The 127,311-nt window shown below is 37.7% G+C and overlaps 1 protein-coding gene across 1 annotated transcript; it reads right to left on the bottom strand.

The window, feature by feature from the left end:
* Window positions 1-34,209: 34,209 nt before the first annotated feature.
* SIM1 (SIM bHLH transcription factor 1) lies at window positions 34,210-121,492 on the bottom strand. The gene is made up of 12 exons (XM_075864205.1): window positions 121,328-121,492; window positions 119,375-119,887; window positions 84,636-84,718; window positions 83,783-83,872; window positions 81,839-81,947; window positions 81,648-81,733; window positions 81,149-81,348; window positions 80,795-80,901; window positions 75,858-76,005; window positions 52,121-52,283; window positions 37,293-37,698; window positions 34,210-36,415 (listed from the first exon to the last, which is right to left on the bottom strand). Exons 2-12 carry the CDS (start codon window positions 119,547-119,549, stop codon window positions 35,685-35,687), a joined length of 2,298 nt encoding a protein of 765 aa, XP_075720320.1. The 5' UTR covers window positions 119,550-119,887; window positions 121,328-121,492; the 3' UTR covers window positions 34,210-35,684.
* Window positions 121,493-127,311: the final 5,819 nt, after the last annotated feature.

Below are 127,311 nucleotides of genomic sequence, written 5' to 3' on the forward strand. Positions count from 1 at the left end.
CACGGATCCATGGCTGCGGGCGTCGGGAGGTGAGTAAACCTGACGGCCCGTGGCCATGGACGCTACACTTTGTGTGCCCTCTTTCTCCTCCCCAAAGAGCCTTTGCCACATTCTGTTCTTCTGCCCCACTGCCTTCACAGAGCCATAGGTACTTTGTGTTCTCCTGTTCTCTCTTATCCCCATGGAGCCTCCGCCATGTTGTGTCCCCTGTCCCTTCTAATTCTCACACAGCTCCTGCCACATTTTGTCTGTCTGACCCTCCCCCTACAGAGTCCATGTTACTTTGAGTCTCCTCTGCCCCCACATATCCCCACAAAGCCCCTGCCACATTCTGTCTCCCTCCCCCTTCTCCCCACAGTGTCATTACCATAGTTCCCCCCTTTTCCCCTCTTGTCCACACATAGCCCTTGCCATTTTCTGTTCTTCTGCCTTCTCCTCCCACAGAGTCACTGCTACTTTGTGTTCTCTCTTATCCCCATACAGCCCCTGCCCCTTTCTGTTCTCCAACCCCATCCCTCCACAGATCCCCCCACCCGATGAGTGTACAGGGCCCCAGACTCTAGCAGTATGGGGCCCATAAATTCCAGTTGGCGACCCTGGGAAGTGCAAAGTATTGCTGAACTCTGAGACTGAGAAGCAGATGAAGCTTGTCAAGGAGAAATGCCTTGGAAGCACTGCATGAGCTGCTCCTGATTGGCTTCCTTTTTTATGCATTATATCATGTGCTAAAGCAGACAGGAAGGAGGAGAAAGTGTGTTAAAGAGGACTGGTCACCCCTCTTATCATGTCTGTTTTACTAAATGATTGTGTTTTCCATGAAACAACAATTCTGGAGCATCTTTTCTTTGAACTCTACATTGTGCCGTTCCTGTTATTCCTCCTAGAAATATATGAATAAATTCACAACTGGGTGTTACCAGTTGGGGGTGTGTCCCTACACAGACTGCTAATGTCCAATCATTACTGACAGAGTTAGACTGTGTAGGGACCGACCCCTTTGACAATTCAAATGGTAACACTCAGTTGTCCATTTATTCACAAATTTCTAGAAGGCATAACAGGGAAGTAGGCCAACGCAGAGATCGAAGAAAGTATGATCCCGAATTGTTATTTAATAGGGAACACAAGTATTTACTAAAATAGACATGTCAGGAGAGGTGACAGGTCCTCTTTAACGATGGAGAATCCGGCAACAATTACTTTTAAGACAGCAAAGGACAGATCACAGGAGAAGTAATCAAATTAGTGCAGGAATGCTGGAGATAGATGAGCCTATATTCTGATAATTATCAGATAAAATATCTGTTTCAAATAGGGACCATCTCACTACATCATTGCAGAATATTATAAAAGTTTGACAACTATGTCGGCTCTCAAATGACACGAGTAACCAGGGAGTGAAGGGGAGCCTAATGGTATAGATGTAAATTAAGTTGCAGGAGTGTTAACAGCTCGCATTACCATAAAAATAAAGCTGGCATATACATAAGATGAAGGATCGAATTTGATCTTTTTGGCCAAAGATCGTTTTAAAATTATAAGCAAACGATCATTCGTGTGCACCGACGGCAGGCTGCTGTCTGACAAAAAGGGATGTGTGCTGTTGTATCTTTTCATCTGTTGTCGGCTGAAACTATGTATGGCATCATTAGTCAAATGTGGCTGATTATTCGCCACTTTGCGCAAACGCGTTATGTTGTCTTACACCTTTTTTAACTATGTACCTCATCTGCCAGTTAAATCTGGACTCCTGATGGTCATATAGATTTTACAAACTATCTGACGTACGATTGATCAGCCATAATGTGTTGAATTCTAATCTTAAGTGTATGGCATGCTTTATGTATAATAATAGCTAGGGTACAAAAAATCTGAAACCAGAAAAAAGAGGTTATAGGCAAACTACTATGATTGTAGAGTCTACAGTAAGTGGGATTGCATATGTCTACTGTATGCATTTCCTAGTTCAAGTGGGAGCTATTCTCCATATTTGGGTGTACAAATATTCCTATATGATCATGCGGATGCAGCAGTTGTGCCCGTGCGATCACCAGCTGGAGGGCAGCTGTCACTGACTTTAACCCTTTAAACATCACAATCAATGATGATTGTGGTGTTAACATTGGAAGGAAGCTCCCGTTGCATTACTATTTCCAAGGTTAGCTGTTTTACAAAGGTCAACGCCTAAACAAGACACCCCACCCCCGGGCTGTCCTGTTAGATTATTCATAGAAATTAAACACTAATGTAAATTTAACTAAAAATGTAGTATAAAAAATCTACTACTAGACCCACAAAAAAATAGGCCTTATATATATATATATATATATATATATATATATATATATATATATCTATCTATATATATATATAGATATATATATATATATATAGATATATATGTATACATTAAAAAAATGTAAATAATTCATGGCTAATTGAAGGTGGGAGGCAAAAACCAAAAAAAATTCTCAGTTCTTAAAGGGGTATTCCTATTTCACACAGTTATGGTATAACTCTGAGATCCTCACCTTTTGAAAGAATGAGGATATTGTGACACTCGTTCACCAGTCATGTGTGGCCTCCTTCTGCATTGCATTCGATGGAAAGATAGTGAACTGCCCTCTCCATTGTGGTCTTTGTTTGTTATGTATAGAGCTAAGCATTGCTTGCTCAGCTCTTTCTGTAACACCAAGAAGAGAAGACTGCACGCAAGTGCAGCCACCTGTTCTTCAGATAGTGGAAGGTCCCAAAAGAGGGTCTTGTACCTATCATGCATTTATGGTATATCCAATTGATATGTCATAAACGTGTAAGATGGGAATACCCCCTGATAAAAAGATAAGGTCATCCTTATAGATATGTTATTTTTGTTTTGAGAGAAAAGCAAAAGAAAAAAAAAGAAAGTAAAGTATTGGCTGAAGCGCATATTAAATCAAGTTTTCAATAATGTCAGAATTTGTTGAATTTGTCGCAGATGGCATGTGGAGGGGGAGCAAACTAAATATGGCATTCATGGTGAATGTAAAATGTTTAAATGCAGTTACGTCAGAAAACACATTATTGCATTGTCCCCAGTGACATAGGAAGAGTTGGTTCTATGGGAAGGACTTGCAAGGTATAGGGGGGGAAATACTGATGTTTTTTATATAGAGAATATTGGGGAGGATTCAAGTGCACTATTAGTGCATAAAAATATCATAAACATGCAATGGCTGATACCAGCACCAATCATCTCTCTTTACATTTATTTCCGATTTCTGGTAATTATTTTAATTATATACCTGTTGCAGTTGCTGCCTCTGATCTCTCTCCACTGTTGTGACAAAACACAACAAAAATGCTCTTAGTGTCCTAATTTATTTATCACTTTCACAATTCCCCAAAAAATTTCACTTATTATAGGTTCTTGGCAGTGCGGAATCATTCCAAACAAGATCCAAGCATACAGAAAGTGCAATTCTGGAAAAGATTATAGGGACTATAAAGGATGTTTAAGCTCATATGGAAAAAATATGTTTTTATTTTACATCTCTAAGTGCTGCTATAAATTGCTTCATGTCACATTTACTATCATACACTTATAAGAAAGTTTGAATTACAGGGTCAACCTGCATGTATATTATTTTGTCTACAACGTGTACATTATTTACACAGAACTGCAAAACAACAACAGCAAAAAATTCTAACAAAAAAAAGGTTAAAATATTTTGTTGACAAATAACACGTTAATGGGTGTTTAGATGTGAATTTAAACAAAACAGTAAGGAGCAGAAAAAAGCAAAAACTAATATAAACATTAGAAAAAAGCTTTTAGGACACAATGGTGTTATAAGTAATAGAGTAGTAAACAAATTTTACAAAATCTTATAAGCGGCACATTCCCAATAGCTATCCTGTAAAATATAAAAAATTATGTACTGTAGTTTCTTAAAAACGTAACCCATTAATGACTCAAATTTATGTCAGGTACAGGAATTGGACAAGCTTTCTTTGTGCCCAAGATAGGGTTTTAGAATGTGCCACTGTCCTTTAATTTAATATGACAGCTGTCATAAAAGCTTAATTGTGATACAGCCTCTTTAAATCATAAGTCTGAGTGGCCTAATGATCAGTGATAAAGATTATTTTTCATTATGTTTCCCAGTTCTGTACTGTTGCTTTTATTTTGCTAGTGCTTGCTGTGGGCAGTATTACCATGTAAAGGACTACAGTTTGCATGATTCCTCACAAATGAGCCCCGCTCAGTGCAACTCCGAAACCCGGCCCATTCGTATGCATCACAAAAAGTGTTGCATGGGCTTCATAAACATGTTTTTCAGTTTAAATACACTGATAAATCTGCCGCAATATTTCTCCAATGAATAGCTATCTAATTTGATATAGTCATGATGAAGATGACAACAATGATGATGGTATTTTATTATTTTTATTATTATTGTTTTTAATAAGAACAACAACAAAAATCTATTGCTTACAAGTGAAAAATAATGTCTGAATCTGCTTTAGTAATACAACAGGTTTGTACCACTGATTAATATTTTTATTTACTTTGCTCACTCCAGGTTGCTAAATTTATATCTTTCTCCTTATTCCCTATATTAATTCATAACCCTATTCATTGTAATGTGCCATTCATGAATTCATTACTTAATTAAAAATGACCTCTATCATAAGCAACTCTTGAGAACCAGAATGTATACCAAACTAAGAAAAAAGGAATGGGATTTACATACCAAAATAGGATTATGGCAGGCTTATTGTTCCAGAATGCATTCCTTGTTTAACATATCAGTATTCACAAGCAGAAAATTCGATTAATATATAGGACATTGTAACTATGCTTAATATTGTGTAAATATAATCAATAATATAATTTATATCACTGCTTTCTATGTGTTGTAATAAAATATATTTATTATTGTGTCTTATTACCATACAACATTTTACATTCAAATATATATATATATTTTCTATATAGATATAAATATATATATATATATATATATATATATATATATATATATATATATATATGATGATAGATACCTAAAATGTTAGCACCTGATTTACTAAATCGAAAGACAAATGGATAACACAATATGCAGTCATTTCTTTATGACTTCTGCCATTACTGTTTTAATTTTAGCCCTGATTCATTCTGGTTTTTCTTTTAGAAAATCAAGCCATACGGTAAAATATATCTAAGGAAGAAGGACACACCGGGGATAATAACTAAGAAAATAGAAATTTAAGTTTTCTTACAATGAACATAATTCTAACTTGTTTGTTACCTATTACTGTGAAACTAACATATTTTTGAATGACGTTTTTGTTTTTTAAGCTGAGGGAATTTAAGTTCTGCTTAAAGCAGCCCCATATAATTGATATTTTACTGAATAAAAATGGATTGTTTCAAGGACATTTTTGTTCCTTTGATGTTAGCGTCTTAAAGTCCTCCATGAATCTGAATGTTAAACAGGAATGATTACAGCATTATAGTAATCCTAAGAGCCAATACTGCTGGATTTGGAACAGAGACAGAGATCAATAGTTGACAAAAAGAATATCTCTTTTGAGTTGGCTGGGCTGTCTCTTCTGCCGGCAAACATTACAACAAGTAGGGGCTAAGAAGAGGTGAAATTAAGCCAATACCAGGAGAAGGGGTTTTGTCTCTCAGGCTTGGTGAAGTTGCCATAATAGAAATATTTTTGAAGGAATTAGGCAAAACTATTGGCAACCAATGACAATTTTTTAAGCTAAATAGAAGATAGAAATGTTTAGAAATTACAATGTATTTGGAAAGTGGGATTTTACAGAAAGAAGCGCTGAAGGAAAGGAGCTGCTTTCTATAGTTCTAAGACTGTTTACACAAGGATTTTAGGTAATACTGTCTTAATAAATGTGTTTTCATGAACGACAGTCTTTTCAAATCCACTCTTTGGGCTATATTCCAAATAGCAGATAAGTCTTCAAATAGCAGTAAATTGAAAAAGAAAAAACGATGAAATTAACACACAAATATGAGAGCAACAGAAAAAAACAAATTACATTTAGCTTTATTATTCTTAATCAAGAATTTACACATAATAACTGAAAATTTAAATTATCTATCTATTTCTCTATTTCTCTGTTTCTCTCTCTCTCTCCCTCTATATATATATATATATCTATATATATATATATATATATACATATATATATATATATATATATATATATATATATATATATATATATATATATATATATATGCACATTATAAATCTCATATCAATCAATATAGTTATCTGTCTATCTATTTCATATGAGTCACTTTATTTCCTAATATTTTCAATTATATTTATTACGTCTAAAAATAAATTTATGTTTTCATGGCTATGATACGAACTCAATCTGGGAGTGTACCTTGATAACAGACTGAATTGGAAGTTAAATTGTGATAAGCTATGGATTGAGCAGTATGAAGGCATATTTTTTACGGGACGAGCTGTAATTTTTATTAGTACCATTTTGTGGTACATATGACTTTTTGATCACTTTTTATAAAAACAATTTTTTTTTAGTAAGATGCCAAAAAAACAGCGATTTTGGCATTTCATATGTTTTTATTTTTTTTATAGTTCGGACTTTTATGGATGCAGCAATAGCAATTTTTTGACAAATGCATGGCACCGGCTTAGCTGACACCCTGCTGTAATGGTGGGGACTGAAGTTAGCTTCGATCCCCGACATTAACCCCTTAAATGCAGCGGTCAAAAGCGATTGCTGCATTTAAGGTGTTTGCAGCACATCGACACCCCAACAATGAAATCGCCGGGGTGTCGGTGGCTGCAATGGCAATCGGAGACCTAATAGTGGCCTCCCGGTCTGCCTAGCATGGAAAACTTTCAGCCCCGGAGGCGGGGCCTCAAAGGCTTCCGTAGCCACCGGCAAGATGGCGCCGGCTCAGGAGATGAGCCGGGGTCATCAGCGGTGAATGTCAGCTGTATGTTACAGCTGATATCCACCTGTAATGGCAGGAACTGGAGCTAGCTCCAATCCCTGCCATTAACCCCTTAGATGCAGCTATCGGATGCGATCGTTGCATCTTTGTGGTTGTTAGCAGATCGGCAGCTGTGCCCTGTAATCGCACGGCTGCTGACTGCTACTATGGCAACAGGAGACCTAACAATGGCCTCCCGTCTGCCATTACAAAAGCCGATTAGGACCCGTCTGGAGGCGAAGCCTAATCGGCTTGCTGTCAGTGAATTACTGACAGATCTAATACATTGCACTACATAAGTAGTGCAATGTATTAGAAAAAAAAATCTGACAGTTGGACCTTCAAGCCCCTAATGGGACTAAAGAAAAGTGTAAAAAAAAGTGTCGAAAAATCGAAAAAAAGTTGTAAAAAATATAATAAAAGTTTTAAGTAATAAAATAAAACACAATCGCCCTTTTTCCCTTATCAAGTCCTTTATTATTGAAGAAAATAAATCATACATATTTGGTATCGCCACGGCCATAACGGCCTAAACTATAAAAATATTATGCTTGATAAAAAACAGAAAAAGAGAGACGGCGCTCCTCTAAGGTGATATCGTATGGATAATAAAGATGTTGAGACAAGAGGTGAATATGGATAGACTCACCTGATTAAGTTGGTCAGGATCGTCAACACAACTTAACTTTGTTGCTTGTCAGGTGTTTGAACACCTTCGGTCTCGTTCACACTGTGCTAGCCTCTGGAGCAGACCCACGATTGATTTCTTGAGCGCTGGAGCCTGTTTCTCGTGGTCTTGTAAAATTAAGGAAAACTGGGAAAAAAATGCTCCATGTACCGGGCGCTCTGGTGTGATTAGTTCACTGATTATACTAATTCCACGGGATCATGGATAGTAGTAAAAGCATTTATTGGAGAACATGTATAAAATCAAACAAAAAAGGGTAGCTGCAACGCGTTTCAACCTCGTACTGAGGTCTTCGTCAGGCATTCCTGAGTCTCTGCAATTGTGAAACAATACTTTGTAAATCACCAAATTAAGCCTCAATTTCATATGGTACTCTTTCAATCCTGAGCCCTGTCGAATGTCCAGGCAAAAGATTATTGCCCCATGTAGGGTGATTCTAAAACCAGGAAACACAGCATAATAATTAGAGAGCTGCCTTGTTATGGCGGCACAAGCTGGGCACCACATATTGGCATATCTATGGAAAAAAATAAAATTTTTACTCTGCAACATCGAGTGCACACTAATTTCTGCAAGACACCTGCGGGGTTAACATGCTCACTACACCCCTAGGTGAATACCTGGAGGGGTGTAGTTTCCAAAATGAGGTCACTTCTGGGGGGTTTCCACTGTTTTGGTTCCACAGGGGTTTTGCAAATGCTACATAGCGCCCAGAAACCAATCCAGCAAAATCTACACTCTAAAAGCCAAATGGCGCTCCTTCCCTTCTCAGCCCTGCCGTGTGCCCAAAAAGCAGTTTATGACCACAGACATGGTATTGCCGTACTCGGGAGAAATTGCTTTACAAATATTGGGGTTCTTTTTCTACTTTATTGTTTGAGAAAATGAAAATTTTTACGCTAAAGCTACGTCTTATTGGAAAAAAAACCATTTGATTTTCACTGCCCAATGCAAATAAAATCTATGAAACACCTGTGGGGTCAAAATGCTCATTACACCTATAGATTAATTTCTCAAGGGGTGTAGTATCCCAAATGCAGTCCCTTTTGGGTAGTTTCCATTGTACTGGTACCTATGGGGCTATGCAAAAGCGACATGGTGTCAAAAAACAAATCCAGCAAAATCTGTGCTCCAAAAGCCAATTGGCGCTCCTTCTCTTATGATCCTTGCCGTGTGCCCAAACCGCAGTTTATGACCACATATGGGGTATTTCCGTACTCCAGAGATGTTACTTTACAAATGTTGGTTTAATTTTTTCCTTTATTTGTTGAGAAAATGAAAAATTTTGAGCTACAGCTACATCTTATTGAAGAAAAAGGATTGTTATTATTTTCACTGCCCAATTCTAATAACTTCTATGAAACACTTGTGGGTCAAAATGCTCACTACACCCCTAGATGAATTCCTCAAGGGCTTTAGTTTCCTAAATGGAGTCACTTTTTGGGCGTTTTCACTGTTTTGGTCCCTGTTTTTACTGTTTTGGTCCCTCAGGGGCTCTGCAAATGCGACATGGCCTCCGCAAACTATTCCTGCTAAATTTGAGCTCCAAAAGCCAAATGGCGCTCTTTCCCTTCTAAGCCCTGTCGTGTGTCCAAACAGCCGTTTATGACCACATGTGGGGTATTGTTTTTCTCCTTTGGTCCTTGTGGACATGATAAAAAATTAGCTAAACCTACATTTTCTTTAAAAGAATGTCGATTTTAATTTTCACGGCCTACTTCGAAAAATTTCTGCTAAAAACCTGCGGGGTCAAAATGCTCACTATACCCCTAGATAATTTGCTCAAGGGGTGTAGGTTCCAAAATGGGCCACTTGTGGGGGTTTACCACTGTTTTCGTCCCTCAGGGGCTTTGGAAATGCGACATGGCCTCCGCAAACCATTCCTGCTAAATTTGAGTTTCAAAAGCCAAATTTCGCTCTTTTCCTCCAGAGCCCTGCCGTGTGTCCAAACAGCAGTTTATCACCACATATGGAGTACTGTTTTACTCTGAAGAAATTGCTTTACAAATGTTGCAGTGCTTTTTCTCCTTTAGTCCTTGTGGAAATGAGAAAAAAATTAGCTAAATCTACATTTTCTTTGAAAAAATGTAGATTTTCATTTTCACGGCCTACTTCCAATAATTTCTGCAACAAACCTGTAGGGTCACAATGCTCACTATACCCCTAGAAAATTAATTTCCTTAAGGGGTGTAGTTTCCTAAGTGGGATCACTTTTGGGGATTTCCGCTATTTTGGCCCCGCAAGAGCCTTTCAAACCTGACATGGTGCCTAAAATATATTCTAATAAGTAGGAGACCCAAAATCCTCTAGGTGCTCCTTTGCTTCTGAGGCCTGTGCTTCAGTCCAGTAGCACACTAGGGCCACATATGGGATATTTCCTAAAGCTGCAGAACCTGCGCAATAAATATTGAGTTGCTTTTCTCTGGTAAAACTTTGTGTTACAAAAAAAGTGATTAAAAATGTATTTCTGCAAAAAAAGAATGAAATTTGTACATTTCACCTCTACATTGTTTTGATTCCTGTGAAACGTCTAAAGGGTTAAGAAACTTTCTAAATGCTGTTTTGAATACTTTTAGGGGTAAAGTTTTTAAAATAGGGTCACTTATTGGGGGTTTCTAATATATAAGGCCATAAATGCCCCTTCACATTTGAACTGGTCCCTGAAAAAATTGCCTTTTGAAATTTTCTTGAAAATGTGAGAAATTGCTGCTAAAGTTCTAAGCCTTGTAACATCCTAGAAAAATAAAAGGATGTTCAAAAAATTATCCCAATCTAAAGTAGACATATGGAGGATGTTAATTAACAACAATTTTGTCTAGTATAACTGCCCAACTTACAAGCAGATACATTTGAATTTAGAAAATGCTAATTTTTGCAATTTTTCACTACATTTTGGTGTTTTTCCACAATGAAATACTAAATGTACTGAGCAAATTTTAACAGTAACATAAAGTCCAATGTGTCACACGAAAATCTCTGAATCGCTTGGATAGGTAAAAGCATTCCGAAGTTATTACCACATAAAGTGAAACATGTCAGATTTGAAAAATTTGGCTCTGTCAGGAAGGTCAAAATTGGCCAAAGTGGGAAGGGGTTAATAACCTTTTGTGGTTTAATAACAGTTGTTAAAGTTTAAGAGACAATAATAAAAACCTGAAATATTTTTTTTAACACTGCAGAATAGCACCCATAAGTCAGACCCTGGTGAGTATAATTGAAGAATAATGGGATTGACAACAACAATAGCTAACTAATATAGTCCAATACAGTAAAATATAATGATAATTGCTGGATTCATACTTGAAATAACAATATAAGAATACAGCAGCACACAGAGTCTCTATGGTTCTGTACCAAGTAGCCATACGCACTCCTTGTGTGCCCCCATATGGCACTGTATTACCGAGATAATCTAGGAGAAAATACCTCCATAATACAGTATCTGATCCAGCAAGCCATCATTGTTTTATGTTTTAAGTACAAAGGTGCAGTATAGCCCCACAAACTACCATGGGTGCTGTACATTACACACCACTTTAACGTTTATATACAGAATTGAATACCTTCATTTATTCACACTAAAAATGTAATTACTTAAAAGCCCTGACTTGTTTATCAGCTTGTCACAATGCTACAACCAGCTTCACTTCAATTTTACATATGAGCTTTTTACTATTAATTCTTTTTATGTATTTTAACTGTGTTGAATGTATCATTTTTCTATATTATCAGTAGGTGTTAGGCTAAGTGGAGACGTGGTGATAAAAATACGCTGTGCATTTAGAATCAGCAGGTATTCCACAGCAGAATTTGCATGTGTTACGTGTGAATTTTGCCGCTGATTAGAACGCGGATTTCACCCTATACATTGACAGGGTGAGATCCGAATCCACGGCTTTTCCGCAACACAATGAGTGTCCTGTGGATTTGAAAATCCGCAGCATGTGCATATTTCAGCGCATAATTTTTCCACTATGTGTATATGGGATTTTAAAACCCCATCCTTGTGATATCCTTAATTTGAGTCTTTATTCTAGGAGTGACTGTGGCAAAGTCTACTACTCACATTCTACAACAAAATCAATATCTGGCTTCCAAGTTTAGCTAGCATCAAAATAGATACTTACCTGGAACAATTTATTATCCAACAACCTCTCTGACAGCCAATCAATACGAACAGATTGTAGCAACTGCAGTATTATATAGAACTATAAGCTTCATATGAAATTAGCTTTTTCATAGGAATTACTGATATGTACCTGCCAGTGACAAATAATTAGACATTAGTAATCAGGTATTTGATTCAACTTACTATGCAGTAGAACCATCAAAACAACAATCAATCATATAACCTTCCACAACTTAATCACAATAGCTTGCTATATCATAATATCTTGATAATATCAACTCAATCATAATAGCTTGTTATAGCTTGAACTTGTTACAAGCTGGTTGCATTCACTCAGCTACTAATACAGTGTTGTAATGCACCATCTGTTTTTAAAGGTCTGAATTACAGGCATTGATAAGCTGGTTTACTGTCCAAATGTGTCAAATACAATGTAATTCAAGATGCATGGACCAAGACACTAGAGAGTAATTCCAGAGGTATTGACTTAGACACTGTCATTATGAAAAGATGAAAAAGGTACTGTAGAATAATTGCCATATTGGTGAGAATGATTGGAAGAATGACAAAATTATAATATTTTTCCAAAGAACCTATTTATTTTTTCCTGAATATGCGCAACATATTCTTCAATGCTTTACATAGAATACAAAATTAGATGTAACACTATTCATCATTCGTCAGGGCTGTGATGCACGTAACCACAGGGAAAGATAATTCTTAAAACAGGATACCACATTAAAAAAGAAGACCGGTAACAGCACAGAGAAAGGCTCCATAGCATCACGTGTCACATGTGGTGAATAAAAGTGCAAGTATTTTTGGAACCAAAGTCTGTGTGGTGATACCATACTTCTTTTACATAAAAGTTTATCATTCACATCAAGCCCTATCCCTAGAGTTCATCTATATAAAAAAAAATGAGTCACTGTGTAAATACATTGCATTACTTATCTTGTATTTATCCTGAGTTCTAGCCTGTTAGTTCAAAGCAACATTCACAATTTTGTAGGCTACAGACATGACATTTCCCAGCATTCTCTGCTGGTTTAATGTCTGTACAGAGATTTCTCTGGTGGTCTTCATTCTTAGAAGTATAATTTTGTACTGGATACTGTTGACGCAATCCTGGCCAAAATATATTAGACTGAAGGTTTAGGGGTTGGTGTTTCAACTGGCACCCGTCCAGTACACTTATCCAGATCCAAATCCATTAGTGATATCGATATATCGGAGAGAAGTAAGTGGCACAGAGACAATGCTTTGTATACCCAAAAATATGCTTCTCTACTTTATTGAAAAAATTCAATTACAATTATATCTTTCAAAAGGGGAGTAGGCTTGAGGTCAGCCAATAGTTTACAATGTGACGTTGGCTCTATCTTAGCCAATTACATACAATGGGGAGTTGTTCGTGCTGAGCCAATCACAAGCATTATAGGCTTTTTACATGTAAGACTACAATAACCCATAACATGCAACATCACGGACTGATGGTTCATAATGACCCCCACAGCTCCCATATCTCCAGCCTATTCCCCATAACAGCAATTGTAAACTAACTGTATTCCCATACAGTATGGGATGGCAGACTCAAAAGAACTGGTAAATATTTAGCTATATTCTCCATAACAAGGAATCATAACATTAGCTAAGAATCAAAAACATATAATTATTCAGGCAATCCCAGCATTCATTTACTTTGTTTAAAGAAACAGATGATTGTTAAAAAAAAAAATGGATTCTTTCATACAAGATGGAGTCACATTCATGCATGATTCAAGTTTGTGTGGCCATCCATGGATAACTGGTACTAAAAAATTAGTCCCATGGCTCTACTATTGGCCTTCTTTATCTCGTGATGTTAGTTCCTATGTCTCTGCTTGTGATGTCTGCGCTCGCGCTAAGACTCCTCGAATTCATCCTATGGGTGAACTACTTCCATTGTCTGTTCCACAGAAACCTTGGTCTCATCTGTCTATGGATTTTATCCCTGATTTGCCTCCCTCTGAAGGGAAAACTGTCATTTGGGTTGTTGTGAACCATTTCAGTAAAATGTGTAATTTCATTCCTTTACTTCAACTCCCTGATTCCAAAACTCTGTCTAAATTATTTATTGATCAGGTGGTTCGTCTGCATGGTAATCCGGAAAATATTGTCTCTGATACAGGTGCACAATTCGTGGCTAACTTCTGGAGAGCATTCTGTAAGAAACTTGGTGTACAGTTATCTTTCTCTTCTGCATTTTACCCCGAGACTAATGGTCAAACTGAGCGCTTTAATCAAACCTTGGAACAGTATCTTAGGTGCTATATTGATTATAACCATTGCTTATTGGGTCTCGTATCTTCCATTAGCTGAATTTGCCATAAATAATCGCTACAATGTTTCTCATGATATCTCGCCAGTCTTCTGTAATTATGGTTTTCATCCTAGTTTTGATTCATTTTCTGCCACTTCTAGTGATAACCCTGAGGAGGAAGTTGAATCAGATAAACTGTGCACAGTTTGGGCTCAGGTTCAATCGAACCTGAAGAACTCCCAAGCCATTCAAAAGAAAAATGCTGACAAAAGACGCACGGCGGGTCCTGTGTTTAGTGTGGGTCAAAAAGTGTGGCTTTCTACTAAGAATCTGCGACTAAAAGTACCATCTCGTAAGTTTGCTCCTAGATTTATTGCTCCGTATGAAATTGTTGAAGTTAATAACCCTTTGTCTTTTCGCCGGGCTCTTCTTACATCGTTTACAATTCATGATGTTTTTCACAAATCTCCCTTTAAAAACATTGTACCACCATCTAATCCACTCAAGAAACCTCCTCCTCCTCCTGTTCATGTAGCGGAGGTATGGAATTTGAGGTTCAAACGATTGTGGATTCCAGAAGGGTCAGCAGGGGTACTCTCCAGTACTTGGTGCACTGGAAGAGGTATGGACCAGAAGAACGAACTTGGGTTCCTGCCTTTTCAGTCAATGCTAATCGTTTAATTAAAGTCTTTCATTTGAGATTTCCTTTAAAATCTAGGCCGAGGTTTAAGGGTCCGGTGGCCCCTCATAGAAAGGGGGGTACTGTTAGGAAACGTCTGTTTCTTTAAGGTTGTCATTACTTCTAGTCTAGCTTCTGGGCGGTTTTGGTTTGAGTTGCAGAGCAAATCTCATTTCTCTGTTTCCTTCCTTTCAGATTATAGGGTGGAGTATTTAAGTCTAGTCAGTTCCTTAATTTGCGCTTGTGAATTTCTTGGTGTATGCAAGTATCAGATCAAGCTCCTGATTATAACCTGTATTACCTGACTATTTGGATTCTTGGAACTGGACCTCGGCTTTGTTTTTGGATTAACCCTTATGTTCACTGATTTGGACATTCTACTCTCAGCTGTTTTTGACCTCTGCACCTCCTGGTACTCTTCTGTTTTGTGATTTGGACTCACTCACTCCTGGTTGTGAACTCTGTTTGCAGATTACCCCTCTGGCGTATATAATGCAGGCTACTACAAACCTAGTGGCGGCATTATTGAATCCAAGGGCAAGCCAATTTGCTGATACCTGGCTGCACATACTCTCCTTGCCAGGTCTGTCATCTCTTGCATTCTTCATTGGCTTACCCGATGATCCAACAAAGTTCCTACTACCAGTGTGCCCATAATCATGGGCGATGCCTAAAGCGTACCTAGAGTCAGTGTAAATGTTGGCCATTTTACCTTTTGCCAGGTTACAAGCCTCAGCGCGTGCCCCCAGTTCCGCTTCTTAAGCAGAACAAAACGGTGGGAGTGGTCTCTGGATGATTTACCTCATGCATCGTCTTCTACAAAAAAAAGCTCTGTCTCACTGAGGTGTAACTGATCAGTCTCGTCAGTACTCCCCCTCTTGGAACCTGTGAAAGTAATGAACAAGGTTCAAAACTGAACATCCCAGCATAGTGTGGTTGGGCACTGTATCTGGGGACAAATGTTTGGCTCCCTGGAATATGCAAGGCCTAGAAAAGTGACTTTCTCCTGACACAATTTGCATCTTATCTTTAGATACCTTGCAGCGGTTTGCTGCCAAAAACATCATACATTTTCAAGATGACATTTAAGCAGTCTTATACTGACTCACAGGCCAGAAGTACGTCATCAATATACTGCACAAACTGGGTTCCAGCAGCAGCCCGGGTCCAGCCTTGCACTGCTGCAGCATACTGTATTGCTTGCCGGTATGTGTAAAAGCAAAAATAAAGTTGATAAATCTTCATCTAGTAAAACAGAGCGCAAAGTGTCTGTCAAGCGAACCACTGCGCTGCAACAAGCCATGTGTGAGAGTACCGTATTTTTCAGACTATAAGACGCACCTGACTATAAGACGCACCCATGTTTTAGATAAGGGAAAATAGAAAAAAAAATGATTTCATATTTTACTGCTTTTACAAAGAAAACATTTGTTTTGTTTCACCACATTCTGAGAGCCATAACTGTTTCATTTTTTCATTGATTGAGCAGTGTGAGGGTTTATTTTTTGCAGGACGAGCTGTAGTTTTTATTGCCACCATTTTTTGGTACATACGATTTTTTGATCACTTTTTATTTCCCTTTATTTCAGCGCTAAGGTGACCAAAAAACAACGATTCTGGGGTTTTAACTATTTTATTTTTTACGGTGTTTACCGTGCCATTTACATGCATTTATATTGTAATAGATCAGACTTTTACTGATGCGGCTATACCAATTTTTAGAATTTTTCATTATTTTTACATTGTGCTTGGGGAAAAATTGGAAAAGGTATTTTTTTAACTTTTAATATTTTTTTTTATTTTTTTTTCCACTCCTGAAAATGTATCGAAATTTATTTTTACATAGTTTAGTAGTTCCCCTACGGGATCGTTAGATCGCTGGTACAATACTCTGCAATACATAGATGGGTTACGGAAACAGCGTAACTCGCTGAGCTACGCTGTTTCCGTAACTCCCATAGTAATGAATGACAGTTACAGAAGCAGCGTAGCATGCGAGCTACTCTGTTTCCATAACTACTATTCAGTTCTATGAGCGTTACGGAAACAGCGTAGCTGAGCGAGTTACGCTGTTTCAGTAACTCGACATGTAATCAAGTGGCCGGGAGAGCAAAAAAGCTAGAATGGGGTTTAGGGGCCCCCATTCTAGAGATAGGTGCGGGTCCCAGAGGTGGGACCTGCATCTATCCGACATTTATGACATATCCTGGGTACCTAACATGACACTCAGCCCTATCAAAACAAACGGGCAACAGGGTAACCATTCCTTTGAACCTTAACAATTTTTCACAGCAGCCAAATAATAAATTAAAATGCCAACAACAGACCTATAACAATACAATACAACACAAATCCAACAGCCACCAATTCATTGCAGTTTTATTCTACAAAGCCTTCATCTTCTTCACCTTCCCACACAGACAGCTGGATCACACTCAACGGACACACTAACGTACCTATGAAATGATGTTTCTTTATCAGTACAAGTTTTTCAACTGTCAAAGCTGCAATCCCTGAACAAGATCAAAAACCTTTCACATGTAAGTTTAAACACCTCTCAACCGTCCGCTCAGTACAATAGAACTGCAGCCAAGGGGGGTCATAAACTCACTGATGCACTATCTACAGGGGTCTGTGTGTGGCGCTATCTACTAACGTGGTGGCTGTGGGGCACTATCTTCTAGTGGGCTGTGTGGCACTATATACAAGGGGGGACTGGGGCACTGTCTACAGGGGGCTGTGTGGCACTATCTACAGGGCACTGTGTGTGTGACACTATCTGCAGGGGGCTGTGTGTGGCGCTATCTGCAGGGGCTGTGTGTGGCACTATCTACAGGGGCTGTGTGTGTCACAATCTACAGGGGGCTGTGTGTGGCACTATCTAAAGGGGGCACAAAGGGCATTATTACTGTGGGGGGCACAAAGGGGGCACGGTTGCTGATGGGACAATTTTAGTGTGTCGAGCACTGAGGGACCATTATTACCATCTGGGGCACTGTTGATTATGAGTTTGTTTAGAACATAGGGTATAGATGGGGAGGGTGCTGGAAAAGCGAGAAAATAACATGTGTGTGTGTCAAATTCTGCAGAGACGAGTCGTAGCTTGAATAAATCATCACAGTGGTCTGGACCAGATGGAGAAAAAAAAAGGAAAGTGAATGACTAATCAGAGAAAACATCACCTGTGAGTCATTAGATATGAATGTGCTGAAATCACTTATATCGTCTGCAGAGCTCCTGTATATAACTGGCATCTACCACTATATGGTCACTATATGGTGGTAATATTGGTCTTTGTATAGTGGTTTTTATTCAGTAACAGTATGGGGGTATTATTCAGTCACTATGTGGTTATGGTGTGGCAGTATTATTCAGTAACAGTGTGGGGTTATTATTCAGTCACTATGTGGTTATGGTGTGGCGGTATTATTTGGACCTTATAATGTATTATTATTGGTAAAATTGGTCTTATAATAATGAATTGTGTTCAGTAACAGTATGCAGGTAATATTTCATCGGGTATATTGGTATGATATAATAATTGTATATGTATATAGATCATTTTTTTGTGTGAGAGGGGGGGACATATGCTTTAGGGCTTGTAAAACCCCTGGACATGCTAGAAATCAGCGATACAGTTCTCTGCACACCACCTTCTGAATTGACAGCAGTATTGATACAGTAAGGGTGTTTTACATCTGCGTCGAGGTTCTGTTGATGGCTTCCGTTAGACCTTTCCGTTGGAGGAGCTCATCAACGGAAAGGCAAACAGAAACCAAAGCTTCCTCTTGCATTACCATTGAGTTCAATCGTAATGTTTCCATTGCAAATGGTTTCCCCTTGACTCCGTTTCGTAAGGTTTCTGTTTCTTTGGCGGAATCAATAGCGCAGTGGACTCATAGAATTTCTATTGAGACCATACACTGCTCGGAGAAATGGCGATCAGAAACTAAGTGGCACAGCGCTCACCCGAGCCCTTCTGCTGCTTCATTTTAGTGATCGGTGGGGGCCACAGTGCTTGAACCTCCAGCGATCAAAACTTCTGACATTTCACTATGACATGTCAAAGGTTTTTTTTTAGAGTTTAGTTACACTTTAAAGAGAGTTGTTAACATTTTTATTTGATGTGTTAAAGGCTATGTACACCTTTTAAAACTACTTTTTGAGATACAGCCACTTTGTATCCTGTATAAAGAGCAGCTGTATCTAGCACTGAAACCTGTATCTGTCAGGTCAGCGGGCGCTGACGGGTTCAGTCACAGCGGGTCATGCTTGTCTCTGACATACAGGATCGAGCTGTTATTGATAACATCTAAGCTCATATACTACGGTTTTACAATTGATAAAAACTAATAATAGGATTGTTTGTGTTAAAGTTTTAATAAAAGTTAAAATAAGAATACCGTTGTTTAGGCATCTCGCAAGGGAAAAGGGGGTTGCGTTGTAAGGGAGAAGGAGAGGGCCCATGGTACACCATTTGTATGGCAATAGTTGTAATTCGTGATCAAATTTGTTGCAAAGTTATGCAGCAGATTTCAACAGCCGTAGTTTACCAGGAATATGCTGCTGATCTCTTCTACAGCATGTAAATACAGTTAGCCAGTACTCACAAAAGCTACAACCCGTGCTTAATATCACATGGGCCCCATCAAATGCAGAGTAGTCTCAGTAGTTCATAGGTGATTTTGCAGATGGAGTTATGTATTTCTCCTCCAGCCACAGTAAATATAAAAAAGAGGTATGTTTTTGTTTAATATTAAAGATACTAGAAACCCTATACTGTATGTATTCATGCCTTTTTAGTACAACTATAAGAATTGCACTTTAAATGGATTTCAGTTGTAATCACACTGTTCATATTACAGGGATTTTACAGCGCTAAGTACTAATAATTGCCTAATGAAAGTTCTACAACTTTCTGTATACTTTGTATTTCAATTTCCCACTATTTTTAAGATCTTTTTTTTTGCTGTCAATAGCTTAAAACGAATACATCTGTAGACAGCATTTCAGAGTTGCTCCTCGTCTGTACAGAGTAGAGTTCTGGTTGATTGTGTATACTGTCTCTTGAAAGGTTCTGAATATAGGGCAGACTAGAGAGACAGTTTTCTCCTTTTTGTAGAAAAGCTATTTTGCCTTTTTGACAGAAGACAGAGATCTTGAAAATATTCTGAATTAAAACACAGAGGGGATAATTTATTAACCTTTCTATGCCAGTTTTATGGCATAAAAAAGTTTTAAAAATGGCCAAAACTTTTGGCCTTTTTACATCGTCCTCGTAATTTTGGGGAAAGGGGGCATGGCTTCGGAATAGGGGCAGGGCCACAGCGGCACAACAAATTTATTATCATTTACGCCATTAAAAATAGAGAAAATCTATGCCAGTTCCGAGCTGGCGTAAATTTCACTCTATGGGGCATAGCAAGAAAGAGGCCCATGTTGAGCCTCGCACCTTACTCCCTAATCAGACTACTTCCCCCCATTGGACAGTTAAAAAAATTAAAAATTAAAATAAAAAAATAATAATACTCACCTCACTGCTCCTCTTCTCTCCTCTGGCTCCGGCAGCATGACGCAGCTCATACAACGTTCTGACATCGGGCAGCATCAGAATGTTGCATGCGATGCAGAACTGATTACATTGAAGTGCTGTGTTAGAATGCTGAGGGGATACAGAGGGGGAGAAAAGGAGAGGAGAGGTAAGTATGTGTATTTTTTTATTTTATGGCAGAAATGTGGGAAGGCAGATGTGGCGCACGGCCCTACCGAAAGAAGCGACACATTTATTTAGAGGCTTTTGCCTCTTAATAAATGTGTCACAGTTTACTCCGACTTCTCTTTTTTTTAAAACTGGCGTATGGTACGCCAATCTTAATAAATTGCCCCAAAGTAGATCAGAAAGCTGGAAAATAGTTTACTATACAGTGATGAAGTGTTTTACATAAAACAAAAAAGATATTTGGGGTACTTTAAAATATTCCAAAATGTTGTTTTAGCAAAAGTATTTTATCACAAAACAGAATTTTGCCCATTGTCTGAAAATAAATGCCATTCTTCTCTGTTACTCACATAACTTATTTTAGATTTGACAACCTTGACAAGTTGAAAATGAGTAGGGATAATGTAATCAAGTACAGCTGTTGTTACATATTACAAGCTACGTGCATTGATCTTTAGAAAAAGCAAGTGTTTCTTGCTGTTGGGGGTATGACCCTAAGTAGACGTCTCATCAAACCACATGCTTTACCAATATTTCTGCATCTTAGCCCAGGATTCACTGCATGCAGATGTTTCAGGCATCTACCAATGTCACATTACTATTTGCAGTTGGACTTTTAAAAAGGAAGAAAAACAAGATTAATATACATGTGCTTGACCTCTCAACCTTCATCCCCATCAATACAAAATTTCTCTGTGCTCTAAACCAGACAACACACAAATGTTACTCAATAGGATTTACTTAGAATAAAAACACGTTATTTTGCGTTTAATAAACACTAGTTAACTCAATTTCTACACATATATACTTTGTATCGAATATCAAAAGAAGACTGGCAAAAAAAAATTACACAGATAATTAAACCAGAGTTCCATAAAAGCTTCGGCAATACACAGTACTGTATGCAGAGTAGAGATCCCTATACACTGAAAAAGTAACTTATAACATGAGGGAGACAGATAACTAAAAGGGTGGTGAACAAGCCCTTTACACAATAATGTGCTTGGTAATGTTTGTAGGTATAGTGCCAGCCCATCAGTGATTGGTGCACACATACACAACTTCAGTGGTGATGAAGCAAAGTGTATAATTCTTAACTCTACTCCCGATGGGCATGTGGGTCTTTATATCCACTTTCACAGGATCTTCACATTACCTCTACTAGAACACTCTATTCTTTTCACCATTTTCTTGTGGTCTCTAGAGAAGAGTTGACAAAACGGTTATAGATTTTGTTATTTGACAGAAAAGCCCACTAGAGTGTACAAAAGGTTGAACCAATGTCCATCCATCTTCATAATCAGTAAAATTTTAATCTCAAAGGTAAGAAAAACCTAGAATCTAAAATTTAGGGGTCAACAGAGAAGGTTAGGGGGGACAGATGAGCCAAAAGGGAGAGACGGGAAGACCATATTTAGTGAAGACTGTGTTGTAAGCTTTAAAGAAAGAGGTAAGAACATCTATACATATAATCCAATTTACATAATTGATACATAAAGTTGAAGAGAGATTATAAATATATCTACACTGAGTTGGACTAAAATAGCCCTTAGAAATTATTGAGGGCTGACAATCATCAATCTAGAGACAAGCTGGAAGAAAATCTAAAAACTATTTGTTGCGGTGTCAACCTTTACTTTCTATCTTGGTTTAGACATAGACATGGGCATAAAGGCTAAACATGTCTCAGAGTGTAGTAGAAATTGATCTACATATCTTATCGACATGTCTTCTTTAATCTCATGGGTCTTGTTGTACCTTGTGCCTTACATTGAATGATACTGCCCAAATTTCCCTTTATTTGAAACCACCACTATATAAACAGTAATGTCATATTTTGCTATGTATTTGCAATACAAAGTATTCGATTCTCCTGAACTTCACTATATTCACCTATACAACATTAACATGTAGTGCCATTCGGTATATTCCCCAAAGTGCTATATATCAGGTTCTATATATAGTATATAGTTGTGCAATAAAAAAGTGCTGAAATATAGCACCCAAATATAAATACCACCTCCCGACACAGTGTAGTGCAGTATTATATGCCACATAGCATATGAATTCCTGTAGAGATATATTATAAAGTCTCTGGTTCTGTCTATATTCGCCTATTAAATTGTATCAGCAATATTCATCTTATCCTGACTTATTTGCAGTTGCTAAGAATACTGGGAGATGGGATGTTGTTCAAGGGCAGGCTAGATTTGCAGATTAGGCCTTACTTGATATGGGGCCCAATAACAACTGTTTTGTTATTGCTACAACAAGGAAGAAGATATAAGCAGAGGTGAGATCAAGACTGAAAACAAAATGATGAAGCCAGGATGGCAACCATGAGGAGAGCCATGACGGCAGCATCAGCTACCGGCAGCTGAGTGGGCCCCCCGAGTGTTGTGGGCGCCCGACACTCGCTCGGGTACGCTGGTTGATGACGTCGGCACTGATTAGGCAGCCACTTTAATGTAGCTATTTACTTTTGCGCCAACCAATTCAGAAAGGATCAGAGATGTGTTTGCTGGCCATGTATCAAGGATCATCTCTCTGAATCCTGGACACTTGTTCAAGATGGTGTTTGGGAGTCAGGAGCCATATGACAGAGGCTTGCAAACCATATGTGACTCATGAACCACTTTGTGGCCACCCTGGAGATACTTACATATTGGCATGGAAGCAATCAGCTAGTAAAAGAGCTATTTTTAAACATTTAAAGGGTTGTCTGGGTTAGAAAATCCATTTAAAACACTGTATTAAGGCTTCCTGAGTTAACAAATGGATGTATCCATTCAGAAACCTCATCTATTAGTTAAAGCAGAGCGTGGCGACATAGAACTTTTCTCTCTGGGGGGATCCAGCTTGTCTTTGCATTACACAGACAGTCCAATGATTTAATTTAATCATGTAATGCCTAGTTTCCCCTATGGTGGCGCTGGAGGGAAATTAAACACTTGCTGCCTGTTTCCCTTGTAGGTTATAGCTGATCACTCGGGTTTCCTCCAGGGACACCCTGTGATCTTCTTAGCATTGGGATACTCTTATAACAAAAATTCATTATATAAAGCTTACAACCAGTTAAAGTAAATTTTTCCTAATTTGCCATCTGAGTTTATTAAAACTACTTTTGTGGTTTTTCTCATGCATAGAACAACCTTATGAAATCACCTTAGAAAAAACTATTTTGTTATTTTACAATATCTCATTTTTCTATTTAGGCCTCATGCACACGACCGTAGTGTTTTTCTGGTCCGCAAATTCCAGGACCGTGTTCCGTGAAATGTCATCCGCAGTTCATCCGTATGTCCTCCGCAGTTCATCCGTATGTAATCCGCAAAATGCGGATGAAAAATAAAAAGCCTAGGTAAAACATGATGACGACAGAACTCATTCCCGGTCGTCGCCTAGCAACACTTCCGCAAATCCGCAAAACTGCGGATGACACACGGCGGTGTATCCGCAATTTCCACGGGCCCATTGACTTCTATTGGCATGTCCGCACCGCATTTGCGGCCCATAATAGGACATGTCCGTAGTTTCTGCGGCACGGATGTGCGGACATGCGGAGAGCCGTGAAAACACGGATAGTGTGTATGGGCCCATAGAAATGAATGGGTCCGCAATTTACCCGTGGATTTGCGGTTGAATTGCGGACGCAAAAACACGGTCGTGTGCATGAGGCCTTATAGTTTTACTGTTATTTACACTTCTAGAAGAATACTTTCTTTGTTTGATTTATTTCCCCCTCAATTAAATTGGTGCTATCTACCTATTTCTCCAGAGGATAAAAATCAATAGAACTTGAAATAGCTATTACTGTTTGACCACATATCGCTGATCACAGTTCTAATCTGCCCTTCTTCTTACCTTCATTAAAAGCTTTTTATTGTATTTTGTAGAAATTGAGATACCACAGGAAAACATTGAAACAATGTAGCAAATGCTTTTTCGTAAACTTGTCAAAGCTATAAATGTGGGATTTTCTACCAAATAAAGTAGAGCAATTAATTGATGAAGAATCTTTTCTGTAAAATAAAGAAAGGCTGTCATTTTTATTGTTTAGTTTTATTAAACTTTGTAATATACATCAGGTAAAAATATAGTGGTGTAGCAATTGCATTATTTAACCCCTTAATTACAAATCACACACGTGCTGTTTAAAATGCTTTAATGTTTCTTATTTTTGTATTTTTTTGTGACAGGCATTAATTATTTTTTACGTTTTTAAGATCAAACTCTTTTTTTTATCATATAAAAAAAATTATTTTGATTATCCAGTGTCCACTACTTTTTATATACATACTTTAATTTTATTTCTTTTGATTTACAGTTGATGGTTATTCGTGGGATTTTTTTATGCTTTATTAGGAGTTTTTATTATTTTGTTATTACATTAAATTTTTTCAATTTCTATTAAATGTCAATCTAAAAAAAACCAGAAAAGCTATTTGGGGGACAATATAATTGTATGTGGTTTTTTTTCTGGTTTTTTTCACTTCTGTTTCTCTTTTAGGAGTCCCAGTCAGGAGTATGCTGAATGTAGCTAGCTACTCCATCACTATTTATTCACCATTTTTTCTACCACTGTTTTCCCTCACACTGAAACCATTATAGAAGTCCCAGTTAAAGGGTAAATAAGCCCTGTAATGTGACATGTCACAATCAAAGCTATTCAAGGCCTAGTTAGCAGCTCAATCACAATTTTTTTTATTTATTTAATGGTTCATTGACTTAACAGCTGAGATCTTCTGGGTGTTTGTCTGTTGCTCACAAATGTCTATGCAGCTACTATTCCAGAGCGCAATAAAATGGCAGCGCTCTGGAATAACCTATATAAAAAGGCATCATAAAGTATTCATAAAGTGGTAAACATAGAAACCGTTATATTACCCTAAATACAGCCTGGGGATTTACACGGTTTAAGGCACTATGAGCTCCTGACAGTGAAGCTGCCAAGAGCTCAAAGAGTTAAAAGTGTGTTCATGGCTACTGCAGTATTTCCCCAAAAGAAGGCTACAGCATAGATTCAATTTGCCAATTGGCTTAAATTTACTCAAAATTATATAATCATCATCACTTGGTGGTAAAGGAGTAAAGGCACGTCCACACTAGTGGTTTTTGCAGTATGTCTGTTGATTACTACAAACTGATGTACTGCAGTTTGTGCCATAGAATTGAACAGGATCCATTGACTGATTCCTTTGTGGCCTCGCAGACTGTTATATGCCTTGATCTTGGCTTGATCTTAGTTGGTCAATTACTCCTGGGGAAGATAATAATGGATTTGAATTTTCTTCCAATTGTACAGAATCTGTCTGACTGTTGATTGATGGAGTCCAAACTCTTTAGAGATGGTATTGAAAACTTTTCCAGCCTAATAAGCATCAACTACTCTTCTGCTAAAGTCCTCAGAAATCTCCTTTGTTCATGCTATTATAACGAACATGTGATGTTGAGATCAGACTTTTATGGATCCCTGTTCTTTAAATAAAACAGGTCGCCCTTTCACACCTGATTTTCATCCCATTGATTGAAAACACCTGACTCTAACTCCACCTTCACAATATCTGCTAATCCTAAAGGTTCACATACTTTTGCCACTCACAGATATGTGATATTGGATCATTTTCCTCAATAAATAAATAAATCACCAAGTCTAATATTTTTGACTCATTTGATTGATTTGGTTCTCTTTATCTACTTTTAGGACTTGTGTGGAAATCTGATGTAGTTTTAGGTAAAATTTATGCAGAAATATAGAAAATTCTGAAAGGGTTCACAAAGTTTCAAGCACCACTGTACATCACCCCTTAAATTGAATGTGTACAATGACCAATGCCTGTACTTATAAATAGCAGGTCCTGCTTGAGTAGTCATTGGTCATTCTTATTCGAAGAAATTGGCTAATTCTAAGGAGTTTTCCAATTATGACATGTCAATTAAACATAATGAATAAAATAAATGTGTTGGATGTAGCACCCCTCTACACTGTGTGCACAATTATTAGGAAAGTGAGTATTTTGACCATATCATAATTTTTATGCATATTTTCCAACTCCAAGTTGTATAAACTTATTGGACTGCTTATTGGATCGAAGCTTATCAGGTGATGTGTATTTGTGTAAAGAGGGAGGGTGTGGCCTAAGGAGATCAAGACCCTATATCAAGGTGTGCATAGTTATTAGACAGCTTGCTTTGCTCTGGCAAAATGGGCCAAAAAAGAGATTTAACTGACTCTGAAAAGTCAAAAATTGGTAAAAGTCTTCCAGAGGGATTCAGCACTCTTAAAATTGCTAAGATATTGGGACGTGATCACAGAACCATCAAACGTTTTGTTGCAAATAGTCAACAGGGTCGCAAGAAACGTGTTGAGAAAAAAACCCGCAAATGAACTGCCAAAGATTTGAGAAGAATCGAATGTGAAGTGACCAGGGACCCATTATCATCCAGTACTGTCATATTCCAGAACTGCAACCTCCCTGGAGTGCCCAGAAATACAAGGTGTTCAGTGCTCAGAGACATGGCCAAGGTAGGGAAGCCTGAAACCCGACCACCCCTGCACAAGACACAGAAGTTGAAACGTCAAGACTGGGACAAGAAATATCTGAAGACAGATTACTCAAAGGTTTTATGGACTGATGAGATGAGAGTGACTCTTGACGGACCCGATGGCTCGGCCCTGTGACTGGATCAGTAACTGGCACAGAGCTCCACTTTGACTCAGACGCCAGCAAGGTGGAGGCGGGGTACTGCTATGGGCTGATATTATTAAAGATGAGCTAGTTGGACCTTTTCGTGTTGAAGATGGACTAAAAATCAACTCCCAAACCTACTGCCAGTTTTTATAAGACACTTTGATCAAGCAGTGGTACAAGAAAAAGTCTGCATCTTTGAAGAAAAACATGATTTTTATGCAGGGCAATGCTCCATCGCATGCATTAAGAAACTGACAAGACTCAATAGATGTTATTGCAAAGAAGGGTGGCTATATTGGTCACTGATTTTTTTCTTTGGAAATGTTTCATTGTAAATTTTGAGTTGTTTGTTTACTATTTTCACTTTAACAGATGAAAATGAACAAGTGAGATGGGAACATTTTCCTTTTTCATAAAGGCCTCACGCACACTTCCGTTGGCAGTCGTACGGCCGCTAATGACGGATCCGTGAAACAGGGATGGCTTCCGTGTGCAGTCCGTTGTTTCAACTGACCAAATGACTGAAAAGGCCGGGACTGTTCCATCAAAAACGGACAGGAGTAGGACCTGTCCTATTTTTGTCGGAACAGCCACACGGTTCCGTTAAAACAACGGAAGTGTGCATTGCCCCAATGAAATTAATGTGTCAGGGCGCTACCACTTAAAACAATGGATAGCACCCTGAAGAAAATAACTGATGTGGGCATGAGGCCTTAGTTACATAATAATTCTGCACACTAATAGTTGCCCAATAATTATGCACAAATAGATATTCTCCTAAGAAAGCCAAACCCTCACTTTTACTTCCTTAAATATTCAGGTTTGAGGTTTATTAACACTGTAATTGTTCAATAATTAAATTAATCCCCAAAAATACAACTCGCCTAATAATTTTGCACACAGTGTATATTATATCAGGCCTGCCATAGTGGCAATGATGGGGCCCAGCAGCAAGAAATTTCAAAATAAGTAAGTATTGGTCCCGGTTTTAAGTATAGATTTGGATTTGAACACACATGTATAATCACATATTTATTTAAATTAGTGGCAGTCATGGAAACTTAAAAGGTAGAGCCCTTGTAAATATGAGAAATTTCTTTTTGATTCAAATAAAAAGTTTACTGTTTATAAGCGGCTATATTTACATTAAAAAGAGAAATGCTTATTCTTGACATAAGCAGGGAGCCACAGATGCAAGAGCTCACTAATCTTAGGGCTCATTCAGACGAGCGTGTAACTCATCCATGTGACGGCCGTTAAAACAACGGCCGTCACATGGACACATGTATTTCAATGGGGCAATTCACACGACCGTCGTTTAAACAGGGCGTGTGAAGGGTCTGTGGAAAAATAGGACATGTCCTATTTTCTTGCGTTTTCACGCATCCCTCCATAGACTCTAGTCTATGAGAAATCCGTGTTAACACGTCCCGCACGGGTGCACCTCAGACGTGAAAAACTTAAATTTTTCACGTCCGCGGTTGCACAAACTCATCTGAAGGTAGCCTTACTTATAATATGTCAATAAGAACATGTTAGTACATAGTAGTAATTGCTTTTATTTTTATTTAATTTACACATTTAAAATCAATTTGGTAACTGAAGTGATGATAAAACGTAACCCCTTATTAACTAAGATATTTTTGGGCCTTAAATGGTTGTCTCATTACAGGGATTTGTCCAAAAAAGCTATACAATGCCAGGTAAAGCCGATTAAAAAACAATCACAGTATGTTTCACTCTAGTCTTTTATACCCTTAAGCTACCTTTCCACAGCGTTGTTAATCCTGTAATGTTTTATAGGCTTTTGAGAACTGGAAGGAATCTTTTTTTATTATAATTTTTTTGGATGCCTATTTTTATTTTTAAAAATGCAAATATAAAAACACAAACATATTCCGATATACACATACAAATCCCCCTTTCTAAGTTAGGGAATGTACATACCTCTATTCAGATATGTTATTCATCTAAGAGTACTTGGTTGTCAACAGCATTTTTCCCTTTTTCCACTTATTTCTGGGGCTAGGGTCTAGGTCCAATCCTGCAAGGTTTTATTTCCTTATTATGTAAAGAATTCTTGAAATATTCTATGATTCTTATTAACCAGTAGATCTTTAGTTGCCCCAAATATACAAACAATAGTTCTTCCGGAATCTGTATATGATAAATATTATTTAATCTATCTAACACTTTCCCCCAATATCTACTTGTTCCTTAGGAGATCATCAATTCCCCACTTCTAGTTGTATATTTTGGACAAGAGTCTGCACTTTTCAAATTTATTATATTTAATTTACAAGAGGTATAATGTGCAATATATCCAATATATAGCTTTGCTATGAGGTCCTTTGAGTGGAGCAAGGATACACCTTTATTACTGCTTACAGTGTTTTAACCCAGGTCTCCTCAGATAAGGATTCAATTTTGTTCAGCCCTATATAAAATTTATATGAAAGGGTAGGACAATGAGAAATATAATATGCATGTGCACAATATTTGCACAGGCCATATACAGGATGGGGGAGTATAGGAACACTATACTGTGCCTGCATATCCACCACAACTGTGCACCGCTGGAAAACACGAAGTAACAAAAAGACTGGCATAGCAGTTTTGTGCCTGGTTATCTAGTCATACAGACATTGGCTAAAATAGACTGTTTTTGAAATGTTCATGTGCTATGGGAAAATGTATGTTACTATAGACTTTAGTTTCTGTCTTACATTTTACTTGCCTAAGCATATTCTAATGTAAGGCTTAGTGTACAGGCATATAGATGTACAGTATGCCAGTACATTATAGTTGTAAAATAAAGATCAAAATATCAGAATGCGGTAAAAAACAAAAATTATAAAAATAATGGGCCGAAAAAAACTAATATTTTCTTCTACATACTGTTTTTACTACTACAACTATTTCAACACGCCATGGGTAAGAACAAATGATTTGTCTGAAACGCGTAAGCCTGCTATCTGATGCATCCACCCCTTTGTATATGGACTTTTTAATATATTTGGAATAAAGTTGGAATATTACTTCCTTTCCAACCCAACTTTGCTTGAAAAGTTTGCTATGTAGTTTAAATTTCAGGTTTGCAGTTTACAGTTTTTTTTGTAAATAGGGCATCTTCATACAACATAGAAATATATACAGTACTTTGGAAACTTTCAGTTCAGTTCAGAAAATAATTACTATGGAGACCAGACTGGCCAATCGGTCCTGCAGGTAACGCAAGTAAAGAAAGATGTAGACAAAATCTGCATCCCTGCAGCCGCATTATGGAGTATTATGCATACTCAGCTCTTTTCACTCTTATATAATCCTATAGAACCCCTTTAGAGAATTCAGTTCATTTTTCATCATTTTACAGTTTGTTTACATTTTGATTAACAATATCTACTGAAGCAACTAAAGCAGTCTTTGTGACAGTAGAGCAAATTACTATGAATCCTATATAAAAATGTACTACATGAGTTCATTCCCCCAGATACTGCAGCAAAAGTTTAACCCCTTCCCTCTAAACCATTTTTTGTTTTTTGATTTTTGCTTTTTCCTCCTTCCAAAAGCCATAACTTTTTGTATTTTTCTGTCGATATAGCCATAGAAGGGTTTTTTATTTGTGGGATCGGTTATAGTTTTTCACGGCACCATTTATTGTACCATATAATGTACTGGGAAATTCTGGAGTAGAATAGGAAAACAAACAGTGATTCCTCCATTATTTTTTGGGGTTATTTTGTACGGCGTTCACCGGGCTGTAAAACTGACATGTTAACTTTATTCTGCGGGTCAATTCAATTGCAGCGATACCAAATTTATATCGTTTTTTTATGTTTTACTACTTTTACAAGGAAAAAAATGATTGCTAAATTAAAAAAATATTTTGTGTCGGTATATTCTGAGAGCTATAACTTTTTTATTTTTCCGTCGATTGAGCAATATGAGGACTTTTTTCATGGTATGAGCTATAGTTTCTATTGGTACCATTTTGATAACTTTTTATTCCATTTTTTGTTAGAGATGAGCTAACCAAAAAACTATTCTGTCGTTTTATTTCTTTTTTATGGCGTTCACTGTGCGAGCTAAATAATGTTATAGTGTAATAGTTTGGAATTTTACGGACACGGAGATACTAGTTATGTTTTGTTTGTTTTTACATTGCTTTTGGCGGGAAATGGGGAAAGTTTTTTTATTATTTCTTTTATATATATATATATATATATATATATATATATATATATATATATATATATATTAAAAAAAATTGTATTTAATTTTGATTGACTTTTTTTATTAGTCCCCTAGGGAAATTGAACCAGCGATCGTTGAATCGCTTGCACATTTTACTGCAATACTAATGTATTGGTTGTGTATGAGGATAGATGGATGGATGTGTCTCCTACGGCTATCACCTTTTACAATTAGGAACAGAGGGTGAACTGATTTGAAAGTATTTGTCTATCACCTAACCTTTGGATTACTAGATAGATAGATAGATAGATAGATAGATAGATAGATAGATAGATAGATAGATAGATAGATAGATAGATAGATAGATAGATAGATAGATAGATAGATAGATAGATAGATAGAAAGATAGATAGATAGATAGATTTAAACACAATATTACAAAGATTTTTCTGTATATTACTTAGTTTGAATGTCAGTACAAATAATCGGAGACAGAAATAGGCACAACATAAGTATTTTTAACTATATTTTAAACCAAAAAAATCTTCACATAATAAATACATTTTATGCACAATTAACTTGAAATTGACCTCAGAAAGCTATTTACAATATAAATAATTATAAATGGGAACACTTTGCAAGATATGTTGACATAGTTTTGTCATGTTTCCAACATTAAATTTCAAAATAAAACTTCAAATTACAGATAATATTGTACAATGTCACTAGAAATATACATTGCAAGGCATGTCTGATCAGACATTCGAGGCTAAGCATCTGACCTCATAAATATTTCAATGTTATTTAAGGGCACCAGTTATAAAATCAAACAAAACTGGCCTTTATCTTCTAATGTCAGACACCATTTTATTCACAACATAAACACACCTTTTAAAGTGCTTTCAACTGCCAAATGTGTTCACTGTTTGTGGGACAACGTTACGCCTTTTTTAACGGTAAAAAGTGGACTAAGTCTCCATGCTTTTTGTCTTCAAAAATACATATTTATATTTGATATGATGTTAACACCAATGCAAAAGATACAGTTTAACTTAAAAAAAAACAACACATTTATATGTTTGAAGGTGCATGATAAAATATTGTAACAACTATGCACTTAATTTGTTTTATTAGATAGGAAAAAATAATATTTTGTATCATAAGATGACCTTAGTATTGTAGGTAGTATTTTTTACTCTGGCAGGTTAAGATCATTGTAAATAACTAGGCCCAGACAAGCAATGGAAGCTCTCCTTATTTAAATTACAGAGCAGAATAGAAAATGCAAAGCATAAAGTATGCAGTATTTCTACTGAAATGAGTTGAAAATTGGATATTTTTTAAATAATACAAAATGTATCTTGGGGAACTTCAACTTGTGTTTAATGTTACCTACATGTGTCTGTTAGTTCCGTTAGATTTATTTTAAAATGGCCAAATATTTTTTGTCTTCATATGTTGCTAAACAAACCAGACAAATACATCCAATTGGCCAAAATTATATATTTGATGTTAAAAAAAATATTACGTTTTCTATTTTTTGCTGTGTCTTATCCACATTCTATCCTACAATAGAAGGAAGGACCATTATATTTTTCACCCACAGGTTCAATGACCCATTTTATGTGCTACTCTAAGAACAAACTATGAACAGTATTCCTCCTTATAAAATATAAATAAATTACCCATTACAAATTACATTAGTAACTAAAATAAGTTAAGATTTTAAAAAAACTTAACTTTTAAAATGTACTGGGAAAATGTTATTAAAATTATAACATTTTTATGTTGCGTGACCCTCTCTGTGTGTGCTTTACAATTGTGTAAGAGGGTCGTGTTTAATTTTAGACCCATACTTGCTTTAATATAAAAAAATAAAACAAAATAATTTTAAATAATAGTATATTTGTTATTAGTCATGCTAAGAAAAAAACGTATACTTATTTTGTTTGTTTTTTGCAGTATTGATGTTCTTGTTTAATAATTTTTGTACGGCCTCATACACACGACAATGCTTTTGCGGCCGCAATTTATCCACATTTTCGCGGATAACATGCGGAATCATTCTTTTCTATGGTCCCATGCACACGACCGTGGTTTACGCAAATTGGTGTGGGGGCTGCAAATTTGGACCACAAAAACTCAGAACATGTCATTTTACAGTTCTAATTTGCGGAGTCACCAATACTGGTGAATTGTTGTGGATCCGTGATCCCTGATGATACATGGATGCACAACAAGGTTTTTTTGCAGTTGATAAACCGCAATGGAGCTGTGGTTTTGCTGACCGCACAACCTATGCGGTCATGTGCATTAAGCCTAAGGCTGATCGAATCCAATTCATCAGATTTCATCAGCTTCAATGGTTTAATCAGTTTTTACTATCTAGTTTTATTTATACAACCCACAGACCAAGCAGACTGCATTTTATGGATTCTTTGGCTCCATCAACGAATCCCTTCTTTATATTTTCTTTTAAAACACATAACCCAAAAAAAAAAAGAAAAAGAACCTAAAAAAGTGTAAGCCTAATAGTGATAATGTTCATGCTGACTAATCTGTAAAATCACTGCAAGTGCCAGGAAATCGATTTTTTCACTATTGGTTCTGATTTTTTATCCACATGCAAAAATGGCAAATGTTTAGGTCATATAGCCAACTTTATTTTCCCACTCAGTCGAAGAGATAGTTCTTAAACAAAAGCAATTCTTTTTTTTTTATAGGAGTTTGATAATACAAGTTAATCAATCAGATTTTTTGTTTTAAAAAAGGATATGTATTGTTATCATGAAAATTCATATAGAATATAATCAAAGCCAGAAGAAATTGAACCTATAAATTTTAACCAACAAATTTGACAACTGTAATGGAATTGAAGAAAACAGATCTTTAAAATATCCAAGATGTCAGATAACGATTACAGCACGTAATCTAAACCCTCTTTAATGTGGTATATGAAGCTTTTTTAACAATATTGGAAACATAGGCTTTTCAAGATTATATTTCCTTCTTGGACAGTTCATTTATAAATTCTGCTAAATGGTATTTTGCAATATATATGTTTCATATATACAACTGTATCATATCTGAATTTTGCATTATATCCTTGTTTAAAAAAATCTATTCAAGCAAACGGCATTTGTTTAATTCTTACAGTAGCTGTAGCTACTTTAGCAAAAGTAACATGATTGATAAATTATTTTTAAAAAAACAAAAACTTTTAATCCAGGGTATATTAAAACAAAAGGAATAAACATCTGTTGGTTACATTTAATACGGTCAATGTGGGGAGATTTACAAAGCAACATGCACCAGAATTCTGACTCAAATTGCGACAAAAAAATGGCGTACATGCCATGCGCCATATTTATTAATGTGTTGTAGACACTTTTTACACCTCATCCGACAGCTTTAAAAGTATCTAGAAAAAGGGGTGTATCTAAGAGGAGTCATAAAATATTGGTGTAAAGTACGCCAAGCATGAAGTGGCGTAAAGAAGAGAAAAGTGTTTAGCATGTCTAGTAAGATGTGCCAAATTTAACATACAGCATGCACCACTGTGATAAATTTGCCACAGGTTCTGACTGCCTGGTTTAGTTTTATCCGGTCTAACTTTAATAAATCTCCCCCATTGTATATCGCTTTTGGACACAAAGTCTACTGCAGTGACACAGTTAATATAGTTCTAAAGATGTGTGAAAGCAAGCAATACAGTTATCTAATGTGCACATAGTGTATCGGAAAAGTACCGTTCAAGTAATTAGAACACACAAAATGTAATGCAGGTAAAGTAAATGTATTATTGAGCTGGAAAGTAACTAATTCTGGTTTTGCAATCATAGATATACAAAGATATGTGCATTTCTGCCTGTGTATATATAAAGTTGTACATTCAAATTTGCTTCAAGTCCTATATGCATAGTTTTAGGGGTTTTTTCTTTTGTTTTATTTTTTATTATTTTACTTATGTTTTTAGAATTTTTTTTGAAAATGTCTTTATTTACATGCAAGTGTAATTAGCAAAAAACGTGTAGCCTGTAATACTGAAATGCCTATTTTTGTTTTTGCTAGACTGCACAACCGGTGACTATAGACATCATATGTAAAGTAAAGTCCTCTGAACTTCATTATTCAGCCAAAATGTCATACTAAATATTATAAATACAAAATCCAAGCCTGGTCTCCCCTGCTGTTACATCCAGTGCACCATAAGTCATTAGATGCTGGTAATAATGACATGAAAAATGCTTGTTTCCTCTGTAAAGCGTATGAGGATAAGACACAACATATAAAATATCAACTACCATTTGTAATTATTACTGATGTACCCTTGTGCACTTGCGCAGTGTCCTGTTGCATTCTTAAATGAGAAGTCACATCAAAATGGGACCCACTGCAGCCCAGTGAATAGTTTCTAATAGATTCATTGTCATATAGATGCTCAAGAGCATATCCAGTAAATGTGTAAGCATGTTTATCAAAATATGGACGGTGGGCATTGTAGTAGTTTGGTGAGGTGGAATGGTCCACTGTTTGTTGAGGGGACACATTTGCATGTAAATAGTCCTTTGCTAGGGTCACTCCTGCTTTTGAAACTCTCTCAGAATTTGGACTGTTCATCCTGGATAAAGTTGTAGGACTATTTTCATATTCATTATCTCTTGGACTCAACATTTTCCCATCCCTTTGCTGTAAATGGTCGCAGGGAGAAGTATGAGAGGCAGATGGGCCACGGCACACAACTCCAGTTAACTGGGATTGTTGGTAATTGACAAAACAAATTGAATTTCGCTTTGCTGCTCCTGCTCCATTGATAGGAGTTAGCTGATCTGGACTAGACTTACGAAGCTGTAACCTATTTTCTTCTTCTTTTATCATTTGCTGAGTTGCACGGATAAGAGTTTCAATTTTGCTTGGTTCATGATGACTATTTTGGTATTGCTCTGTACGATAACGATCCCCCGATTCGCTTGCAGAACCAGGGTCAGGAGAACTAACAACACTGTCTTCATCCCATTGATTTCTCCCTAAATAAAGATGAAAAGCAGCCGTAAGTTATTAAACATTCCATAATTTCTATGTAACTCAATTTTTGAATATCAAAATATAAAAGATAAAGGTAAGTTTATTGGGGAAGAAGGGAAACATTCGCTCCCAAAATTACTTAAATTATAAAGTTATATATTTTATCCTGAGCTGGTTCCATTCCAATATTTCATAATTGAGGACAGATAAAGAATTTAGAATATTAGCACATAAGAACTGTTTTACAAGGAAAATCACATTAAAGGGGCTATCTCATAAATTTTTTAAAAATGCAAGCTGGTCTAGATATCAGCGCCGCAGGTCCAGCTTCAGAAACCCACAGTGATTAGCTGTTATTGCCAGGGAACACTGAAGTCAGCCATACACTTCAGTAGAGTCCACTGAAATATATGGCAGATAATGTAATTCTGTACATGGAAGGGCTGGATAGGCCAGTGCATTTCTTTGTTATTGGCACTTTGTTCTGGCTAATGGAGGGAGGTCATGTGTGGGGGACCCCTCTATGATGTTTATATGCCATAAAAGGGCATGAGGAAAGGTCTTGTCCAGGGGAAACAACCAATTTAATAAGGAACACAATTCAAGGTCACCAAATAAGAACACCTGTTTCTGTCCTATACATTAATAACTATGTCACAAATGGGTTAAAAATAAATCTAAAAAAATAATCTATCTTGAATAGTTATCTCCTTTATTTAATACCAAGTAAGGAAGCCAATAGCAGTAAAGGCTATTGAAAAGCGAGTACCTTCAACACATGAGTCACATAATCCTTTTTGACTGTGTTAGGATAATATGGAATACTATACTATTACTTCTGTATGCAAACTATAATCCAAATTTACAAAATGTCCTTACCATGTACTCTGTGAACAGAAGTTATATGTGGCATGGAGTTCTCATACCCATCTCTGCTTTCAGGAGATGACTTAGGCACAGGTAAAGTTGATCGAGAACCCCACCAATTCTCTCTCCCAGCTTGTGGACTTCCAAGAAAGTATCTACCAGCTTCACATCTGCCACTTTCACAGGATTGACTATGATGGTGTCTTTCATCACTTAATCTTGAATGGTCAAGGGTAAATCCAAAACACAAAGAACTTCGATCAGGATACTGTCGATATGCACAGGAGACATCTTGTTGCTGAGAGTTTGGCCTTTCTATTGGATCTATAAGTTGTGGGGAAGCTGTGTCTGTTAAAGGGCTGCCACCCCATTGGCTATCATGGTCTGACTCAGATCTCTCCGTATGGAATCCAGAATACTGCAAAATATTACAAACAAATAAATTTTCTAACCAAACTTTGGATATATAGGTAATATTGCAGCTTGATGTAATAAACAATTATTAGATTTATTAAAGCTTTAATACCAATCATATACCTATAAACATCCATAAAATGGAAATAAACTCAATAATACTTGGCACAAAGAAATATCTTTCTGCATTTATTAAGTTTTAGCAAGCTTCTCTAGACCCAGTCTTCTGCATGTGCCATTATTTTGTGTTAGGAATTTGCACAAAACATGACAACATGGGAAATAGACCCCTGTCTCCTCTGTCTAGAATGTTAAATGCATAAGTGTACTAGAATTGCACATGCAGTAACCATGCACCAGATATTGTGTCCATACCTTGAGTTCCCTGACTGAGACAGCTCCCTACACCATGAGTGTCAGCTGTGTATTACAATGGCCGCGATCGGCGATAACTCAGATCAAAGCTGTATAAACTGTATAACCATAGTAACAAAGAAATGAAGAAAGCCTCCAGCTCACCTTGTATTGCTAGTTCATTAGAATAACCCCGCACGGATCCTCGTGTCGGTTCACGATGGTGTATAGCAGAAAAAAGGGGAAAGATGGATCCAGCGTGGATGCGTTTAAAATGGAACGAGTTCCAAGTTTAATTAATCAAATAATTCTAAAAAAGAATAGGACTTGGTTGAAAGTGTAAGATCCTGGAGTGTGAGGAAAATATCCAGTGTAGAAAAAGCCTACGCGTTTCTAACGCTATCTGCGTCCTTAGTCATGGCTGGTAATCTAAGGACGCAGATAGCGTCAGAAACGCGTAGGCTTTTTCTACACTGGATATTTTCCTCACACTCCAGGATCTTACACTTTCAACCAAGTCCTATTCTATTTTAGAATTATTTGATTAATTAAACTTGGAACTCGTTCCATTTTAAACGCATCCACGCTGGATCCATCTTTCCCCTTTTTTCTGCTATACACCATCGTGAACCGACACGAGGATCCGTGCGGGGTTATTCTAATGAACTAGCAATACAAGGTGAGCTGGAGGCTTTCTTCATTTCTTTGTTACTATGGTTATACAGTTTATACAGCTTTGATCTGAGTTATCGCCGATCATCTTTCCCCTTTTTAAACTGTATAACCACTTAGATGCCTATAGCATTAGACAGAGATAGGGGCCCTCCCTCAATCTATTGCCTTCCCCCGCGATGCGATCATGGGGTGCCTGCCATTTTCATGGCAGCCTGGGAGGTAATGAAGGCCCCAGGTTTGCCATCTTGGTCCTCCCCTTAGGCTCATAAGTGCTAGAAAAAAAAAGAGGATGCTAAAAGCACAATACACTGCGATACATAAGTGCTGTAGTGTATTGTACCAGCGATCTAATGATCACATGTTCAAGTCCCCTAGTGGGACAAAAAAATAGAGTTAAATAAAGTTTTTGTATATAGGAAAACAAAATATTAAAAGTGACAAAAAAAACCTTTTCCAATCTTTCCCCCAAAGTGAAAAAAAATTGGTATCGTGACGTCCATAAAAGTCTGAATTATTACAATATAAAATTATTTATCTCGCAAAATGAATGCAGTAAAAAAAATAAAAAATAGGCCATAATTTCTGTTTTTTGGTCACAGCGCTTCCCCCAAAAAATGAACACCAAACAAAAGCCCTCACACCATTTCATAGACGAAAAGTTATGGGCCTCAGAATATGGCGACACAAAATAATAATTTTTTTTTACTAATTATTTTTATTTTCTAAAATTAGTAAAACATAAAAATCTATATAAATTTAGTATTGTAGTATTCATATTTAGTGTAAATAAAGTCAACATCTAATTTTTTACCGCTCGGTAAACACTGTAAAAACGAAACCCCCGAAAAATTGAGGAATTGTGTTTTTTTCTTTTTCACCCCTCAAAATTATTTTTAAACATTTCCAAGCACATTATATGATACATTAAATAGTGCCATTAAAAATAAAAAATAAAAAAAACAGAAAATCACATATTCAAAATTATATATATTTATTTGCATTGTGCACAGAGAAATAAGTATTTGATCCCTTTGGCAAACAAGACTTAATACTTGGTGGCAAAACCCTTGTTGGCAAGCACAGCAGTCAGACTTTTTTTGTAGTTGATGATGAGGTTTGCACACGTGTTAGATGGAATTTTGGCCCACTCCTCTTTGCAGATCGTCTGTAAATCATTAAGATTTTGAGGCTGTCGCTTGGCAACTCGGATCTTCAGCTCCCTCCATACGTTTTCGATGGGATTAAGGTCTGGAGACTGGCTAGGCCACTCCATGACCTTAATGTGCTTCTTTTTGAGCCACTCCTTTGTTGCCTTGGCTGTATGTTTTGGGTCATTGTCGTGCTGGAAGACCCAGCCACGAGCCATTTTTAATGTCCTGGTGGAGGGAAGGAGGTTGTCACTCAGGATTTGATGGTACATGGCTCCATCCATTCTCCCATTGATGCGGTGAAGTAGTCCTGTGCCCTTAGCAGAGAAACACCCCCAAAACATAATGTCTTTGGGTCATAGGTAGCATTTCTCTTCCTCCAAACACAGCGAGTTGAGTTAATGCCAAAGAGCTCAATTTTAGTCTCATCTGACCACAGCACCTTCTCCCAATCACTCTCAGAATCATCCAGATGTTCATTTGCAAACTTCAGACGGGCCTGTACATGTGCCTTCTTGAGCAGGGGGACCTTGCGGGCACTGCAGGATTTTAATCCATTACGGCGTAATGTGTTACCAATGGTTTTCTTGGTGACTGTGGTCCCAGCTGCCTTGAGATGATTAACAAGTTCCCCCCGTGTAGTTTTCAGCTGAGCTCTCACCTTCCTCAGGATCAAGGATACCCCACGAGGTGAGATTTTGCATGGAGCCCCAGATCGATGTCGATTGACAGTCATTTTGTATGTCTTCCATTTTCTTACTATTGCACCAACACTTGTCTCCTTCTCACCCAGCATCTTACTTATGGTTTTGTAGCCCATTCCAGCCTTGTGCAGGTCTATGATCTTGTCCCTGACATCCTTAGAAAACTCTTTGGTCTTGCCCATGTTGTAGAGGTTAGAGTCAGACTGATTAATTGAGTCTTTTATACAGGTGACCATTTAAGACAGCTGTCTTTAATGCAGGCACCAAGTTGATTTGGAGCGTGTAACTGGTCTGGAGGAGGCTGAACTCTTAATGGTTGGTAGGGGATCAAATACTTATTTCTCTGTGCACAATGCAAATAAATATATATAATTTTGACAATGTGATTTTCTGTTTTTTTATATATATAATCTATCTCTCACTGGTAAAATTAACCTAGCCTAAAAATTCTAGACTGTTCATGACTTTGACAGTGGGCAAACTTACAAAATCAGCAAGGGATCAAATACTTATTTCCTTCACTGTATAATTTCATTATTACATTAGACATTTTACTATGCCTATTTGTATAGTATTAAAGGGAGGCAACAATGTTATTTTAATAACGGTCTGCTTCAAAGACAACTCATATAGCCTTTTAGGCCTCATGCACACAACTGTAGCCATGTGCACGGCCGTGATTTTCGGGTTGGCCGGCCGCGGAGTGTCCCCTGCGAGCCGCCCGCAAATCGCGGGCCGTGCACATGGCCGCGTCCATTATTTTCTATGAGCCTGAACCGCAGAACACGGCCGTAATAAGACATGTCAGTTCTTTCTGCGGTCCAAGCTCCTGGGCCATGCACGGACCGTGAAAAACACGGTCGTGTGCATGGGCCCATAGAAATAAATGGGGCCGCAATTCTCCCGTGGATTTTCGCGAGAATTGCGGCCGCAAAAGCACATTCGTGTGCATGGGGCCTTACCCTTCTTTTATATAATAAAGTATTTTATTTAATGTTTAATGTTTATGTGTAAAACGCAAATAACTATTTATTAAATATTTCTTGTAGATCTATAAAATATAGGAATCTGTTTTCTGTAATACGAATTCAGTCCTTAATAAAGTCAAAGCATTTAATAGCATAGAAGTATAAACAGGTATAATTAAAAATCAGGGTTTTTTTTTAGCTAAAAAAAACATATGAAAGAATTTTAAAGAACAGAAATTGACAGTAATACATGTTCTAAACATCTAACTGGATTTCAATAAGTTTTACTGCTTATTTTTTCAAAAGAGATTCTACCTATTATTTTTCTTTATTGTAAATAGATCTGTGGTATTGAGGCAATTCACCTTTAAACAATTCTAAAAGATGAAAAGTAAGGAATAAAGCAAACTCAAGCTCTCTCCGAAAAAATAAAATTCCTTTATCGGGGATTATACAAACAGAACTTAAATTCTTGATACTAATATGTACCTGAAGCAAAAGGAAAACGCCACAGATGTCCTACACTCTGGCCAGATGGTGGCCATTAAATCACTTTTATCTTTTGTTTTACTGATGTAAACCTGAAAGTTAAAATATGTTTTCGCATTGAATATTATAGCATGACACAGCTGGTAGATGCCTTCTTTACGATAACATAATATGACTATAAAAATAAATGACAAAATGTGATATTATTTTATATGCTTTCTGTTAGAAAATGTTTAAAAACTGAAGATGCATGGCTCAGTGAATATGTATGCCCAGCAAATACCCTTTACATTTTCTTATTGCATCCAAATGCCAATCAAATATTTGTACTAAAAATAAAACATGTACTAGTAAGTGTAAACTTCATTCTCTCTATTGGACTAGTGAACATAAACTTACATGTCCTTTCATACATCTAACTAAAATAATGTTAATGGGATATATCTTGTGGCCCCAAAGTATAACTAGCTGAATATGTCTTTTTCAGGCAATCATTTGCTTCGGTCATTATCATGATAGTAATGATATTATTTTCTAGGACATCACTCATAATATGAGCATGCCTGGGGTTGGCTGGATATCATGGATTGCTATAGATGTACTGTATGTTCTAATGTAGCAAAAGGTTTTTAGGTTATTTAATGTTATTATTCTAATAAAGTAAGTATAAAACAGAATCAGCTAAGGCCTTATTCACACGACAGGGTCCCGACTGAGTCCGAGTGTCGGCTGTTAAAATCGGCCGTTTTTCCAGGCCGGTTTGCATTAGTTTTGCATCCGTTCCGGGCTGGGCATATCTGGACAGTGACATCAGGGGCAACTCCTGAAGGGGAATCCCCATGTGGCCGGTGACTCCACTTCAGGAAAAGCCCCTGTCGTCAGTGTCCATTTATGGACACTGAAGGTCACTGGCTTCGCCTGGTGTGGAATCCCTGGTCACAGAGTGTTCGGGGATTCCGCTTCAGGAGTTTCCCTTGATGTCACTGTCCAGATATGGACAGAGACATCAAGCGCTCTGTCCAGGAGCGGAATCCCCGAACACACGGGGATTCCGCTCCTTCAGGGAGCTAAAGTGGGGCTAGCACATTGCAGAGCAGGGACATACCTCCCTGCTCTGCTATAGTGGCATCGCTACAGCAGTAGCAGCCGCAGCAGCTGCTAGCGGCGCCATGGGAGGTGTCGCCGGGCCAGGGCGCTTTTAAAACAAGCAGGGGAAGGGAGCCAGCGCAGTGCTCCCTTCCACCTGCTGTACACCCAGGCCCTGCCACACAGTACCCCTGTATACAGCACCCCCACATTGTAGAAACTTACCTCCAGCATACCGCCATTCGTTCGAATGGCGTAAACTCCTCCTCCTCACATGCACACTGCGCTGTGAGGAGAGCGCGAGCGACGGTAGACACGGCTATCACTCGTGACACATTCCGGTGATGGCCGTGTATTACCCGACCCCATAGTGCAAAATAGGGCATGTCCAATTTTTTGACGGCCAGTTTTCCCAGCCCGTTAAAAAATCGGTCGTGTGAATAGCCCCATTAGGGGTCTATTGTTCCTACTGTAGCCGGGTGACAGCCATTTTATGAACGGCCGTCACCCAGCCGGGAAACCCTGTCATGTGAATAAGGGCTAACCAGTCAATTATTTTTGAAACACAAGAGACAAGGTGTGATACATTAAGACATGGGTCCTATGTAGCATAAATGCTGCGAAATTTACGCAACGCAATTCAGTGTGGAAAAATTGCAGACTTTTACAGCAGCAATAAAGTGGATAAGATTTGAACAAATGTCACGCACACGCTGCAGAAAAAAATCCGCTGCTTAAGCGTTTAGAAATTTACCTGCAGTGCGGTTTGTAAATCTGCAGCATGTCAATTTATGCTGCGGGTTTTCGCCATTAAATTCAATGGTGATGTAAAACCTGCACCAAATGGCAAATGTCCCAATTTTTGGTGGCGGAAATGCTCCGATTACACCGAAAAATGTGTACATTTTGGTTTAAAATGAATAAAAAAGTTAATTACGCTTCAGGCGTTGTGATAGCAAAGCGTTCCTCTGTCCTCCATCCAGGCCGGCTTCCTGGGATAATGTTTCATCCTATGTGACTGCTGCAGCCAATCACAGGCTTCCAGCTGTCACATGGGCTGCAGCGTCATCCCAGGAGGCTGGGCTGCACAGTGAACAGGGAGATGCATCGTTATGGCAACGTCCGGGCAATGTGTTAACTTTTTATTCCAGCCCTGTTTCCACAGCAGGAATTCTCTCCAATAATCTATACCACAATTTGGTGTGGTAGTTCAGGTGGAATTTCCTGCGGGTTCTTGGTTGGACATGCTGCGTACTTATATGCCTGTATCTGACCCATGAGAACCCAGCCTTAGGCAGATCAAAAGCGGTTTGCAATCCCATTTTGAAATACCCTCTTAGAGAATATAGAATTAATACAGGGGTATTCCTTATGCAGTACCCTCATCAGAACGTAGAGCAGCTACAAAGAGCATCTCTTATTCTGGAGGGCCTGGCAATAGACAGCCCATCAATTTCAATGGACACTATGTAATGCTTCATTTCCTTTCAGGTGGCGCTGAAGGTGAATTAAACACTTGCTGTTGGGTTCTTTAAAAGATTACAACAGATCACTGGGGGTCCCATCAGCAGGATAACCTGTGATCAGTTTATCGTTCTGCGGACCTTTCTAACAAAAAGTTTCAAATCGGACCACCCCTTTAATGAATTTATATAGATACAAAACCTGATTTGACTAAATATTGCAAGATCACTACACATTGGTAACAATCAATGATAGCAAGGATGGCAAAGAGGTATTTAAAGTATCATATAGTAGATACTGCCTTCTCTACACGCTGTGCTGCTTTTGTCTGCATATTGCGCAAATCATAGGCAGCTTTATCACATACAGTAACACATAAAAGAAAATAGAAAGTGTAGGACTAAAAGTAATATGCAAAGCAAAATCTTAGTCTTACCTCAACCCTGGCTACTCTCCCCTTCTCTTTGCTCCTGCAATGTTGAAATATCCATCTGGGATTCCCAAAACCTAATCAAGTGGCGCTATCCGGTAGGGTGCAGAGCATCATGTTAGACAACACTAGTATTTTACAAACTGGAAGTCAACAACACTGGATCCAAATGTAAGGTGCAAGCCTCACAGGACTCGATCCAGCAGTCCCTCGCTAAAGGCGACAAGAAAACAAGGCAGCACATCCAAAATAGTGAGGAACTTAATAGACCCATGCAACATTTCAGCTCCACTGAGCCTTTCTCAAGCATGCTAATCTTACTATTTTGGATGTGCTGCCTAGTTTTTCTGTGACACTACTATCTTGACTAACAAGATGCCCTGCGGCCTGCAGGAGCATCGATTGATTAGGTGCCACATCTCGTGAATCCCAGTGAGAGATTTAAACGTTGTGGTGGTAAGGATGAAAGAGAGGAGACAGGATCCGTCTAAAGCCCAGTTTAGCCCATCACTTTAATACAACTTATTCTTAAATGTGTTATATAGGACTACAAAAACATGGCTGCTTTCACACAGAAACAGTGTCACACTTGTCAATGGGTTGTATCTGATTTCGCAGGTCAGCTCCTTTGAAGTGAATAAGACTGAGCTGCGATACCACACACAACCTATGGACAGGTGTGGTATTGTTTTTGGCCGAAAGCCGCCATCTTCTTCTAACTCTGTTCAATTCCTTTGAGGCTACCACTAAAGATAATTCCCTTTTTAAAACACAAGCCTTATTTCACGTATTTTAAAATCAAAACACCAAACTAAGTTCTAGCTGTGGAAAAATGCATTAAAAATAATTGAAATGGAAAATGATCAAATGCTACATGGGTTCCATAAATCTCGACTATAGAACTAGGTTACTAAAAATTTTTGCCATAAGGCGGATTTGAAGGGGTTTGAAATTAATATTTTTTCATTGTAAAAAGTTTTTATGAAATGTTTTCAATGACACTGCTTTGGCTATTCTTATTTTCAGAAATGCTTTTCATAGTGCATAGGTCTATTTTAACTTTCATACTCGTGTCCAAAAAATCTTGAAATTATACTTTTATAGGTTTAATTACTTCTATAAAATTATAAACACTTATGTATCAAGTAGAAAAGAGTATTAACATTCTATCAAGAGAATTGAAACTGACCTTACAGAAAAGACTACCATGAATATCTTTCCAAATGTAATTTATGATCATCTTAGGGAAAATGATTGAAGGTGGCATTTCTGGCATATCAGAATATTAATATGAAGTCACAACCTTTGGAAATGTGCATGACATAAAAAATATGCTCAAAGTAGAGAACAGTTTATTAAAGACTTCTAAAGCCTTGTGTAAGTATTCCAATAAATCCTTAAAACTAAAAAGAACAAAAAATTGTAGACAAATCTTGAGAAGCAACCACCATGCTGGAAATTCCAGTATAGGAAAATCAATAAAATATTTAATGTTAATTTATTTACATATTTGTGGTTTTACTGAATTTATAGAATTTCACTGTATAACACAGCACTCAGGTTTCTTCATATTTACACACTTGTAGTATCGGATAACCCTAGAAATGTGGATGTTTGTACTCTACATACTCTATCTATAAAATTATAATTGTACTGACATAAATAAGGTACCTTTCATGCATAAGATAAGATGTAAATAAAATTTGCTGATCACAGGGTGCCCCACTGCTGGGGCCCCTCACCTATAATCTGTGAGGGAACCTGTCAGTGTAAGGAAGGCAAGGAGCATTACACAGTGCCCATTGAAATCAATGCTAATTGATGGAGGTACAGAATGAGGGACTTCTTTCTATGAGCTTAACCCGTTAGTGACCGCCAATACGCCTTTTAATGGCGGCCACTAACGGGCTTTATTCTGATGCATATGCCTTTTTACGGCACTGCATCAGGATAAAGTAAACAGAGCAGGGAGCTGTCAAATCTCCCTGCTCTCAGCCGCCAGATGTAGCTGAGGGCTGGGGGCGTCCCTGCTCTGCCGTGTGAGATCGATATAAGTATGGATCTCACCCGTTTAACCCTTCAGATGCGGTGCGCAATAGCGTGCACCGCATCTGAGTGGTTTTGGAGAGAGGGAGGGAGCTCCCTCTCTCCCCCACCGACACCCGGCGATACGATCGCCGAGTGTCTGTGTATCCAATGGCAGCCGGGGGCCTAATAAAGGCCCCCAGGTCTGCCTGGAGCGAATGCCTGCTAGATCATGCCGGAGGCATGACCTAGCAGATGCCTGTCCGTTTTAAACGGACAGGCAGTAATACACTGCAATACAAAAGTATTGCAGTGTATTATAATAGCGATCGGAGAATCGCATATTAAAGTCCCCTAGTGGGACTAGTAAAAAAGTAAAAAAAAAGTTTAATAAAGTTAATTAAAAAAAAATGAAAAACCCACCTTTTCCCCTGACAAAATTCTTTACTATTATAAAACCAAAATAAAGTAAAAAAGTTACACATATTTGGTATCGCCGCGTCCGTAACGACCCCGACTATAAATCTATAACATTATTTAACCTGCACGGTGTGAATCCTGACTTAAAAAAAATATGATAAAAAGTGATCAAAAAGTCGCATCTACTCCAAAATGGTACCAATAAAAACTACAAGTCTTCCCGCAAAAAAAAAGCCCTCATACAACTGCATCGGCAAAAAAATAAAAACGTTACGGCTCTTCAAATATGGAGACACAAAAACAAATAATTTTGAAAAAAAAGCGTTTTTACTGTGTAAAAGTAGTAAAACATACAAAAACTATACAATTTTGGTATCGTTGCAATTGTAACAACCCGCTGAATAAAGTTATTGTGTTATTTATATCACACGGTAAACGGCGTAGATTTAAGACGCGAAAAAGAGTGGCGAAATTTCAGGTTTTTTTCTATTCCACCCCCCAAAAAAAAGTTAATAAAAGTTAATCAATAAATAATATGTACCTCAAAATGGTGCTATTAAAAAATACAACTTGTCCCGCAAAAAACAAGACCTTATACAGCTATGTCGACGCAAAAATAAAAAAGTTATAGCTCTTGGAATGCGACGATGGAAAAACGTAAAAAATGGCTTGGTCATTAAGGTTTAAAATAGGGTGGTCATTAAGAGGTTAAAATTACCTAGTGTGGTATTTGAAAATGGGTTTCTAAACCAGACAACCCCTTTGATAGATAAAATTTGCTTTAAAGTGATGAAATATTCCTTTTTACCCCTTTACAGTCACAGACATTTTTCGTTATTTAATTTTTGTTTTTTCACTCCTCGTCTTCCAAGGGCCATAACTTTTTTATTTTTTCATCAATGGAGTGGCTTATTTTTTGCGGGAGGAGTTGTAGTTTCTATTGGCAATATTTAAAGTACAATATAATGTACTGGGAAACTGGAAAAAAAAATATTTGTAGGGGGTTTTGTTTTTACGTCTATCACTGTGAGGTAAAAACAACAACTTAACTTTGTTCTGCTGGTCAATACAATTATGGCCATACCAAATTTATATATTTATATATTTTTTTTATGTATAACTACTTTTACAAAGAAAAAACTATTTGTTAAAAAAAAAATAGTTTTGTGTCGCCACATTCTGAAAGCCATATTTTTTTCATTAATTGAGCGGTGTTAGGGCTTTTTTTTGTGTGACAAGCTGCAGTTTTTATTGGTACAATTTTTTGGTACATACGGCTTTTTGATCACTTTTTATTACAATTTTTTTCAGCGCTAAGGTAACCAAAAAAACTGCGATTCTGGCATTTGATTTGTTTTTAAGGCATTCACCATGCGAATTAAATAATGTTAACGCAGCGATACCAAATTTGTTTCTTTTTTTAATTTTTTATATTACTTTAGAGAAAAAATGGGGAAACGTTTAGTTTTTTTTTTAACTTCTAATATTTTTAAAAAAAAATGTGTACACCACTGAAAACTTTATTTAACAATGTTACATTTTTTTTATTAGTCCCCCTAGGTGATTTGAACCAGTGATCGTCAGATTCACTGCAATACTAATGTCCCGGTACGTCAAGGGGTTAAAGAGGGCTGGTCATCTAAAATAAAAAAAACACATGACAGGTACAGGCCCTAAAATGAATATTAGCCTCAAGGTTTTTAGTTCTACCAATTTCTTATGTAGATGGAATCTGAACTAGAAAAACATCTATGCTACATATGGAAATGTATCCATCAGAAATACTATAATATGCCTCTTATGAAAAGTAAAACCAGGGCGAATTCTGCATATAGTTTGTATGTATTTCCAATGTTGTATGCGTGTCCTCCGGTTTTCTTTCACTCTCCAAAAACATACTAATTGGTTAATTGGTCAAAGTGTTTATGTGTCTAATATTAGGAAATTAGAATATACAACCTATTGAGGACAGCAACTGATATAATCTCTCTGTATCGCTGCAGAATATATTGGGTCTATATAAACAACAGGAAATAAATAAATGAGACTCCACTATGCCCAGAACACCAATAATTTGAATATGTGGTAGGAAATGGCATGTGACACTAATGTGCTGTTCAAGATACTATTTTAAAAAGTAAAAGTCCAGTCAAAATGATCTTCACCAATGTAATCTTTTTACGTGTATATATCACATATCAGAAGATCATTTGACTGGTTTTCGTTACACGAACATAATAATAAGTAAATAATGGATCAGACAGGGGCTGTTGTTCTGTTGTTAAAGCCATGTTATAAGCAGAATACCCCATTTGTGTTTGTAGATTTGAAATATACACAGATGAAAGTTAGTATAACCAGATAACAACTAGAGAGATGACAGTGGCAAGATTCCTGATAATGTAATAGACTCTCATTTTAACAGTGAAATCATAACATTTGATTAAAGGTTCTGCTTCCACTAACTGTTAAATGGCATGACTCTCCATGGTGCCTATTTTCTAACGAATGGAAATGATTAGGGCCTAATTTTGCACCACTCTTTACATATATTAGGAGTGACATGTCAGTCTATCATGCTGGTTATCTTAATAGTCAAAGGGTTTACATGTAAGTCGCGCCCTGCAGTGTATAATTTGCAGGAAAGATAATAATGAAGATGAAAAATTAAACTGTAATGAAGAAGAACATACTGTACTGTACATACAACTTCTTGTTCTACATTTGTCAATTTAAAGGAGGAAAAGGAGAAGATGTGGACATTTAAAATAAAAACATCTATTCTGTAAAGATGATCGTAAAATTTGATTTATCTGCCTCAATAATACACTGGCAGAAAGGTGGTTTAAATTTAGAGACTAATACTTAGTAAAGTCTCATGTGCTAAAGTCATAATTGGGAATTTCATTGTCTGTACAATTATGGACAAGATAAAAAATAAAAATTATTCACCCCCCCCCCCTTTTGCTTTGACCGTGTGCAATCTGTGAAACATTTCTCGATCTGACTCCCCACCCCCCTCCCTACGTGTTCGCCTTTAAACCTACAATTGCGTATATATCGGCTGAAATCCCCATGGAACTATTTGGATGAGTTTAGTAATTTCATTCAACTAATTAAATTAACGTTGTAGCATCTTGTTATTTCATCTTCTCTTCTTAGATATGAATTTGATCCTGTAATGAAACCTATACACTACCTTATCTATTTATAACATTTAGTATTTGCTAGCATGGAAAAAATGTTACACAAATAGACAGCAACCACGCACCAACATGACCCATTTAAGTCAGGACGCAATGTTCAGTTTTAATTCACATTTATTTTCCAGATGCAGAACACTGGGTTGAAGTATGATTTTTTTCCTTTAAATTATCGAGTTAAACTACTACATACAGTCACATGATCTGTGCCATATTTATCAGCCACTTATTATCTATTTATTTTTTTCTTTATTTTCCATTACTTATATAGCGCTAAATGGCGCTCCTTAGACAAATTTTTTCTCAGACACACACACATTAGGACCAATGTCATAGGAAGCCAAGTAACCTATCAATATGTTTTTGCATTATGTGAAGAAATTACATATAGGAAGCCCGCACAAACACAGGAGAACATACAAACCTAATGCAGATGTTCTTTATGTATATATAGTTAATTGACCTTTTTCATTCATTGGGGCAGATATATTATTATTACTGCCTTAGGCCCTGTTCACACAGAGTTTTTTGACGAGTTTTTTGGTGCGGAAACCGCTACGCAAATAACGCCCGAAAATGCCTCCCATTGATTTCAATGGGAGGCGGAGGCGTTTTTTTACCGCGAGCGGAAAAACCGCCTCACGGTAAAAAGAAGCGACATGACTATGCTGAGGCGGTTTCCGCCTCCAAAACCCCATTTCAATCAGTGGGAGAAGGGAAAAAAACGCCTCAACGAGTGTTTTGACACGTTTTTGTCAAACCACTGTGCAAAAAACGCCTGGAGCAGATTTTGCAGGAGGAATTTTCCTCCTGCAAAAAACTCAGTGTGAACTAGCCCTTAAACTTAGACAGCTTAAAACTTGACCAGGCACGCAGAAGATGCACTAAATTTATTACAGTGGCAAATGTTGTATGATAAATTTGGCTCATCCTGCTAGAGATGTTGGACACTCTTCTTTCCTTACCCTATATCCTGGTTGGCTTACTATAGACGAATATTTTGTGCCAAAATTTTGGCACAATTTTAACGCAATGTGGTGTATTTAAGCCCTTTTTGCAAAGCCATGCACCCTTTTCTAGATAATTTCAAAACTGTCTAGTGAGGCACAAAAGTATCTAAGACAGATAATAAATCTGGCATCAAGGTGTATATATGGCAGTTATTTTACGCAAATTGAGCCAGAATTCTGCGGAAATTAGCTGGATAAATCTCCCTCATTGTGTTGATCAATATCAACGGTATGTGTCCTATTTACTGCACTTGTTTCTTTTTAAATGCTTGTAAAAATAATTTTTTAAATAGTTTTTTTTGTGCTGGAAAAGATGCATATTCTGGCCTAACCAACAGTTAGATGTCAAATAGAGTGGTAAAATGTAGTTTGTTAAATTTGACCTTTAAATTTGCAGATTTGAGCCTGAAAGTTGTAAATCAACCAATCATATAAGTAAATGATACTCACCTGGGGATATGGGGATGTCCTGGATTTAGACTTAGTACTAGGTAGACGTGATTTATTACTCTTCCGACTGTCGTTTATGGCTGGATTCGAATTTGCATAAGAAAATGCTGGTTTTGTTGTGACTTGATCCAAAGATAGCTGTAGTCCTTTATATTCTGTATCTCTGTATAAAAGAGAATACATAGTTACATAGTTACATAGTTAGTACGGCTGAAAAAAGACACATGTCCATCAAGTTCAACCAAGGGACGGGAAAAGGGAAGGAAAAATTTCTACACATAGGAGCTAATATTTTTTTGTTCTAGGAAATTATCTAACCCTTTTTTAAAGCCATCTACTGTCCCTGCTGCGACCAGCTCCTGCGGTAGGCTATTCCATAGATTCACAGTTCTCACGGTAAAGAAGGCTTGTCGCCTCTGCAGCTTGAACCTTTTTTTCTCCAGACGGAGGGAGTGCCCCCTTGTTTTTTGAGGGGGTTTTACAAGGAACAGGATTTCACCATATTTTTTGTATGTGCCATTAATATATTTATATAAGTTAATCATGTCCCCCCTTAGTCTTCTTTTTTCAAGGCTAAATAGGTTTAATTCTTTCAATCTTTCCTCATAACTTAAATTCTCCATGCCCCTAATTAGCTTCGTTGCTCTTCTTTGTATTTTTTCCAACTCCAGGGCATCCTTTCTATGAACTGGAGCCCAGAACTGAACTGCATATTCTAGATGAGGCCTCACTAATGCTTTGTAAAGTGGTAATATTACATCCCTGTCCCGTGAGTCCATGCCTCTTTTAATACACGACAATATCCTGCTGGCCTTTGAAGCAGCTGATTGACACTGCATGCTGTTATTGAGTTTATGATTTACAAGTACACCCAGATCCTTCTCAACAAGTGAATCCGCCAGTGTAGCTCCCCCTAGGACATATGATGCATGCAGGTTGTTGGTACCCAGATGCATAAATTTACATTTATTTACATTAAACTTCATCTGCCAAGTGGACGCCCAAACACTTAGTTTGTTTAAATCTGCCTGCAATTCATGAACATCTTCCATAGACTGAACTATATTACATAGCTTGGTGTCATCTGCAAAAATAGAAATAGTGCTATTAATCCCATCTTCTATATCATTAATAAATAAGTTGAATAATAGTGGTCCCAGCACTGAACCCTGGGGTACACCACTTATTACCGGGGACCATTCAGAGTAGGAATCATTGACCACAACTCTCTAGATACGGTCCTTGAGCCAATTCTCAATCCAATTACAAACTATATTTTCTAAACCTATAGTCCTTAATTTACCCATTAGGCGTCTATAGGGGACAGTGTCAAATGCCTTTGCAAAGTCCAAAAACACTAAATCCACAGCGGCCCCTCTGTCTAGACTTCTGCTCACCTCTTCATAAAAACAGATTAGGTTAGTTTGACAACTTCTGTCCTTAGTAAAACCGTGCTGGCTGTCACTTATAATGCTATTTATTGTCACATAATCCTGTATATAGTCCCTCAATAGCCCCTCAAACATTTTCCCCACGATGGATGTTAAGCTCACTGGTCTATAATTACCCGGGGAAGACCTAGAGCCCTTTTTGAAAATCGGCACCACATTTGCGCTGCACCAGTCCCTTGGCACTATACCAGTCACTAGAGATTATCTGAATATTATGAAAAGGGGGACAGAAATAACTGAACTAAGCTCTTTAAGAATTCTAGGGTGTAACCCATCTGGTCCCGGGGCCTTGTGCAAATTTATTTTATTTAATTTAGCTTGGACCATATCTACATTCATCCAATTCAGTATATCAACTGATATATTAACAGCACTGGCACCGGCTACATCAGCTGCTCTTTCTTCTGTTGTATATACAGAGCTAAAGAACCCATTTAGTAACTCTGCCTTCTCTTGATCCCCTGTGATCAACTCCCCATTACCATTATCTATGTGATGGCCTCCTAGTGTGTTTCCTGTTCCAGTCCCTGTTCCAGTTCCTGTTCCAGTTCCTGTCCCTGTACCTATACGTGTTCCCAGTTCCTGTTCCTAGCAATCCATACCTTCCTGGTCTAGCACTGAGCTGTGCCAAAGTCTTGCCATGCTGCATCCACGTCTGACCTGCTTCACCTCACCTGATGTCCGCCTGCTACCTAAGTCCCAGCCGAGCCAGCCCTGCTGCTGTCTGAGCTGCCACAGGTACCTATAGAACTATAGACAATCACCTGCTCCCTGTTGGCTAGCTGCCTTACCGCCAATGCGGTACGGCCTAGTGGGTCCACAGACCCTTCGTGACAACCACACTGAATAATACCAGAGATATGCCGAGACATACTTGATTCAATTTATACCCCTGTAGAGTATGAAATATGATCAGCTATCATCGACCAAATGTTATTTGTGTCAATTATACCAGAGCCTTCATACAATGTTTTATTGTGATAGGAGCATTTAAATTACGTTGACAAACAAAGAATACTAGGTTCAATAAAGACATCGGGGATAGAGAAATGAGCTAGCTTCTCCCACTATCTAAGATTAAAGGGGTCTATCTGGTTTATAAAGAGGTAGTATATAAATAGTATATAAATAGTATATAAGAGGTAGTCTATAAAGAGGTAGTCGACCAAGATACTGCTACCGTCAAAACGACGGAACCCTTGCACAACGGAGACAAACGGAGACAGTTTGCACCGGATCCGTCACCATTGAAATCAACGGTGAAGCAAACGGAAACCTATGGTTTCCGTTTGTTTCTATCAGGGTTCTGTTCATGGCTTCCCCTGACAGAAAGCTCTGACAGAAAGCTCTGACGGAACTGACATAAAGCACAATTTTCAATATAAATACAGTCACAAGAAATGAACAGCAATTAACCCCTTAATGACCGCTGATTAGCCTTTTCACGGCGGTCATTAATGGGCTTTATTCTACAGCGCCGCTATTCCACGGCGCTGCATTAGAATAAAGTAAACAGAGCAGGGAGCTGTCAAATCTCCCTGCTCTCAGCTGCCAGAGGCAGCTGAGGGCTGGGGGCGTCCTTGCTCTGCCGAGTGAGATCGATATTAGTATCGATCTCACCCGTTTAACCCTTCAGATGCGGTGCACAATAGCGAGCGCCGCATCTGAGTGGTTTTGGAGAGAGGGAGGGAGCTCCCTCTCTCCCCCACCGACACCCGGCGATAAGATCGCCGAGTGTCAGTGTCTCCGATGACAGTCGGGGGCCTAATAAAGGCCCCCAGGTCTGCCTGTAATGAATGCCTGCTAGGCTATGACAGAGGCATGACCTAGCAGATGCCTGTCCGTTTTAAACGGACAGGCAGTAATACACTGCAATACAAAAGTATTGCAGTGTATTATAATAGTGATCGTTGGATCGCATAGTGAAGTCCCCTAGTAGGACAAGTAAAAAAAAAAGTTTAATAAAGTTAATTTAAAAAAAAGGTGAAAAAAAAAATGAAAAACCCACTTTTTCCCCTTACAAAATGCTTTACTATTAAAAAAACACAATAAAGCAAAAAAGTTACACATATTTGGTATCGCCGCGTCCGCGACGACCCAGTCTATAAAGCAGTTACATTATTTAACCCGCACGGTGAACTCTCTAAAAATAAAATAAAAAACAATGGAAAAATTGCTGTTTTCTGTTAATCCTGACTTTAAAAAAATGTGATAAAAAGTGATCAAAAAGTCGCATCTACTCTCAATTGGTACCAATAAAAACTACAAGTCGTCCTGCAAAAAACAAGCCCCCATACAGCTGCATCGGCGGAATAATAAAATAGTTATAGCTCTTCGAATGTGACGATGGAAAAACTTAAAAAATGGCTTGGTCATTAGGGCCCAGAATGCAAGCAGGGGGAAGGGGTTAAATACAACTGAAAACATCTAACAAAAATATTGTTAAAAACGTTACAGCAACACTTTACCAAAATCAAATACATTTCAAATGTAATATAATCTACAACCACTGAAAAATGAGAGGGCAGATGAAATAAACAAACATAAATAATCAGTATAAAAAAAATGACATCTAGCAATACTACAGAGCTGACTGAAACATAAAGTGCCAGTTATCTGATCCTGACCAAGAAGACTACTGCCAGTGATATGGCTCTTGTCCTTATACAAAGTTTCAGTAATGCCATGACATCTCTGGTGACCTGGTGCCGAACAATATCTGGAGCCACTGACTGGGGAACACTGAACTACAGCAATTGGAACATAATACAACAAATTCATTTACCTTCAATTCATAATATGTGTTATGGTAAATATCATATCTTTGTTTATCTGTAGACACTAAGAAAAAATTTAAAGATTGAATGATAAATCTCTCAATTGGTGCGGATTTCCATTGGTCAGAATCAATTATTTTTAGTACCATAGACATAACAAAACCCAGCAAAGGCTATTGCTTCCAATAGAAAGTTCCATAAGCTACATAGTACACCATAGTGTCTCATATAATTTTCATTTTTGAAATAATATGACAATGGGTTTTCATTTTACCCAGGGCTGGCATGGGGGGGGGGGGAGCCAACTGGGTAATTGCCAAGGGCCCCCATCCAGTTAGGGCACCCTGCCCACTATAGCAGCCATAGGGGCTGCTACAGGGAAAGAGGCATGAGGGGGCCTGCGCCGCCCGGCACATAACATTTATGGGCCAGGCAGCATGGGCCCCCTCATTCCCGGTGGCGTTGCTTGCACTAGGGGGGCAGTGTTAGCGACAGCCACATTTAATTGAAACTGCATCATCAGGATGCAGATACAATTGAATACTATAGGCTGCAGGCCACGTTTGGCTTGCAGTCTATAAGCGTATAATTCCTGTGAAGGATGGCATGATGAAGTCACTGCATCATGCTGGCCTGCGCAAGGGTCACGTCCGGAGGCTGTAAAGAGTTCCGTCCATCCCGGGAACAGGGCTAGGTAAGTACAAGTTTTTTTGTGGGGGCTGAGTGGCACTATATACAAGGCGGAACATGTGTGGCACTATATACAATGGAGGGGGGTTGTGTGGCACTATATACAAGTGAGGGGGCTATGTGGCACTATATACAAGGGGTGGCTGTGTGTCACTATGTATAAGGGGGAGCTGTGTGGCACTATATACAAGGAGGGGCTGTGTAACACTATAAACAAGGGGGTGCTGTGTGGCACTATATACAAGGGGCTATGTAGCACTATATACAAAGGGGGGCTGTGTGACACTATATACAAGGGAGCGCTGTGTGGCACTATATACAAGGGGAGGCTGTGTGGCACTATCTACTAAGGGGGGCTGTGTGGTACTATCTACTATGAGGGCTGTATGGCAGTGTAAACAAGGGGAGGCCTGTGTGGCACTATCCACAGGGGGCTGTGTGTGGCACTATCTACAGGGGGTTGTGTGTGGCACTATCTACAGGGAGCTGTGTGTGGCACTATCTACAGGGGCTGTGTATGGCGCTATCTACAGGGGGCTGTGTGTGGCGCTATATACAGTGGGCACAAAGGGGGCATTATTACTGTGGGGGCACAAAGGGGGCACAGTTACTGATGGGGCACTTTTATTGTGTCGAGCACTGAGGGATCATTATTACCATCTGGGGCACTGTGGATTATGAGTTTGTTTAGAGGATGGGGTAGAGGTGGGGAGGGTGCTGGGAAAGTAAGAAACCAACATATCTGTGTGTCAAATTCTGCAGAGATGAGTCGTGGATGAAATAAGTCGTCACAGTGGTCTGGACCGGATGGAGAAAAAAAGGGAAAGGGAACGACTCTAATCAGAGAAAACATCACCTGTGAGTCACTGGATATAAATGTGCTGTAATCACTTATATCGTCTGCAGAGCAACTGTGTTTAACTGGCATCTACCACTATATAGCCACTATATGGTAGTAATATTGGTCTTTGCATAGTGGTTTTTATTCAGTAACAGTATGGGGGTATTATTCAGTCACTGTGGTTATGGTGTGGCGGTATTATGTGGACTTTATATTGTATTATTATTGGTAATATTGGTCTTATAATAGTGAGTTGTGTTCAGTAAGAGTATGCAGGTAATATTTAATCTGGTATAATGGTATGATTTAATAACTGTATATTTATATAAGTTTTTTGTGTGAGAGGGGTGCATATGCTTTGCAACACTCCTGGAAATCAGAGATGCAGTTCTCTGCACAGCACCTTCTGAATTGACTGCATTATTGATACAGTAATTCAGCAATTGGGGCCCCACTTTTAACTTTGCCCAGAGCCACACTTTGTCTTAAACCGGCCCTGATTTTACTTGCAGACAATCCTTTCTCTCGGCTCCATCCTCACTAAGGTGTATATTCATCTTAGTGACTAATTGACAATCACAATTCTTAACCTCCCCCTTACAAACACACACACACACACACACACAAACAAATGAAGTGTAAAGATAATATATTCCTAAAATTCCTGGGATTGCTTTCAGACTATGTTCATTAATATTTTTTTTATAACACAAATGTTGTACAACACACATACTTGATTAAATCTCATCTCCAGACCATCATAATGTTTTGTGCAAACAGTTGATTCATGTCTCAGATATAATACATTTCTTAGACAGCCCCCTTAATTACTTTCATTTATTTCTAATCTACTTAATGCCTTAGTACAGTAATGCTTGACTAAATATGCATTATGCGCTTTTATTTAAACTCCTAAAACAATTTTCTGATATGCCAAATGCAAACAGTTGTTATACACACAGTGAGTCATGGTGTTGAGAATAAGAACACAGGTGTCTAGAATTTATTTCTTATTTAGAAGAAAACAATTTTTATACAAATTTAAAAAATACTTATTTACCATCATTTCACAGTTTTAGCACTACTTTTTTCAGTGCATAACATATTCCAACTTGAAAATGGTTTTCATGAATTTGTATTTTTTAAGTCTTTTATATTTCTTAAGTCTTTTATATTTAAAGTGTACCTCCAGGAGTGTGTACAATAATAGTTTTTCTAAATCACTTGTATTACCGATTGTGCTTCTAACAGTAGCACGGACTGTCTATAGTCATAACTCTGCAATAGAAAACAGGGTGTCCTGCTTGTCTCCATGGCTCCCGTAGGCAGAACGGCCGCCAGCACTATAGAATTCTATAGCGCTGGCGGCCATTCTGGATACTAGAGCCATGGAGACAAGCAGGATGCTCTGTTCTCCCACTGAAGAGTTATCAGCCGCCGGACTTTACACAGTCCGTGCTGCTGCTAGAAGCTTGAAATCTAATACAAGTGATTTAGAAAAACGACTATAGTGCATGCTCCTGTACTACAATAATTTTTCACTGAAAGTGGAGGTACGCTTTATAATTTAGATTTGGTCTAAATAAATGTAGTTCTTCCAATTGTTCACTTCCACTCAAATAAGAAAACTATATATGAATGTTCCTGCTTGCTTAGCTTATAAAATAACTAGCTGTTATACCCGGCGTTCTTTGGAAGTTTAAATTACGATATGGATAGAGTAAAATCTCACTATTTAAAGAGGCTCTGTCACCAGATTTTGCAAGCCCTATCTGCTATTGCAGCAGATAGGCGCTGCAATGTAGATTACAGTAACGTTTTTATTTTTAAAAAACGAGCATTTTTGGCCAAGTTATGACCATTTTTGTAGTTATGCAAATGAGGCTTGCAAAAATCCAAGTGGATGTGTTTAAAAGTAAAAGTCCAAGTGGGCGTGTATTAGGTGCATACATCGGGGCGTTTTTAATACTTTTACTAGCTGGGCGCTCTGAAGAGAAGTAACATCCTCTTCTCTTCAGAACGCCCAGCTTCTGACAGTGCAGATCTGTGACGTCACTCACAGGTCCTGCATCGTGACGGCCACATCGGCACCAGAGGCTACAGTTGATTCTGCAGCAGCATCAGCGTTTGCAGGTAAGATCGACTTACCTGCAAACGCTGATGCTGCTGCAGAATCAACTGTAGCCTCTGGTGCCGATGTGGCCGACACGATGCAGGACCTGTGAGTGACGTCACAGATCTGCACTGCCAGAAGCTGGGCGTTCTGAAGAGAAGTGGATGATACTTCTCGTCAGAACGCCCAGCCAGTAAAAGTATTAAAAACGCCCCGATGTACGCACATAATACACGCCCACTTGGACTTTTACTTTTAAACACACCCACTTGGACTTTTGCAAGCCTCATTTGCATAATTACAAAAATGGTCATAACTTGGCCAAAAATGCTCGTTTTTTAAAAATAAAAACGTTACTGTAATCTACATTGCAGCGCTGATCTGCTGCAATAGCAGATAGGGGTTGCAAAATCTGGTGACAGAGCCTCTTTAAATACCTCTCAGTATGAATTTAATTGCTACCTCTCGATATGAATTTAATTGCTACCTCTCGATATGATTTTCTTTGCTAGAGAGTGTAAATAATGTTATTGGAAGCATAAAAGAAATGAAATGAAGCAATATATTCTTTACAGATTTATATAGTGTTGAGTTAGGACTGCATGTTTCTATTCCAACGCTTTCCTGTAAACAATGGTTTTTGTCTTTTGATCCGGTGCAAAGATGTAGAGATTCTTTCCAGTGCCGACTCTGGAGCAAGCAACATATAGTTGCCCATGGGAAAAATAGGGACTTTGAAGATCTATTCCTGCCACTTAATCAAGAATCGCAATAGGAGGCAAACTTTGTTCAATATCCAATCAAAAATAGCTATTCCGTGATTTTAAACCAATGAAAAATCGGGCTTCAAACAAACAAACTTTCGAAAATTTATAGAAGATTGACTTAGTGAGCTGCAGCGTAACATCTATGGCCACGGTCTGTCATTCGGTCATTATCCTCGACGGCCGTGGCCATGGACATCTTACCTCGTTGCAGCGTCGTCCTCCTGTCAGGCGCCGGCACTCACTTTCAGATTCCGAGTGTCTCCGGCGTGCCCGGCCTTAAAGGGCCAGTGCCCGCATTTTTGCAGGAACTCTGCAATCTAGCCCAGGATGCCCTGGGCTATAAAAAGGGCTCTGCCCTCTTGCTCGTTGCCAGAGTTTGTACGTTACCCATTATTTGTCGTGCTCATGGTCTCCCAGTGTCTTCCAGTTTCCCAGTGTACCTTCCTCCTGTATCCCATATCCTGTTTCTGTGCTACCTGGTGCTATTGCCGTGCTGTGCTATTGCCGTGCTGTGCTACAGTCTACACTTGATCTGCTATGCCTCACCTGACGACTTCCCGCCGCCTGGTCCTGGACGTGACTGCCTCGCTACTGCCTATGATTGCCTCAGGTACCCTTGCTGGACTATTGAACTCTGTACTTACCTGTTTGGCCAGCTGCCATCCCGCTACGCGGTACGACCCAGTGGGTCCACACCCCGCATCGTGACATGCAGTTTGTGCTCCAGAGCTGCTCTTCTAATTTTAAGTGTAAATTGCAACCATAGTCAGCTAATCTGAAGGCTTTGGAGAGCTGTCTTTGGTCACGCGCTCAACCACTGTCTTACCAAAATACACAGACTACCCTGCTCTCAACTCCTACAATTCCCTCCTCCATGTATATTAGTCTTGTGTGGGTTACTCCAATAGTCAAGCCTCTGTGACTAGGTGGATTAATACACAAGGGGAAGACACTCCAACACTGAGGCAGGACATCCCATAAGCATCCAGGTAGCTATCAATGGAAAATCTACCTCTTACGATTACTATTTACTTCAATGCAATGCTAAACTAAAATTCTATAAGTAAATTGGCAATTAAATATTTACTTATACTTCCTGTTATATATATTGCCTAGAATCATCTTAGACACTATCAACAGGCTGCTTCTTTTTGCAGCACTACTTTCTACAAAATCCCTCTTTAAAAATGACTGATGTTCCCCAGCCCTTGGCTGTACTTGCCAATACTTAAGACATTATGTCTTGTCAGGGACTTAACTACACAGTCATAAGCTTTCAGTGTTGACAGTTTTATCATTTATTTTCCTATATGATCCATTAAATCTGAGTTCAACTAATTACCACACTTCATAACCAACTTCTCATTGCATTACGTTAACTTCACAATTCTGAATACAAGCCATGGCTGTAATTCTAGTATTACATGATATCAGTGAATTAACTATTCCAGTATTAATATTACTCTTAATAATCTGGAAGGTATTGATATAAATATACCAGGCACTAGATCTGAAGTGAAGACAACTTTATGGAGAGAAGGTCTTTTCATTTCTAAATAACATCAGTCAACGTGTCAGTAACAGATCTGCCACTGACTTCCAAGATCCAATTTTCCCTGAGTAAGAAGCCTACATTAGGTGAGCAGGAACTATCGCAGTTGCTTACTACTTAGTAGTTTTATGGTCTGAACTATGTAACAGACGTCAAAATTCTTACAGTGCTATGTAAAATAAATTTGCAGTCTCTAATTAAATTCTTGTATTACTAATTCTAACTTGATTATAACTTGATACCACTGAAATAGAGCACTGTTCAATACATCCGTTAATAAACATTGGATGGAATGTTAAAGGGGTTGTACAGGATTAGAAAAACATGCTTTCTTCCAGAAACACTGCCACACTTGCAAATGGGTAGTGCCTGGCAACTCAGCACTATTGAAGTGAATGGGACTAAGCTGTGATAACACATATAATTTGGGGACATGTGTGGCATTGTTTTACGAATAAAGCAGACATGTTTTTCTATTCATGTACAACCCATTTAAACAACCCAAAACTGTCTATTACAAAAACAATCTCTATATTTTTGTTTTAATATTTTCCCATTCCATCATGCACTTTAAATGGGTTGCCTGAGTTAGACAAAAACTTGTAAAATTCCCAATGAACGCTAATTCCCGATCATTGCCCTGTGTAAACACTCGTTCATCAGTTCATCGTATCGTTTATGCAGCATTAAATATTATCATTGTCGGCAGCACATCTCCCTGTGTAAACAGGGAGATGTGCTGTTGACATGATGGAAATGTTTTGGGACGAACGATCATATTAAAGATCGCTTGTCCCCATACATAACCTAGCTTTGCTCCTCGTTGATAGGCGCTCGTTTTCACGATCTATATCGGACTGTGTAATAGGACCCTCAAGACCATCCTCTATTAGCCAGAGCTACTTTGGTCTGAAAGGCCACTAGTATCCACTAAAATTAACAGGTTCTAACTGATTTCAGTGAATGTCACTGAGGAAATGAATAAATGAGGCAGGTGACCCACTAACTGTAGGTGAGATACCTTTCCATCTATGGCTGGCTTGATTATTATAATCATTTTCTTAGTGCAGTACAATTGAAATATTCAGCACCATGTATACAAAATGATAACTGCACTGTGAATAACCACAATCATGTATAGCCTCCAAAATGACTTCACAATGCAGATATATTGATATATATATATATATATATATATATATATATACAGGGTGGGCCATTTATATGGATACACCTAAATAAAATGGGAATGGTTGGTGATATTAACTTCCTGTTTGTGGCACATTAGTATATGGGAGGGGGGAAACTTTTCAAGCTGAATGTTGACCATGGCGGCCATATTGAAGTCGGCCATTTTGTAGCCAACTTTAGTTTTTTCAATGGGAAGAGAGTCATGTGACACATCAAACTTATCGAGAATTTCACAAGAAAAACAATGGTGTGCTTTTAACGTTACTTTATTCTTTCATGAGTTATTTACAAGTTTCTGAGCACTTATAAAATGAGTTCAAAGTGCTGCCCATTGTGTTGGATTGTCAATGCAACCCTCTTCTCCAACTCTTCACACACTGATAGCAACACCGCAGAAGAAATGCTAGCACAGGCTTCCAGTATCCGTAGTTTCAGTTGCTGCACATCTCGTATCTTCACAGCATAGACAATTGCCTTCAGATGACCCCAAAGATAAAAGGGGTCAGATCGGGAGACCTAGGGGGCCATTCAATTGGCCCACGACGACCAATCCACTTTCCGGGAAACTGTTCATCTAGGAATGCTCGGACCTGACACCCATAATGACATAAATAACTCATGAAAGAATAAAGTAACATTAAAAGCACACCATTGTTTTTCTTGTGAAATTCTCGATAAGTTTGATGTCTCACATGACCCTCTTCCCATTGAAAAAACTAAAGTTGGATACAAAATGGCCGACTTCAAAATGGCTGCCATGGTCAACACCCAGCTTGAAAAGTTTCCCCCCTCCCATATACTAATGTGCCACAAACAGGAAGTTAATATCACCAACCATTCCCATTTTATTTAGGTGTATCCATATAAATGGCCCACCCTGTATATATATATATATATATATATATATATATATATATACAAGCTAGAGAAAACATATTGATGTCAGTTTAACTGCTCCTTTTCATAGACTATAATAGGTCTGGGTTTGGCACTTTCCAGACACAGACACCTTATATTTTTAGAACTCATTTGAAATTTGCATTTAAAGGAAAACTGATGACAACATTACTTGTTACAACTGTTGGGTTATAAGCTTTGAATAATTAAGTTTAATTTTCTTTATTTTTCTCCATGTTAACATTAAACAGATCAATTAAAATCATTAGTTCACTGGTTTGTTTATTCTTATGGGGAAAATCGATGAACTCAGCAGAGATGTACACTAATCTGCTAAACTCCCTCTAGATCTATTAAATAATCTAAATGTAATATATCTAGGCAACTTGACTATGTTATGCCGATATACAAATTCCTAATAAGGCTGAACCAAATGCACTCACATATGGCAAAAATAGAACATTTATATGTGCTAGTCAAATATCTATCTCCAGAGCCATGGGCATCAATAGGGAGTTGATGTCCCCTTTGCTTCAATCTACTATGACGGCTTTTAACTAGGTTTTGGAAGAAGGAAGGGATTTGCATCCTTTCAGCCACAATGGCTTTCGTGAGGTCAGGCACTAATATTAGGCAGCGAGGCCCGGCTCACTGTTACTATTCTAATTTACCCTAAAGATGTTTGAAGGGGTTCAAATCAGGCCACTGTGTAGCTCAGAAAAGTCTTTCAAATAAAATATGAAAACACAACCCATATTTATAGACCTCTTTGTGCTTGAAGGACAGGTCCTCCAGTGAGAGAGACGCTCTTTGTAACCGCTATCCACTCTGGCCAATAGATAAGGATCCTGAACAGAGAAACCCCCTCTATTAACTCAGAATTTCCTGAAAGGTTATATGAAAATGTTTTTCTAAACTGGACAACCCTTTTAACAAACATGCTTAGCTATTCAACAGGCTTCATTTTTCCCCTGTAATAATAGGTAGAAAATATTGACATAGAAAAATAGCTTTTAAGGGTAATTTACATTACATGATGTTGTAATTATTCAAATTATTATATTTTTTTAGCATTTAGAATAACATGGGAGAGTTTTAATGGCATGCAGTTAGAGAATAACATATCTGGACATTAAAATGATCCAGCTTAGTTTTGCAACCTCATTTGATGGCCAAACACCATATTTGTCTGCTCTGCTAGTTTATTATGTGAAAAGCATGAAGGGTTCCCCAGAGAATTGATTACATTACCACCAACTACATTCATATTTTCTACTAAGCTGAAATTGCTTTTCCATGTATGTAGTCTCTCTCATATTTGGAGACTAACCATGCCTATGTTCCCTTAACTCTTAAGGCGTGTAGGGATATTACAAACTTACAAAGGATCCAACTCAGAAAACTGCAGTAGAAATGAACATACCTGCAGAAATAGTAAATAAAGAGGCAGTATGCTTCCATCTAACACTTAGAACTCCCACAGGTTTTGGCTCTGGCATAATGGCCGCCAACCGGCAATGTGATTGAGAACGGGCAGCTCATTTCTGTAAAATCCAATTGTGCTTGTGTTCTGTTCTCAATGTTCTGCAGTGGGTTTTATCCAACTTACCTGAAATCTATCATTTCTAATAATTAATGTGAAGTGAACGGCCTCTAGTTTTAGAAGGCAAATGCAATTCACTTTAGATTTTAAATACGTTATTGCTTTGGTGTCTTTTAAATCCATTATTCTAAAAGGAAAATGTTTTCGGATTTTTCCAACACCCATGCAGTAGGAAGACAATTTGTCTTTATCAAGTACCGGATGTCATAGGGCCCATATGCAATATTTTATATTTGTGTCTCCAATATAGAAAGACAGGTCTTCCAATGCTCAGACAAAAATATAACCATAAATAGACCAACAGTGATCATTTGCTGAATGAAATTAAAGCTAATTCCAAAAATAACTAATAATTATTTGACATAGATCATTCTCAGATTTTCTGTGCACTTTGGTGTTAAGTATGCCATAAAGTCAATTTTCCAAAATAAACCATAATATTTACACATTAATAACAGGAAAAATAAAAAATAAAAAATATATATATATCAAAATCTATGATGCGCCACCACCCTTCATGAGCATAGCAGAAGACACATGGAGATCCAGCAATGCCATCCACTGGTAGTGAAAGTCTCCCTAAAGCAACCCCTGGCCTTGTTGCTTAGCAGATAGTTTGAAAACCCTACAATCAATTATTACAATGTGTATCATCACTGTTTATGTAGTTTCTCTTCAATGAGTTAAGGAATTGTGTCCACACGCAGGGAGAAATACATCAAAACTATATGTCTGAATTCAGCTGCTGTATGACCTAGTACTATGAGTTTACTTGCAAAAGCAAAATATGTACAAAACTGGGTTTTTTTTATTAGATATAACGTTATTTTTTCTTTCTAGGTATAAAAATAAACTCTGCTGCTATACCTTAAAATACTCCTCCACGCCTTCATGTTAGTTATTATCATAGAATATGAATGAAATCAGGTTCCCTAAGTAAGGGAAAGCCAGTGTCCCCAACACAGCAGTGAAGTGTGTATGAGTTTAACTAGCCTGGGCAAGTCTGTGGTTTTAGTGTGGCACCCTACCGTCATATATCTTTTTTATTTATTTTTTTGTAAACCACTGTATTTATGCATGAATGCTGATAGCATACATATAAAAATATATATTAGAACCTCTAAGATAAAAGAAATGTCTTCATATATAGTATGTTATTACCCATCCTGCTCTTTCCAGTGACAAAATAAAATGTCATGTAGTTAAGTGACCCCGCCATAGCTGAGTGATGCGGTGCACAACCATCATCGTCTGTAGCTTTCTCGCTTCATGCTCTCTTCAATTATGAAGTTAATGAGAAGTTTAAAGAAAAGCATCTCTGGAGAACCAATTGATTCAACATATGTTGGGGGCTGTGTATGGCTAGGGTCCTAAGGATTATTATTGATGGTATTCGATTTTTCCTTTTTTTCAATCCAATACTTGTGTTAGAAGACTCACACAAAAGGCATTCCTTGTACAGAACATAATAAATTACATTCTAGCAGCAACAGACGGCCTTATTATGGACAATCCATAGCGGTCTCTCCATAGCACAAACAAACCTAAATCTGAAGCACAAATTACTCTCACTCCAGTTCTCAGTAATATCTCCCTTCCAAGTAATAAACTTTCCAACATTTTGCATTAAAGAGGTATATGTATTCCATTAAAAAAGTATATGGAGCATTGAAATAAATGTGGAAAGAGATAGTTAAGAACAGATGACATTTTGAAAGAATAGGAATTATTTTTCCACCATTCTATAATTGGGTTCCACATTTTATTATTGTATAGGTGACAAGGGGCTGCATTGGTTACAATCACTTTTTCATTGTATGGTATTTTATTATTTGTCTTTGGTTGTCAGTATGTCTATATTTATTTGTCAAAGTGACTTTATAAAGATATGTTTTATTGCTTGGTAGTTTTATTTTTACTTTGATTTTAATTTACTCTCTATTGCATATTTCTATTCTAGAATGACAGTCCCAGAAGACTTTTCTTTTTGAATTCTTTTATCACAGCATATACACACATTTCACATGATGCGCTACGAGAAAATGTAATACATCGTTTTCAGGAGATGTCCTTAGGGATCACTGGTGAAAGTATGCCTGGCGCATAGCGGACATATTCCCATTCATATGGAAACTAAGTGAATTCATGTTTGCTTACGAGTTCATCAATTATTCTAAAAATATGGTGGTCTGCAGGTCTCTGAGGAAGGCAGGCAAAACCAAATGCTTAAAAATAAAAAGTGAGTATAACGTGAAGCGAGAGACAGAGAAATAGATAGATAGATAGATAGATAGATAGATAGATAGATAGATAGATAGATAGATAGATAGATAGATAGATAGATAGATAGATAGATAGATAGATAGATAGATAGATAGATAGATAGATGATAGATAGATGCAGATGAAAAGCAAACAGTATGGCATATGTAAGTATAAGAATTCAGGCAACTGTCAACCAAATGAAAACAATGGAAAGAAAATGTTTTTTCAGAGTAATATGCCACTCTCCTAGGCCATAAGTATTATACAATCATGTGAAAAGTGTAGAAGTACTTCCATATAGGATATTCCTGGTGTCAATTTTGTCAGAAAACGATGCTTTCTTTTCAATAAGCCAGATATACAATCTTCGTATTAGCAAAATATGCTATTGCACATGGCTTATTGTCAACAGCCAGCTAATAATGATATAGTACAGAAAACTGGCTCAAGCCCCTGTGCTCCCACAATACTGTAAATAATCAGAAGGGCTCACTATTTATCACAGATGCCTACAGTAAATTAGCTACGTAGCTCCATCTCTTCATCATAAGGTCGTGTAATGGGGTGATGAGTGATGATGTCATGAGCAAATAGCAGATAATAACTCCCACTGCTTTAAATAAGTGCCCTCTGCCAAAATTGCGTACACATTCTCTTGGGTAAAATAAGAAAAATCTTACTTTCTTTCAACATTTAGTTGGCAATTGCTTTCAATACTATGTAAAAAATATAGTCCACATTGAATATACATTACCATTTTCCCTGCCAGGGCAATTTTAATGTTTTTGACATAAACAAATAAAATGACGTGAATGAAAAAATAAAAAATCATATAATACCCCCATGACCATATATTTTCAGCAAGTAGACATCCTCCAGCACATTGTGAAAATGCCACCCAGCACTTCACACTCATGGACGCCTTCATGCAAATTTAAATCAAAGCATAACTTTTTGTAGAAAATGCATAAAAATTCATGTTTGAGGCTAAAAGTCTGACCAAAGCAGAGTCTGTGATGCACAAATCCGCCTTACAATTAAAGTTCAAAATGTGCAGAGTAGAGTACATACATGCCACATATTCCTCTGCATATATTTTCACAAAATCATCAAAACTAAAGAGACTTAAAATCTCTGTGATCCAGGTACCATAAACATTAGTGTCAGAGTCGATAAGTGGTTTGATTAGGTAATTAGAAGGTGATTACATGTGCAACTGCTCATTTCACCCCTGCAGTAGTAACATCCCCCCCCCCCCCCTTCCTAAATAGCACATCAGAGAGCACATATCCTTCCTTATTGGTAAGAGGAGTGATAACATGAGGAAAAGTTTCTGCATCACTGTCACTGGTGTCACTGGAGGATGTCCAGGGGGAGAGATGACAGGTAGGGGCTGAGATCTTTCTTCCTGCTCTATTTTGCAGCTTCCCCCTTTCTACTCCTTCCTCACAGAGACACAAAACTTTTCATTCTGCTCCTCAACTTCTGCTCCACGAATATTGCACCTAAAGCTGTGATCCTGGTATCATTTGAAATTTATCATTCTGGAATTTAGTACATACCTCCCAACTTTTAGCGCAGAGAATGGACAACTTAGGCAGCAATTTTTTTAACAATAACTTACGCCTCTAACCCTGCCCAATCCCCTGTCCATACACATCCAGTTCCACTTTGTGGCCCCACACTGTATCATGCCGCCAGAGTGCCCCCACACAGTATGATCTCCCATAGTTCCCCATATAGCAAACTGCCTTGATAATGCCCCTACACAATATTTTGGCCCCCATAGTGCCTCCCACACAGTATAATGCCTCCTAGTGCCTCCCCATGCAGTATTACTCCTTCAGTGCCACCCCACATTATAATGCCCGATAGTGGTCCCCCATAGACAGTATAATGCCCCATAGTGCCCATACACAGTATATGCTCCCCAGTGCTTCCCCACAGTATAATTCCCACATAGTGCTGCCCACAGAGTAGAATGCCCCATACACACAGAATAATGTGCCCATAGTGCCCTCACACATACACAGTAAAATGCCCCTATAGCTCCCCACACACAGTATAATGCCCCCATAATGCCCCACACAGTATAGTGGCCCACATAGTGCTCCCTCCTGGGGGGACTCTTCTGATTTTAAATAGTGTGGTTTTTTGATAGTACAAATACATCATCTGAGATACGGGACTGTCCGACTGGATCCAGGATGGTTGGGAGACATGTTAATATGATACTAAGATCTAATCTCTTATATTCTATTAGTGGCAATCACTTAACTTTATGACATATTACATACGTCCTTTGCAGTGAAAGGGTTAAAATAGCACAGTAAACATTGCTGAGCTTGCACAAATGATTCCTCTAAACAGCTGATGTGGAGCAGACTGTAAGTCAACATTCCAGCACTCCATAAAGATGTAGTTCATATGAGTGCACATGTGCCTAACTGGAGAATAATTAATGGTCACATATGCGTCCGACACTTCAGTAAAACATGCTAATTCCACTATTTGTAAGAATAGTAGGTTTCTAGAGTCAAAATAAAACAGAACTTCTAGAATTCATATTCAAGTAAAATAATGGTACTTCAAAAGGAGCATGATCTTGTAACTTGTGTTCCCCTGATGTAGAGGTTACCACAAAGTCTTCAATTATCCACTTATGAAGGAAATAGACATTAGACATTTGTAGACAAATACAGACAATTCTGGTGGGATGTATGGACCAATTAATGTCCATGGAGTCTACAGACATTAAGCTATCCATAGACGGACATCACTGAAACTATTGAGGCGGCACCTGTCTGTTCTCAAAGCCTCACCAGTGCTCAGTATGCCCCCATGCACAGGCTTGATTGTCAGCCAAACCAATTGAAAAGTCAGGTAATCTATGGGAATGGAGTGTGATTTTAATTCCATTCAAAACTAAATATATATTTTTGGTGAAGTTATCCTGTAATATTCCAAGTCACTCTTTCTCCCTAGAGTTAATTTAGGAGCTTAATGAATACTATTTTATTATTGAATTAAATGAAGAAAAAATAAGTAGTGAGCTCCTAAGCTCCCTCTAGTGGTAGCTGCAAGCTGCCTGAATTGTATTATTTAAAGGGAATCTGTCGGCATGTTTATGCTACCCTCTCTGAGGGCAGCATGAAGTAGTGACAAACACCTTACATTTGAACGGTGTGTATCAGGTATGTGTGACTTTTGTTTATTTTATGTGAAACTTACAGTTCATTAGTTGCAGCATAATACGAGTGCTGTGAACTAAGAGTCCGGTGTATCCATGAGTTGCGGACTCCTGAGGCCCACCCGCCACCTTTTGACAGCTTTTCCACTATTATTGTGCATAGGGAGTGCAAAGCTGTCAATCAGCGACGGATGGGTGAGGGGAGCAAGCAGCTCATGAACACGCCGGACTCTTAGTTCACAACGCTGCAACTAATGAACTAGAAGTTTCACAAAAAATACACCATAATCATACATTACTACTACACAGAAGAAATCAGCATGTTTGTCACTACTTCATGCTGCCTTCAGAAACAATACATTTAATCCTAAGGCTGGGCAAGAGATTTGACATTCTGCAAAACTAAATTGGAACTACGACTACTACAAAGATATATTAACCCCTTAAAGACCAGGTCTATTTCGGCCAAGCATTATTTTTCATTTTTTTCCTCCCCGCTTTCCAAAAGTCATAACTTTTTTATTTTTCTGTTGATATAGCCATATGAGGGCTTGTTTTTTGCAGGACAAGTTCTATTTTTCAATTACATAATTTTAGGGTGTATATGTTATATCGCTTATCTTTAATTCATTTTTTCAGGGAAGGAATTGAAAAAAAACAGCTATTCCAGCATGTTTTTTTGCGTTTTAAATTTATGCTGTTTACTATGCACTGTAAATAACATGTTAACTTTATTCTATGGATCAGTACAATTACAGCGATACCAAATATGTATAGTTTTTTTATGTTTTACTACTTTTGCACAATTAAAACACTTTTAAACAAAAATTATTTGTTTTTTCAATGCTGCTTTTCAAGAGACGTAACTTTTTATTTTATATGTTGATGTCGTCATATGATGACTTGTTTTTTGCAGGATGAGATGTAGTTTCCATTGGTATCATTTTAGGGTACATGGAACTTATTGATTAACTTTTATTAATTTTTTTGGTGGGGAAATGAAAAAAAACAAATTTTTCCCGTTGTTTTTGTGTGTTTTTTTGTACCGGGTTCATCCGGCAGTTTAATGAATGAGTTAACTTTATTACTGGGGTCGTTACAATTGCGGCGATACCATATATGTGGGTGTTTTGTGTTTCTTTGCACTTCTAGTAAATAAAACCACTTTTTATGGAAAAAAGTGGTTTTATTAAAATTTTTACAGTAATCTTTTTTTCAACTGTTTTACATTTTTTTTGTTAGTCCCACTAGGGGACTTTCGCTTATATAATGCTTTGGTATACTTTGTATACCAAAGCATTATTGCCGGTCAGTGTAAAACAATCTATTAGGCCATGCCTCTGGTGCGGTCTAATAGGCATACAGCCAGGGCAGGCCTGGAGGCCTTGGTTAGGCCCCCCGGCTGCCATAGCAAACCATCAGCAGTCAGCGATCGTTAACAGACGGAGCTCCCTCCCTTTGTCAAACAGCTTAAATGTCGTGGTCGCTATTGACCGCGGCATTTAATGTTAAATAGTCGGGATTTGAGGTTTCTCCAAACCTAGGCTTTGCAGCAGGAGCCCAGCGGCGATCGTGCAGGCACAGTCACAGCCGGGCTCCTGCAGCAATCTCCTTCACGTTTATGCATGGCGGAATGCGCTAATGACTGCATTCTGTGCCGTGCATGTGTGTGATTATGCGCCAATGGGTTAAGAAGTTCATTTCTATCAGCACAAAACATGTAGACCTACTTTAAATACTGAGATTAGGTATATTGTCACTATATTCTTATGGTGTGATGTGTTCAAACTGCATATTTGCATTTTATTTTGTTACTTTTAACATTACAGATTGAATAAAACAAGCTTTCTACTAACATCATATATAGAAATCCTTATTTGTATAAGGAACTGATTTTATATTATAAAATTAGCTACAAATATAGTTACATAGTTAGTACAGTCAAAAAAAGACCATCAAGTTTAACCAAGGGATGGGAGAAAGGGAAGGCATGGGAGAAATTATAGAACTTTGTTTTACACCGATTTATCCAGAGGAAGGTTTAGGCTATGTTCACACGGGGTATTTTGCCGAGTTTTTTGACGCGGAAACCGGGTCGCAAAGCTCGGCAAAAACGGCCCGAAAATGCCTCCCATTGATTTCAATGGGAGGCGTCGGCGTCTTTTTCCCGCGAGCAGTAAAACTGCCTCGTGTGAAAAAGAAGCGACATGCCCTATCTTCGGGCGCTTCCGCCTCTGACCTCCCATTGACTTCAATGGGAGGCAGAGAAAGCGTATTTCGCACTGTTTTATGCCCGCGGCGCTCAATGGGCGCGTGCGAAAAATGGCGCGAAAATCAAGGAATATCTGCCTCAAACTTCCAAACGGAATTTTGAGGCAGATATTCCTTCTGCAAAATACCCCGTGTGAACATAGCCTAAATCCGACTGGATATATTTTTAAACAAGAATTCTACACATTGATATAGAATTTATATGATGGAGGGAGGGCCCCCTTGTCTTTTGAGGGGATTTTACATGGAACAGGTTTTCACTATATTTCTAGTATGGGCCATTCATATATTTATGTAAGTTAATGTCCCCCATTAGTCGTCTCTTTTCAAGGCTAAATAGGTTTAATTCTTTTAATCTTTCCTCATAACTTAGATTCTCCATGCCCCTTATTAGTTTAGTTGCTATTCTTTGTATTTTTTCCAACTCCAGGGCATCCTTTCTATGAACTGGAGCCCAGAACTGAGCTGCATATTCTAGATGAGGCCTCACTAATGCTTTGTAAAGTGGTAATATTACATCCCTGTCCCGCGAGTCCATGCCTCTTTTAATACACGACAATATCTTAGAAGCAGATGATTGACATTGCATACTGTTATTTAGTTTATGATCTACAAGTACACCCAGATCCTTCTCAACAAGTGTCTCCCCCAGTGTAGCTCCCCCTAAGACATATGATGCATGCAGATTGTTGGTACCCAGATGCATAACTTTACATTTATCTACATTAAACCTCATTTGCCAAGTGGATGCCCAAACACTCAGTGCATCCGAATCGGCTTGTAATTTATAAACATCTTCAATAGAATGAATAATATTACATAGCTTGGTGTCATCTGCAAGAGTAGAAACAGTGCTTTTAATCCCATCCTCTATATCATTAATAAATAAGTTGAATAAAAGTGGTCTCATCACTGAATCATGGGGTACACCACTTATAACCGGGAACCATTCAGAGTAGGAATCATTGACCACAACTGACCACAACTCTCTGGATACGGTCCAATTTTCAATCCAATTACAAACTATACTTTATAAACCTATATACCTTAATTTACCCATTAGGCGTCTAGCGGCCCCGCTGTCTAGGCTTTGACAACTTCTGTCCTTAGTAAATCCGTGCTGGCTGGCTTTCTTAAAATAACATGTTTTTGCCTTCCCAGCCTGTGTTTGTTTTTTAAACTAAAAGTAAAATGTAACTATATTGTGATTACTGTTACCAAGGTTTTCACAAACATTGACATTCCCAACATTATTAGAAATGACCAGATCCAACAGAGCTTCACCTCTAGTCGGGTCTTCCACAAACTGGCCCATAAAATTTTCCTGGAACAGGTTGAGGAAATGTCTCCCCTTCGCAGTTGTAGCAGAACCATGACCCAAATTAATATCTAGGTTAAAAAAATCTTCTTTTATCACGACAGTACCCCCCTGTGCAGCCTGCTCCATCTGTTTATATAACTGACCTTCCATATCTTCAGTTATATTAGGGGGTCTATAGATTACACCAAAAATATATTTTTTCAGTGTTTATATCCCTTTGTAATTCCACTTACAAAGTTTCAACCTCCTCACAATCTTCACTGACTATTGTCTTTTTCACACTCACCTTCATATCACTTCTCACATACAGACATAGAGCAGAATTATACTTGTGTCTCAATACTCTGTAAGCTCTCACAACAGTCGGTCAGAGATAGGGTTCATATGCCTTGTAGAGAACTCTTGTTACAGTACAGATACTGTATTCCCATGGAAAATCATCCTACTCAAAGTGCTGCTATTCTCTTATGAGCCAGATTTCTTTTAAAGTGCACATCAATGGCATCTAACTACAGTCTCTTGCAATAAATAAGCAATGGATTAAAAATATATTCCATCACTTTTATTTTTATGGATTTATTGGCCAATCTGGTTGAAATTAAGACACTCAGACTGTTCTGTACTGAAGAAAACCAGATGTCCCATTTAAGTGCTATATAAATATCCCAATACATTTAACGTGTGAACCATGAAGAAGCAACAAAGACATTTTTCCCTCAGTAATGTCAGCCAAAAACAGCAGAACATTAGCAAACAAAAACACTGTTTATCAGCCATGGTGAAAAACTAAGACTCCCAGGTTTACTTACGTGAGGACATAATTCACACTGACAATGCAGTGGGGCCTGGAGGATCGGCTGTTGTGCACAATTGTAGCATAGCTCTGCACCCACACCCAACCGCCATGTTTCGCCAGGAACCGATAGTACTTAGTGGTGACTTGACCTTTTACCAGCACTGCAAAGAGAAACATAAATAAATACTTTGTTGATATGTAATTTTATAAATTATTATTATTATGAAAACTCTGGGTTTTATCCTTTATTTCACTGCATTTAAAGGGAACCTGTCACCAGCATTTCACCTATTGAACTCTACTCATCCCTTGTTGGCCGCTGCTGTCAAAAGTTAATTTGCCGTTATCCACTCTCCTAAACTCCTTCTCCGACCGCAAATAACGGTCTGCAAAGATTTTTCACCTTTTATGGCAATAATACGGCAGTCTCGTTAGTTAGTTAGTTCGTTCGTTCGTTCGTTCGTTCCTCTTCTTATGTCCGCCCACCGCCGATAAAAGGGCCCACCCAGAATGCTCTCAATCAAAATTAAGCTGTCACTCAAAAGAAAGGAGGCGGGGTTAACTCGGAAAGGCTTGAGGAACGAAGATATTACTCTTTTCAAACGGAGATATAACTCTTTTATGCTCATTAGCATACGGCGCAGGAACACTAAAAAAAACGGAATACTAAAGGTACAGAGCCGACTAAGAAGACAATTATAGGTTATATAAAAAAAAAATTTCACCCATTTCCACCAGGTATTGCTGGTTTAATAGGTGAAATGCTGGTGACAGGTTCCCTTTAAAGTGGTTGGCTGAGAGTTCAAGAAGTTAAACTTTGCACAGCCGTGACAAGCGACACGGTAGATCCAATCTAAGTGCACACATATACACACAACTGCTGAACAACCTCAAAGCAAAGACAGGAAGTGTTAACACGTGGTCATAAGAATAGAGATCCTGTAGCATGGATAACTCAGCCAATAAAGAAATCTATGTACATCAGATTATATTTCAAATGTATTATCACATATAGGGTTTTTTTTATTATGAAACATTATCCGTGAAGAAACGAGTGCAATTATTTAGGTTTTATATATGTTAGTTACTGTATACAATGTATCATAATCCCAGCCTAAATTCTGCTATATGTCTCCTTTCATATACTTAATTTAATGGGAGAATGAATTAAAGGGGTTCTCTCTAGAATAGTATCAATACTATAAACAGAACAACAGGGGTGAATCTATATGCTGGTTGAGAAGGCAGAAGGATTTGTGCATCACTCTTGAAAGATGAAAGCCAGCATAGAGGCCATATAAAAACAGCAGCCACAATGCACATATTAAACACCAGCCGCAGTGAAAATATTAAATAGCAGCCACAGGGCTTATAAGTCTAGCACAGTCACCAACTCCATGCTCTTCTGCTGTTTCCTTTGCTGTTGTCCACTGCTGGTAACAGTGCCATGGCTGACGTTGTGGGCTGCCTTAAATGACAGACATGCCAACATGCCAATTATTGCAGACTAGCCTGCTAAAGATAACAGACACCCCTAGCTCTTTATTCACAAAAAGTAAAGTTCCTCCAAGCGGTCAAAATGAACTGTCTGCGATGGAGTTGCTATTGTTCTGCAAGTGTCATTCGCTCATGTGACTTAGTTGAGCTTTTCACTGAAATGATGTGTGCGGTATCTCGGTTGAGACCTTGATTCCCTGCCGTCAGGGTTGGGTGCCTCATTGTCTCATGGAATGGGTTCCATCGGCATTGTGGATATGTATATATTTTTTTGTGTTTTTTTTTTTTATTGTGCACCTCTGTGAGCTAAGCACTGGATGAACTTGTATTTTCTAATATATTTTCTGTAGACCAGGTCTGCACAATAGTCACAGAGTTCTATGTACACATGCCTTGTAAACAAACAGTTCTGTCACTGTAGTGTGGGGGAGATCAAATCTCAGGGACTGAATTCTACCAAATCTATGCACAGCATAGGCATATCCAATGCTAAATTCAGCTTACTTTATAGTATGCTGGTCATCTCTTTTTAGAATGAAAATTATTACCAAATTAATTTCTAAAAATTGCATAGGTGTTAAGAACAAAATTTGACTGCAAAAACAATCACGTGGACCATTTTTACTTTTAGATTTACAATATAACATTACCAAATTTATTATATTTCAAAGCACAAGTCAAAACACGTATTGACATGTGGGCCACTGTAAAAGTCATATAGGATCTTTGCATAAACTATATTCACAAAAAGAAAATCCTGAATTAGCAAAATGATTACTGTATATATTATTGTACATGTGAACCTGATATGCAATAGTTTATATAATATATACGTATAAAACTACTATACAGAACTAAGACCCTGGCTGTCCAGCATATACAACAATAACAAACGAAAAGAAGGCTGTACTTTAACACGACTTTCCCCTTTAGTCGCTTTGTACACAGAGAATCATGGGACAAAAGGCATTTAAATCCATCTAATCAAATAAACAATGTTGGACACAATGGGGGAGTGAACCAAAGTGTGCAAGGGACTCAACAACCCAAGAAAAGCCATACAAAGCAGACACGGCTGACTGACAATTACGCTCATGAAATCTCACTAAAGCAAAGTGTAGTGACAAGACTATGAATGCAAATTAAAGATGACGTGTGTATATTCATGCGACCGATTGTGAGTGTGCATCCAGACCGGTCACTATTCTGATACTGGGGACAATCACATAAAGGAATTACTAACATTTGCTTAATACATGGCCAAAAATATGGTAAGCACTATTGTAGTGTTTTCTATTTTCTCAGTATGTTCATCCTTCTTTGCAGATATTTGTACTGACAATTTTGTAAAACGTAACTGCCGGTGCGACAATTGTAATAAAATAACACATCATCAATTAACAGTTTAGAGCCGGCCTGTCTCTTCACAGTCTACCCTACAACACTGACAGACAGTGACACATCTGTCAGTCCTCAGACTCTCTGTGTGTTCAGACAACGAGAGCTCAGAGATCCTGCTGGGGCAAATGTGCCGTGAATACCATTGTGTTCATCACATGGAGATTTTCCAACATATTCTCATTATTATTAATGGCCATTTCCTACGGTCTTTATTTCCCGATAGTCCGATTAAGACAAGGAATCATGCCATCTATGGACAGTAAATATTACAATATTAAGTGTGCAATGAACATTGTGCATTGTGCTTGCTTGAACTAAATATTAAACATATAAATATTTTATTTCATCTAAATGTATTTAGTTACTCTATAGGACATTAACATTCTTTTACCTATCATTTAAGAAGTAATCATTGACATTGAAAGTTGCGATTTAAAGGAAATGTGTCATTATTTTTTTAATTATTATTAATTTTGGTTTTATAAAATAATGTATTCAAAAGTAGTTTTAAGATACATGGTGTTTTGTTTTTTACTAATAAATATTTGTAACACAGGTGGTCGCAATGTGTAATTGCTTCTGTGTAGTGTGTCACTGCACAATACATACACAGATGCTGTACGGCACACCCAGGACATAGGAAAGTAGATACGACAGGCGACCCTATCCCCTATACTGGAGCCATATCAGCTGTGAACTGCCCATACTCAATGGCATGTGCAGGTCACAGTGTACCAGCAGTAGTAGGGGGAGTAAGGAGCCATTACTGCTATGGAAGCTGTGAAATTCATTTCTAGCCGCGGCTTCTGGCAATACATGTGTGTGGTGGCGATGGTGGCAGGATCAGAAGCTCAGTTTGTGACATACCAGCACAGCCCGTGAACACTTTTTATACTAGAATCAGGCAGTATAGAAACGTTCACGTAAGGTTGCTAATTCTCCTGGGGCCGGCAAATCGCTGCCTGTCCTGGGTCCGTTGATGCTGTCGATGATGCACTGGCCCATGGCAATTAAAGCCCCTGGGCCCGACCTCCATAGTGAAGATCATGCTACTGCTGGTATGGTGATCTAGGGAGAAGGTGAACTGCGGCTACATAGATCCTCAGTCCACTAAATCCGGCTGGGGTGGGCATCGGTGCAATCAAGAAAGTGCTGAACCAGGCTACTCTACTTTGTAACACTCTGCAGATAACAACAAAATGGTGATGCACAGTGATATTCCAAGAAAACAACTTCTCCCTTCTTTTGCACCCAGCCAAAAGGGGAGGAGAGGGGAGGTGTGAGATCATCAGCAGGGAGAAGGGCCAGGCTAAATTTACAGGAACCGATTTACAGGTTGCTTGTCTTCAGTACTTTTCATTATTATCTCCCTCTGCTGGCCAACAGTGGGAAACATGAAAAATGTAGAACAACTTTTTCATATTTTCTATAGTCAAAGTAAAAAATATATACCAAAAATGTAAAAAAAAAATAAAAAAAAAAAAATAGCAAAAAAGTTCAGCTTTAAAAATGTTTTATTTGTGTGATTCATTACCTTTAAGAAATGTGTGCACTTTTGATTATAAGAAGATACTCTTGTATTTGACAGATTTTTTTTTTACTCAGATTTTATGACTTTTCGACTTTAATACTATTGTGATAGAAAGGACATGAATGGCCGTGAACTACTATCTCAAATAATGCTTATTTTTTTGTCTCATTAAACCCAAATGTAAATATATAGAAGACCATATAAGACCATTTTCCCAAAGTAGACATTGCTTTGCGGGTTCTGTAGCATCCATACACTTCTTCAATGGAGAGAGCCACGCACATGCCCAACCTTAAAAAATGGCGATTAGGGAACCCCTGTTTTCTCAATAGATGAGGATCCTCGAGGTGGAACACTTGCCCATCTGTCATTTATGGTGTCTGAGGAGGGGAAAAACTTTACCATGAACGGGACTTACTCAATTCCTCTACTAATTACTGGATTATTTTTTTTACTATATTGAAAATTTTCCCCAAAAATTTAGAAAATGTAAAGAACATATAAATAAGCAAAATCCTTACATAAGTGATGTGCGCAGCGAAGATGGAATGTGTCACATCCGTGTACGTGATGATACAACGTCTTTTCAATAAGATCTTGAGGTTCATATCCAGTTAACTCTGCAACTCTAAAGAAGAGCAAACACATAATGAGAAGAACATCCCAAAGCTACTTCTCTAGTTTTATTTATCAATGCATCCTACTTCCTAGATTCAAATCCTTTACATTGATGCTGCCAGTTTATGTTGAGATGAAAACTATGGAATATGGAGACCTCTATACAACAATAATATACATAAACCTACTTGATATAAGCTTCTATCTGAGGAATTAGTAGTAACAAGTAATTATCTATAAAACATATCTAAACCTACCTGGAATCTAGAAATATAAGCTTCATATCAAGACTGGCTCTGAACATGAACATATTGCTATGGAGTTTGATCTCAGTGACTGCACTGGGAGGGAGGGAATGACCAACCGCCACCAAGCCTACATTTTGGTAACAGCCGTCAAATGGAGACATGTCCAGGCTATACTGCCTGATCTTGAGATATCCACTGCAATGGATGACCTGTAAGACACAAAAACGAGAACCTAATTTTTCTTCCCATGTGAAATATTACTTACATTCATATCTGTCGTATTTGACTTAAAACTGCTGACTACATAGGGCAACATTTACAAAAACTGGGTTTTACGATTTTAAGATCAAATCCTGATGTCTACACCTCAAAAACAGGTAATATTAGGTAAAACTGCTTAGAGAATATAAGTTTGTACATAATAGACTCTTGTAACTACTTGTTCACACACTCCTAGTCATTTTCAAGAATGACATTTTCAGATTATCTGCTTTTAAATGCTACCTACCTTATACCCCCCACATGTTAGACCTGCATTCCTCTTTGCCAGCACACACTTCATCCGCAGGAAGAAAGAACGCTCAATTTCATATTCTGAAAGACAAGTCAACTAATATTAATGCTCCATGCCAGTATCTCTAATTGCATGACATGGCTCAGAGCCTCTAATACACTCAGTAAGGACAGCCGGTTATTTACCCTGGACAAAGTGGGAATGATAAGGTTGGTGAGCTGTAAGCACTGCAGTCATCTCATCATGATCAGCGGGGTGAATGTATTCATAGATGCTATTTCCAGTCAATTCTACCTACAGGAACAGAGTATTTCAGCATCACCAATGTAATATGTTACTAATACAAATTAAGAAAACGCAAAATACATGTACAATAAATTTGTGAAAAGGCTATATTTTAAGGGGGTTGTCCAGTTTTTATGTATTTTTATTTATTTATTTGTAGAATAGGAAATCATTCCGTTTTCTATTATACATGTATAAGAAATTCTGCTCACACACATTCCTTGTAGTACATTAGGCCCCTGTCACAGTACAATGGTATGTTCCACAGTTTAGTCCTGTGTAATGCATCCACAGGGTAACTGAATATGACAAAATGTGGCGTCCGTCATGTGACCTCCCCCTCTACACACATCATGTGACCTCTAGCATTCAGTTAGCAACAGGGTTACATGACCTACAGGTGTTGGGGCCACATAGAGGACACATCCATGGGCTAATGGTGGAATGGTGGAATAATGATAAACAACTACTTCACTTTTCCTGTATTCACTGTCTCTAGATGATTTATAAAAATGGCTGCCTGTCTCTGGGTGATGTTGTCATGTTAATAAAGTTAACAGTTAAAAAACACAACACACACACAGGATACAGGGAGAAGGATATTAGAGCTGCTCCTCACAGATAATGACAGACATGATGATGAGATGTTGCTGAAGGTAGAAATACTTTATACCCCTCAGTAAAATACTATTAACCTATTAGATACAGGACATTGTTACATGAATGCCAGGTGTAATGTAATGTGTGGGTGGTGGGTCACATCACTGATGCCATCTATAGTCCATTCAGTTATCCTATGGGTGTATTATTATGGACTAATTACTGTGGGCTATACCATTTTTTTTTTTTAGACAGCGGCAACTGCACTGATATAAGGAAGGTATGTGAGCAGAATTTTAAATTCATGTATATTATAAATCTGTATAAAATTTCCTATTCTATAAATAAATTACGGAAAAAAAGATGCACAACCCTTTTAATGCTACAACGAATTACGTAAAAGGCATCCTATGCAGTTAAGGCCCTGTCACAGAACGCTCATTCCCGATCATTGCCCTGTGTAAACAGGGCAATGATCAGCCGATGAACGAGCAAACGCTCATTCATTGGCTGATTGTATCATTTCCCAGGGAGACGCGCTGCCGACATGATAGAACTGTATGGGCACAAGCGATCGGAGTAACAAGCGCTCATCCCCATACATAGCTCCTTGTGAAAGGCGCAAACGAGCGCCAAACAATGAGCTGTCTCATTAATCGATTGTCGTTTACACGGCCTACGTCGGGCCGTGTAATACTATCTTTATTCTAAGGGAAATCAGACACAGAAGGGTAGCAACGCAGACAAATTCAATTGTAAATGTAAAGGCCCTTTTACACTGGGCGATTATCGGGCAGACGAGTGTTCATAGAACGCTCATTCCTGATAATTGCACTGCGTAAACAGGGCAGCGATCAGCAGATGAACAAGCAAACACTCGATCATCTGCTGGTCGTATCGTTTTAAAAAAAGTGAAATATCATTGTCGGCATCACATCTCCCTGTGTAAACAGGGAGACGCGCTGCCGACATGATAATACATTTCGGGGGCGAGAGATCGGAGTAATGACCGTCCCCATACATAACTCTGAGTGGCAGGAGCAAACGATGTCTCGTTGATCGCCGCTTGCTGCACCGGCAGGTGATAAAGGCCCTTAACTGCATTCCCACCAAATCTGAGAATATTGACACAATGCATGGCTACTCCTAATCTATCAATACTTGTTTGATGATACAATACACTCATTAACACCTGCAAGTGTGAGTAATGGTACAAGCACAAATAGTCACTCACAATCACTTACCTGTGATAAGCCCAGATGAACTGAAGCAGTCTCAGAGATATACATGATTTTCCCATCAGGTGCTACCACAAAGATGAAACCATCCAAGGTCTAAGCAAAGGAAAGAAAAATAAAATAAATAGAAAAATCAGACTCCCGGATCTGAATACCTAGAGTGCAGCAATTTAAATACGATTTACATTTTGAAAGCACTTGGGTGGTCAGATGTCCCTTCACCTCTTGTTTAAACATCTCATTGTTGAATCAAACATGGTTTTAGAGAGTGCTATATGGGAAATGGGTTTAATCTTCTATTGTTTAACATTTCAAACGCTTATCACCTGTAAACACTGTGAGAATATATGACTCTCAGCAGGGAAAGTGGCTTGGAGCTACTACAATGCAGAAATCGACTTTACAGACTATTCTGCCTCTCACTTGACTGGTGTCTCATAAACAGTTTATACAAGTAACAACAGGGGATTAGATATGTATTTTTCTAAACACAACAATCATTCATTCCATTACAATCTTATTTCCCAGACTTTATATTCAGTAGCAGCATAGTAAGATAGAATTCCTGGCTTTATGGAAGTAGTTATTACATACTGTAGACAGAAGCAATAATATATGTATCTACATTTTACACAAATGGAAATCTATGAAAACAACTTCCCTAGATTTTAGATGTTAATACACTAAAAAATCAGTGCACAAACAACCTTAAAGCTGTTTGATTTTATTCTATGGTGAGGTGGGTCCAAGTAAAACACGTGGAAGTTTCTCAGTTACATCATGTGATAATGAAATGTTTTCTGAAAGGCCTGCATTCTCAGTCATTAATTGAAAGTAGACGTTTCCCTGCGTGTTCTACCTGTAAAAGATGAGATCCCAGTTCTCGACCAACATTATCCAAGGAACTAGGTCTGCTGGAATGGCCCCAGGCTTCTCCGAGCCCTGTATGCATAAACAAACAGAAGAATTGGTGAGAAAGCTGGATGTGGACTCCTGGACCAGAGGTCATCTGCTACATTATCTCACTGCAAACAGCGGCTTTTTATTCCAAGCACAATGCATCTCAAATACCATGTGGAACGTAGACACTAGATCATCTCTGACAGTTGTTAAAACGGTATACGTAAATAAAATGCCCATGGTTGCGGCTAATTATGGTTCAGACGCAGGATGAATAAAACTGATTCTGTTTACCTCTATGTTAGAAGAATCCATTCATAAAAATTGAAGGGAAAATAATTTCTCCAATAAACTAATTTCGTGGGAGATTGTTAAACATTTTCAGGTACTCTCACACACACTAGTGATAAGGTCTTTTATATCAACTGCTGCTGTTTTTTTTTTTTTAAATACATATGTATAGGTTTACATCACTTTATAGAAATACGTTTTAGAAGAAAAGTTTTCACATATGCCCCTACATTCACTGAAATACTTCTGACTGATTATCTTCTTTACTGAACCTACAGTAATATACAGAGTTGCATAAACAAGCTGAAACTAATAAATATCCTAAACGATAGATGATCGATAGATAGATAGATAGATAGATAGATAGATAGATAGATAGATAGATAGATAGATAGATAGATAGATAGATAGATAGATAGATAGATAGATAGATAGATAGATAGATAGATAGATAGATAGATATGAGATAGATAGATAGATAGATAGATAGATAGATAGATAGATAGATAGATAGATAGATAGATAGATAGATAGATAGATAGATAGATAGATAGATAGATAGATAGATAGATAGATAGATAGATAGATAGATAGATAGAGCCTTATGGTAATATGTCACACATAAAAATTCCCAAAATAAAACATGCAAATAAATATTTCTAAAAACATGTTAATAGATGAATTGCTATAGGAGGCGGGGTATTGCGCCACTCACCAAAAGTGCGTATTGGAAGCCAACTGTTAAAATCCATAAACACTGAATACACGGCGTCTAAAGGTTTCAACTGCATATGTCAGCACAGTCATAAGCTGGTGACATTTCCATCAGTCATGTGTTAGTAACCAGAGGCCAACAGACACTGACCAGAGTGGCGTTATCTACTGTTGCCAAGTGCAGCGTACATGTAAAGTCACGCATGCAAATCCCCACCCACAGTGGACATGAACAAATTAAATGCAAGTCCATGTGGTGGTTCACATTTTAACCTACTATTTAAGGATTTGGGCAGTGTATAAATGGAGAAATTAAGCCATGCAATAAATATTATATGCAGCAGACTTTAAAAGCAAATTTTGTCTGGTGGACATGCGCACCAAAGGGGCCCCTGGATCTGACCAAATGGACGGGTGACCCACACATGGGGTTTTTGAACCAATGGTATGTAACAAGTAAAATGGATTAAGCCACACCGGTATATTGGAGAAAAAATGGATGAGGATTTACAACTAAGTGCACATGCGTGACTGTACACATGCGCTGCACTTGGCACTAGTAGATAACGCCATTTGGGTCAGTGCCTATTGGCCCCCGATTACGAACACATGACTGATGGCAATATCAGCAGCTTATGACAGTACCGACTTGCGGAGTTGAAAACTTTAGATGCTGTGTATGCAGTGTTTATAGATTCAAAAGTTTGCTTACACTCAGCACCAACAGTTGGCTTCCCCAACTTCTTAAGCAATTAATCTATTAACCTTTGTTTAAGAAATAACAGTTATATTTTAAAAATGATTTCTATTTATTTTCACGTTTTATTATAGGAATTTTTACGTGTGACATATTACCATAAGGCACTGCATAATGACACATTTTTATAAAAAATTTATGTTTGTATTTTATAAAAGACATTAATTGTTATCTAATACTAAATTATAGTATATATATATATATATATATATATATATATATATATATATATATCTGCTATGACCTGTATCACATCACTTGAAAAAGTCCCTGCGAGCGAGATAAAATGTACTTTCATGTATAAATAAACTGTACAGCATTTATTTAAGTCTTTGGAGTGATATTTTATTTTATATCAGTCTAGGCTAACCAAAGGTGAACCTATACTTTAGGAAAATCCCTGTCTGTGCACTTGGAGACTAAAGAGCTGCCGTACAATTGTAGCTTATATGCAGAGACGGTACGGTTATTACAATTGTGGAGTTCCGATTTAACAAGCGTGCAATCCTTTTCTGTACTTAACATTATAATAAAATAAAACTTTACATGTGAACATGAATGTTCTTACTCTCGTAGTCTACAGAGTATTTCAGAAGTTTTTAGTTCAGAGCTGATCTTCCTATTGTAGCTGGAAATTTCAACTATAAGCAATCAACCTGCATTAAAGAAGTTATGTGGGGACCAAAAATTATTAAGAGTGCACTGAATACAGTATGTGAGTACACTGCTAATCTACATTCCGATCCCTTGTCGCGCTGATTCTGAGATTTTCATAGATTTTTAAAGCACTGCCAGGGGACAGAAAGTCTAGTTGCACAGCCTTCTTTGATGATACGACAGGGCCGGTCACATGACGAAGAGTCGTATCGTCACCAAATTGTGGTGCAGTTTTTCGGCCGGAATGTCTGCTGCGGAAAAGAGCACGTAAAAAAAAGTCTATATTTACCCATAGCCATGGCGACTCGTCCCTCTGACGTCCTGCAGTCCAGCCTGCTGGAATGACGTTTCATTCCATGTGACCACTGCAGCCTTTGATTGGCTGCAGCAGTCACATAGGATGAAACATCATCCCAGGAGGCCAGTCTGGATGCAGGAGCATAGAGATCTGGGTAAGTATAGGCTTTTTTTCTGATTTGTGTTTTTTGCCGCGGAATCGCAACATCTGCTATTTGTTGCGGCTTTTACCTCTCCATTGAATTCAATGGGGAAAACCCGCAACAGAAAACCAGCAATTCCATGTCCATGCCGCAATTGCAGACAAAAGTAGGACATGTTCTATATTTTGTGGATCATTTATATGGCACGTACACACATCCATAAATATGCGGAAAGGTGTCCGTGGTCAATAGAAATTAATGGATCTGCAATTTGATCGGCAATTACGGATGAAAACTACGGTCGTTTACATTGGGGCCTAAAGGCGGCATTATTTATTTACAAATATGCTAAAAGAACAAGATATATATGTTGATTTCTCTGCATGTAGCAGGCTACAGATGAATCTATAGATTCAACTATTATTTTTACTTTCTAAACCTTAATCATTAAAGAGGCTTGCATTCCACCTGAAAAAAATGGGAAAAGTCATTTTGCAGTTTTTTAACTTTAATTTGTGCACTGCATCACAAATATTTTCTCGTCCAATAGCCTTTGAGCACTACGAACAGTGAAATGTTTCTTACAATTTCTAACTTGTTGTGACCAATGAGTGGAACAGATCGTATTAGGTCATACATACTATATAGACCTAAAGATAGTCATAAAACTTATCCAGACAGATTATTAACAATATATAACAATTATAAATGTATTGACATAATTAAATCTCACCAATTGTATCTTGTATACTTAGATGTAGACTGTAATGTGAGTAGCATTATGACTCAATATTTACAATGCTAAATATATCAAGAGAACCGATGTTTTGCACATAAAGGACACGGCCAATCTTAGTTTTTCATTTTCGTATTTCCCTCGCTGCCTTCCATAAGCCATAACTATTTTATTTTTGGTTGACATAGCCATATGAGGGCTTGTTTTTTGTGCGACAAGTTGTAGTTTTTCATGGCACCATTTATTCTACCACATAATGTACTGGTAATCTGAAAAAAAAACATATTTGGGGGGTGAAATGGGCAAAAAACAGCGATTACGCCATTTTTGGAGGGATTTCGTTTTTACGGCATCCATCAGGCAGTAAAAACGACATGTTCACCTTATTCTATGGGTTGATACAATTACGGTGATACAAAATGTATATATTTTTTATGTTTTACCACTTTTAGAAAAAAGATATATTTGCTAAAAAAAAAATATTGTTTTGTGTCACCATATTCTGAGAGCCATAATTTTTAGATTTTTACAGCAATTCAGCAATGTTGGGGCTTATTTTTTACGGGGTGAGCTCTAGCTTTTACGGATACCATTTTGGGGTACATACGACTTTTGATCACTTTTTATTCCATTTTTATGGAGAGCTAAGGTGACCAAAAACAGCAATTTGCATGTTTTATATATTTATTTATTTTTACGACGTTCACTGAGCAGGTTAAACAAAGCTATACTGTGATAGATCTGACTTTTACGGATGTGGCGATACCAGTTATATTAACTTTTATTTTTTTTAACATTGCTTTACGGCAGGGGCGTCGCTAGCTCCGGGCCTCTGGGGCCTCTGGAATCTTTGGCCCGGTGCCCCGGATCCACGGGTGACTGCCAGGCAGCTGTCGCAATTGAGACCGGACCGCGGCCCCCTGCACCGCGTCTATAGAAAATTTACTATAGTAACTTGGGCCTTTGTCATAAATACACGGGCCCCTGTTACTATAGTAATAACACTTTACTTACCCTCCTTCCCGACCGCTGCGGAAGTCCTGACGTCTTCTCGCGTCATGATATCACAACGCATGACGTTACGACTCTGGATGGTGTCGGGACATCCACTGCAACCGGAGTCGAAGAGGAAAGTAAGTGTAACATTACTGCCTGCTGGGGTCCTGTATCTAAGCCTGCCTTGTGATAGGCTTAGATACAGGGTATAACTGACAGTATCACACATGGTCCTTGTATTGAAGCCTACCACATGGTGGGCTTAGATGCATGACCATGTATGATACTGTCTGATGGGAAATTGAAAAAAGAAAACCTCCTATTTTATTATTTATTTATTTTAAAAAATAAATAAAAAGAAACTGTAAAAAAAAAACAAAAAAAAAAATATACAAAATAAAGAATAAAAATATGAATATCGATTGGTACAATCTCCGTATGCTCTATAAAAAGAGGAAGTAAAAAATCATAAGTCACATTGATATGACATTGTGACTTTATTTAAAAATAAGTAAACTAAATATATGTAACACCGAAATTAGTTACTATAAAGGATGATAAGATATAACTAATAATCCACTTTGTTTTTGCCGATATGTTTAAGTATGGGATATTACCTATCTGTAAGGCCCCATGCACACGACCGTAAAAAACCTCAGTTTTTGCGGACCGCAATTGCGGTCCGCAAAAACGGACCCATTCTCTTTCATTGAACACTGACACCTTTCCGTAGCACTACGGAAGGGTGTCCGTGCCGTGGAAATGTTCCGGGAATTATGGAACATGTCCGTTCTTTCGCATTTTGTGGGCCGTGCTCCCATACTTTGTATGGGAGCACGGCCCGAAAATGCGGCTGTCAGTCAGCGGCCGGCCGTGATTGCGGGCACGGTCGTGTGCATGGGGCCTAAATGTCCTGTTACAATTGTAACTAATACCCACACTGTTGTGTCTTTAACAAGACATACTTAATAACAAGTTACCCTCTTTATGTTGATTGGCTAAATTCACTGCCAGTCAACTTTTGGTCTATAAAAAGCGCCATAAACAAAATGCTAACGCCCCCTGAAGAAGCTGACTCTGATCAGCGAAACGTATGTCGGGATAATACCGACCAGATAATAGGGAAAGGAATATAGAGGGAGAGATTAGCACAATACAACATTAACTAATCCTACCATATCCAATACAAAGCTTCTAATCGTAGCTAGACTGAGCGAGTATAGTGGTGGTACCACTTGCTCATGCCACTCAGCCGTCGAATGCTGATGATGTCACAGCGTTCACGGCTAATACCTTGATCGCCGTAAGCGTAGCACGGCTAGCGGTCTCGGTTTCGTTGCTCGGATGTGTGTGGTCACGGACTGGGAGCCTTGGCTTCTCCTGGAACAGTGAAAGCTGTGGTCTCGCTGCTCGGCTGACAGTTCCTGGAGCAGTGACGCCTGGGACAACACATACAGTCCTGACATACATAACCACGGACTGGGAGACTTACCTTCTCCTGGTGCAGCACAGCAGAGCTGCTTGTCTGATACAGGCTGCAGCTTCAATCTCATGGTTATGTGAATCTATGGACTAAGTTATAATCAGAATATTAAGCTTTTTGGAGTACTCCGTCCTTCTCACATTGATATTGATGCAATATTTAAATAAAAAATAAAAATAAAATAAAAGTAAATAAATAAATAAACATATTGGTTTGATTGTGCAATAAAAGGGGACATTGCACAACACTTTCCTTTTCCTATAATTGTCGGTATTAATAAAAATAATTGAAGGTGACATTACATTGATCATTCTTGCTCCATTTTCCTTCTTTTCCTATACCCACAATTTCTACTGTCTGATGGGCCCTGTATCTAAGCCTACCACATTTTAGGCTCAGATACAGGGCCCCAGCAAACCGTAATCTTATACTGTATAAGATTACTATATGCTGGGGCCCTGTATCTCAGCCTACCTTGTGGTAGGCTTAGATGCATGGTCTAACAGATAACACATGGGCCCTGTATCTAAGCCTACCACCTTTGTTACTAATTGTTTTTTGGCGTGTTTTTTACAGGTTCGGCCGTTGGACTACGTCGATTCGAGGGCTACTTTGATGGCGGCTTTTTTATTTTCAATAAAATGGTTAATGAGGGTTGTGTGTTTTTTTTTATTTCAATAAAATATTTCTTCTATGTCTTTGTATTTTCTTTTAAACTTTATTACTACCGCCTTAGTAATGGCCGCTGGCTGATTGACAACATCCATTACTAAGGTGGGGCTTAGTGTTAGCCGGTGCAGAGGGTAATACTAACCCCCCAATATTGCCGATCCAGTACCCGACCATCTGTAGTGATGGTTGGGTACTGGGGCGGCCAAAGGCAGGTATTAGGCTGGGAAAGCCCAAAAACAGTAGGTCTTCCCACCCTGGTAATGCTAGCCTGCTGCTGCTGTTTTGTATCTGGCTGGTTATGAAAAATGGAGGGGACCCCACATTATTTTTTATTTTTTTTAAATAATTGAAAAAACCGATGTGGGGTCCCCCCATTTTTCATAATCAGCCAAATACAACATAGCAGCAGCAGGCTAGCATTACCAGGGTGGGAAGTCCCACTGTTTTTGGGCTTTCCGGCCTAATAATACCAGCCTGCGGCCGCCCAAGTACCCGACCAACACAACAGATGGACGGCTACTGGATCGTACACGGCTCTTCCCGGTACCCCTGGTGGCGGTGGGTATTGGGGTAATAATGGGGGTTAGTGCTAGCCTTTTCACCGGCTAACACTAAGGGCTCATGCACATGACCATAGTGATGTGCACGACCGTGATTTGCGGCTCGGACGGCTGCGGAGTGTCATTCGCGGGCCGCCAGCAAATCACGGGGTGTGCACATGGCCATGCTCATTCATTTCAATGAGAATGGACTGCAACATACGGCCGTAATAAGACATGTCCTATCTTTTTGTGGTCCAGGCTCTTGGGCAATGCACGGACAGTGGAAACCACGTTTGTGTGCATGGGGCCTAAGCATTACCTTAGTAATGGATGTTGTCAGTCAGCCAGTAGCCATTACTAAGGCGGTAGTAATAAAGTTTAAAAGAAAATACAAAGAGATAAAAAAATATTTTATTGAAGAAAAAAAGCCAGACACAATCCTCGTTATTCATTTTATTGAGAATGAAAAAAGCTGTCATCGAAGTAGTCCTCAAATCTGAAGTAGTCCAACAAACGAACCTGTAAAAAATCACACCAAAAAATATTGTAACACATAAGAAAGCAAAGCAATTATTATCTTACATTTCCTGGTTCCAGTGCTGGAGACGCAATGTCAGCGAGCTGGGCCGTATATCTAAGCCTATCATGTGTGATACTGTCTGCTGAGCCAGTGTATCTAAGCCTATCATGTGTGATACTGTCTGATGAGCCAATGTATCTAAGGGAATGTTCACACGCACAAGTAAAAACAGCTGAAAATGACGGAGCTGTTTTCAGAGAAAACAGCCTCTGATTTTCAGCCGTTTTTGAAGCTGAAAACATTGTTTTTAAAGGCGTTTTTTCTAGACGTTTTTGGAGCTGTTTTTTTTATTGACACAAAACAGTTCAAGAAGTGACATGCTCCTTTTTTTCTGCAGTGCTTTTTTACGCGTTTTATAATACAGTGGCGTAAAAAAACGAAAAGCTGTTTTTCCCATTGAATTCAATGGGCAAATGTTTGTAGCCATTTAGCTCATGTGTGATACTGTCTGCTGAGACAATATATCCTATTCTATCCAGGGGTGTAGCTATAGGAGCCTTAGTCTTGTAGATAGGCTTTCTCTGATGTGTATGTTAAAAAGACATTTTTTTACGGGGGGGGGGATAAAAATGTCTCGGGCTTTTGCCCCTAATCTTTTAAGACCCTAGCAACATCCCTGATTTACGGAAAAAATGGGAAAAGGTTTTTTTTTTTAACTTCGAATGTTTTTTTTTTGGAACATTAAAAAAAACTTCATCAGTTTATTTTTTAAGGCCCCCTTCTAATAAATAAGTGACAGCTGAATGATAAGAAATGAAGGAACTTGGCATGCCTTGGAGAAGAGAGAAACTTGGCTGGAACACTAAAGTGTTTCTAAGGTAAGACAATAGCAGCGAACAGTTATTTTCCCTGCACACTCTCCATGAATATCATGCACGATAAAGAGGAATTGTAGATTTATGTCAACATAGTAACAGTACATGTTAGTGCTTTTGTATTCATTAGTGGAAAGTTAAAAAAAATCATTTTGATGGAATCAATACCGTAGTCGACTGCGCTATTCATTCTGTCAAAACGACGGAAGCCTTAAACAACGGTGACAAACGGAAATTTGTACCAGATCCATCACCAGTGAAATCAATGGTGATGCAAACGGAAATCTATGGTTTCCGTTTTTTTCAGTTTGGACCTTGTTCATGGGTTCCCCTGACAGAAAGCTCACACTGAACCCATGAACGGAGCCCTGACACAGATGTGAACGAAGCCTAATAGATACACATTTTGGTTATACAATGACTAAGCTTTAATTACATAAGACTAGACTCTCTATAGTGTGATAACCACAGATGAAATGTTCATTAGTAAATCAGTTATTTTAATTGCCGGCTGACAAAAATTTTTGGTCAACAATAATTTCCTCTTTATGAACACCTTTATACACATCTATCATAAGAACAGACAAAGGACACTAGTAAAGCCTTTAACTTCTTAGAAAAGCTTGATGAGAGGAAATCCTTGTTTATCCCATAAGCAAAAGCACAGTTTTCCCTAAAAACAAATAAGTATTACTATGTGTCTATGAAACCTACAGATGTCATATTTTTGTCCATTATTCTATAGGAAAAAGTCACAATCAATTTTGTCCTGCAGATCAATAATCCATCTAAATGCTCCCATCTTGTACAATATGTTCTACTATGAATCACTTTAAGTGGGTACTGAATGGTAAAATAGGAAAAAATACTTCGTCTTCTTCGTCTTATTATTATTATTATTATTATTATTATTATTATTATTATTATTATTATAACTATTATTATTATTTGGTTAAAATTATGTTTGGAAAACCTCTGGATGCACTGTAATGTGGACCATGTATATGTATGTTCAAAGGGCCAAATAAATAATTATTTAGGGTAATAACCAGGTGCATATATAAACATTTTATATAAATAATATATTTATAATGATATATTTATAAACAATATATTTTAGGAAAACATTAAACAATCCTATACATTTAATAATCAGAGCATTATTTCAAAATTATCAAGTGCCATAAATATAAGTATGCAAACAAAACCTCATGTACTTAGAACGTTACCATTACAATCCACTCTCAATCATTTTAAAGCATGACTGATAGATTTTCATACTAATGAAACAAAGGATTTCAGTTACTTCCTATTATCTCTGTATCATAGATGTAGCTATTAACTTTAGAGGAGCTTCTATTTAAAAAAAATTAAACTAATAAAATGTTTAGTATAAATATTGTTCTGTTTCCTAGTTCAACATTTCATTTATCGTGTTGTGCTGAAATAATGATTAAAAGAAAATAATTGGAAGCCAAATTAAAATATTCAGAACAAAGTCGTTTATTGTATTAAGATTGAAACATTTAAAATATAGTTTCATATTATATCTTTTATTTATTTATGTTACAACAATGATAATAAAACTATTATTATAATTATTATAATTTTTACTAATAATATTAAAAAAATGTGTAATTATCACTTCAGTGTTATGTTGTTGTTGTTGATGTTGTTGTTGTTGTTGTTGTTGTTGTTGTTATTAATAATATTATATTTATTTAATTAATCATGAATATATTTATTTTTATTTATTAATACATTTATTTGTGATATTTTATGTTGTTATATCTTATATCAAAAAATGCTGAAATAATGAAGACTCCAGGAGAAATCTTGAAGGTGTTTCCTACCAAGTTACAATTTCATACTGTCATTTACAAATTACTGATGTTGTTGAAACTGACATAATATTTATTTTTCAACCATAAAATACAATATAAAATACAATATTTCCCAACCAAGCAGCTTTATTCATTCAAAATCTAAAATACTACCATGTTTAATACACAGCTTTATTTTAGTTTGGATGACAACACACTACTCTTCTTCACCCATCACATATACATATATTTCAAGATCATCAATAGCTCATTTTAACAAATCGATTTAATTAAGATCTGAATTTCTTCATCATAAATTATAATCCATTTGCTGCATGTCCCAATAACCCCATAGTCTCTATTTGTAAAATTGGCATAAATAAATGATACAATAAAACATTAATTTGCTAATAGTAAGATCAGTCACTGGGCCATTGCCAGAACTATTTTATGTCAAATTACAAAAAGATTTAAAGAAAAAGTGCAATAAACGATATACTTCAACAAGTATTTCCAAACAAGTATCAGATATCTATTTAACTGTTTATCAAGACCTGTCAAAAAAAGTATAGAGTTCTTATTACCACTATTAACGTGTACATGGGGATCCTGTTTTCTTCTAAGACAAAATACCTGGTAGACTACATCTTTGAATGATGGCAAACTGTATCCAAATGTTTACCTCTCAAACATATGGCAGAAAGTCAGGGTGTATTCACAACTGCATTTATAGTATACATCAGAGGTATATACGTTTGCAGGTTTTCCCAATGTATACTTCCGACTTATGCCATTTTCCATGTACTCTCTGATGTTAAAAAAAAAAATAACTTCTATAATGCATATCCCCAACAGATGTGAAAAGGACACTCTTTTGGCATCCGTCGGGTAAATAGGGGCCTATCGATACATTTGTTTCATATTCTGGGAGCTTTCCTGGTGTGCCGAACACTGTGATTAAACCCTCACTCTTTTGACAAATGTTTGGCCCACTGAAAGCTATGGGTACATTGCACTGTATATTTGAATACATTTTTCCTTGTATACAACATATCCTTTTGAGGCGGCACACACACTTGATGAGAAACCAGCCTTATCTCTCTCCTATGGCCTAACAAAGCAATTGCAATCAAAATGTTTTTTCATAATAAAAACATAATACATCACAAATATATATTTATAAAAATGTTTGTCTTTTCAGTCTCCTATGCTTAATACTAGACTTATGATACTTAGTGCAAAAGAAGAAAAGGAACAAAATCAGGGAATGTTCTCAACCAAATATTATTATCAATAATTATTCTCATCAAATATATTTATTGTGAGTCATTGGGAGACAATACACAGTCCAATTTCCGAAGTCTGTATACTATAGAAATAAAAGAAAGTTGTTTCTTCTCTGGTTAATGATTGAGAGTGATAAAAGTCGCGAATAACTTACATCATAGAATTGCAGAGCAACGAGCCAAACTGAAAGTATACTTAATCATTAGCAACCGGTTACTTGTGACTTAGTCTTAGCATGCTTTAATTTGCATGATTTGGTTTTATATGTTTATAGTTATATTATGAAATAACGCATTCCTGTTAAATATCTTTCAAGATGTTTCTAGAAAGTTGACATAACATCAGATGTCATAGGAGTGACATCATTGCTAGGAGGGACTGATCCCAATAAAGTACTCTCACTTACTGAAATTTATAATTCTCAATTATTTCAGTGATGAATTGACCAAGACCAATTTATTCTCAGGATCATTGGGGTCCCAGCTGCTGCACTTCTCACCAGAGTAAGTCTGCTTACAAGTCACTGATATGTCATAAATGTCATTCTGGAAAAACCCTTCTATTATTATGCAAAAAATCCTGATAAAGACACACCAGTGACCTACAAGTTTTTGGTTAGCCAATAAAGGTATCATTTCATAATACTTTAACAGTATATTGTTGTAACTGACTAACATTAAATTATATTCCTTTACTGATTATCACTTTAAAAATAATCTTAGTCACACATGCAGCATATTCACATAACTGAATGGCCAGCAATAATCAATATAAAAATTAACTATTAAACATGTGCATATGACATTCAAGAGACAAGCGCTATATTAAAGTACTTGGACACATAGGAATCTTGGAAATAGTGATACATTCTTTGTAAATATTCATAAATGAACCCCCTTAACCTGTTAGTGACCGCTCCATAGTGTTTTTCCGGCGGCCACTAACGGGCTTTATTCCGATGCAATAGCCTTTTTACGGCGCTGCATCGGAATAAATAAACAGAGCAGGGAACCGTTAAATCTCCCTGCTCTCAGCTGCCAGAGGTAGCTGAGGGCTGGGGGCATCCCTGCTCGAACGGGTGAGATCGATATTACTATTGATCTCACCCGTTTAACCCCTCAGATGCGGCGCTCAATAGCGAGCGCCACATTTGAGTTGTTTTCTCTCCCGCCGACACCCGGCGAAAAGATCGCCGAGTGTCTGTGTCTCCGATGGAGCCGGGGACCTAATAAAGGCCCCCAGGTCTGCCTGTAGTAAATGCCTGCTAGGTCATGCCTCTGGCAACAGAAGTATTGCAGTGTATTATAAATGTGATCTGATAATCGCATAGTGAAGTCCCCTAGTGGGACTAGCAAAAAAGTTAAAAAAAAGTTTCATAAAAAGTGGAAAAAAAAAATTAAAAACCCACTTTATCCCCTTACAAACTGCTTTATTATTAAGAAACAAAATAAAGTAAAACGATACACATATTTGGTATCGCCGCATTCGTAACGACCCAAACTATAAACGTATTACATCATTTAACCCACATGGTGAACGTCGTAAAAAATAAAATAAAAAACCATGCAAAAATTGCTGTTTTCTTTGAATCCAGCCTTAAAAATAATGTGATAAAAAGTGATCAAAAAGTCGCATCTATTGCAAAATGGTACTGATAAAAACTACAAGTCGTCCCGCAAAATAAAAGACCTCATACAACTGCATCGGCAAAAAAAAACAAGACAAAAAAAAACAAGACCTTATACAGCTATGTCGATGCAAAAATAAAAAAGTTATAGCTCTTTGAATGAGACGATGGAAAAACTTAAAAAAATGGCTTGTCATTAAGGTCTAAAATAGGCCGGTAAATATCTAGATGTTGATAAAAAGACAAGATTGAGATAAACAGATACAATGATTTTTAAAATTCAACCTACATTTAGGAATAATATTTCCATGAATAGAAGTTTTTTCTAAACTTCCTATGTGTACAGAATCCCTAAGCATACATAATTACCTCTGTCTGTCTATATCTCAGGGGTATGGCCACTGCAGTGAACAGTACAATCTCACTTGTAACAAAGCTGTTGTCTGTAACTGCTATGGAGCTATGTAGCAACCTTGATGTATATTGCAATAAGTCAAGAACTGGGATGAGCAGCGTGTGCAGTCAGGGGAATCATTTTATCATGTGCAAAGCACTCCTGGGCCACACAGTTATTTATTTTCAACATACATTTCTGTCATTAAGTAGTTTCCTGTCATTACACAAGTTATTCCTCTATAGCTGCCTCACCATAAACTAAAAGGCGTAGTTAGTATCTGTAACTCAGTAAAGCAGAGGCATAGATCGTGCAAATGTAATCTGTGCTGTACCAGTGCCATTCCCCTGTGCTGAGACTGACAGAGTTAATGCCCAATTACACAAACTGAAAATCAGCCGAACAAGAGTTTGTTACAGGACACTCGTTCCCGATCATTGGAGCATGTAAACGCTTATTTGTCAACTGATTGCATCCTTTATGCAGCCTTAAAAATTATCATTGTCGGCAGCACATTTCCCCATGTGAACAATGTGCAAACTGTATGGGGATCGATCACTAATACGATCGTTCAGTGTAAAAGGGCCTTTAAACGAGCACCGACTTGTTATATTGTTGATAGGCGCTTGTTATATGATATCTGCCCGAGGAAATGCAGTTTATCAGCCAGGGGACACAATAGCTCCGGATGTAGGCCTACAACCCTGGCTGACAGATCTATAAAAGGTGCTTATTTCTAAGTCTGTAACAATCACTATTCATATCACTACAAGACTACTGAGGAATGAAGGCTGAACACTGAGAGGTGGTCTGGTATCCTGTCCCTTTCACTACATTCACAGGGGCTTATCCTACAGAGGCTCCCAATAGTCCTATCCAAACATGCCTCTTTTCACATTGCCATCTGCCTCATACCTTCTACAGTTTACCACTATTATCTCCAGATCTTTCTCTATCCATGCCCTCTATGAATATTCCCCTCAATTTGGCTGCAAGACCACTTATCCAAATATTCTACAAGTTCTATGCTAGTAGATGTCTATTTGCCCTAATGTACTAGGGACATGATGGGTGTGTTAAATAATGAATTAGGCTGGGTACACATAGATCTATAGCTAAACAGAACAATTCCACATGCAACATTTTTCTGTCCGGCGCAGGGTGACATATGGCATCACAACCGATACTTTGGATGGCAAAACTGCTCCAGTAGGAAAGCATGTGATCAGTTCTGGCATCAATTTGCCAGATCCTCGGATATATGTGAAGGGGCCTTAGATCTGTCACTCTAAGGGCAGATTCTGTTGCGGCTTAGCCTAAAATGTGCAGGAAATTGATGCGGATTAGCCGTTGCGTATTCAGGTGAAGAGTACGAAATCTCGTTTACCTCCGTAATCTCGCGAGATTACGCGTGGCTTGCTGGAATCTCACAGAAAAGATTCAGAAGTGTCAGGATTCTGAATACACATGACGTCCAGGCTGGATTTCATGTGTATTCATTATCAGGACACGTGATTAACGTTGATCTCTGTGTATGTGGCTGCACATCGCTGCTGTGTAAATGAATGGAGAGGAGTGTATGACGCTGACTGGTCACTGATTGGTCAGCGTCATACACGTAAACACGCCCAGTTAAAAACACAATACACGCCCAGTTGGACATAATGAAAAAAAAACGCCCAATTGTCCATTTCAAAGCTGATTCTCTGAAATCAGCTCCGTACGTTTTTTGTTAAAGAGGCTCTGTCACCAGATTCTCAAATCCCTATCTCCTATTGCATGTGATCGGCGCTGCAATGTAGTAACGATTTTTGTTTTTTTAAAAACATTCATTTTTGGCCAAGTTATGAGCTATTTTATATATATGCAAATATATAAAATATGCATATATATAAAATAGCTCATAACTTGGCCAAAAATGAACGTTTTTAAAAAAACAAAAATCGTTACTACATTGCAGCGCCGATCACATGCAATAGGAGATAGGGATTTGAGAATCTGGTGACAGAGCCTCTTTAACAAAAAACGTACGGAGCTGATTTCAGAGAAAACAGACTCTGATTTTCAGGCGTTTTTTAAGCTGAAAATGAAATTTGGAGCTTCTTTTGAGGCTTCTTTTCAGGCGTTTTTTGAGGCGTTTTTCATAGAGTTCAATGGAAAATCAGCTCAAAAACTCAAGAAGTGACATGCTACTACTTTGAAACAGAGGCGTAAGGCTGGGTTCACACGACCTATTTTCAGACGTAATGGAGTCGTTTTACACCTCAAATTACGTCTGAAAAAAACAGCTCCAATAAGTCGGCAAACATCTGCCTATTGCTTTCAATGGGCTTTACAATGTATTTTGCAGACGACCTGTCATTTTAGGGTATGTGCACACAATAAGGGTATGTGCACACAATAGCTACCTTTTACGTCTGAAAAGACAGACTGTTTTCAGGAGAAAACAGCTGCGTCGTTTCAGACGTAAAAGCTCCTCCTCACATTATGCGAGGCGTCTTTGACGCTCGTAAATCTTGAGCTGCTCTTCATTGACTTCAATGAAGAACGGCTCAAATTACGTCTGAAAGAAGTGTCCTGCACTTTTTTGCCGAGGCAGTCAATTTACGCGTCGTCGTTTGACAGCTGTCAAACGACGACGCGTAAATGACAGGTCGTCTGCACAGTACGTTGGCAAACCCATTCAAATGAATTGGCAGATATTTGCCGACGTATTGTAGCCCTATTTTCAGACGTAAAACGAGGCATAATACGCCTCGTTTACGTCTGAAAATAGGTCGTGTGAACCCAGCCTAACTGCAATTACGTCTGAAATTACGGAGCTGTTTTCAGGAGAAAACAGCTCCTGAATTTCAGACGTAATTGCATGTACTCGCGTTTTGCGGGGCATATTTTGCGGACGTAATTTGGAGCTGTTCTTCATTGGAGTCAATGAAAAACGGCTCCAATTACGTCCCAAGAAGTGTCCTGCACTTCTTTTGACGAGGCTGTCATTTTACGCGCCGTCTTTTGACAGCGACGCATAAAATGACGGGTCGTCGGCACAGTACATCGTAAAGCCCATTGAAAGTAATGGGCAGATGTTTGCCGACGTATTGGAGCCGTTTTTTCAGACATAATTCGAGGCGTAAAACGCCTCCATTATGTCTGAAAATAGGTCGTGTGAACCCAGCCTTGTGTGTCGTTGTCAAAAGACGGCGCGTAAAATTACAGCCTCGTCAAAAGAAGTGCAGGACACTTCTTGGGACGTTGTTGGAGCCATTTTTCATTGGCTCCAATGAAGAACAGCTCCAAATTACGTCCGTAAAAGACACCCCGCAAAACACGAGTACATGCAATTACGTCTGAAATTCAGGAGCTGTTTTCTCCTGAAAACAGCTCCGTAATTTCAGACGTAATTGCAGTTATCGTGTGCACATACCCTAAAAAGATGCCCCGTATGAACTAAATGCTGTTTTTCCCATTGATTTCAATGGGCAGATGTTTGTAGGCGTTCAGCTTCCGTTTTTTCAGGCGGTTTTCAAGGCGTAAATGCCCCGAAATACGCCTGAAAACACTGCGTGTGAACATACCTTGATATTAGCAGTGATAAGATAAATATAATTCTATACAGTAATCACGACACATGGTCAGTGGCGGATCCTGATTGGGGCGGTTTGGCCCAAGGCTCCCAGGGGGCCCATGTCTGCCCGAACCGCACGGGCCCCCTCATGCCCAGTGGCTTCACTAGCACAGGAGGGGGCCCCTGTGCTAGCGACAGCCACATTCACTTGTATCTGAGTTCTCAGAACTCAGATACAAATGAATACTATAGGCTGCAGGCCACGTTAGGCCTGCAGCCTATAAGGCGCTAGAAAGCCTCCCTGCGCAGACTGGCATGATGACGTACTGGGGCAGATGAAGGCATTTGCCGAAACACGCGTCGGGTGTTGGCGTACTCCCTGAGTGAGACCATAAATTTGGGTATGTATGTTACCTCAAACAGGTGCCTGTTACCTCAAACAGGCTCTAAGCCTGTTGTTACTTTTTGGCCCTTCAGTTGTTAGGTTGCTCGGGCCCTATGCATGTCTTGACTCATATGTAGTGTAGTGGTTTATGGCTATATGCTTTGCTACCTGCATTTTTTAGCACTTTATATTTGACTGCCACTGTTACAGATATTAACAATTTTGTTATACACTTCATGTAGCCTGGTTGTCCCCTCTGGACTCCAATTTACACATGTGCCTGTATTTTTTTACATTTATGTATGTCCATGCTCGCTATACATGTCATTTGGTGTTGCACAGGTGGACGCCTTCTTTTCATTCTGTGACTCATCTTTTTAAATTCTGTTGTGTCTATCTTTAAAAAAAAATTATACATTTTTATACTCATTACGTTTGTGCTAGAGTTGATTATCTTTCTGTCTGTAGGTTTCTCCTATATACAAGGGGGGAGTGCTGTGTGCCCCATATACAAGGGGGAGCGCTGTGTGGCCCTATATACAAGGGGGAGCACTGTGTAGCCCTATATTCAAGGGGGAGCACTGTGTGGCCCTATAAACAAGGGGGAGCACTCAGTGTCCCTACATACAAGGGGGAAGCGCTGTGTGACACTATAAACAAGGGGAGAGCGCTGTGTGGCCCTATATACAAGGAAGGAGCTCTGTGTGGCACTATATACAAGGGAGGAATGCTGTGTGGCCTTATATACAAGGGGGGAGCGCTGTGTGGCCCTATATACAAGGGGGAGCACTGTGCGACACTATATACAAGGGGGAGCGCTGTGTGGCAGTATATACAAGGGGGCACTGTGTGGCCCTATATACAAGGGGGAGGACTGTGTGGCCCTATATACAAGTGGGGGAGCACTGTGCAATCCTATATACAATGGGGGAGCGCTGTGTGGCCCTATATACATGGGGGAGTGCTGTGTGCCCCTATATACAAGGGGAGAGCACTATGTGGCCCTATATACAAGGGGGAGCGCTGTGTGACACTATATACAAGAAGAGAGCGCTGTATGGCCCTATATACAAGGGGGGAGCGCTGTGTGGCCTTATATACAAGGGGGAAAGCGCTGTGTGGCCCTATATATAATGGAGGAGTGCTGTGGGGGAGCGCTGTGTGGCCCTATATACAAGCGGGGAGCACTGTGTGGCCCTATATACAAGGGGCAGTGCTGTGTGGCCCTATATACAAGGGGGAGCGCTGTGTGCCCCTATATACAGGGGCGGAAGCGCTGTGTGGCCCTATATACAAGGGGTTGCTGTGTAGCACTATATACAAGGGGGAGCGCTGTGTGACATTGTATACAAGGGGGAGCGCAATGTGGCACTTACAAGGGGGAGTGCTGTGTGGTACTATATGCATGGGGGAGTGCTGTGTGGCACTATACAAGGGGGAGCACTGTGGCACTATATTAAGGGGGCAAAGGGAGGGGGGCTGTGTGGCACTATATACAAGGGGGGCTGTGTGGCGCTTTATTCAAGGGGATCTGTGTGGCATTATGTATTCAAGGGGGGCTGTGTGGCACTATATATAAGGGGGGCTGTGTGGCACTATTTACAAGGGGGAGGGCTATGTGGCGCTATACACAGGGGTATGTGTGTGGCGCTCTCTACAGGTGGGCCTGTGTGGTGCTATCTATAGTGGGCTGTGTGTGGCGCTCTCTATAGGGGGCTGTGTGGCGCTCTACAGGGGGGCTATGTGGTGTTATCTATAGGGGGATGTGTGATATCTACAGGGGCTGTGTGTGACGCTTGCTACAGTGGGCTGTGTGTGGCACTATGTACAGTGGGGCACTATGTATGTGGTGCATTACTTTACAGTGTTTGACACATGTATATTCAGGGGTACAGTGTATGATACTATTATATTCAGGGGTACTGTGTTTGGTACTATTATATTCAGGGGCGCAGTGTATGGTGCTATTATATTTAGGGGCACAGTGTCTGGCACCATGATCATTTTATCTTCGATTATAGGTGTGGAAATGTTAGAAAAATGAGGAGCCGAAGATATCTGAGTGTCAAATTCTCCAGAAATGGGTCATGGCCGGGAGAAGTCATCATGAACTCTGGACCGGATGGAGAAGAAAGGAGGGAAAAAACTACTAAAATCAGAGAAGTTGTCACCTGTGAGTCACTAGATTTATAGAGAATCTGTCACCTCTCCTGACATGTTTATTATAGGAAATCCTTGCATTTCACAAAAAGCCTTTGTGCAGTCCAGGACTGACAAGGCAATTCCCCTTGTCAGGAGGATATGTTCCTGCACAGTGTGATACTGTCAGCAATGGTTGGAGACTGTCAGTGTGTAAGGACACAGCCCTTTGCCAAGGGGAATCGTAACACCCATTTGTTAATGCTTGCACAAAAATGTAGTGTTAACAATAGTTACGGCGCGGCAGGGCGGCGGTGGAGAAGGGGGGCCCAAGTTTGGGTAACAGCCCAGGGCCTATGGTCCACTTAATCCGCCACTGCACATGGCACTATATATGATACGTTTGATCTTAACAGAGTGGGACCAGGGTTGCTTATTAATCTTAGGTGAGCAAAGTCATTCCTGTGCCTCTCTAGACAGGAAATAAAGAGAGTGCTTGGCGTTAATAAGTAACCAGGTCACATTAGAGTTTAAAACCAATGCTTCCATCTATTTTTTACACAGTGATTCCTGGCATTAATACAAGTTGCTGCCTCTGCCTGACTCTATCATATGACACCGACAATGGGGACAGTGAGGAGTTCTTCCATATGCAGTACTAGCACACATTCATTATATGAAGTACATGCAGCTTCTCATGGAGCTCTAGTAACCTGCACACTTCACTATTTTTCCTTTTCACACTGTGATGTTTGCACTTGACCTACCGCAGCAAATTCTACAAATCCTTTGATTAAGTCTCTTTAAAAAATAAATGGAAACTCGCCGCCCCTTTCATTAGGATTACACTGAAAACTAGATCTAAAGATCCCCTAGTAATGTGGAGAGGCTGCAGGAATAATGAGCTACAAATAGAATCAAGCAGCTTACTGAAGGGGGGTACTCAATAATCACACTACCTCCTCCTCCTATTATATATTGTATAATACACATATGACATGTACTTTGCATACTATACTATGCAGTAGCAGTGCTCAGCCTTGGTAATGCATCCCTTTGTAAATACAGCGTGACCCTCAGATTACCTCAATGGACTGGCTTCGCGGGCTTTGTAATTTCCTGAAAATTAGATTTAGATTTATAAAACAAGAATGCAATTAGTAACCAAATGAGGCGGAGGAGATCCAGTGAAATTGCCCTAATCCCAGAGGCATCATTTAGGCCAGGTCCTGGAAAATGAGAGAGCAAGGCTGCTCTGTGCAGTGGGGAAATTGCTGCAACTACTTTACCGGGGCCAATATACATCTCATCCCCAGTCACTAACCCTTGGAAGGTAATTCATTAGGATCTCATAGACTCATATCTCCAGCATACTGCTGATGCTCTGGCTTCCCTCTCTGCAATTTCACACATGCATCTACGGACTAGCGTTCACTATTTGTACTCAAATGTGTGACCTATGGTTCCTATTGAACTACAAATTTCGACACAACAATCACGCTCAGAATTCACACTGGAATATCTGAGCTTAATATAAGTCTCTGGCATTTCTAATTCCATAAGATGAGAGCCACAGGCTGCCCATCTGTGCAGCTCCCTGAAGATAGATAGATAGATAGATAGATAGATAGATAGATAGATAGATAGATAGATAGATAGATAGATAGATAGATAGATAGATAGATAGATAGATAGATAGATAGATAGATAGATAGATAGATAGATAGATAGATACATTTAACACTGTTTAGTGGACAGAATTGGTAAAATAACATGAAAGAACGGAACAGAAAAAGCTGCGACATAGCAATTTTGAAATGTCAGTTTGTTAAATTAGGGGTGCTGTGTTACATAAGGCATCATGGGAGTAAGTGCCCTGAACAGAATGTTCAGTATTAAAAACTATGGGACATTTTTGGAATAACATTGTCCCAGAGCAGGGATCGGAGGTTCGCTCAATGGTTTTGTTTATTTGCTATTTATCCTTAATAGGACATTTGTTCAATTCCACAAATTGTCATGATAACTTGAAGAGGAATTTACTATTTTGCTGCCAAGTGCAATAGTAGAGAAGAGAATGGGTTAAACAGGCCTTTCGATTGGCGAGGTACAAGGACATTTAATAGACTGCTTATTAAAAGGACAACAAAGGATCACACTGCAGGTCTGACCCATTGACAATGTGACAGCGTTCTTACACCAGCCAGATCAATGTTTCTTTTGTCTGGAGCCTGGCAATCATTGCTAGCATACACTCAAGTTTATTCTTTAACCACGTTGGATTTTTTTTGTTTTTATTTGTACCATGTGATACATATTATAGGTAAGTATATCATCTTATTTTAGACATGAGATAATCCAATTAATTGGAACAGACAATCTGCGTCATCTGTGAAGACTGGCATACCACTCCGCTACTAAATCAGCACACAATTGTTGTGGAATACTGCCCACCCTACTAAGCAGAGCCAGGTCTTACCTGACCCTGTTCACTGCCACTTTTAAAAGAGAAAAATTGTAGAGAATGTTTAGCAAATCAAGGCCAAGCCCCTTCCCCTCCAGATGAAGGAAAAGTGGAACAGAAAGATAAGAAAGAAGGTGGATGGAGACAATCACAAAAATCATGAGCATGCCATTGAGAAACCTGAAGTCCTGATCCTTTATTTTACAAAGCAAAAACAAATTAGCCTTAATAAACATTGAGCAAGTGATCAAAATTGTAAAACTTCTGCATTCCTATAATGTACTGTCTATACTGCACTTAATGGCAAGTAATTGAATTCCATTCAAAATTAAAGGAAAATGATCCGATTACATATGAAAATACTTTTTTTTATATATAGTTTGCCATATTACGACAAATCCAATTGTGGATATTATTTCTATTATATCTCGAACTCCCTTAAAACCGGGGCATCAAAATATTCAGTACCTCTTATATACAGGCTAGAAGAGTTACCAGCAGCGCGTGTAATGTACAGCCGCAAGAGCTCTACTACCTTTGCCATCTTGATCCCATACACACTGTGTACTATGTATAAAATACAGGGTGCAGCAGTTCAACAACCTGTATGCATCATGGGGATCACATGAAAGATCACATGATCCTAAGGATGCCAGTGATAGGTCGGAGCTGTTGGGTCTAAAGCAATTTTGAACAATATCAGAACAGATTTTCCCCAAAATTACAGCTTCGGTTAAAGAGGGTCTGTTTGCTCTCCAGACATGTCTGTTTTAGTAAATATTAAGGCCGTATACACATGAAGTCTATTGAGGGATCCGGGGAAATGGGCCAAAATAGGACATGTCCTATTTTTTTATGGGCATTTCACATGGTCCTTTAAAAAAATGGCGTGTGAATAGCCCCATAAACATGCATTGATTTTAATGCAGCGGTGTGACGGCCATTAAAAAAACGTTCATCACACGGTCGAATAAACCTGTTGTGTTAATAAGCCCTTAATGTGCACACTATATTATTATTATAATAACTCCCCAAGGACTTTTCTGACCATATGCAGGAAGGACCACGTAAAAAAAATAATAATAATAATACTGTAATGCACAATCGAAAACACATCTTAGCCCCATTCACATCAGCATTGTCTTTCCGTTCAAACTTTCCGTCAGAGGAACAGATGAATGGAAATCCAAAAGGGACTATCACTTCCATTTGCATTACCATTGATTTCAATATTTTTTTTATTCTTTCAGGTTGGTTTCAGTTTGCCTTTGTTCTGCTAGGTTTCCGTTTGTGTCACGGACACAATAGTGTAGTCGACTATGCCATTGTTTCTGTGAAAATAATGGAACAGATGAACGGGAAGACAACGCTGATGTGAATGGGCACCATATGCCGGTATTTTCTAGACAGTTTCATAATTGAACATTTAGAGCAGTGAAAATGTGAAAAAGTAAATTCAATAACAACTTTAGCCCTAATAATTCTAAGGATATGTTCACATCTATCAGTTAGTCTTTCCTGCAGTCTGCAGCGCTATTCTTTCTATAAATAATACCGGAACCACGACGAACCTCATTAAAGTCAATAGGGTCTGTCAGAATCCATTTGGATCTGTAGAACAGATCTGTCACAGTAGTCATGGCTCTATTATAAATGGAAGCCATGATATTAATGTGGACGGCACCTTATCTGTAACATTTAGGGCACGTTCAGACGTGGCGGAATTTTTCCGCTGCAAACGTTGGTGCAGATTTGGGGCAATTACGCAATGAATCTGCAGCAACATTTGCATATTTGACAGGTAATTCAGACATTGTAGAAAACACAGCGGACTTGCCACAGATTTCAGTTTTTGCATTGCAAAGGCTGAAATCCGCAGTGAAATTCCGCTTCTTCTCCGCAACAGTCAGTGCATGCTGCTGAGGGAAAATTACATATTATCATAACTGCTTGGTCACCCTTTTTTAGACAAGAAATGAGACATAGTTGTTTGTATTTGATGGAAAAATTATGTAATATGTTAAGATCATAGCAGGGGAAGTAAACCCCAAAGGGCATGGATGTGAAAATATAGCCCTAAAATGATACACCTGATTCACGTAGTGTGAATACATGTTAAATATAGCTTTGCTACATAATTTGGGGGAAGGAGATATAAGACTGGGTTTAAACTCGCATTTCTCTTTATCTTTTTGCAAGAAATTTTGATGCAACCTTTGATGAATCTCATTCATTTCTATGGGATGAAAATAAGCATCATTGCATCATTATAGTCAGTATCCATTATATTTTTCATAGGAACAAAAAAATGCTGCATGTTTAGTCTTCAAGTCCAACAAATATGACTGAATCCTATATAATGATCTTATGCTTAAGTTTCCAGCTAGTATGGACCCAACCTTGTTCTGGAGGGCAGCAGCCTTTCAGGCAGCAGAAAGCAGGGCCTGTGAAACTTGTTTTTCAGCTGCTATGTAACAAAAATGCTCTGTACAAGCAGCAATGTGGCACGTCGGCTGTTTTGTTCTATTTTATTCATTTGTAATAATAGAAGTGAGTAGAATAGATGTAGTGAAAACATGACTGTGTGTGCATTGATATATTGGAAAAGGAAATCAGCCCCAAACCTCTTATAAAGATCTTGCAAGATGCATACAGCAATATACAATCCACGTAGGGTCAATTTGCTAAAGGAGCTATTTTAGTTAAAACTAGAGGTTTTTAAAGGAGGGTATTTATTTGGCTATTCCCATTTATTTCTAATTTGAGCACCAATGGAGACCGATGTGAGTGATGACAAACTCTGTTTAGCACTGTGGAATATGTTGACACTATATAAATGAAAAAATTAAATACATTTCTATTTCCTTTTTGACCTACTTTTCAACAATGTGTGTCAGGATCCCAAAGGCCATACTGAATTTAGCCCAATGCAAAAATTGTATCAGTTCAGTAAAAACAAATGGGGATCAATCATGTCGGAAGGAAACTGCAGTACACTGACTTACAGTTTCTGGTCCAAACGCAGAAGAAAGCTGCTAAAATGGAGCAGAGAGCGCTTAGCATTAACAATATTATGTGCCAAGTGTATGCAGGGGGCGGGCAGAGCAGGAAGTCTGTTCAGTACCGCTTCAGCCAATAGCTGTAGAGCACTAGGTGATGTCAGAGAAGGGGGCGTTGTTTTGGTAACTTCTGCTGTACAGACCAGTAACATGCAGCCATTTTGTTAATTCCTGTGATGATAAGGACCTGTAGTGTAAAGAGATCCTTGGAAAGTTGCATTTGTAGGACCAGAGTGAACATATAATGGGCCGTGGTATGTTACGTGACCCTAATTAGCTGTATTTGACTAATTATGAAAATATGTCATCTTTTTATTTCTATAATTGTGTGATGAGAATATACAGCATATACTGCTCGGCATGTTTACTCAATCTTCAATCAATCTGTAGTGTCTAGATACATGATGCTTCTCAACACTACATGTGTATATCTATGTGTTGTAAAACATTGGTTTAATTGTTTAAAATAAAACTTTTGAAGAAAATGTACTGGTTACTGTTAAAATGACCATGAAATGTTGAGTAATTTTCCAAGTACAATAACATTTCTTCAATACAACACTTGGTCTGGAAATCTGGTTTATTTATTTTTAAACAAATTTAGCCTCATTCAGGATTAGCAGGAAATTATTCAGGGGGTTAATAGCGTCTCTCCCTGGCTTCCTGGACAGATCTATGTTATCTCTCAGGACTCCTGATGGCATGCACTTCCAATAGTTTGGCATGGACCATAATTACCAAATATGTGCATATTATTTTAAGGTGACATTTAATACATTTTTTTAAACAAAAAAAAAGGTTATTGTAATTTTTGCCGTTTTTCTACCATTATTTTTCTGTACATTTTAATTTTTCACAGCAATGTACTGGCATATATCTTTATATAACATCTTTATATAATATACATAGGCAAACGTAAGGGCATATCTAAAGTAAATGCTAGCAGGCTCTATCACTTTGAGGTATATTCACAGGACCCAACTCCCTGTCTACATAGGGAATTCTTGGTGATGATGTCACTGGGTTCCGCTTGGGGTAAACTGATGCCAGAGCTGACCCCATGCTTTCCTATAGGAAAAGTTCTGGCATCAGTTACATCCCTTTTAATGCAGGATCAGGCTAAAAAAAACTGGCCAGACGCAACTGATATATGTGAACCCAGACTTACAAGCCATGCATGTGTGTCCATCACATAACCAGGACAGATTTTAGTAATCTGGAAGTAAACAATAAAAGGTTCTGATTCAATGACTACATATTGAGTTGTTGAAAACTAGTATCAAAACTAGGTTAAAAAAAAAATAAGTAGTAATCTGATTGGTTACAATGAACAACACTGACACTTTTTGATACAGTAGTTTTTATGCATAATGCCCACTGTCTCTCCTATAGAGGCAGCACATTTCTCTGCAGAGCCTCTTAGGGAAGCATAACCAATAGGTGCTGAAACACTGGCAAGAAGTCCTGTCTCTGGTTCAGCAATTACATTATGCAGCATTTCTATTATTTTGTATTTTGGTTATCTATAAAAGGCATACTATAAGGTTGGATTCACATATATCAGTTGTGCTCGGCCAGTTGTTTCATGACAAAGCTGTGCAGTATTTGCACTTGCTAAACATGGTTAGATATAAAACCACTGCATGCAACAGTTTTCTGTCCTGCACAGCTAGAAGTTCAGCATCACAACTGATGGCACTGGACACAAAACTGTTCCCAATACCTACCTGTGTTTTTGTACTATGCTGGAGGCAATCGTGACAGGAGGGCCTGACAGAATGAACTGGGTTATCCAACTAAGCAGAATGTAAAGGAAACAATGAAAAAAACATCTTCCAAACTGGGAAAGGTGTTCTGATTCCTAGGTATAGGGTAACTTCAATCTAGTAAGATAAATACCCATATGTGTAGCATCACAGAGCTGACATGTAGCTGCGTAACTAGGGTTTATCGGAAAGGGAAACTTGTTCTCATTGTACTGTTGCTTTTTTTTTTTTTTTTATCTATCTGTAAACCTACTACAATGATAATCAACATAGATAGGTTACCTAAGTAAGATCTAGACCTTGTCAGTGGTTACATAATATGGCTACAATATTTTCTTGTTATACATTCTGCTATGAGACAGAATACTTCAATAATAAATGGATTGGTTACATCTAGAAAAACAAACAGCTATTGAGTGTGGTTTAGAGTGAACCTGAGTATTTTCAGGATGAGTAAAGTAATATTACATATTTAAGAGTTGATTTTTATTTTATTTTAATAGTGTTGAAGCTCGTAGTAATTTTGCTTCCAGGTGGAAAACTCGGCAGCTCTGTATTTTCAGCGACTTTAGGTTTAATGGTTTACACAGTTTAAGGAATATTTATGACCTTTATCTCCCTTACAAGTAAATAGAGAGACACCAGGACGAATTCCTTGATAATATTCAGAAATAAATGTTATTTGCAAAACGCATGGTCGACAATACGCGAGTTGCGAGGATTTGCGGCACTTCGGGGCAACAATCTGAAGGAGTAAAATCATTGTTACAATGTAGAGAACAAGTCGGTGTTGTTTGAGCAGTTGGTCAGCTCCAAGTAGTCACTTGTTCAAAGCAAACCAGCTAAACCAAGGGGAGGTGCCACATACACACTGGCTGCGCGGTTTATACACAACCCGACCTAACAATAGCAATCTGTAATAAATGATACATAGTATTATTGATACAGAAGAGGCTGAACACCGGCGGCTACAGTTGCGAACACAGGAGCTCCAGATTCCTTGTGATCTGTCTGTGCTCTCCAAGGTCTAAAGTAATAAGTCCGGTGCCCTCCTGGACACACATTGTGGAGACGACCATTTAGAAATACAGATAGATACACATTATACAGAAGTAACGTCCACACAAGCAATTATACTTCAACTAGCGAAATTGACCAAGTGCTATGCCTAAAAGCAATTAATTATTATTATAATTGTTGTTATTATTATTATTATTATTATTGTTATTATTATTATTATTATTATTATTATTATATTAACATTATTCTTGTAGTTGTTGTTGTTGTTATTATACTAATAATAATAATTGTAGATCATATGTTATTGTGCTCGTTTAGATTTTAATTCCAATACACAAATCCCGAAAAACCAGAATAAACAGAAGATGAAGCAGTATTTTTTTTAAAAAAAAACTCCTAGGGTGATACATATATACAGAATATATCTTTCGTGGACACTAGATAAATGTGGGTACCAACTCTATACCTGATGATTATACATAGTACAGCAACCGCAGATAAAGTCACATATTAAAACCAGTGCAAGTGTAAGCAGATATCGTTGTGATGAGCTAAAGAAAACGATAGTTTCTGACAAATATCTTCCTTTTGTACAGTAACAATAATGATGATGATAAAAATAAAATAATAATAATAATAATAATAAAAGTAGTAGTATTATTATTAATAATAATAATAATAATAATAATAATAACAGTGGCGATGTCTACAATAATAATAATAATAATAATAATAATAATAATAACAATAATAACAACAACGGCGAAGTCTACAATAAAAATAATAATAATAATAATAATAATAATAATAATAATAATAATAATAATAATAATGTTAACAGCGTATATTTTAGCGTTTCAAGACAGCTATTCCCTTCATCCCTTGACAGATTTTATTTATTAGGATGAACATGATATAATTTAATAAATATAATTCACGTTAAAGGAATCCTCCACAAGATTGAGAGATTTGTTAATCTTCTTTAATATCTATTCTAACATAAACAAATCATAATCATTTTTGATAACACAAAGCTGTCCTGCGCCCACACCGCAGATAGGTATACAGGGAGAATTCACTATTGTGCTCATATAGTGCCCTATAGAACATAAAATTACTGGCCCATATCACATCATCTGGTTATTATACAAGTCACCAGGTTGGACTCAAAGGCATTGAGTTACATCACAAGAATATCATTTCCATGAAGACGTTTCCCCACAATCACATTTTCAGGTAGTCGCTCGGGAGTGTCGGATTTAATTTGGAGGTCTGTCCTCCTCCCAGATCTCTCATATATTCACCGACAATGAGTTTCTGTGTTTCATTTTGTTGCATGTGTCTCCTTTTTATACTTATGTTTTTCACCTATTTAAATTAGTGGGAGATTGTTTAACATATTTCCCTTTAATCCTGTGTACGCAGACTTTGTGTAATTAAATTCTGTATAGCGAATGTACTGTAAATATTACAACCGTTTCCATTTAATGTCAACTAAATAACCCCACCTGACCGTGTGTATGTGTGATAGAGTAAAATATATATAGAGAGAGAGAAAGGGAGAGGGAGAGAGAGAGAGAGAGAGAGAGAGAGAGAGGGAGGGAGAGAGAGAGAGAGGGGAGAGAGAGAGAGAGAGAGAGAGAGAGAGAGAGAGAGAGAGAGAGAGAGAGAGAGAATGAATAGATAGATAGATAGATAGATAGATAGATAGATAGATAGATAGATAGATAGATAGATAGATAGATAGATAGATAGATAGATAGATAGATAGATAGATAGATAGATAGATAGATGTCCAAAAGTAGGCAGCACTTCAAGTCTAAGTGAAAAAAATATTGCTTTTAATAGCCCTCGTGCAACGAAAAAGGCTCCCTATGTAGAGCCGAAAAGTTGTACGAGGGCTATTAAAAGCAATACTTTTTGACTTGGAGTGCTGCCTACTTTTGGACATATATTGGATGATTTGGAATCTTGATCGGGTTCCTAAGGCGCTCACCCATCCATATTCTAAGCTGGTGCTGCTGGACGGTGGACTAGATAGATAGATTAGATAGATAGATAGATAGATAGATAGATAGATAGATAGATAGATAGATAGATAGATAGATAGATAGATAGATAGATAGATAGATAGATAGATAGATAACACGTGTCATTATTATAATCTCTGGTTCAGACAGTAGAGAAACAAACCTGAGGTAGTGATATTGAATGCATGGTATCACATTATATGGCAGCTCCTAATGGAACACAAGCTGGATGTGTTCCGTGTGTCCTTACATATAGACGCACGTTTGTCTAACAACCGCTGTGTATACACTGTCATTAGTTGTGACGTTACTCAACCTTTCTGTAGTGCGTTCATATTATTATCAGTTTATGATCTACTATTACAATGTCTTCTCCATGTATGTGTATCCAGTCACCTGCAATGTCCCCAGATATCCCAGCATTATACTCTGTCTGATTCTGTAACCGTCGTCCCTACCAACATTGATTTCACATGCAGGGTATATGTTGGGAGGCGGCATAAATCCACTTTACATGTTCTATAGTGTAAATATACATATATCAGAGCTGCTGCTGTCTGCACATAAATCTCAGCGTCTAACTGTTCTAATAGAAGTTGAGTCCTGTATACGCCTACATTAAAAAAAAAGTAGGGATTAGCGAAAGTGGCAAGTATAAAGGCCTGTAGATGAGAAAAACTTGTGCTGGAGGAATAAACATTGTAACCCGACACTCACCCCCTCCTCACCTCTCCTGGCAAACAATAGTGCGCAGGGCACCACGTGTAACGCTCCATATACTACAGCTACACTCACAATGGAGTTCCCCTTTCATTTAGTTGTAGTGTCCCTGTAGTCTGTTGTCTGCTCTGACCTCAGAGTTGCCGATCTATTAGTAGTACTATTATTACTGCAGTAGTACCATTATTAGTAGTGCTTTTATTACTATTAAGAATTGTGATTTTTAGCACTATTATTACTACGCAGTAGTGCTTTTATTAGCACTATTATTACTATTAGTATAAGTACTTTTGTTAGTAGTGCTATTATTACTATTAGTAGTAGTGCTTTTATTATCACTATTATTACTATTAGTAGTAGTGATTTTATTAGTAGTGCTATTATTACTGTTAAAAGTAGTGCTTTTATTAGCACTGTTATTACTATTAGCAGTAGTGCTTTTATTAGTGCTATCATTACTATTATTAGTAGTGATTTTATTAGCACTATTATTACTATAAGCAGTAGTGCTTTTGTTAGTGCTATCATTACTATTATTAGTAGTGATTTTATTAGCACTATTATTACTATTAGCAGTAGTGCTTTTATTAGTGCTATCATTACTATTATTAGTAGTGATTTTATTAGCACTATTATTACTATTAGCAGTAGTGCTTTTGTTAGTGCTATCATTACTATTATTAGTAGTGCTTTTATTAGCACTATTATTACTATTAGTAGTAGTGATTTTATTAGTAGTGCTATTATTACTGTTAAAAGTAGTGCTTTTATTAGCATTGTTATTACTATTAGCAGTAGTGCTTTTATTAGTGCTATCATTACTATTATTAGTAGTGATTTTATTAGCACTATTATTACTATTAGCAGTAGTGCTTTTATTAGTGTTATCATTACTATTATTAGTAGTGCTTTTATTAGCACTATTATTACTATAAGCAGTAGTGCTTTTGTTAGTGCTATCATTACTATGATTAGTAGTGATTTTATTAGCACTATTATTACTATTAGCAGTAGTGTTTTTATTAGTGCTATCATTACTATTATTAGTAGTGCTTTTATTAGCACTATTATTACTATAAGCAGTAGTGTTTTTGTTAGTGCTATCATTACTATTATTAGTAGTGATTTTATTAACGCTATTATTACTATTAGCAGTAGTGCTTTTATTAGTGCTATCATTACTATTATTAGTAGTGCTTTTATTAGCACTATTATTACTATTAGCAATAGTGTTTTTATTAGCACTATTATGGCTATTAGTGGTAGTGTTTTTATTAGTGCCAGTATTACCATTCATTAGTGGTAGTGTTTTTATTAGTGCTGGTATTACCATTAGTGGTAGTGCTTTTATTAGTAGTGCTATCATTACTATTAGTAGTAGGCGCTTTAATTAGTGCTAGTATTCCTATTAGTAATAGTGGTTTTTATTAGCACTCTCATTACTAATAGTAGTAGTGTTTTTATTAGTGCTATCATTACTATTAGTGGTAGTGCTTTTATTTGCGCTAATATTACTATTAGTAGTAGTGTTTTTATTAGTGCTAGTATTACTATTATTAGTAGTGTCCTTTTATTACTATTAGTTGTAGTGTTATACTTTAAATATAGTGTTATTATTAGAACTATAGAACTATTATTATAAGTAGTGCTGTTGTTATTATAAGTACTATTGTCACTAGTAGAAGCAGAGCAGCCATCCATAAGGTGAGCAGCAATTCCCCTCTGGTTTTAAATAAATATATGTATATATATATATTACTACAGAGAACACAGCAGCACTCAATCCCAATTCAGGAAAAACTTATGCATGTGAACAGGTGCCAGCAAGTAGTCCAGATCCAAGGACTATGTCAATATTCCAAAGAAGTAAATCTTGCTGCACTCCAATTGAGTAGATGAAAAGGGGTGTTTACTCATGCCAACATACAAAAGGTGCAACGTTTCAGTCCAACATTAGGACCTTTTTCAAGCGCGCGCGCGTGTGTGTGTGTGTGTGTGTGTGTGTGTGTGTGTGTGTGTATATATATACACATATACATACACACACACACACACACACACACACACACACACACAGGGTTTTACCAGTTCTAGATTAGTGTATTATTTAGAATTGTGTTTTGTATTGGTTACAATAGATACATACTTTCCGTCTATGTGTGAGTGAATACAATTTATGATGTCTGGGCTTCATTCTGACAACTTTCAGCTTTAGATTTTGGCATCCTGGAGGTTGGTTACTCTATTTGAACAGTTTTAGGCGAGTATTTGTCCAGTGCTAGTTCTTGTTCTTGACTATACAATGATCAGGACTCCGGACAATAACCTGTGAATTCCTCTCAGAGGTAGAGCCGTGGGGTTGAGGATGGTAATTGGGGGCCGTGGCATGCATGGTACATGCATTAGCATAGTGAGTGGAGGGCTCTGTTGCTCTGTGCCAGGCTGTGTAGCCCCTGGAGGATGGCTGCATTATTCTCTGGGCACCCAGGGACAAGGAGCCGCTATTCTTTCACGCACCGCCCTGCACGCTGCACCATATGCTTCCTCTGATCACACAGGCAGCTACATAGGCGGCAATAATTGGGCAGATCTGCTGAAAATCACGCAGAAAAGAAGCCCACTGAGACCGGCAGAGCTGACAAATCATCGCTAATGGGAACATCCACTGAGGACTGTAGCAGAGCTCCATCTAATATCAGCTGTGGACTGACAGCATCCAGTGCAAACCACAAAGTCTATACTATCAATGCTAATGACCTACATCCCACATCATCATGACTATTATAATATTATTTATGTCTGCCTATTAAAATCACTTACATACACATCTGTCTATCTATCTAGCTTAAATTTAAAATATATGTGTATAATTTACTATCATTATTGATCTAAACACAAAGAAATAAAATGTTAAATAATTCATATATATGTGAACTATCTAACTATTATATGTCTAATGTACAACATATATATTTATTTATCAATCAATCCTAAAATAATAATAACACAAATATATATATATATATATATATATATATATATATATATATATATATATATATATAGTTATATGTACCTAATGCATACAGTACATAATTTATATTATGTTACATAATAAGATATTAGAAAGAGAGAGAGATGACATAATTCTATTTTTCTTCAGGTAAATATCTAATCTTTCTTTTTTCTTTCGCTCTCTCTAACACACATATATATATGTATATATATATATATATATATATATATATATATATATATATATATATATATATATAATGGATAGATAGATAGATAGATAGATAGATAGATAGATAGATAGATAGATAGATAGATAGATAGATAGATAGATAGATAGATAGATCAAATTACTTTCTTTATCTGGGAGATAATTGTCTTCTTTTTGGCAGCAGTTGACGATTATATCAATTATAATACAGAGCTATATTAACGTTAAAATAATAATAATAATAATGATACATATAAGTGGTCTATTAGTTAGCAGAATGTACTGGTGTATATATGAGGATAAGATGAGTGGTATTGGGTTGTATGCTGGAGGGAAGGACAGAGGGTGATGTTTATGTTAGCAGAGTAAAGTGTTGGGGGGCTGTGGACATAGAAATTAGGGGCACAATCCCCGCAGCCTGACAGGCAGACACTAGAATTACATAACAGAAGAGCTAAGCAGTGTCAGGGGGTAAACACGAGCTCATGATAACGGTGAGTGACCGGCACGTACCTTCAGGGAAGACCACTCTCATCTTCAGATAACTGGTGGTCAGCCGGATTATGGACGCCTTGTCCAGCTGGGAGGTGATGGCAGAGGGCAGGGGTAGTAGTTTGGCCAGTTCATAGAACTCGCTGTTCTCCTTCTCCCGTCTAGTCCGGGCAGCGTTCTTGGACTTCTCTTTCATGGCGGTCTCCTACTAACCCTATGTTGTTACTATTATTACTACAGATACAACTCCACAGAACCATCAATGAGAGCGGCCCATACAAACACTTCCTGCTCTCCGGGTCACGGGCATGTGGAACACTCACTGATATATCTAATGCTGACAGAGGAGATGACAGATTATAGAGCACACATATCCACTGAGACGGCAAATCCTGCACGAGACGCGTTCTCGGGGACTTCAGCCGTGCGGTAAATTCTTGTGTCCAGCGCAGCAACTCGTGTCATTCCAGGACAGATGCAGGGTCGCCCCAGAGTCACATCAGGAGGCCTCACAAGTCACCATACACTGCGACCCTGTGTACAGAGCACATATCAATGTCAGATGATACCACAGATCCATGCGATTACTAATCGGACCCCACCAAACGAGCTATTATTTATCTATTTATTTCATTATGTGTTTATCTATCTACCTTATCCATCTATCTATCTATCTATTATTTATCTATATTTTCTATTATCTAACTATCTTATCTATCTATCTATCTATCTATCTATATTTTCTATTATCTAACTATCTTATCTATCTATCTATCTATCTATCTATCTATCTATCTATCTATCTATCTATCTATCTATCTATCTATCTATCTATCTATCTATCTATATCTCAATCTGTCATTTATCTATCTAACTGATCTATCATCTATCTATACATTATCTATCTAATATTTATCTATCTATTATTGATGTAATAATTGCTTACATCTATCTATCTATCTTTTTAGTATATATCTACTTATCTACCTACCTATATCTAAATATTTATCTATTTAATATATATTTATTTATCCATCTTTTATTATATCTACTTATTATTCTACCTACACATATCTATATATTTATCTATTTAACATCTATCTATTTATCTGTATTATTGATACATAAATATCGATGTACATATACACATATAATATAATGCACATTACTCTCATAAGCAAATTTTAATTAACTATCATATATATATTTTAACGATAAAAAAACGATGAAGTCTATGTAGAATGTGTTTAAAATATATTTCCGTCTATCCAAATAAATAAATAGACAGACAAACAATACATATATGAGATAGATAGATAGATAGATAGATAGATAGATAGATAGATAGATAGATAGATAGATAGATAGATAGATAGATAGATAGATAGATAGATAGATAATGGGATAGATAGATAGATAGATAGATAGATAGATAGATAGATAGATAGATAGATAGATAGATAGATAGATAGATAGATAGATATGAGATAGATAGATAGATAGATAGATAGATAGATAGATAGATAGATAGATAGATAGATAGATAGATAGATAGATAGATAGATAGATAGATAGATAGATGATAGATAGATAGATAGGATTTGGTTTTATTTGACCTATTGAAAGATTTGTTTGCGATAGTTAATTTTATCATAGAGCAAGCTGACATCCAAAGAGTGTACTATTATTATTATTATTATTATTATTATTATTATTCATATCATGGTGCAGAGCTGACAGTGTCCCCCCTACACACATAAATATACATCCTGTAGTAGTTATATGGTTTACATTATAATGCTATTGAGTGAACTGACGCAGTGTCTAAGAACAAGTGATCTAGCAGTAAAGTTGGGTAGCCAGTCCCTATACAGACAGTAGACGACCTGTAGTTTGGGGTGTATAGGCTGTATGACAGGTAAACACAGTTACATACCCCTTCCCCCACCCTCACCCGGCAGACAGGGCACTCACTTGCTGCTTTGTGTCCTGTGGAGAGCAGGTCCCGTGCAGGCGGTTGTGCTGATTACAGGGCGGATAATTGGGAGCTCAGGAAGCCCATTAACTTGTTCCCGTCTCAGCACTGTACTTAGTACAACTTCATCCCCGGTGCCGCTCCGTGTATCCTCCCTCACTGCCACTCACAGAGCCCTGCTGCAGCTCATTGGACGGCAGACTCTGTTAGAGGTGAGCTCATTGGCTGTTGGCGATTGTGACGTCGGCAGAGCGGCACACTCTGAGGGGTCCTGGCCTGTGAACCCGGGAACTGTCCTTGTGGTGAATTTGTCCGGACGCCTGTAGCGTACGGGCACTGCGGACAGGAAGGTGACGGTGGCAGCGCTGTGGGCGAACCACGTGAATAAACTTTACCGGGACTGATAAATGAGCTTCGTTCGGGACCCCAGATACATGACGGTCGTGTAAAGTCTATCACCTCACATTTGTCATGTTTCCACAGTGCAAGGGCTTCTCCTAATTACCTTAGTAATACATATCTTCATTGTCCCACACAGCATCTCTCCACACAACCCGAGTGCCCAGTGTATGGTAGTGGCGGTCAGTTACTACACACTCTTCTACTATGGCCTAGATAGATAGATAGATAGATAGATAGATAGATAGATAGATAGATAGATAGATAGATAGATAGATAGATAGATAGATAGATAGATAGATAGATAGATAGATAGATAGATAGATAGATAGATTAGATAGAATTATCATAAAAAAATGTAGATAGATAGATAATAAATAAATTATAGATAAATTATATATAGAATGTAGATAAAAAAGAATGCAGATAGATATGGGATAGATAGATAGATAGATAGATAGATAGATAGATAGATAGATAGATAGATAGATAGATAGATAGATAGATAGATAGATAGATATGAGATAGATAGATAGATAGATAGATAGATAGATAGATAGATAGATAGATAGATAGATAGATAGATAGATAGATATGAGATAGATAGATAGATAGATAGATAGATAGATAGATAGATAGATAGATAGATAGATAGATAGATAGATAGATAGATAGATAGATAGATATGAGATAGATAGATAGATAGATAGATAGATAGATAGATAGATAGATAGATAGATAGATAGATAGATAGATAGATAGATAGATAGATAGAGCGCTAAACAGAGAAAATACTGATGATAAATTAAAGAAAGTAAATAGTAAAAGAAGACTCCGAATAGACAGGGGAGATGATAATGTCGGGATATGATATAAGTGTCTTATGAGCGATGAATGATGTTAGAAGCAGGTGAGAAGCTGCGCCCGGTGTCAGCCTGCTGTATGTGTGTAGTGGTAATCGTGGGAATGTCGCACAGGTGATAGCTCCACTGGTAGGTCACTCACCACGCAGGAGAGCGGAGCCGGCTAGGGATGTGCTATCTGGACGGAGATGGTGGAAGATGTCGGTCTATTCTAATGTCATTCTCCAGCACTCGGGACATAGCGGATCAGAGTCCGGTAGCGCCAGCCTATAGTAACGCGCTGCTCGTGTCTTGTTTCACATATACAAGTGAGTATAATTGGATCTAATTGGATGATGAGTGACAACAAACATCCGGGGCGCAATATTCCGCGCATTAAATACTCTAATCACATTGTTAGCAAATAGTAATTAGTGGCCACGTGATTTCCACCCCTAATTTCCGCTGCATCGTCTCCATGAACCTGCTCACATCTACCTGCCTGATACTTATCCATGGGAGGAGAATAATATAAGAGGAGGCCAATGTGTTGGGGGAGGGGGTTACTGTCAGCGACATGGCGCATTACTCGTCAATATAAGCCATTACTCGGACAATCGCTCCATCCAAGCCGCACAACGCATTTATCATAGGCTTTAACTATTTCCTGACATCAAGTGTAATGGGCAAAGGTCACAGGGCAATACTACACTACAATGTTAGAACAGTACAGAATTACAACAGCACTTAAAATAGTGGAATATTACAATACTATCAGTGAAGAACTGAAAAAGTACAATTCTACAGTGAATCTATACAAAATACAGAAGCATGAGACTACACATTACAACATGAAATTACAACATAGTTGTACAATATTATTGCACTAAAGTACAGTGCAGAATTGCAGTAGTAATAGTACAATATTACAGTGATACAAATCACATACTTATATTAAAATAAAACATATTACAAAACTACAACTCAGTACAATATTACAGTAATAGTCACAACTATATTACAGTACCGCACATTACAATAGCATAGCAAAGTAAATTATTACAGTATATTGTCACAGTATACCATTATGAGAAAACTAGATCACACTGCAGAGTTACAGTAGTAATAGTACAGTATTACAGCAATACACTATTACAAAACGAAATGGCAAGAAAGCACATCAGTACCATATTGCAAGACTATATTACAATAGTTTTACAGTAGTGAAGTATAACAGTAAATTGTTGCACTGCATTAGTACACATTTTCAGGATCTTATTACAGCACACGGATAGCAGGGTCACATAATAGCACCACAACACAGTCAATTATTAAACATTAGTACAATTTTACAATGGTTTACTAACAGAATAACTTTATTACAGTATACGGGTACAATTGTACAGTATATTGTAGGACATTGCCACAATGTATTATTACAATTAATTGTTAATGTACATTATAATAGTGGTACAATGTTATATAATGTTACAGTGATACAATCTTACAATATGTTACGATACATATTACAGTATATTATTACAGTTGTACAATCTCACGAAATGTGATATACCGTGATCCAATCATAGTAAGTACAATACCTTGCTACAGTACAACAATCTGACAGTATGTGACAGTATATTCTACAGGTAAAAGATTAGAAAATTACAGTACATTGTCATACAGCTACAATGTTACATTATGTTACAGTGATACAATCTTACAATATGTTACGATACATATTACAGTATATTATTACAGTTGTACAATCTCACGAAATGTGATATACCGTGATCCAATCATAGTAAGTACAATACCTTGCTACAGTACAACAATCTGACAGTATGTGACAGTATATTCTACAGGTAAAAGATTAGAACATTACAGTACATTGTCATACAGCTACAATGTTACATTATGTTACAGTGATATAATCTTACAATATGTTACAATACATATTACAGTATATTATTACAGTAGTACAATCTCACGAAATGTGATATACAGTGATCCAATCATAGTACAATACCTTGCTACAGTACAACAATCTGACTGTATGTCACAGTACATTCTACAGGTAAAAGATTAGAAAATATATTACAGTACATTATCATACAGCTACAATGTTACAGTAATGTTATAGAACATTGATATTATACATTGCGCAGTACAGTAGTAGTAAATTGATAATGTACAAATACAATTTCACAATATGTGTAGTGCTATATTGTTGCTATCGCACGTTATAGTGGTACAGACAATACATTACACAGGTACAAATATACAACAGCCCATTGTTAAGAGTACAGTTCGGTACAATATCACAATATTTTTACAACTGTAGTACAATTTAATTATAGTATATTGCTACAGTAAATTATTACAATACTACACTCTTATGTTACATTACCTTTCTAACGTACTTTATTATAGTTCTATATCATTACAGTGATACAGTCACACAGTACAGTTTATTATTACAATGTTACATCCCTACAGTACCTTGCAGCATGTTAACTACAGATACGATGCTACACAAGTACAGTTTTACAGTTGTACATTATTACAGTAATACAATCCGACAATATTTTACGGGACATGTGTCTAGTAAATTGCCACATAGGTATAATCTTGCAGTACCTTACACTACCTTGTAACAGCACGTGAATAAAACACTCACTTTTTCTAAGTACATTACAATAGATTGTAACAGTGGTACCATCTCACAGGACGTCGCGGTGCATAGCTAGTACAGTACTAAATCTTAGTATAGTATCTAAGTATCTAACGTTTTAGAGCTAATAAAAAATATAAATAAGTAAAAGACAGAAAATACAATGTAACAGTTCTATACACATTAGCTACGATTCCTCTGTGAAATATTCTACCTCTATTATGATTAATTGTATGGCTTTGCGTGTGTGTGTGTGTATATATATATATATATATATATATATATATATATATATATATATATATATATTGACACATTATACTGGTTCACTATTGTTTGATAGCATAAAATATTTGTATAGCACTTTTGGATGTCTTGGGAGGTGTGTGTGTGTGTGTGTGTGTGTGTGTGTGTGTGTGTGTGTGTGTGTGTGTGTGTGTGTGTGTGTGTGTGTGATAAACATATATTAGTACACCAATCACAGACATTTGATACTGCTCTTGATACCTAGGAGTAGATGTATTTAGGAATGCTCTCCTTTGTGATAAATTAGGATCTTGCTGCTGCTTATGTACATCATTGGAAATATCAATCATTTGTCACAATGATAGCCTATTAATAATGCACATGAATGACATGTGGAGGGTTGAGTGCTAGTAAATTTGTAATTGTTCATGATGGCTGATGACGTTTTCGTTAATGTGGGCCGACAAGAAGTGCAGTAGTACAGGTTCTTACATTGAGGAACATATAGGCGTTATATACACACTATGCACACACTATATATCACCGATATCGCAAGAACAGGGCAGCATTAGAGCAAATATACGTGGGCTGGCAGGATTAATTGAATAAACGGCGGGAGGCTGTTCACCTGCAAATGTAAATGAGCATAATTAGTGTGCGAGGCTCCTGTGCACGGAGCAGACGAGTTACTGTAACCTTTAGTGAAAGAGTAGTCATCATTGACAATTAGTAGCTGCGTAATGACAATCTCTACAGAGTGGAGTCTTCCAGCTGTTCTCTTCACTTCCAGCAACTAGAATGCGGATAGAAAACCAGATCACTATCTATCTATCTATCTATCTATCTATCTATCTATCTATCTATCTATCTATCTCTCTATCTATCTATCTATCTATCTATCTATCTATCTATCTATCTATCTATCTATCTATCTATCTATCTATCTATCTATCTATCTATCTATCTATCTCATAATATATCTATCTATCTATCTATCTATCTATCATCTATCTATCTATCTATCTATCTATCTATCTATCTATCTATCTATCTATCTATCTATCTATCTATCTATCTATCTATCTATCTATCTATCTATCTATCATCTATCTATCTCATAATCTATCTATCAATCTATCTCATAATCTATCTATCTATCTCATAATCTATCTCATAATCCATCTATCTATCTATCTATCTATCTATCTATCTATCTATCTATCTATCTATCTATCTATCTATCTATCTATCTATCTATCTATCTCATAATCTATCTATCTATCTATCTATCTATCTATCTATCTATCTATCTATCTATCTATCTATCTATCTATCTATCTATCTATCTATCTATCTATCTATCTATCTATCTATCTATCTATCTCATAATCTAATCTATCTATCTATCATCTATCTATCTATCTATCTATCTATCTATCTATCTATCTATCTATCTATCTATCTATCTATCTATCTATCTATCTATCTATCTATCTATCTATCTATCTATCTATCAATCTATCTCATAATCTATCTATCTCATAATCTATCTCATAATCTATCATCTATCTATCTATCTATCTATCTATCTATCTATCTATCTATCTATCTATCTATCTATCTATCTATCTATCTATCTATCTATCTATCTATCTCATAATCTATCTATCTATCTATCTATCTATCTATCTATCTATCTATCTATCTATCTATCTATCTATCTATCTATCTATCTATCTATCTATCTATCTATCTCATAATCTATCTATCTATCTATCTATCTATCTATCTATCTATCTATCTATCTATCTATCTATCTATC

Source organism: Rhinoderma darwinii, chromosome 4, assembly GCF_050947455.1.
Source record: "Rhinoderma darwinii isolate aRhiDar2 chromosome 4, aRhiDar2.hap1, whole genome shotgun sequence".
Taxonomy (NCBI): domain Eukaryota; kingdom Metazoa; phylum Chordata; class Amphibia; order Anura; family Rhinodermatidae; genus Rhinoderma; species Rhinoderma darwinii.

Coding starts and splice junctions, on each gene's coding strand:
- SIM1 (XM_075864205.1), bottom strand. CDS start 119,549: ATGAAAGAGAAGTCCAAGAACGCTGCCCGGACTAGACGGGAGAAGGAG. Junction 84,719..119,374: donor GAGAGTGGTCTTCCCTGAAG/GTACGTGCCGGT, acceptor TTATGCATACAG/GGCTCGGAGAAGCCTGGGGC. Junction 81,948..83,782: donor TTCATCTGGGCTTATCACAG/GTAAGTGATTGT, acceptor CTGTTCCTGTAG/GTAGAATTGACTGGAAATAG.